This window comes from Thrips palmi, unplaced genomic scaffold (assembly GCF_012932325.1).
Source record: "Thrips palmi isolate BJ-2018 unplaced genomic scaffold, TpBJ-2018v1 HiC_scaffold_16, whole genome shotgun sequence".
Taxonomy (NCBI): Eukaryota; Metazoa; Arthropoda; class Insecta; order Thysanoptera; family Thripidae; genus Thrips; species Thrips palmi.
Genome location: NW_023144625.1, coordinates 12,608,986 through 12,717,240, shown reverse-complemented (window position 1 = coordinate 12,717,240; position 108,255 = coordinate 12,608,986). Strand labels below are relative to the sequence as shown.

General features: G+C 59.6%; 8 protein-coding genes across 13 annotated transcripts; 5 read left to right on the top strand and 3 right to left on the bottom strand.

Moving 5' to 3' along the window:
• Window positions 1-19,953: 19,953 nt before the first annotated feature.
• Window positions 19,954-69,361, bottom strand: LOC117642667 (LIM/homeobox protein Lhx1). 3 transcript variants are annotated; one of them, XM_034381081.1, is made up of 8 exons: window positions 68,939-69,361; window positions 58,812-59,025; window positions 51,362-51,564; window positions 31,560-31,742; window positions 28,575-28,792; window positions 21,965-22,244; window positions 21,736-21,885; window positions 19,954-21,651 (listed from the first exon to the last, which is right to left on the bottom strand). In XM_034381081.1, exons 2-8 carry the CDS (start codon window positions 58,982-58,984, stop codon window positions 21,596-21,598), a joined length of 1,263 nt encoding a protein of 420 aa, XP_034236972.1. In that variant the 5' UTR covers window positions 58,985-59,025; window positions 68,939-69,361; the 3' UTR covers window positions 19,954-21,595. The 3 variants fall into 3 exon arrangements, with proteins under 3 accessions (XP_034236972.1, XP_034236971.1, XP_034236973.1); XM_034381080.1 differs by having other exon boundaries at window positions 69,203-69,358; XM_034381082.1 differs by lacking the exon at window positions 68,939-69,361 and adding an exon at window positions 68,095-68,203.
• A 3,539-nt stretch (window positions 69,362-72,900) lies between these two features.
• Window positions 72,901-81,142, bottom strand: LOC117642474 (uncharacterized protein KIAA1841 homolog). 2 transcript variants are annotated; one of them, XM_034380711.1, is made up of 13 exons: window positions 81,064-81,142; window positions 76,939-77,115; window positions 76,166-76,866; window positions 75,969-76,081; window positions 75,781-75,894; window positions 75,540-75,693; window positions 75,187-75,453; window positions 74,823-75,102; window positions 74,587-74,743; window positions 74,359-74,520; window positions 73,994-74,282; window positions 73,643-73,917; window positions 72,901-73,561 (listed from the first exon to the last, which is right to left on the bottom strand). In XM_034380711.1, the coding sequence occupies exons 2-13, from the start codon at window positions 77,077-77,079 to the stop codon at window positions 73,431-73,433; spliced, it is 2,784 nt and encodes a 927-aa protein (XP_034236602.1). In that variant the 5' UTR covers window positions 77,080-77,115; window positions 81,064-81,142; the 3' UTR covers window positions 72,901-73,430. The 2 variants fall into 2 exon arrangements, with proteins under 2 accessions (XP_034236602.1, XP_034236600.1); XM_034380709.1 differs by lacking the exon at window positions 81,064-81,142 and adding an exon at window positions 77,365-77,552.
• Window positions 77,738-78,448, top strand: LOC117642476. The gene is made up of 2 exons (XM_034380713.1): window positions 77,738-78,216; window positions 78,307-78,448. Exons 1-2 carry the CDS (start codon window positions 77,919-77,921, stop codon window positions 78,384-78,386), a joined length of 378 nt encoding a protein of 125 aa, XP_034236604.1. The 5' UTR covers window positions 77,738-77,918; the 3' UTR covers window positions 78,387-78,448.
• Window positions 78,416-81,028, top strand: LOC117642475 (UBX domain-containing protein 6). Its single transcript, XM_034380712.1, has 7 exons — window positions 78,416-78,679; window positions 78,751-78,935; window positions 79,019-79,146; window positions 79,238-79,483; window positions 79,589-79,746; window positions 79,832-79,961; window positions 80,038-81,028. Exons 1-7 carry the CDS (start codon window positions 78,447-78,449, stop codon window positions 80,296-80,298), a joined length of 1,341 nt encoding a protein of 446 aa, XP_034236603.1. The 5' UTR covers window positions 78,416-78,446; the 3' UTR covers window positions 80,299-81,028.
• Window positions 81,143-81,442: 300 nt separating the features above from the next.
• LOC117642287 (acanthoscurrin-1-like) lies at window positions 81,443-82,637 on the bottom strand. 2 transcript variants are annotated; one of them, XM_034380326.1, is made up of 3 exons: window positions 82,558-82,637; window positions 81,789-81,888; window positions 81,443-81,740 (listed from the first exon to the last, which is right to left on the bottom strand). In XM_034380326.1, exons 1-3 carry the CDS (start codon window positions 82,570-82,572, stop codon window positions 81,583-81,585), a joined length of 273 nt encoding a protein of 90 aa, XP_034236217.1. In that variant the 5' UTR covers window positions 82,573-82,637; the 3' UTR covers window positions 81,443-81,582. The 2 variants fall into 2 exon arrangements, with proteins under 2 accessions (XP_034236217.1, XP_034236216.1); XM_034380325.1 differs by having other exon boundaries at window positions 81,443-81,888.
• Window positions 82,638-86,823: 4,186 nt separating this feature from the next.
• On the top strand, window positions 86,824-88,873 carry LOC117642214 (putative uncharacterized protein DDB_G0271982). The gene is made up of 2 exons (XM_034380163.1): window positions 86,824-86,954; window positions 87,718-88,873. Exons 1-2 carry the CDS (start codon window positions 86,931-86,933, stop codon window positions 88,258-88,260), a joined length of 567 nt encoding a protein of 188 aa, XP_034236054.1. The 5' UTR covers window positions 86,824-86,930; the 3' UTR covers window positions 88,261-88,873.
• A 1,264-nt stretch (window positions 88,874-90,137) lies between these two features.
• On the top strand, window positions 90,138-97,219 carry LOC117642542 (calcium-binding protein P-like). Its single transcript, XM_034380810.1, has 3 exons — window positions 90,138-90,295; window positions 94,262-94,437; window positions 95,829-97,219. The coding sequence occupies exons 1-3, from the start codon at window positions 90,275-90,277 to the stop codon at window positions 96,508-96,510; spliced, it is 879 nt and encodes a 292-aa protein (XP_034236701.1). The 5' UTR covers window positions 90,138-90,274; the 3' UTR covers window positions 96,511-97,219.
• An 828-nt stretch (window positions 97,220-98,047) lies between these two features.
• On the top strand, window positions 98,048-100,118 carry LOC117642334 (extensin-like). Of its 2 annotated transcripts, none has more exons than XM_034380415.1 (4): window positions 98,048-98,088; window positions 98,881-99,372; window positions 99,451-99,670; window positions 99,825-100,118. In XM_034380415.1, exons 1-4 carry the CDS (start codon window positions 98,068-98,070, stop codon window positions 100,034-100,036), a joined length of 945 nt encoding a protein of 314 aa, XP_034236306.1. In that variant the 5' UTR covers window positions 98,048-98,067; the 3' UTR covers window positions 100,037-100,118. The 2 variants fall into 2 exon arrangements, with proteins under 2 accessions (XP_034236306.1, XP_034236307.1); XM_034380416.1 differs by having other exon boundaries at window positions 99,856-100,007.
• The last annotated feature ends 8,137 nt before the right edge of the window (window positions 100,119-108,255 follow it).

Below are 108,255 nucleotides of genomic sequence, written 5' to 3'. Positions count from 1 at the left end.
GTGGCCCTAATGGTCGCTGAATCGTCGTTGCATTTGATTTATCGGGCCGTGTGGTGCCGATGCGCGCCGTGCGGTACGCGCTAGCTGCACTGGGTGCACTGGGTGCCGCCACGACGCAGTTTGAGTTTTCGGCCGGACTGCGGCCGGACCGCCACTTAGGCCGTTAATTGTCGCCCATTGAGGCGATTATGAGTGTAATTGTCTGATTGGCCCGCCGGCAACCCTCGTGGGGACCTAATAGTGCCGCCCGAGGCGCTAAATTTGGAGCAGCAATATTTTTGACGAATAAAGTGCAGGGCAAGCCGCGAGCGGCGAAGAAGCCTGGAATCTCACAAGGCTCACAACGCACCCCAGCCTCAGAGACGGACTTTCTAAAATTGGCCGTGGTCTCACTGTCCCGTTGACTGGGTGTGCAGTGCGTCTCGGAAGCTTTCTGCGCCAAAGCCCCAGGGCGCGCGCTGCCGTGACAGTCTTGGGGGCAGTCCGGGGTAAACACGAACAGGGTCTCAATCCACTCCACTGTCACAAAGGCACGACCGACGCACGCAGTGTTTTGAAGTCACTTGCATGAAATGAAAAATCTGAACACTTTAAGAGAACAAAATGCAGTTCATTGTTTATTTATGCTGCTTTCAAACCACGGTAGACGCGGTGTCACATGTGATGTCCATGATGCAGTATCCTACTTTGTACCGCATTCTTACTCGCACTGAACTATCCGTGCGCAGGCAGGCAGCAGGCACCAAAAAGATGAAGAATACTCGAAGCAGACGTACGTCGTCGTGGCGATAAACGATTATATCATTACGTCATTACCCGGGGCGGTCGGTCGGTCCCGGTATGGTTCGCTGCATGACCACACAAATTAGGGGGCCAGCCCTCCAGTGGCGATCCCCTCAAGGTCCCCGGCATTCGGTTGTTTTTTCGCACAGGTACACACACACTTCCTCATCGCGCCGCGATCACAAACCGCAACTCGAGAACTTCTCACCGACCGTCCTTGTGCGACCAAAATCGGCGGCCAACGAGGGGCGAGGGGTCGAAAAAATGTAGGTGGCTGTGAGAATAGAGAGGCTGCCTCCTAATTCAATATTGGTTCGAGTGTGATTGAAGGGATGTTGAGGCCTAAGCCCCGCGCCGCGGTGCCGCGCTGCCGCGGTCCGCATACAAAGCGCCTCTCTCGTCATCAATCGATCAGGGCGTCGGCCAGCGCGGCGGCCCGGCCTCGGCGCCTGTTTGCACGAGGTAAGACGGCCCCTTCCCAAAACAGCGGAAACGGCCGCGTTTTTCTGGCCGGAGAGAAATGACAGAGTGCGCGCCGGACCGCTGCGTAAACATAGTAACTGGAGTCCCCGCGCCGTAAACACGACGACGGCGACGGCCATTCATGAAATTCTTGGCGGCCCCATTCACAAAGCGAAACAATTGCAGCCTGCGAAAACGTATTGAATTAGCCGTTATTCCGGCCGCGATTTCGGAAAGAGGTGAGTGAAAGACGCGGAAAAAGGTTTTGGTGGGCGGCTTTGTTTTGGTTAAAAAGTGCAGTAATGACTTTGTTTTGTTCCCAGATGTCGCCGGATGTGGCGAAGGCTCTGGCCAAAATGTGACGCAGCCGGATAAGGTGAAATTGTGCGGTGACCGGTTCCAGGTGGATATAGGAAACCGTCGATTTGGGGGCGGGGCGGCGTGTGTCGAATACCTGTGGTGTGGACTGCAGTGAGCCCTCTGTAGCCTTTCCGGTCCAGACAACTAGACGAGCAGGCCGAGTGCGTCAGCACCGGTCACCGCTTAAGACCATTGCCCGCAAAGCTTGCACTTGTTTTACGGGAGACTTCGGCCCCTCACCTTCGGTGTTTCTATGCGGGTTGCGACTAAGGGGCAGGTGCAGCCTTTCCAGGATTCAAATTAAAAATGAAAAAAAAAAAGAACTAAAAACCTAAAACAAATTGCGCTAAAATTAGCGAGGGTAATGAATGCGTGTGGAGTGCAGCACCCCTTCCATTTCCTGTGCCGACGGTGCCGACCCCGCTGCCTCACTGCGGCGACATGCACGGCTTTCAAAGTACAACTTTTGCATGCAATATACAGGCAAGGGCGGTGCGCCTGCGTGCACTCTTTTACTGCCCCGGCGCATGTGAGAGTGTGTGCGTGTGTGTTAGTGCGTTCTGCGTCCGTCCGCCATAAACGCTCGCAAAAGGCGAACACCGACAAAGTCGTCAACATCTCGTCCATTTGCGACCGCAAGAAGGGCATTTTGGCCGCAGTCGGCTGGCCGGGCGAGGAACGGCTTTCGCGGTTTTCGGCGAGTGCTCTGAAACGGATCGCGCGGGTGGCGGCGCGGCCAAGGCGCGGAGTGGGTCGCGGGGAAAGAGTAACACATTCAAATGTACGAACAGTTAGTTAAAAAATAATATCTGCGGAAAGCATCAGCACCCTTTGACTAAAGTCTCGCCAAATCTGCCAAATCCCTGTAAAAAATTCTTGATAAACTTAAAATAGTATTTTTTGTGATGTAAATGCGCAGGGCGTATTTTCGCTCCGATCATTGAATGAAAAATAAAAGATTCCCGCCGCCCCCCTCCCCGTACATGGCGGGCACGGCGGGCACGTCGTGAGGGGGCGTGGAGTACGTGTGTGGAAGGTGGGGGACGGGCAGCTTACTAAATTGCAGGGTACGCCGAGGACCTGTGGGTACCTGTGGGTACCTGTGAAGGGCGGGCTGTGAGCGGTAGCAGGCCCCCTCCTGCCCCACCCTCTTTCGCTGTCCTTTTCCATGCTCAAACTTTCCTTCTCCGGTCTCACTGCATTCTTTTTTTCTGTCTTACTGTCCGCCATGCCCTCTTCCTTCCATACGCTGCACACACACACAGACAGACACACTCACACAGAGACACACACACACATACACAACACCACATCCGCCCCTTTGACCCCCGGCGGTAGCTTCCAAAGGTCCGCCATGGACTTCCACACGACTTGAAGAGTCTTCTTGCGGCCGATGGATAGAAATGTGTCGGTCAGAATGGCTGCAGTATGTTCGTAAGTACTTGAAGTATTTTTCAGGTTGCGCATGCTTCTATTGCGCACGTAAATCTACGAAAATAAGGGGTTCACGACGCTGTAAGGCATAGTGAACGAGAAGGAGGCGCACGACGTATTCATAAAACAAAACGGCCTGCTGAGGGAGCGCCGCGGCGAGCAGCGCCCTCAAAATAAAAGCAAAGATTGAGAAACACGATTTTGATAATTATAGGTTTGTAAAATGTACAATGCTTTGTTTTCCCCCTTTCGGGCCGGCCGGCCAATCAGGCGCAGCGTGAGAGTGGTGGAGTGTGGGACCACGCGGCTACCGCAATGGCCGCGACCCGGGTTCGAGTCCCACCGGCGTCCTGCTGCTGCCGCGTTTTCGCGGTCGGGACTGCGTCGACGGGAAGCCGCGGGTACACGGCACTCGGATCGACTGGCCGATCAGGGAAGTCCATCGGTTGTTCGTGCTTTACACTGTCTGCTGGACAGTCCTTACAGTCCCCGGATGCCAGCGGTCTCTATCATTACCCCGCCTCCGCGACGGTCACGTCGGCCGACGCTTAGAGGTGCGACTTCGGCCACCGGGACGTGCCCGGCAAGGCCCGGCAAGGCCGCACCGGGCAGGCAGGCACGCCGGGGCGCGGGAGTACGGACGTGTAAGTCCGCAGAAATGGGTCCAAAACGGCATGAATGGCGCGCACCTGCGGCACGTCCACAAATTGACACTGTACGGCAGGTAAAGACGGATAAACGCTGCGAGTCGCCTTTTTGTTCTGATACCGGTAATGCGCCGCACTCACCCCTTTGGGTCCTTGGGTCTCGGAGGCCTCGCCTTGCGCGCCTTGCGTCTGCCGCCCAGCATTACTGTCATTATCGGACAGATCACAGGTTGCAGTTCCGTCCCCCTACGTCCCTAACGTCCCTACGCCTCGTGCGTTACTGCGGAAAGGGAGACGGGAAGTTGCAGCGAGGAAATCTCGTGATTAAAGGAAAACAAAACGAAAGAGAGGGTGCGAAAATGCAACAGCTTATTGCGCCGCCGCGTTGGTGGGCGACAAAAAGCAGACGCCATGAGCGCGGCAGCGCTGCAGCGGCGTGTATCTGCCGTCGAAAAGTGATATATAGCCCGAGATCTGCACGCTCTGATGCCGGTCGGATGCCAGTGAGTCGGGCGCTGCTGCAACCAGGGTTCGCATGGCGGCGTGGCGTGGCGGTCAGAGCCCCCACGTCAACGTCGCCCTCCATACTTTCGGCGTTTAGATGTGTGCCCATGAAATTTGGGTAAAATTTCTGCGAGCCAAATTTTGTTGCCTGAAAAAAGGGTCCGGACGTAGCAGTGCCATTTCAATTGAAAGCTGATTTTGACGCGATCGTCAGCAGCAGCGTCGCTTCACGCTTAGCACATTCATATTCAAATTCAAGCACCAGCTCGAGGGCAGTGCAGAACGGCGAGCAACTCAAGTAGCGGACCGTCTCGAACCGCCCCGCCCCGCCCTGCCACGTCTTGCGGCCGTCCTCCGACGGGCCTCTGCGACCCGCACTGGCCCGGCCAGCCCGGCCAGCCCCGCCAGCCCCAGCGGCCCGCCGACATTGTTGCAAAGCTGCAGACGGGACGACATCGCAACTCATATTTTTATACACACACGAACGCACGCACACACTGGCACGTCGGATCGCGTCGTCGCCTGCCGCCCGTCTGCCCGCCACTGCCCGGCCGGCGAAAAAGCTCTAAAAATCCCCGGGCCGAAATTTATGGAGACAGTCGACAGCGGTGGACGCGGAGTGGACGGTCACTTTGACGTTTGTTGGCTTCATATGCGGAGCCGAGAGCGGAGGGGAGCGGGGAGCGAGGCCTGCAGACCCTCTGGGGCTTCTCCATACGCCCACGATGCACTGCCTGCAAAGTGTCCGGAAGCGTTTTTATTTCGCGGATGGAAACTGATTGCGAAATGCAAGTGTTTTGGCGACGCCCCCCGGGACAAGGCCGCCGCGCCGCCGCCCTGCTGACGCCCTGCTTGCCGCGGGCCAGGCATGCTGATGAGCCGGCCAAGTCAGTAGCCAATGACCTGCCAATACGACTACCGACGAGACTCGCCGGCCAAGGCAGCCAAGGCGTCGAGACAACGCCCCGGGCGCTGCGGGCTGCGGACGGCCAACAGGGGGGCCGCAAAGTCAGTGCGGTAGCGAGGGTTGCCTACTCCCCGTTACCATTACCATTACGGGCTAGACCACGACTGATCGTACGCAGTGGCGAGGCGGCAGGGTGGCCAGGAAGTCTCTGCGGTGGCGAGGGTTGCCTACTCCCCGGCGAGGCAGCCAGCGAGTGAACGGGCGCTTCGGGTGTAACTCCGTGAGCGTCGCGAACGGCACCTGCATTTACCTCGCCGGCACATTATAAAGGAAGTCGGGCCGACGCGTACCTCCCCCCCCCCTCCCACCGCACACGTCCCGCCGGGCCGCCAGCACCGCCAGGGACGCCGTAATAACAGTATCAGCCGTCGTGAGTTATTAGGCGTGTGGACGCTGCGGCCCATCACGGTGCTCCAAGTCGCTTTCGTCGCTCCGTCTCTCCCGCACCTGAGAGGGACGCCCCATGAGTGCGAGAGAGGCAGAGCGACGAAAACGACCCTCGGAATCAGTGTGCTGGCCCGCCGGCCGCCGCACACCGAGTCCCGGGCCTCGAGGAGAGGAGGCCCTGCAGCACATCCGCGTCTCCACCGTCGGCAGGCAGCGGCGTGAAAGTCATGAATGGAAATGGAAGCTGCCTCATGCTGCATGGCCGTCGGCGACGTCGTCGACGTCCTGGTGGTGTTCCTGGTGGTGATAGTGGTGGTGGTGGTTCTGGTAGTGATCCTGGTGGTGGTCTTGGTAGTGTTCCTGGTAGTGTTCCTGGTAGTGTTCCTGGTAGTGTCCCTGATGATGGTCCTGGTGGTGGTCCTGGAGGTGGCCTTGGTGGTGGTCCTGGCGGTGGTGTCGGGGGTTGCAGTGACGTGGCTGCGCGGCGCGCTGTAAGGTGGAAGCTGCGAAGCTGCGAAAGCAAGCCCGCTGATTTACGAGAGAAGAGCCCTAATTGTCTTACGGCAGTGCAGCCCCAGCCCTGGGCCCAGCCCTGGGCCCAGCCCCCGCAGTCCCACGGCCACGGCCCGGGCGCGGCGAGCCTGGCCGAGCCCGCCGAGGCAACGCCGAGGCCCATCCCCTCGCAGCCATTTCTCATCCGGGGCAGTGCCTGGCGCTGCTGGCGCTGCCCGCGCTGCCACGGCCAAGCCGGCGGAGGCCAACGAGACGCATCCTTCACAATTAGGCCGCGTTTTGTAGCGCGCTATGCGTGGAAGAGGATGTACACTGGATGAAAAATTCGCCGCTGCCTTTGGCGTGAGCTGGGCTTAGGGCTTTGGGCGCCCTGCCGGCTGGCCCGGCCTCGGCGGGCCCAGGCTGTCTGGCCGGGCCGAGCGGCGGACAGGGCGGGTTGGGTCGGGTCGGTAGGCGTTGCGAGGGCGGTGCCATGCCATGCTAGAGACGCAGTGAAAGTTTCGGCCTTTTGTTATTTGGCATTCATCAAATCGGTAGCGAAGCAGCGCAGCACGCCCCTTCGGCGAATGAAGCGTGCGATAAGTTATTTATGCGGCTTCTGATGGTTTATTGATTCCCTCCCCCGCCCCCTCCCCCCGCGCGAATCCGCCTGCTCGGCAGCAACCAGCCCGCCCGAGCCAGCCCAGGTCTGCAAATAAGCAATCAGAGAGCTGTTCGCAAGTTGCGCTGATTAGCCATCGTGAGGTAGCGACGACTTACAGGGGTCCTCGGAAGCCTTTCCGCCTGCTCGTGTATGTGTGTGTAGGTGTGTGTGTGTTGTGTGCTTGCTTGCTTGCTGTGCTCACGCACGGCGTGTGAGCGCCAAAACGGCCCGGAGTTTCCACTAATGGGGATGGGTAAACGTCGGGAGGGGAGATGTCACGCAGTCGCGCGTCGCGGAGTGTGACGAGCGTAAACAAAATCGTCACGTGAGGCTGGTCCGGGCCCGTCTTTAGACGGTCCTGCGTGAACCACGGCGAACCACGGTGAATCGGGTGAACCGGGTGAAGCTGGGACGGCCTTCTTCGTGTCCGAGCGGTTCCAGACTGCAGCAGCTGATTTACGGTTGGGGTCTCTGGCCCGCCCCCGTCCCGCCCCTCCGCCCCCGCAGAGTTCACCCACTGTTCACCCAGTCCGCGACACTGCTCACGCTGCATGCATGTCCTTTCTCAGAGATGCGCAACTGTGACGGAAATTTTTCTTTCAGATTTCCTTTTTCTCATTTCATTTTTTTCCATTTTTTCCTTTTTTTTTTGGACGAGGTGAACCCTTGCATCTTTATCACTTTGGTTTGTTGATGTTCCCTCTCTCTCTTACCCTTTATATTCATTACTTCCCTGAATGTAGCGCCTCCGCCACGCCCTCGCCCGCCCCCGTGACCCGCCCCTGGACCCACCCCCGCCCCCAGCCGGGGGCCGTGTGCTCCCGGGCCCGCCCCCGCCCACCTCCGCCCGTGGGTATGCACCCGTCCGTCCCGCCCCCGCCCGGAGGACCGGCCCGCCCACAAATACCTTCCCTCGCTGGAGGGCCGAGGCTGGAGGGCCGAGGCTGGACCGGGCGCAAGACGGAGCCCCGAGGATCCCTGCTCCAGACTCAATGCAATCCTTTGTTGCCCCGGGCTGTTTCCCACAAGCTTCATTAGTCCCTCCCAGCATTCTCCGAGGTCAGTATGGAAATGGTCAGCTAACGATATTCGAGGGGCGTGGCGGGGCGTGGCGGCACCCCTTTCGGCGTGCCCTGCCGGGGACGCGTAAAGCACGTAGCTTTTAAATCCGGCCACTTCCGCGCGACGAGGCATTCCGGCCGGCGCGTCGTCTGCGTCGTCCGCGTCGTCTGCTGGCGCTGGAGCGAGAAAACGCTTTCGGGCGGCAATTAGTAAGTCGCCACCCACACATCCCGGAAGCGCCAACGCCTCGCACCCGGGCCGCGAGGCTTGCCACGAGGTGGCGGACCAGGACGGCGACGGCGACGTCTTGGAGGGTCTGTCTGCGGGTTGGCGCCGGCAAGGCCGAGGGGGGGCGTACACTGCGAGCTCGGCGTCGTCACGGTCCGCATCACCTGGACGGCAGCCATCACTCAGGAGGCGAATTCCTCCCCCGCGGCCCGTGGCGCGCCGTGGCGCCCCCGGCTGGGGGGCGCCGGGACAAAAAATAGTCCCGCACCGCGCCGAGGCGCCGCCGAGCAGCGGAACCACGCCGAGCCGCGGTGGCGCCGGGGCTCCGAGCTTCCGTCAGTCTTCGACAGGTGAGGAATGGCCGCGAGAGAGACAGAGGGCGAATTTATTCCGTCTCGGAAATCACTCGGCCTTCGACGTAAGGCTGCCCTTGTCCTTGGGGGCCCGCCAGTGCCCCCCGGCCCCGCCAGTGCCACGCCGGTGGGGCCTGGGCACCGGGAGCACAGCATCGTGGCGGGGCGGCGCGGCCGGACTCGACGGGTATGGTTTGTAATCGTTTATGCGGTCGGCTGCTACGGCCTGCTCGTCCCGCACCCTCGCCCCTGCCCCTCCCCCCGGCCCCTTTAAACCCCGCTCGTCTTGATCTTGATCTTGCGTGTTACTCTGCCTAGAAAAGGCGCAAGGAACACCGCTCGCGGAGATCGCGCAGCGCGAATGTGTGGTACAGCGAGGAGGAGGAGTCATTGATGAATTCAAGCCAAGTTGTACTCACGATGCTGCTTGCAGCTTCATGCCTGCATTGTAGGACGTTCAGTCTCTCGGTTTGGCGATTTATTTTCGGATCGCAACAAAATCATTAAGACATTCCGAAACCGACCACCGTGCATGCCTGTGGGTTGGGCCAGCCAGCGTGCGTGTGTGTGTGTGTGTGTGTGTGTGTGTGTGTGTGTGTGTGTGTGTGTGTGTGTGTGTGTGTGTGTGTGTAAAACCGCAAGCCCCTGAGCACCTCAATTCTTCTTACTTCTCTTAAGTTCTTTCTTACTTTTCCTTGCTTCTTAATTATTCTTACCTCACTTAAATTTTTCTTACTTATCCTTACTCTTCCTAAGGGTATCGCAGGGTACCAGGCCGCAGAGGCTCCCGTTGCTGTAGGTGGCCCGCGTTGTTTTCGGACGGTCACGATCACGCGGCCGGGGCCGGGCACACTGTCCCTCAGGGTCAACCTGGCCGGCCGGTGGCGTGCAACGTGCCGTCGAGCGCCGATTTGGCAACGTCCAATCGCACTTGGGCAAGGCGCGCGAAAGCAGTGAGCTTTGAACACGTCGACTGCGTGCTTCTCGAAGGCGTGAACAGCAGCGGCGGCAGCAGCAGCAGCGGAGACGGAGAACCACCTCGGCTCGACCGCAGTCCGATCGTGCGGCACGGCGCGGCACGGCGTGAGCAGCGGTCTGGTCTTGGCCAAGCCTGCCGGGGCCCCGACAAGGGCCCCTAGGGGCACCACCTCACCTACGCCTCGGCATTGGCTGCCTGTGCAGCAGTCGTGCCAACCCCGCGACCCCTGCCGACGAAAACATTGCCTCGACCATTACTATTCGTTTGCACTGCAATTTCATTGTGGAGTTTGCTTCCCACTCCGGTGGCGCAGTAGTCCGTTTTGAACGATAAAATTTGGTCCTTTTGACCTGGATTCCAGCCGCCGAATGCCAAATTTTTGCATTCCGTGAGGGCAGTCCAGGCCCTAGGCCAAATTATGGGATTCGAAACGGGGCGCTACTAGAGTGGCAGGAAAACTTACCAATGAAACTGCAACAACTGCGAGCGAAGAGTTAGTCCAGGTGAGAGCAATCAGCCGGCCGAAAGGGTTTCGAGGACTGCCCCTGTCTGTCTGTCTGTCTGTCTGTCTGTCTGACTGTCCGCCTGTCGTCGGCCTGGCGTCGCGAAAGGGACGAGGCTGCACCGATTAGGCCCGAACGAGTTGCTCACAGTCCCCACACCGCCCCCCATTTCCGCTTTCCGGTCGTCCGGAGCGCAGCGGTGCAGCGCGCGGCGTAGCACGGCGTAGCGCCAGGACCAACAGTAAAAACAAGCAACTACAAAAAAAATCGGCAACCGGACAAAAAACTCGCGCCAGCACAACATGCAGTGACAAAAACGCGGTTCGGGAAACAAGGCGGAGTTGAAGGTATTCGCAGCAGGAGCAATCTGCAGGAGGCGGTGGCCTCGCGGTCACTTTGCTACGTGGTGAATGGAGGCTCCCCTACAATCAAGGAGCACCAGTAGCAACTAGATCTCACTCACCGGATATCGGTAAGTGAGGGAGTCCATTCCCGTGGAACCACGCCCGCCGCGGGGCTCGGCATGGCACTAGGCACGCCACACGCGCAATAGGCGCCTTGGCTGGCCGTCGCTGCCCGTGCATCCCATTTGGACGATTTCTCCCGATTACCCTGCGCACAGATTGACAGTGTGAGGGCCTTGTCCTGGAGCCGGCAGATGCCGCTCCAAATGTGTCCCTGCAAAACATGTTTTGAGCGCCCAGCGGGACGGCCCCTCTCTCCCCCTCCCCCTCCCCCACTCGGGCAAACTGAATTTGACGCGTGGATGGTGCAGCCTGCCGCAGCGTGCCGCAGCGTGCGCCTCTGTGTCCCGTTCCATCTCGGCCCCCATTTCCTATTTTCCGAAATGAAAATATAAAACGGTTTCTGGACCGGGGAACCGCCGCCCTGGGGCCTACACGCCGGCAAGCTCCGGGCCCGGCCTGGCCCGGCCGGCAAATTCAATTCCGATGGAAAAACTGGCGTTCCAAAAAGGAGGAAGGGAGTTGAACGCGTGGAAAAAGAGTTTGAAAATGCACTGGTGGAATGAGTGTGCCCTATGCATAACGCGCCGCAGAGCGAGTCCGGGCCGCTCCGGCCGCCGCCACTCCGGGCCGACGGCAGGGCTTCCTCCGCCCGGAGGCCCGGAGCGCCGCTCCCGGAGCAGTCCCGGACCTCTCCGGGCCGAGCGGCCGGAGCGACAATTGTCGGCGAATTTCCTTCCTGAGGAAACTCAATTCCAGGAGAGACGGCCGCCGCGTCGAGAGGCCGAGGCCCCCGCCGAAGGGGACCGGAGGGGACCGGAGGGGACCGGAGGGGACCGGAGGGACGAGGGGCGGCGCGGCCGGCCGGCCTGAGGCCAGGCAACGCCATCTTGAAAGTCGTTCGCATACTGCTCTCTTGAAGCATCGGTCGTGGCCGAGTCTACGTAGAGCGATCTCCGCGACAGAGTGGCGACTCGCCACGGAACTTAGCTCCCAATGAGCCGGAATGGGGACCCCCGCCCCCTTCGCTCGCGGCTCATCTAAGTTAAGCCCATCAGAGACGTCTGGCCCCGCCGCCCAAAATCAGCACGCGTCTGTTTGACGTCCGTCGCTTCCACTCTGTCTGTTTGCGCGTCTGCCTGTCCGTCCGCCTGACCGTCCGTCTGTCCGCTCGCCCCGTTTTTCAAGGGGCGCGCTTCAATTCTCCCAGTTGCCATTTCAATTAAGGAATGTTTAACAAGGCGCCTCTATTCACACCGACCAATTGCGTAGCGTGCCCCGCGCGCCCCGCGCGCCCCGCGCCTCGAGAGCCTGGAGTGCTTGAAGGCGCTGGAGGGCGCGAAGGGCGGCTGGAGGGGCTGCTGGAACCTCGTGAAGCCTCCAGGCCTCGAAGGGCCCGAAGAGTGGGTCCCGGCGAGGGCGCACCAGATGAAGGTGTCGCCAAAGTGTCTCCCCGGCAGCGCTCGGCTCGATTCGCGTTTATTTTTCGCTCCAATTTAAATTTGACGCGATAACACGCTTTTCGCGGGCAAGAAGAAAACGAGGACTTCTGGAAGCCACTTCCATGTGCCAGCCCGGCAGCAGTGGTAGCCGTGCGAGCACTTTACTTCCGGAATGGGGCTAGAAATGGTGAGTAGGCGCGAGGTAAGTGGCTTCACCATTTTCGAAGCTGACCTGTATAGGTTCTTTTTGTGACTCTAGTCCAGCCGCCTTTGCCGGAATATGTATATTCCAAATTTCTCGTCAATGTTTGTGTTTTTCTGTATTTCAGATCGGCGCAAGCGCTACCTGCAGGGGCTTGTTGGCAACGTCTTTGGAGTGACAACACGAAGACCGAACCTGCTTGACGTCCACGGCGGAGCGCGAACATGCCACTTTGACATGCCTTCGGAGTCCTTCGGAATCCTTCGGATCCAGCAGGGATGCTAACGGTACCGAATCTCCCCTTTCGCACGTCAATGTCAACACGGCCGACTACTAAAACATTCCGAAATCCTTTCTTGGGCCCAGCTCACGGCCCAGCTCACGGCCCAGCGGCCCCGCCCCCAGGCCGCCGTCAGCGACACTGGTGCCGTCACAGAGCTCGGCTGTGCTCTGCGCTCCGCCGGCGGCGCGACAGAATCACTCTCCCCTTTGCTGAGATCCTCGGCAGGTGCACACGAACCGCCTGACGGACAAGCACCCCGCCGCGCACCCCGCCAGGCACGCCCCATGGGCACGCCAGGCCCTCCTCGCGTGCGGCTGTCCGAGCGTCAAGCGCGTCAAGCGGTCCGCCCCGTGGTGGTGATGCGACATGAAGCGCTGTCCGTCCGTCCGTCCGTCCGTCTGTCAGGCTGGCTGTCAGGCTGTCGGCGCGGCCTGCGCGGAGACCCAGACGGCCTGTCACGACCGGCCTAGTCCGAAACACAACGGGAAGAATCCCTTTTTGGAGACACTTCGTGCGGGAAAGGGCGGGGCGCACGCACGTTGGTGTTGTTGTTGTTGTTGTTGCGGAGCAAGGGGCTCGCTTTCAGTTTCGCCACCGTGGGAAGGAGATCCGATCGGGCGACGCGTCGCGAAATGAAAAGGAAGGAAAGGATTGGTGGCCATGAGGCCGTCATCCATCGGGGGACTTCGGGGGACTTAACGACGCTAATTGTATCAGTGCCGTCGGGGGCCTCGGTGTCCGTCCGGCCGTCCGCCCGGGCAGAAGGAGCATCCCCATCTCATTAAGGTGGAGAGTGACGAAGACGGACGAGGGGCGTCGTCACGCCGCCGCCGACTCGTCACGCGACAAGTTGGCCCGTGACGGTGGGTGTCTACGCGGTGTCTGCGACGTGTCTGTGACGCTTGTGGAAATCGACTGACAGGCTCGGGGTGGGGCCGTGACGTGTCTCAGTGTCGTCTCCTCGTCTGGAGGTGAGAACCTTCCCGTCCGGGGCCGCTGCTGCCGGGTGCCGGTCAAGTATTACGTGACACCCTGACGGTCGCCGTGCGGTGCGAGAGAGACAGAGCGACTCCTCGAGCCGGAACTCTTTGGAGCGTCTTTGAGGCCCACGGTGTGCCGCGCCGTCTCTGTTTGCGTTTCGCGCACTCGCTTTTTATTTCGCAGTGATGTAGTGCCGGGTGACACGCAGCGCCCCGCGGCCATCTAGATACCCCTCCGCCCCCGCGGCGGTGCGCGCCGCGCGCTGCTCGCGGTCAGCGTGTCCTCGCTCGCTGATTTGAGCTTTCAATCAAGCTGCCGCCGAGCTGCCGCAGTGCCTGACGACGGTCGTGACAAACGCGGGGCATTTGTTCGGCACGCGTCCTCGCCGCTGCACTGCAAGCCCGCCGGGGCGTGGCGAGGGGCCTAAGGGTGGTGACGCCGACCGGCCTGCCGACTGGTTCCTTTTCGTCGCACTGGAAGGGCGTTCTTATCGGTGCGAGAGAGACAGAGCGACGAGAGCGACTCTCGGAATCGGTCTATCCCGGTGAAAGGTCGCCGTTACCCTTCGCCTAATCTGCGGCGTCGTGTGTGCAGTGCATAGGCCACGGCAGGCCACGCGAAATGGGAAAGAAAATGAGTGGAATTAGTCGCCTTATCGCGACCCGCCCCGCTCCGCCCGCCTCGCCGCCAACGAGGCCGCCAACCAGGCCGCCAACCAGGCCGCCACGGCCAAGCGGTGTCGTCACGGCGAGTCAGCACACTGATTCCGGGGGTCCTTCGCGTCGCCCCGTCTCTCTCGCACTCACAGGGCGTCCTGCTTTGGTGCGAGAGAGACAGAGCGACGAAGGCGAGCCTCGGAATCAGTGTGCAGCCCCCCGACTCAATAATAAGCAGCCACTTTGTCGTCGCCAGGCGTGCGAGCAGCGCGTGCGCGTGGAAGTCGAGCAAACAATGAATTCCTGAATTGGCCCGATCCCTATCCCGGCAGAGCCTCCACCAGTGTCGTGCCTGGCACGCGTAGGCGTTGCCCGCGCAAAAATTGCGGCCCGGCCGGTCGCGCCACCCCGTCGTCGCCTTGCTGCCGCTGCACTGTAATGGCCAATAATAAATGCCCCCCGCACTCATAATCACACGGCGAGTAAAGAAAAGCGTTTTTGGCGCCGACACGCGCGCGCTCTCGCCGCCCTCTCTCTCTCTCTCTCTCTCTCTCTCTCTCTCTCTCTCTCTCTCTCTCTCTCTCTCTCTCTCTCTCCCTCTCTCTCTCTCTCTCTCTCGCTTTGGAAAAATGAAAACACGACGTACACAATTGCCATGTAAAAAATTCCGCCCCTGTCGCACCCCCTGCTTCCCCAGCCCTCCCGCCGTAAGACGCTGGCGGCGGCGGCGGCGCACCCAGTGGGTGCCACAGCCACCCACCCTCCATTGTACACAGAAAATTGTCCCACAAAGCATAATTGCTAATGGAGTAACCCCCGAGTGTAGTCCGCAGTGTGGCCGCGAGCAGCACGGCCTACAGTGCCTCAACAAGTACTTACATACGTTTGCTGCGTGTTTTTATCGCTCTTCCACGTTAGAAAAAAAAACATTGATGTTTTTGTTTGTTCCTTTTGCCTATATAGCTGCTTTTTCAAGGGAAATTGCTCGTAAGTATGTCTTTAAGTATGCACGTAAGTATGTCCTTAAGTATGCACGTAAGTATGCACGTAAGTAAGTATACAGGTAAGTATACTTGTCAGTGTACGAAATTTGCTCTGGGGCGGACGCTTCCGCGGCATACGGGATCCGTCCCCGTACTCCGTGGCTGCAGCCCGTGTATCTCCCCCTCAAACTGTCCCATTTCCACCCCAAGCGAGGCGGCCAGGCCCGCCAGGCCGGCCAGGCGGCCGCGGGGGGCAGACGGTGCCGCCGGCACCTCGCTCGCGGAGTGGAGGCGTTCCCGGCGTGGCGCTGCCCGCTCTCCATCTGTCATGATTCTATACCTTGTCGGTGTCCCCCGGAACAAGGCGCTCTTCTGCCCGCAAGCCCACGCACGCCCACCCTGCCTGCGGTCTGTCTGTCTGTCTGTCTGTCTGTCTGTCTGTCTGTCTGTCTGTCTGTCTGTCTGTCTGTCTGTCTGTCTGCATGTCTGTCTGTCTGTCCGTCCGCTGCGCGGAAGAGACTTACTTTCCTCCCGGCTCCGGCGTTAAATTTTTCCGCGTTCGCGCCAAACTTCCCCTTTCCTCGCTGCTCTTCCCTTTTCCGGCCGCAACGAGCTTTCCCTTTCGTTTTGTTATTTCTCGTTCATTTCAGTTCGGGTCCCACTCGCACGCCGCGCGCGGAGTGTTCGGAGCGTGTTCGGATCGCCAGGTGGGGCGGGGCGGGGCGGGGCGGAGAAAGAACGCCACGGGGACAGCCGCGCCGCGCCCACGTCTGTCTGTGACAGGTTGGCATGGTGTGACTAGGGACCCCGCTGGGCGCCCCGCTGCAGCGCCGCCCCGCCCCGCCACGCGCGACCCCCTGCCGGGCCTCCCTTCCACGAGTACGTAACAGCGGGGACCTTGACAAAGGCCTTGCGGCGCCATTTCCCTAAATTCCGATTTTGGTTTCTCGGAAAACGGCTATTCTTGCCGCGCGGGGCGTTGGTGTTGTGCCGCTTCTCCCGCTTGGCTCGGAAAAGGGGGGGGCCAGAAATTGGTCCCTGCACCCTGGAAAGCCGCCTTAAAAGTACGCAAAAAGCCACACTTTGTGAGACTAAAAGTGCAGCTTGGGCCCACCTTCACGGCGGGTCTGGATCCGCCACTGGAAAACTTGCAGTGCCCCGTTGGCAGTCTTTGCCCCTCCGCAGACAGTGCAGACACTCGGTACTCAATTACTCATGAGGATTAGGCACCTCAAAGCGGCTTTCCCCGATTTTCCGCCTTCATTGCTCCACTGCTGCTCGACGACGCCCCGCAACGCCCCGCCAGTCCACAGTGTGCTGCTGTGCTTTGCCTGCGTGTTTGCACAACTCGACTTTTTCTTTTCATTTTCCGACCAAAAAAAATTGTGGGGGGTGGAAGCTTATGTACGCCCAGTCTTACGCTTTGGCCTTGTGCGCTACAGTGTGTCCTCAGTCCAGCGCGGAATGCAGAATCCTGCCCCGCCTGCCTGTGCATGTGTGTGTATGTGTGTGTGTCCCCAGGGCCTGACCGTGTGTGTGTGTGTTTGTGTGCAAGTTTGAGCACATGTCTGTGTGTCTGTACTCGACGGCAAAAAAGCGAAGTGCACCAGCGCACGCTGCGCTTCGAAATTCCCGCCCCAGTCTGTTTTAAAGGGGAATTCCGCCGAGCGGCGCCGACTCCCCAACTATGTACACACACGCAGCTACGCGGTGCACAGTGTGCGCACCCTCTAGCGGCCGCCAAACAAACCCCCGTCTCTTTTACGCCCGGGGCTGTTTTTTCCGGGACGGTGGTAACTGGAGAGGGGGTGGCGGGAGGGAGTGCCATCTTTATGTACTCGAGCTCCTCGGGGGGTGCAACTCGTTTTGCAGCCCCGCTGCTGTTGGCACCCCTATCCACCTTATGCCTCCCCCTCCCTTCCTCTCAATTTATTTCAAATCTTTCCCCGCGGGGCCTCCCTCCGCCAGCGGGGCTGCTGAGCGGCGCATCCGAGGCGCCGTTTGATTTTTGGCGGGAAACGAGTCGGCTTCGTGCACTTCGTGATGGCCCGCCCCGCCCCGCTCTAGATGACCGCAATCTCGAATCACCTGGCGTGGCGACAGATTGCAAGCGCGGTGAGAGAGCGAGAGAGAGAGAGAGAGAGAGAGAGAGAGAGAGAGAGAGAGAGAGAGAGAGAGAGAGAGAGAGAGAGAGAGAGAGAGAGAGAAGGGGGGGGGGGGTCGCCAGAGGGCACCAATTTGTATCCCGGCGACCCCAAGACCCTTCTGGTGTTGGCGAAAACGGACGCGACCCCAGCGACGGCGGCCCTGCCTCCATTTTCTGCTGCTGCAGACCGATTCCGAGAGACTGCTTCGCCGCTCTGTCTCTCTCGCACCCATAGGGAGAGTCCGTGAGTGCGAGAGAGACGCAGCGAGTCAGTGGGCTGAGCGAGGCACACCTCTTTCCGGCGCTGCTGACGCCGCACCGCGCCCCACGAACGCAGCGAAAAGGACGATGATAAACCGCCAGGTCCTTCCGCGGCGTTAAAAAAAAATAGAAAAGGAAAGAAAATGGAATGATTGTTATTGGCTGAGCGGGACTTGAGCGTGCAAAAATGAGCCGTGCTGGCTTGGCTGGCTGCAGCGACATATTGGGCTCGCGGGGGGTGGCAGCCTGGCGGCGTGGCGCGGCGTGGCGCGGGGAGGGAGGGAGGGTTGCGGCGACATGTGTTATACTGTTGCGGCCTTTGTTGGTGGCGGCGGGGAGCTGGCGGGGCGGGGCGGGGGGGGGCGCGGCGCTCCAGCGAAGGACCACCCGGCAGAGCATTGTTATTTTGGCGCGGCGCGGTGCGCGGTAGGGCGTAGGGCTCCCTTGATAACGCCCTAAGAAAAAAGTCTGTCATTGAAAGAGTTACACATTCTGTGGGTCCACAAATTCTCCCGCATTCATGTTGATTTTCGTCCAAAAATGCCCGTATCTAGCATTTGCGAGACTTTATTATTTTCTGTCCGAAGAGCTGGTTCTTTCCCCTCCCGTTTCAATCCACGACTGTCGTGGCCGGCGCTGCCGGCGCTGCCTGCCCTGCCCGCGCGGAGGGCGTACCTTCTCACGAGCTGCCTGTCCCGCCGGCCCACTCCGAACAGTCGTTTCTGTCCGTCTCTCTCGCACCCCCGCGGGACGGCCGCGCGTCCGACAGAGACAAAGCGTCGAAACGGCTCTTCGGAGTCGGTCTGCCGCTTCGCTACGTGCCGTGCCTGCCGTGCCTGGCGGCCGAGATAGGCGCGTTGTGCCACAGGCGGTCAAGGCGGGGCGTGGCGGGGCGTGGCGGGGCGTGGCGGGGCGTGGCGGGGCGTGGCCCGACGGTAGGCCTGTGCGGGCACCACTCTGTCTGGCCGCCTGCACTATAAACACCTTTAACGGCAGTGCTGCCAACCTATGCATCATGCGCGCGCCATCTTGGACGGGGGACACTTCTTATTGGCAGCACTGCGCTTCGCGAGCCGCGGCCGCCGCTGGCCGGCCAAAAGTCACGACGGACGCAACTTCTGCTCCTCTACCTTTTGTTGAAATAATAAATCAAGGAAATATGCGTGCGGGTGGTGTTTGGGCGGTCCCGCGCGCGCGCGCTCATTCGAATATTTCTCTTTGGAATAATGGTTTATGAATTTATGAGAAGTATATAAAAGCGCGCGGTCCGAGCGGCGGGCTGCGCCGGGCTGGGCGAGGGGCGGGACCGAGAGCCATGTTTCTTTGGCCGACTGGCGCGGGTGCCGCCCAGTGGCGTAGCAAGGCGTAGCTGCCACCGACGTTGCAGTCTTGAGATCTACAAGGCGCTCTCCACCCCGCCCAGCCCGCCCAGCCGGGTGACGTGCGCAGTTTTGCCAGCGTGAGACTGCGTGGGACGCTGAGGCGCCAAAATGTGGAGCATGGCAGCTTCTCCGGAGACCCGGAGGCCTCTAGGCCGGCGGAAGGAGCCAGGCTCCAAAGGATGCCAGCGGACCAGAGAGAATTACGTGAAACGGGCGGGCGTTTTTGCAGCACCCTCGCCTTGGCTCGCCTTGGCTCGCCCTGACTTGGCGCGGTCCGACTTACAGCGGCGCGCCTTTCCGGAGCACCGCGGCAGCAGCAGCCAGAGGGCGGATAGGGCTCCAGCAGGTGTGAGGGGGGAGGGGGGAGCTTCGAGTCATCTCTCCGAGAAAAGCATCATCAATCACTGGACGCCACCACCTCGGCACGGCAAGCCACGGCAAGCCACGGCAGTACAGGGCGCCCCTCGAGCGGGCCCCTTTTTGTTTTGGCCAGTTAGATGTGTTCCGTGTCGTTGGCTTTGTGATGTTCGGGGCTACAGTACTCGGCGGTTCGGTTTCAAGCGCGTGGGGAGTGCCGAAATAAGAATGGTATCCGGAATGATTCTTAGACGTGAACAATTTTGGTTGAGACGATTCTTTAAATTCTCATCAACTGCTGCAATCGTGAAAGCGATTGACGTTTTAGCCCCCAAATGAGAATTGAACCCGAGATTTCATTCCACCATGGCTCGCATGGCGCGGCAGCCAACCCAGCCACCAGTCATCGGCAGCAGGAGAACGCAATTCTTTGCAGAGCATTCGACAGCCGACTACGCATTGTGGTCGGAATAAACGGGACTGTGGCTCGATACACAACGAATTGTGTTCACTTGCGTGCTCCGCGGGGCTGCTCTCGCGCCGGTGTCAAGGTTCACACGGGTCGCCGCGCTCGCCGCGCCCCACCCCGACCGCCGGGGCCTGCCTGATTCTCCGAAATATCAGCAGTAGTCGGGCCGCGGGGCATCGTGCGTCAGTCGCTACACCATGATGGATGGCGGTCGAAGCGAATCTGTCGCCTGCCTCGTGTTTGTTTACATGCAATGTGGCTGCTTTACTGTCACGTAACCGCGCGCGCGGCTACCCGGCTGCACTCAAAGAAGGCGATCGGTTTTGAATCGATCCGTCGCAGCGAGATGACTCCTCTTCCTCGTCCTCCGCACAAGGGCATCGGCGGGACACGGCATGTTTTCCACGCCCCGTTCCCGGACGGCGAAAGTAACACTCATTTTTGTCGCCTTTTCGATTTTCAAGTTTGGTATAAGAGTGGGCAATAAAGACGACGCGGTTGGTTTCGATTTGTTTCAATTATGGTATATTTTCCTCATGTACGGGCAAAAACATCCCAGACCAAAACACATCAGCAGAACAAAACGGCACAATCTTTTGTTTCAATCAGAATAACTTATAGACCTTGGATTGCTTCCTTGCAAGTTTATCACATTTTCAAGCTTTGATTGATATATTTATTTGACAGGGATGAATAGAAACCATAATCCCATTGTGCTCTACTTCAACTAACACTGATGTACTGATGAACCTCTTTCAAGCTCACAACAACACAGGCTTATTGCTGTTCGCGTACACTTATTCGGCGAGCGAATTCTTATTGGGTTCGATTTCTCTCTACTCCTCTCAGGGGATGCGACTGGCGGTCCAATATTACTCACTTTAAAAACATAATATTCCAAGTGCAATATTTACAAAGGAAAAATCTGTTATAATTATACATATACATAATATATTTTTTATATATGATTGTTATGTACAGAGGTGTTGACGTGGAAAGGTACGTTCCCGCCGTGTGCGTTGTATACATAAAAAAGTTAAATGCTAACATCCATTCTTACAATTTACGTCTGTAAATCATCGAAGGGAGAGGCATAGAGAGAAAAACGATACACTAGCAACACAGAACTTCGCAAGGTAGTTACGTATATGACAAGGAAACTTCCGTTTGTATTTAGGATGGTGAAACAAAAACACCTCAAGCATTGAGCGAACTCTCTTACAACGTGATGAAACAACTGAGTGAGGAAATGAGACCGATGAGCATGGCAGGAACGCCGCCGAAACAAATCAAACGGTAACTTCAAATAAATAATAAAAACGATGTGTTATTAGCACCATAAAACAATTTTCAAATCTCCAACACAATTTTTTGCAAACTAATTGGCATGAGAATTTGGTCAGTCCAAATGACTGCACAATACTGGGTATGTAAGAAAAAGATTTCAGAAACTACCGCTTGATCCTTACAAAACAACGCCAGTAATACTTAACATCAAATTTGTAAATATCAGCATTTGCTGATTGACGTTTGAGAGTTAGCTCTCATAGTACGATTTATCAAAAAATAACACAGGCGAGACATTCAAAATGCATGACAAATCTAGTTCCACTTTTTTTAATATCAGGAATCAGATTTACCTACAACTTCACAATAAATTTCAACCTTATTCCATGTAAGTAATGTCTTTTCCAAGCCATGAAATTGCATTGAAGAGCAATCATCTTGTAACAATAGACTCATACAGAGAAAGGGAGAATGAGTCAGAGAAAGAACAAAAATAATAATGACAACAAGAAAACCTCAGAGTAAAATGAACAGCAACAGCAAAAAAATGTCGTAACAGTTTGGCGAAAAAAAAGACATATTAACAGTTTGATCCTTTCGACACTTCACTGAGGCGCTGAGTCCTGGGGCGATGGTGGCGTATCACAGTTAGAGCAAAGGGACTGCTCTTCGAGGGCTGGGCCACGGCAGAGTCCAGGACTCCAGGGTCTCGACAGTCCCGAGGACAGTCCTGAGGACTCGGCCGTCGTCGTGCGGCGCCGGCCGTCCCTGACGACGGACGCAACACACACTGAATATCACGAGGCCTACACGGCAAACACTTTCCGTCCGTGCACTGCGTGCAGCAAGTCACTTCATCACCACACTAGTCCTTCGTTCTGCATGGGCGGCTGCTCTGAGAAGGTGTTGCCCCCTGGAACAAGACAGAAACGAAAACATTAGCGATCGTGGTCTCCCTGGAGAACGCGCAGTAGATGGTGTCATTGTCGGGGCTCACCTTGCGACGTGAGGAACTCTGGACTCGCCCGCTGGGACATGAGCTGGGGGTCGTTGGGGGGCGGCGGCTGGGGGAGGAAGCCTGGGGGCGGCTCACCCGCCATGCCGGAGAAGTCGCCTCCCATGGGCATGGGGCCGGGGTCCATGGGTCCTGCAACCACAATGCGTTACAATCCTCATCTACTTGAAAATTTCATCACCTCTTCCACTGGTCGGCCACGAGCACTCACCCTGTGGGAAGGGCAGCCCCTGCTGCGGCGGCCCGTGGTGGGGGTGGTGGGGCGGGAAGAAGTCGTGGTGGAACGGGGGCGGGCCGCCGTAGCCGAACTCGAACTTGCCGTCCGCGGTGGCGAAGTACGGGAAGCCGGGCGGGCCGTCGTCCAGGCCGCCGGGGCTGAGGTTCATCGGGAAGCCCCGCATCTTCCTGGAGCCGCCGTAGAACGGGCCGCGGCCCATGGACGTGAGCTGCTTGAGGCGCCGCTCCTTGCTGCGCTTGTTCTGGAACCACACCTGCAACACAAGGACAAGGAAGGGACGGTGAGACTCCTTCACTGTGGGGGAGGCTCGCGGCCACCAGCCTGCCTGCAGCACTGCAGCGCCATCTCGCGGTCCTTTCAATCACGCCGCCCGGCATTCTGACGGCCGCAGATGAGGCGGGCGGTGCCTCGCCGCCGTTTTTTTGCCCTCGCGGCGTAACTCGGAGGCTGCTTCAAGATGTCTTCGGCCTGGTCTGGGACTTCCCGGGGCTGCCCGGGGCTGCCTAGGGCACGACTGATGCCGGCAAAAAGCGCGGCGGGCCGCGGCGTGCGCGACAGCCAGCACTGCAGCCCTTTCAATTAATATCAAGAATTCGGGCCGCTTCTTCTGCCGCCCCGCACAACACGGCCCCACCGCGTGCCGCGGTGTTGGCGTTGTTTTCTGGACCGAGTAATCGACCGCCGCCGGGACGACGCATCTCGTCACGCCAGCGTCACGCCGCAGTCACGGTGGACCGCGTCACGTGACGATACGACACCTGAGGCGCGCTGGGAGGCGCCGCCCGCGCTGCGGCGGAACCCACAGTTTACCCTCGTAAATGAAGGGAGGCGCCGCAAAACACACACACACACACACACACACACTTGAATGCGAACGCTTGGCAGCGTAGGTAGGGACTGACTTGTGAGCGGGGCTTCGCGCTTCCTCGCTTATCACCGATGATCCATTTTCATCTGCCCTCTTCACCGCCGCCGCTGCGTTTCAGCGAGACGAACCAAGTGTCACTCTGCTAGTACTTCTAGGGGCCCGGGAAGGCGCGAGCGCTCCGCCCTGCGCTTTTTGGCAGTGCACTCGCTTGGGAGGGGCGCAACACAACAGGAAGAGGGGAGAGTGACGGAGTGCGCAGACGCGAGGGAGCGACGGGGCGCGACACGTCGTCGCTGCGCGGAGGGGAGGGGGGAGGAGAGAGAGAGAGAGAGAGCAAACCACACATCTTGGGCCCGCGGCCCACGCCACGCTACACTTGCCACAAATCTAAAATACCTCCATGTCTCACACCGCACGCAACGCACGCCGTTTTTCGGGCTTTTAATAGAAACGTGAATTTACTGCCAGGTTGGATCAATGGAGACACAAGGTCGGATCACGTCAAGAAGCCAGGGAGCAGAGGTGAGAGGAGGCAGAGAGAAAGAGAGAGGGGAGCGGGAAGGGGGGGGGGACGCGCCTTCATATGGCTTATTTACAGCTGACTTCTTGAAATACAGCGGTTGGCCATTCACTGGTGCATAAGCTACAACAGGCAACGAGAAATGAGCGAAGGGAGGGGGAGGGACGAGGGGGAATGCATTTCACGCCTCTCAATGGAGGAGTGGGGCCACAACATATCTCTCCCCAGCGTTACACAATAAGGTGCTCACACACACACAGACGCAGAGGCGCCATTCCCACTCACACCAACGCGATATGCTAAATAAAGCGCCGGCAATGACTGCCTACACTACAGACTCCGTTTTCGGTTTTGTTCCTTGTCGGCGAATGCAAAGCAAATGCTAAGCGTCGGCATATTTTGTCGCCGCGCCATTCTTTCGTTCTTTCGGGGCCAAACTTCTCAGTTCCCATGGTCTTCGTCTTTCCTTCCCTTAATTACAGAGTCCAGGGAGAATTTTGGGCAGGGCCATGGCCGGTCACGCCTCGGCTCGCCAGCGGCCTACACTGTGCACGCCTCTCGGGCGTATCATGACCACCACGGTGCGAGCTGCCGGCACGGCGGCCACGCGGGCTACCTCCTCGTGCCTCACGGCCCTCACGGTGTAGTGGGGCGTGGCCTGGCGTGGCGGCGGCCAGGAATGCCACAGCAACCTGTTCTACATGGCGGCGCGGCGCGGCGGCCCCAAACTCCCATTCTTCTCCATCTGCACCACATTCGTGACGACGGCGATGACCCTTGTCGTCGCGGACGTACTCGCTGGCGCTGCGGGAGGCGCGCCGCGGCACGCTCTGCCGTGGTGGACGCGGCCAGCCCGACCGGGGCTTACAAGCTGACCCGGCCGGCGAATAAAGTGAGATATCAAAGTCGCCGCCAGCGGGGCCCAGCCGGCTTTGAGGTGACAAAACGGCGTCCACACTCACTGACTAATGGCGCACAGTGGGCCAGGAGCCAAAAACTCTGGACGCGTTTTGAGCTCCAGAGGCGCTAAACAGGACTCGAACCGAACGTGTGACCCCACCAATGGATTCCTCGTTCGGAGAGCAATCCATTGGTGGGGTCACACGAGTGGTTCGAGTCCCTTTAACCGACTCGGGGGCTCGAACCCCGTCCGGGATTTCGGCCGCCTCCACTGTGCTGCGTGCGTCCCACCAGCCACGGCGCCGTGACGGCAGGCAACCGCGGCGTGCGGCGACACCCGTGTCCACCGGGATGCCTACCCGCCATTACCATTACCACTACGGGCTAGACCACACATGATCGTATGCCGTTTCGGGCCCGACACAAGACCGCCCGCACTGCAAAACGAGACGTGGCCGTCCTTGTACTAGGGTGACGCGCTCTCAATGGACCAATGGACCCCCGTGACGTCACGGCGGCGGGGCGACCGCGGGGCGGCGAGCGTGACCGGGCGCGCGATGGGCCCCGCGTCCGCCGTCACGGAGAACACGTCCCGGAGGAAGAGTCACGGTGCGCTGATGGAACGTGACAGGGCTGCCTGCGGAGCTCCGGAGCTGCGGAGCGCTGCGAAGAGCGCGGGCCGTCGCTCGGCCGTCGCTCGGCCCGGCAGGTTACATTCATTCCTCTCCTACGGTTATTTTGCGTTAGCGACTGGCTCGAAAAAATAAAAACAAAACAATTCGACGAATTATTATTTTTATTTCAGACACACACACACAGATACTCCGACCGAGGCGCTGGCGTGCGATGCCGAGACAATATTGCCTACGGCCAGACCGCGGCACGGCACGGCACGGCGCGTTGCCATGGCGACTGACTTGGAGTCCGCAGGCAGCGGCACGGCAATGCCCTTGGCGCGGCACGCCGCGGGGCTCTAGACTGGAGGCCCCCGAGGGCCCCGTCGTCCACAGCAGCCAGCAGCATCGCCAGCAGCAGCAGCGCCTATCCGTGCGGTTCCCGTGCGGTCGAGACGACCGCAGCCGTGCTGTGCCGTACCGTACCATACCGCGGGAGCAGGGCCGCCTGCCGCCAGGGCGTGCAGGGCACGGACCGCACCGCACCGCGCCGCCGTGCGCTCCAAGCTCGAACCTCGAACCGCAAGGGGCACCCTGACCGCCACGCCACGGCAGCCGGCGACGCGCTCAAACCCTCGTAACCGAACCCTCCGGCCCTGGCAGGTACGCTGCTGGCGACGTCGGCCAGACCGAGCAGGCGACGCCGGCAACGGGAATCCTGCAGGCAAGCCGGCAGGCAGGCAGGGCCCGCCGCATACTGGCGGACGACACGAACGAGTGAGCCCTGCCGAAGGCTTGGAAGGGCGGGTCGCGCTGTGCCCGCGCTGTGCCCGCGCACTGCCCCCTCGCACGACACCTGACGCAAATCGACCCCGCCACGCCTGCTTGACCCCCTGCAGGCTCAGGCCTTCCCCCTCACAGCGCCGCAGCGCCGCCCAAAACCACACACTCCGCGGGGAAAATGGAGAGGCACGACTTGAGCGGGGCTGATTCCGAACGACGCCTTCGTCGCTCTGTCGCACCCTTCCAAGGGGGCCGTGAGTGCGAGAGAGAGGGAGAAAGCAGGCAGACGCGATGCGGCGATGCGCGGAGCAGGAGTCGTGATAATTAAAGCCTTATCGAGGCCGTTCCATCTACTTTTTCCACATTTCGGGGAGCGCAGCACAGCCAGCCCGGCTCGCAGCGAGGGAATGAGGCGGGACCGGGCCCGTTTCGGAGTGCATCGCAGTCCAGTGGGAGGAGCCTGGGCCTGGACGGCCTGGACGGCCTGGAAGGCGAGCCCGGACTCGAGGCGGGAGCTGGATTAGGATCTGGAACATGGCAGCGCGGCCCTGGAGAAACCCGCGGACGAGCAGGCTGGAATCCGGACCCTGCGCGCGGACCTATCGGCCCGGACAACGCCGTGGAGTCCCTGTGGGAGGACCTGGCCCACCGCGCACTTCGGCAAGGACACCGTGTCCCGGGCGTCGCGCCGCGTCGCGCCGCGTCGCGCCGAACGAGGCCCCAAACCAGATGGGCAGATAAAGGCCTGGAGGAGGGGAGGCGTCTGTCATTCACTCGGACATGTAGTCGGACACGTAGCGGCGTAGCGCGGAGATACGGACGGGCCGAGCCAGTGTGCCAGCGGGCCCGGCCCAGTGGGCCTAGCGGGGCCTAGCGCGGCCCTGCCCGGCCCGGCCAGGACGGCCGACACCTAGATAGACCCAGAGCCCCGGCCGGCCCGGCAAAATGGAGTCGGACGCTCCGCGCCTTGCCTTGGGCAACTCGAAAGCGAAGCCCAGATGTTGCCTAGGCGACGCGCGACGCGGTAGGCCCTTCAGCGCGGCAAAGCCCGAGCAGCCAAGCCAAGCGGAGCCGCCATCCTCGGGGCGCTTATCTCCCTTTGTTTTTGTTTTTGTTATTTTATAAAGAGAGCCGCGCCGCGCCCAAGCATGGCCCCCGTAGGCCCCGCGGCGCTGGGCCCGTGCGCCCCGCCACCCCCCACCACTGCCTTGGGAGTGGCGGTGCGCGGTGGTGCGGCGTGGCGCGCGGCACATGGCGGAGCCGAGCCGAGCCGCACAGACACAGCCAGAGAAAGAGGCAGCCCTAGCACCCCAACACCCTTCTCCGTTCAACTTCCAGTGTCCGCGACCGCACCGCCACCGAGCAGCCTGCAGCAGCCCTCCGAGTGAGTCGTCCGCGACCAGCCAGGCCGAGAGCCAGGCCGCCGGCAAACATGTTCGATTCAAACTGCCGATGTTGCAACCTTCTAATGGCGGACACGTTCTATTAATTATTCGCCCTTTTCAGATGCAGTTTATGGCCACTTCTCCGGCGAGCCGGCCGGCCGCGCGGGTATATAGACACACACAGACAAACACTCGCGCGCGCACACACACACACACATCTCTTCGCGCGTTGCGATACGAGCCAATAGCACGCAAAGACGGTCGGTTCTCACGTGTCTGCGCATTCTCCTTTGTGAGTGAGTGTGTGTGCGTGTGTTCGATCGGGTGTAAGGTCCCCTGCCGAGAAACACCTGTAACTGGCCGAGCCGGCGAGCGGCGGCAGCGCTACTGAGCGCCGTGCTGCGACAGCGTAGGCAACCCGCTGACGGCCGTGCGGCCGGGTCGCCTACCCTGCGCCTTGCTCGGCCTGGCCTGGCTTGGCCTGGCCTGCCCGCCATGGAACGACTCATTCTGCATGGCCCCAGGTGCAGTTTGTGCGTCTGTCTGTCTGTCTGTCTGTCCGTCCGTCCGCCTGTCCCTGCGCCGCTGCACCCATTCGGCCCCACTAAAAAGCCGGCCCGATTCCGCACGTTAAAGTCATGGCGAAAGGTGTAACAGAACACGAAGGACGAACAGGACGAAAAGGGCAGTAAAAGGAAATGGGAAGGACGCGCGGCAGAGGAGGCTGACAGGAATGCAGAGGGGGAAAAAAGAAGAAGAGTGCGGAGAATGGATGAGGAGCAAAAGAGACGGGGAGTAAAAAGGTGGCGAAAACGAAGAGTGGGAGAGCGGCGTGCCGGCCGTACAGTCCGCCCGGGCACCGAGGGCGCCGAGGGCCGCACTAAGACAAGCGGCGCGTCTCAGATAAATTTGACGAATTTGTTATTCCGTCACTCTTCCTTTTGTTGGCCGGAGCTCCTAATGCCCGTTCGGCCGGCCGGCTGCTGCTTTCGTTTTTTTTTCCTTGTTTTCTTTCTTGTCCGGTCGACGCTGCTCGGGTCGAGTCGGCTGCTCTGCTGCTCTGCTCGCCTCCATATCCATCGGGCCACTAATTAGCCCGGTACAGTCTCCGGTACAGTCTCGGGTACAGTCCGAGCCGAGAGCAGCGCTAGCTATGCCGTCTCCGCCGGGGCCGGGTCATGGGTCGTCTGCTCCACGGTGTGGTCGGACGGACGTACGTGGCCGCGGGGCGGGGCGGGGCGCTCCTTGTGAGAACGGAAGCGCGGTCAGAGGCGACGCCCTAGAGGTTCATGTACCTGGAGTACTTGAAGGTCACTCCGCGGAGTCCGCGCCCCGCCCCGCCCCGCCCCGCCCCGCCCCGCCCCTCCCCGCCCCGCCACGCCATGTGTGGACATCGTAAGGCCGAGAGGCGGGGGCATATGCAGATCGCCGCGCACTCAATACGTCAGCTCGTACACTGTTACCAAAAGCAACCAGATTTCCTCGATTTTTTATTTTTTCGAGTGCGACCTACCTGTATGACCCTCATGGGCAGCCCCGTCTCCTTGGCCAGCTGCTCCCGGATGTGCCGGGTGGGCTTGGGCGTCTGCGAGAAGGCCGTCTTGAGGATGTCCAACTGCTTGGCCTTGATGGTGGTGCGGGGCCCCCGCCGCTTGGAGCCCGAGTTGCCGTCGTCGGGGCTCTTGTTCTCCGTCTGCGAGTCCCGCGTCTCGGGGTCGCCGTCCAGGGAGCCTGCGGGCCGACAACAAGACCGTCAAGCTGAGCAGAGCTGGGCCCACCCCGGATCATCCCACAAAGACAACACGGGGGCACACTGACAATGGCCGAGGCGAATGCGGCCTGTGAGGCGCGCCGCGCGTCCCGGGCCGCCGTAGCGCCAACAACAACGGGGCCGCCGAACAGGTTCACTGACTCCATCGCCTATGGAAGGGGAGGAAATTCGAACCGCCATCGAAGGCGAACGTCACGCCAAGTCCCCCGAAAATAAATGTGTCCACTCAAGGACGAATTGAACACAAATTAACGCGAAAAAGACATCACATATCACACACACAGAAAGAGAGAGGGAGAGAGCGGTCACCAACCTCGCCTCATTTCACTAGAAGTTAAACTCCTCTAACGACACGCGCGGGGTTAGTAGAAACACACACACAAACACACAGGCGCGCTCGTGCGTTCGTTGAGAGATGCGTGGGCCCCAGTGGGCCCGGCACTGTTTCACCGTTTTTACTTTACGGTGCTGCCTCCTGACCCCTGACCGGCGCAGTCGTCAAGTCGCTGCCCAACTCTCGACGCGCAGCAACGCGCGAGGAGACGCCGTGGCGGCCGTGGCGGCCGTGGCGGCCGGGGCGCGCGCGTTTTGTGAATGGAATGCATATGAGTGGCCGGCCCGTTCGTCCGCTGCTTCGGTTCGTTCCGCCCGCTCGGTGCCAAATCCGTTATACTCCGCGACCAAAACATCGCGCCTTGCCCAGAAAAAAAAACCTGATAAAAGTATCGAATTAATTCAAAGGAAATGTTCGAGTTGAGGGTCAGAATCTTTCATTTTTAGACAAACGTCGTGGGGGTTGTCTGAGAGTAAGGAAAACGCGACAGCTCTCTCTCTCTCTCTCTCTCTCTCTCTCTCTCTCTCTCTCTCTCTCTCTCTCTCTCTCTCTCTCTCTCTCTCTCTCTCTCTCTCTCTCTCTCTCCCCGAGCTGGGCCCCGGGGCCACCAAGCCAGCCACGGTCCCCTACACTGCGAACCGCGAGCTTTCCGCGAGGTGTGCGGAAACGAGCGACGCGATTTACGACGGGACCGTAAATGTCAACCTGTGTAATGCGGAGAGAGACTTGGCGCGACCCGCCGGCCAGGCCGGCCCAGCCTTTGGGGCCCAGCTGTGATATCAACACATGTTTTCGAACTCGCGACGCGCGGCCCGCCGACGGGCAAAACGAAAACAGAGATGCCGAGCCTGTCCGACACTGTCCTACCCCAACCGACGCGTCGCCGCGCCGCGCCGCGCCGCGGACCGAGTGTCTTCGCGATGTCGCTCCCCCGAGGATGATGCTCATCAAAGTCGCACCTGTGAGCAGCGTTGGTACACCGCGAGGGCCTGCCCGGGCCGCCACGTCGGGTTGAATATCGATCGCCCACCGGGACCGGGTTCGACCCCCGCCCGACCCCGGGGTTGCTTCCTATCCGCTCCAAATTAATCTTCGGGTCTCTGCGCGTCTCTCTCGCTCTCTCTCACCTCCCGGAGGTGTGGCCTGACTCCGCTCCGCGCCGCGAAACCACCCAGTGCATTCCATGGCATAACAAACCGAAGCGGGAAAAAAAAGAAGGTTAGTGGATGACAGCGTCCTCCTCCTCTTGCATTTTCTTTCTCCTCGCGGCCAAAAAAAAATCCATATCACGACGCGACTTGCACTTTTCATTCTTGCCGCTTGTCCATTTGTCTTTTTAATCGGTAGAAAAGTTGTCTTTTTTCTTTGTCTCTCTCCCTCTCTGTCTCTTTCTGGCCCGGAGGCATACCGCGCCGCCTCGGCCGGCCGTCCGGCCTGTCCGAGGAGCTTCGCTCGTCCCGACAGATGCGCCCTACCCCTCCCGCCGCCACGCCACGCCACGCCACGCCACGCCACGCCACGCCACGCCACGCCACGGCCGTCCAGCGCAATCCATTGGTCACGCCGCCGGAGACACGCACGCCCAGCACGCCCAGCACCCCGCCAGGCTCTCCAGTGGGCCGACTCCGAGAGCGCCGTCGCTCCGTCTCTCTCGCACCCACACGGTGTAGGTAGGGCGCCCCGCGAGTGCGAGAGAGACGGAGCGACGCTCTCGCGGAGCCGCGGCGGCACGCCTTCACTGGACGCGGGGACCGCCGCGGTTCCTGGAGGATCCAGGCGGCTGGAGAGTCTGGAGAGCGGCAGCGCGGCGGCGGGACAAAGCTTGGCACGCCACGCCACGCCACGCCCGCGTGCCGCGGAATGGACTTGGAGGGGGAGGCGCGGCTCCAGCGGCTCCAGCGCAGCATTCCAGGTCCGCGGCGACGCCGCGCGAATCGGAACGCCGCGGAGACGGCGGCGGAATGGTCGCAAAACACCGGCACCCTTGTCTAACAGCGCCCAAGCAGCAGATTCACGCAAAAAAAAGACAAAAGCACGCCGAGTTACCCCGCGGGTACCGAACCGAACCGCACCCCCACGCGCGTTTTGCTTCTATTTTCATTTTATTGCCGCGTGGTGCACGGCGCTGCGCGGCGCCGCGTGCACCCCGAGCGGGCCCCGCGGCCACGGCAGGCACGGCAGGCACCGAGACCAATCGGCTGCATCCTAACGCCCCGGCCGGGAAAAAAAGAGGGGCGGGGTCCTCCAGGAGGCACTCCAGGCAGCTCCAGCGACTCCAGCAGCGCTCGCCTGGACTGCCGAACGAAACCGGCATGCTGCCAGTGTGTGAGTGCGAGGCTTTTCCACGGTTTGGCAGCTCTACTAGCGAAGAACACGAGTGGAACTCGACTCACCTTGGTCCTCCGAGTCGTCGTGGCTGGGCTTGACGTCGGCGGCCAGCGGCCCGTGCAGCGAGTTGTTGTTGGTCTCCTGCGGGCCGCCGGGGTGGTGGATGATGTGGTGCTTGACGGGCGTCGTGGCCGCGTTGCTGGCCTCGTCGTCCTCCTCGTCCTCGCTCGCCGAGCACAGCATCGAGTCTGCGGGCCAAAAGAACGGCACATGAGCACAGAGCCACCCCCACACGCACCCCACCCTCCCCGAAGCAGTGCGTGCGCTTTCACTCACAAGGCGGCCGCGATAGCCGCGCGGAGGCACAATAAAACAAAAACAAAACAGAAACTGCCGTCAACACGAACACGCGGCGCGGCCGCCCTCGGTACGTGTCCCGACGACATGAGGCCAGAGGCCAACATGGAGGAGGGCCGCGTGGCCGCGCGTGATGGCGGAGGGGACACCGAGCACCAATCGGAGCTCCCGGCCGAGGCCATGCCAGGCCGTGCTCGAGCTCCAGGCACTCCGAGTGCTGCTCCAGATAACATCGCACACCTGGCCGCCGCGCCAGCGCAGCCAGCCAGCGCCTGGGGGGCGGTCGCCAGGGCGGCAGCAGCACCAGCAGCGCGTCGTGCGGCCGGCTCCGCGACAAGAAGCGCCCCACGATGGCGACCAGGTTGACCACCGTCTCGCCGGGAAATTCCCTCGTGCGTGCGTGAAAATGGGAGACCTTCGGGATGTTTCCCGCGCCCTGTGGCCGCCCTGTGGCCGCCCTGTGGCCGCCCTGTGGCCGCTCTCGGCAGCGTGACGTGAATCATGGACGGGCGGCACCGAAACAAAGCCCCACTGCCTCCACCCATTTTTCATGTACGATCATTCCACGCCGAGTAATTTTTTCTCACCGCCGTGCCGCGCCGGCCAGCAAGAGGGGCGGCAAGACGACAAACTCCGGCGCATGAAACGACGTGCGGCCGCCGCCACAATTTCTCATACTTCCTCCCGATAAATCACCACCGAGACAAAAACGAAGGAAAAAAAAATTACCGCCGGCCTTGCGGCAGGTGGGAGTCGAACCCGCGTCGCACGCGCACGATCACGACGATCGCGGGTGTCGAAGGGAAACGAGGCGTGACGGGCCGCGACCGCACGCCGCCGAGAACCACCGCATCTCGCGGCCGCGCGCCGCCGAAGCGGAATCGAAAACAAATCGAGAGGGAAAACAAAACGCGCATTATTTATAACAGAGTACGCGCGGCCTTTTGCAGCAGGCCTGCCACACGTACCATTCCACTACTTGTCAGCGAGGCCCGCCAAGCCCGCGCCATCGTGTGCAATCCAAACAGAACAGTGAGAAGTGACCGCGGGGAGGGGCGGCGGGGAAGACGACGGCCACCATCACCTTACGGAGAACTCTGGCCGCGCCGCAGGGCGGCAGGGCGGCTCGCCGCAGAGCCACGCAACTCGCACCCCGCGCCGACGCACTTGCCCGCCTGCAACCGGACGGGCACCGGGACGGCGACCGGGCCCAGTCGGAGAGGGCCTTAGGCCAGCCCGGCCGGCCCCGGGCCGTCTGCAGTTGGACAGGACAGCAGGCAGATACGCCGGTTATGAATATTTCATAAATCCAGTTTCGACTTTAGTTCTTAAGGCGGGGGAAGGGGGAGGGGAAGCGGGGCACGGCTACATCATCGCGCAGTCTCAGAGGCGTCAACTTGTATCAGGGACTCGCTTGCGAGCAGCCAGCCTCCAGCCATCCAGACGCACGGAGCTAATATACGTAGCAGCAGGAGGATAACCACGTTCGCACCCGTGTCGCAAAAGTTAGACAACTCGCCGGGGGAAAAAAGAGGGGAAATGAATAAATAAAACACACACGCGCGGCAGCGATTATTTTAACGGCCGGCTCGGCGGCGATGAGCGCCGCTTGCGCTGCTGGAGAGTCCATAGAGTGCACGCCGCGCCGCGCCCTTCCAGTGCAGTGGCGTTCTAATTCATCCAGCCCGCTGAAAAAAGACGCTTGCGTGCAATCCCGGCTCGGCGAGTGCCTGCACCGTAATTGGACCGTCCCGCAGACCGAAGGCCCAATGGGCGGCCGATGGGCCATCGACGCGCCGCGCGCCTCGCCGCGCCTCGCCTCGCCGCCCTCCCTAAATTTACGTCTTTTTAGCGAATTTGTTCTGCTGACGGTCGGTGTGTTGTTGCGCGATTCGGTTCGGTAACAAGCCCGGTAATGTATGACCCCGGCCGCGGCGCGGCGCGCGGGGCGAAGCGGGGCGAGGGGGAGGGGCCCGCGGGTGCCTGCCGAGGGGCCCTACTGTGCCCCACAAGGCCCCGCACAAGGGCCCCCGCAGGCAGGGCCGGCAGGGCCCCCCTCCGCGGGCTGCAGGGCCGTGTGAAACACTCCCGTTGGGGACCCCCCGCGGGGCCCTCCGCCACGACCGCGCCGCGTCCGCGGTAAGGCAAGCCGCGGCCCTCCGGCAGGCTGAGAGCCCTTTCCATCGCTCTGTCTCTCTCGCACCCATGCGGGGCGCCCCACGAGAGCGAGAGAGACAGAGCGAAGAAGACTCTCGGCATCAGCCCGCAGCCCGGCTGAGCGAGGCAGCCCGCGGCGCGGAGGCAGGCCCTGCCAGGCGTCGGCATGTGCCTGTCGGGCTGTCGGGCCTGTCGTCACTCGCTGCCTGGTCGCTGTATACGATTCGCGGGGCCGAATGCATAGGCCCGCGCCTTTGATGAACTGCTGGGTGCCTCCGACTCGCCGTGTCCCCAGCGACGCCGCGGCCATGGGCCAGCCCACAGTGGGCCAGCCCCGATAAAGAACTGGACGCCCTGTCCTGTCCCGTCCCACCGGCCGGCAAACTGATTCGAATGGCGCGCCCCCTCGCGAGCCCGTCGCGGGGCGGTCGGGGCGGTCGGGGGGGCCGGGGGGTCGGGCGGCGGACAGCCCGGGACACTTTCATTGAGCCACGTGAAATTCATTCAACATTTCGAGGCCCTTTTGTCCGGGGCTGGCGCGGCGCGGCGAGGCGACCTGCTGGCGACCGGCCAGGCACAAGTCAAACAATTTATGACATACCTTATATGCATACGCGTTCGGTCCCCCCCCCTCCTCCGGTCCGCCGCGCCGCGCGCGGTCCTAAATGATAGGGAAAAAGGAGGAAGAAACGCAACTAAACTCCAAATTTTTACGATCAAAAATGGGACCGTAAAAATGCCGCAGGACAGTTCGGTGCGTTCGTCCCGTCGTCCGTCCGCGGTGTGGGACAGGAGGACCACGAGGAGGGCCCCTCCCTGCGCGTCCTTCCGTCCGACTGCCCGCCTGTCTGTCTGCCTGTCTGTCCGTCTGTCCGTCCGAAATATCGCCGTGTCTAGTTCCGTATTTGGCGAGCATGCTCGCACTGGCGGCATTTCCATGGCACGCAAGCAAACGCAGCGCGGCTCCGCGGCTCGCCGTTCAAAGACGTCGTATTTCGGTCGGTTACTGCGGGCCGCTTACCCGCGGCCACGGCATGCCAAATCGATAAAACAACCACAACGAGGACGGCGGCGACGGCGGCCGAGAGCGAGCGAGAGCGCGCCAGCGCGCCGGCGACCGGCTGACTGCCCCGGCTCGGCCAGGGAAGAAAAATCGTAAAAATTTGAAGGAGCCCCGACGGCGGCCTGGCCAAGGCCCTGACGGCCCTGCCGGCCCCTCTCCCGCCTTTTGTGAGCGCGCCGCGCGGCCGCGTCGATGCCTTATAAACATTGTAGGTTATGTCACCGCCTGCGACAAATACAAAGGACGGATGCGGAACGGGGAAAAGTATAAAAATTTCCAGTGTGTGTGCCACTGCCACTCCGGGGCCGGCAGCCCCGCCGGGCCGCCAGGCCGCCGCACCTTGCGCGCTGGTCTTCCCGCCTGACAGAAATGACAGCATAAACCGACTCCCCCTCGCAGTCCTCGCACGACCAGCTTTCTTCCAGTCGCTCCCAAGTCGGGCCACGCATAAAGGGCCAAATATACAAAAGCGCAACGCAACGCCAGGCAACGCCGGGGCACACAAAGCCAGCCGGGCGAGAGAGCCCCGATCATCCGATTCAAAGAATCGCAGGTAAGGGGCAGTGCGCACACTCACTCACTCACACACTCACACACACACACACACACACACACACACACACACACACACACACACACACACACACACACACACACGAGGAATGAGACGTCGTGGGGCAGGTTCGCGCCGCGCCTTGCGAACCCTGCCCTGCAAGCCCCGGACGAGAAGCAGTGGAGGGCGACCAGGCCTGCCAGGCCCTGGCGACGCGACGGAGGCCTTCATTGAGCTATCAGTCTCAGTCCGACTGGCACGGCACCGCCACCCTCGCGTCCGACTCGCGTCGCATCCCGAGCGGCCTGGCCCCGGCCCGGCCCGGCCCGGCCGAGAGGCCCGGGAGGGACAATGCGTGATAAATGTGCCCTCGTCCGGGTAATGAACGCCATGAGAACCCACACGAGCCGGGCGGGGCCTCCAAACTGATTCCGAGAGTCGTTTTCGTCGCCCGCGCCTCTCTCGCACCTAGGCGGGACGCCCCACGAGTGCGAGAGAGTGTCGGGGCGTCTGACAGTGGCCCCCCGCGCGTCGTGGCCGAGGCCGGCCGAGGCGTCGCGCTGGAGGCGGCCGAGGCCCTCGGCGCGGCCACGACGGCCACCTCGCGGTGACGCGGTGCTGGCGGCGCAGGCGGCGCAATGACCCCAGCTGTCCGCGTCCAGCGTGTCGCGGACACGGTGTCCAGCCAGCCATTGTGATAAGGCGTCGGCGCGGGGCGGCGCGGCAGCGCGTCGAGGGGAGTGAGTCCCTACCGCCGACCGCACCGCCGCCACCGCCACGGGGACGCCGTCAAGCGGATCGCCGTCACGTCCGCGCCTCGCCGACGACGCGGCCGAGGCGAAGCCGGCCAGTCCGACGGCCGGGGCGGCGGGGCGGCGGGGCGCGCGGAAAGAAAACAGATGTCCCGATTATCGGCGAGGACTGTGACACCGCGTGGACAGTCCGCTGGACAGCGCCGCCGCGGATCGACGACTCCATTCCGCGCGTCCACGCCCAGAAAAGAATCGAAAGAATTCGACAACGACCCCGTTCTCTCTCTCTCTCCCGCAAAACGCACCGTAATGAAGAATTACTGTCAGCGAGGACCGCGAGGACCCCCAGCGCCGCGTCCTGCATCACATCACCGACGTCGCCGACGCGCACGCACACACGCACACACACACACGCACGCGGTGACACCGGCCCATAAACTCGGCTCGGAACGTCCGCGCGGCTCTATCACATCTCTATAAACACGTTGCATATCCGCAATTAATGACTCCCCCCTCCACCGCCACCACCACGCCCGGCCAGGCCGAGGCGGCGCGGTCACTTCAGAGATTGTTCCGGATCATAACATTTTTCCTCTGGATTCTGCCATAAATTGGGAGCGAGGAGCCGAGCGAGCCGAGCGCGGCCGTTCGGCTTCGGATCGGTTCGGGCCGCTCGTTGGCTGGGCTTGGGGGGCTCGGGGCTCAGCAGTGCGCGCGGCAGCACAGTGTGCCCGCCTCGCCGGCCCGGGCCCGGCACCCACCGGGGGGTGCTGCAGGCAGGACTCACTCCGAGAGTCCTTTTCGTCGCTCTGTCTCTCTCGCACTCATGAGGACGCCCCACAAGTGCGAGAGAGAGACAGAGCGACGAAAAGGACTCTCGGAATGAGTGGGCTGCTGGCCGCGCTGGGTGCGAATCTTTGGTCCGAGCGCACTCCCACTTTACGGGCCGAACCGAACGGCTCCGCTTCCTCGCCTCCCCTCCCCTCCCTCCCCACGCCGCCCCCAGCACGGCCGGCACGGCCAAAATAAACAGCGATCTTCGTGCTCCCCGTGCGGAACTGGCCGCAAACAAGTTGTCGCACGGCCAGCCCGGCGGCCAGCCCGGCGGCCAGCCTTTTGTATCCGAGTGGCCAGCCGCCCGCCGCCGCCCCGCCGCGAGCCAGCCAGAGAGGGAGTCTGTAAAAACGTTACGCCCCAATAGGGGGCAAGGACACGGACACGGGCACAATCCGCGCTAAAAGTTTGATCGCGCGCCGTCTGGTGCCGGGGCTCGGTGCTCGGATTCGGGGCGGGGCGGGGCAGGGCGGGGCGGCCGCCGGGCCATCATTGACTCACACACCCTCATCTGTCAAATGTTCTTTTGATGAAGGAGATTGCCGTGACGTAAACAAATGGTACTGCCGCTGGAGTGCCGCTGCCGCCGCGGCGGAGCGAGACGCTGTCGCGCCCGACCACGCCGACGACGCGGCTTCCAGTCGAGTCCAGCACGGCCGCGGCAGCGCCTCTCCTCCAGACTGACAGTGTGCCAGTGTTTCCCCGCGCGCTCGGCGTGGCGTTTTCAAAGCGGAGGGCAAGGAAAACACGACGAGTGTTTGCTGGGTGCCACCACGGTGCCACCATGGTGCCACCATGGTGCCACCATGGTGCGGTGCGACCGCGGAACTCCAGGACCTCTCCTCCGCGGCCCCCGGCGGCCCCTCCCCCTTTCTTCGGATCGAAGACGGCCGCCACCGCCGCCGCCGCGACCCAAGGACGCCGCTATCTCTCCCACCAGCCCTTGCTGGCTGCCAGCCCCGCCAGACCGGCCGGCCCCGCCGCCTGCTGGGGGTGGCGGCCGGCCCTGCTGCCAGCCCTGCCTGGCCGCGCCGGGGTTGGGGTTGGGGTTAGTTTATAGGTCGGACAGCGTGCGCCACAAGCCACATGTTCCCTGCACTGCAAAATGGCCACCGCCACCGCGAGGGCCGAGGGCGAGCCGAGGGTCGCGGCGGTCCGTCTTGACCGCGCCGCCGCGCCGCCCCCCGCAGAGCAGCGCGCAGCACACTGTGAACCGCGCCGACTCGCTGAAAGTCCTCATCATTAGCCAGCCAGCCAGCCGGCCCCACGTGTCCGATTGATGGTGTCGGCCTAACCCGGCCTAACCCGGTGGCCCCACTGTGTGGCCCCGCTGCGCCTAGCTGCGCCCTGGCGGCTGCGGGACGCTGCGCCGGCGGCCGCCCTAGCCGCTACCCTCGCCGGGCATCAGCTGGCCGCATCAGCTGCACTCCGCCCCGCCCCGCCCCGCCCCGCCCCGCCCCGGCAGATGCACACAGATGCGGCCCGGCGCGCCAGCTGAATATCGTACCTGGGGCACCCCTGCTCCGGCTCGACCTCAATATTTCATGCGAGTGCAGATTTCTCGCCGGCGGGGGGCTTGCTTTGTACTTTTGTGGAAACACAACGGAAGAGGTCGGCGGCGGCACATGCTTGAGTCTGTGTGTGTGTGTGGTGCGGGTGGTTGGGGCCGTGTGTGCGTGTGTGTGTGTTGGTTGGTGGGTGTCCACCGCACTCGGAACGGGCCTACCGCACCGGCGTCGGCACCCCCGCCCCGCTCCCAAAGTTCCCACAGCTTACAACCTCTTTCTGGTATAATTTATATTTTTCATACGTGCCTGCGGGCTCTGCGGGTACGCCGCGCCGCGGGTGGTGAGTGTCCGTGCGTTCCCTCTGCGCTGTGTGAGTGAGTGCGTGTGTGAGTGTGCGCGCGCCCCAACCTCTCTCTCTGTCTTCTCTCTCTCTCTCATCGGATTCCCCCCGCCGCATTCTTTGAAAGGTTTAAAGTCCGCCCTTATTTGAACAACGGGTCTTTGGCGGGCCGGGCCGGCGCCCCATCACTAATTCACCGTCTTTCCAAACGGGGTGGCTGGGGCCCGCCTGCCTGCCTGGCGTCTGGAGCCATGCGAGCGCGGGCCAGCACAGCGCCCCTCCCCAACTCATTCAGCCCCGCGGACATGACGGGGCGCGGGGTGCAGGCAGGGCGCGGCAGCGCGGCCAGACTGAAGGATTTGCAAACAAGCCCAGCGACCGCCAGCGACCCGGCGGGGCGGACGGTCAGACGGCGCGGAGCAGCGCGGCGACGACTCAAACCACTTATAATAATTTATTCCCTGTGTACGTGCCGAGGCAGGCCTGGCCACGGCGCGCCAAAGCAGCCAGAGCCACGAATAAAGATGAAGTGGTTAGTACATAAAGTACGGCTTCTTTCTTTTTCGTCCTTCATTACTCGACGATCTGTCGTACGCCTTACGCCTTTTAATGCTCCCCCCATTCAAACCGCGCGCGCTCAAAGCAGCTCAACACTTGTTGGGTGACAAAACACACACACACAGAAAGGTACCGAGTGATTTGGGGCCTCGGCAGCCGCGCGCGGACACAGCCATAAGAAAGGGGTATGAAAACCCCCAGCATCGGGAGGTTGTCAAATTTACATTGTGTCCGGCGGTAATATGTTTGGTGCCCTCTCGCCCCGAGCCACACCGGCCACACTCCACACACGCTCTCCGGATTTATTTCCATCCACGCCGCGTCACATCATTTTTATTGTCATCTTTTTTTTTTCGGCAGCTGCAGTTAGGAACGAGCGGGCCGTACGCAACACAGGCGCGAAGTGAGCGCGAGAGAGAGGAGGGGAGGAATTTCAGCGCGCGTTTCAGCGCCCCGAGCGCGTGCGCGACCAGAGGGACCCGGATTAGGCACGGTCGTTATCCGCAGGACACGGCGCGGCCCTTCAACGGCCCGACGGCCCCCGCGCGCTATTCGCAGGTGCGACTGCCAATACCGCCGACTACGTATGAACACAACGACCCGTGGCGAGTAGGCGGTCACTTTGGGCCCTCGTTAACGCCGCCGTATCACTGCGGACACAACAAGCAAAGAAGAAGAAATGAAGAAAGCAGGAAAAGAAGAAGAGGAAACGAGGAGGAAGAAGGAGAAGAATGAAAGAAGGGGGGGGGGGGCAAGGTTCCTGGCTCAGTGACTGCTGGCTCATCCCGACGGGCTACCGATACGGGGCTCCTTTGTGGCGCTAAGAGGCTTACGCTGTCGCCGCGCTGCCGCGCACCTCCCCGCGGTCCGCCGTCCGCGACACTGCCGTATCTACGCCCCTCGCCGCGCGCACTTGCGCGCTTCTCGCCCTGGCGGCCGGCGGCGCCCCGCGGCGGGGGTGGGCCCGGTGGGCCTGGAGGACCGTCCATGACGCGACAACGACACAACGACGCCACACCGACGGACGCCAGGACCAACCAGGACGGCGTCAATGGGCCGCGTAAACCGGCAGCAGAGCCGCTTTCGTCGCTCTGTCCCTCTCGCACTCATAGGCGCTCCGTCTAGGCGCGAGAGAGACAGAGCGACGAAGGGGGCGCTAAACGGCGGGTGGCCGAATGAAGGGGTTATGCAGCACGCGCGGCACGGTAGCGCGTCAAGATGCGTCTCAATAACAACAGGGCCATCACCTAGTTAGCCCGACAATGACTCCCAAAAACGTGCTTACTCACCGACCCCGGCCCGCCTCCCAGCCCCACCCCCGGCCCCGGGCGATCGCGTGCAGCCCCCAGGCCGGGGGCGGGCCGGGGGGCGGGCCGGGGGTGGGGCCGGGGGGCGGCGAGCACAGGTAACCGGGTATCCAGTAGTACGTAGTGTGTGGGCTGCAGCCGGGTCCCCGTCGGTCCCCGATCCCCCCGCTCGTCGTGCACGTCGGGTTTGTTGACGGCGGGCTGTCGGCTCCGCGGCCCGGCCCAGCCCAGCCAGAGTCAGGGGCTCCTACATGTTGTGCTATCGCAGATTATCACGGTCGCCGCTGTTTGGCCAGGATGCAGTGACGTGTGACGGCGGTGGCGAAAAAGAAGGCGGACGGACAGACAGACAGACAGACAGACAGACAGACAGACAGACAGACAGACAGACAGACAGACAGACAGACAGACAGACAGACAGACAGACAGACAGACAGACAGACAGACAGACAGACAGACAGACAGACAGACAGACAGACAGACAGACAGCGACACAAGGTAATCGTAGGGGGCCGCAGGGTTAGGAATGCGGTGGCTGCGCGACCACCCACACCGCGCTGCTCTCTAGATCGACCGAGACAGAGCTCCGTCCAGCGTGCGCCCAGCTCGTCCGGGCGATTTCCCGCCTTTTCCGCACTCGTTTTCCAGTGCGGCCGAGCACCAAGTGCACGAAGACGCGCGTTTCCGGCGGCCAGTCCGACCGAGCTGGCGGCCGACTCTATGCGAGCATGTAGGCGCGCCGGACAGGCAGGCAGGCAGCCTCTTTGAGCGTCGCCAGTCACCCGGAAGGGCTTTTCACACAGCTGCACCACGGAGCTGCATGGCATGGCATGCCGTCCGTGCACGGGGGCCAAAGTTTTCGTTTCTGGGAACACAGCCCGGGGGGATGATCCGATCCGACAATCCGGCCGAGACCCGTCCGACCGTCCGTCCGACCCGTCATACATAGTCCGTCGGGCCGGCAGTCCTCGCGGCTGGCTAACCAGGAGGCAAACACACGGCCAGCCCGGCAGAACCGCATTGTCGCCCGGCCAGACAAAAGCACGGCCCAAGCACGCGGACGCGGGGCCGCCGGGCCGCCAGTTGGCGCGAAATGTATACATGTCACGGCGCGTTAGCGCCTCAGGTGTGAGCGCGCCCCGGGATGGCCTCACACGGAGCGGCACGGTTCCTGTCCAGCTGGGCCGCGGAGGGCGGGGCGCGGCGGCGGGGCGCACGGCAGTGTTTTCGAAACGCAAACCGACGGCGCGACCCCTCCGTGCCAATCAGCCCGACCAAGTGTGATGTGATCATGCGGTGTTGATGTTGATGGAGGAGCGGGGCGTGTCAATGCCTGCGTGTGTGTGTGTGTGTGTGTGAATGTGCATCGGCGTGTATGAGTGTGTTTGGGGAGCCAAACCGAGCGCGCGCGTCTATCAATACGTGTGGCGAACCACGCCTAGGCCCCGCCGCCCCCGCCAATGCGGAGCAAAAGGTGTTGTTTGCACGGCCCGCCACCGGCAGCCCGGCAAAGCGCATCAGGCGCCAGCGAATCCCTCCCCCCTCCCTCTCCCACACACATACACCGGCAAACGAGACGGGCCTACCCCAACGCCACACAAAACTTTTTCACCTTCCATAAGAACAATCGTTTTCCATACTCTGGGCCTTTATTTTATTCAATTTTTTTGTGAATGGCGTCGGGTCCACGCCACTCCACCGTGAAAACGACGACCGCTCGCCAGTTGGCCGCCGCCGCGGTGCCGCCGCACACGTGCTGGCTTCGGATGCGGCGGCCTGGAGAGGGTCGCGCTGCTGGAATGACGCCGTGACGTCACATCGGTAATCATCGTCATTATTTCCCCGTCCGCGTAAGTGGCGGTGCCAGTGGCCGTGCCGTGCCCTGCCGGTGCCCGGGCCCCCTCTCATCATAATCGCCGCTTATTGGGACTGTGTTCCAGACGTCCCAGGTCGGCAGCCCGCCGGCCCACTCGGCCGTGACACCCTCGCGACACGCTGCACCTCTCTCTCTCTCTCTCTCTGTTTCTGTGAGCGCGCGCGGGTGGTGGGCAGACCGTTTGGCATTCGCCGGTCCCACAGACGTCCGACAGACAGACAGACACCTGCGCGGGGTGGGTGGCACGGCGGCACGGCGGCACGGCGACGCATCCATCGCGGCCCGGCACCAGCAGACTGGTTCCGAGAGTCGTTTTCGTCGCTCTGTCTCTCTCGCAGCCGCAGCGCATGCCCCACGAGCACGAGAGAGACAGGGCGAGTCCGCAGAGCGCACCAGGGCGCACGGGGCGGCGCGGCCGACAGACAACACGCGCCGCAAAGCACGCGCTCGATCAGTCACGCTCGTCACGCCACTGCCGTCACGCCAAACTGTGACGCGGCGCGGCCGGAATCGGCGCGTCTAGAGCGAGGCGCCGCGTCGCCGCGTCATCGCGATAGTGGCGCGGCCGGCTAAACAAACGGCTTTCCTAATCGGCCCGCGACCAGCGGCCCGGCGGCGGGGACGCGGCGGGGACGGGCCGGGGACGCCGACGGTGACGACCCTCCCCGTCGGCGGAGGGCGGAGCGGGGACTTTAAAATCCGCAGACTCCTTTATCTCCCTTCCTGGTCCTGACGGTCCTGACGATCCTGACGCGCAGGCAGCAGGCGACTCAACCCTCGCGCCGGGCATCCGGGCGGCAGCCTGATGCCGAGAGTCGTTTTCGTCTCGCTGCCTCTCTCGCACTCACGGGGCGTCCCGTAGGGGTGCGAGAGGGACAGACAGCCTGCGGGCCACGCACTGCACCGCCGCGTGCCCGTCACTGCCATCTCGATCATCTTGATGCCCGCGAGGCCGCGGCCAACACAAACGAAACATTTTATTTTGACCAAAATATTTTTCCTGCTTGGCCAATGCCTGAACCTCGCGTACTCTTTACGCCTTCTCAAGAGAGACGGTAAAAATATTCATGCCCTTCTCCAAGGCGCGCGCGCACCACCCGCCCTCTCATCTTAAGCACTCTCAATTAATTGCCATTTTCCATATCAAAACATTTTTTTTCTCGGTGTAGCTCGCGAGCGCCGCGCCACCCCGCTGCTCTGGGACATTGCCGTCCTCCTGATAAGGCCCTCCCCTCCGCTCCCCCCCTCCACGTTTATCTTTTGCAGTGCGGCGTCGCGCGGCGCCCTCGCGGCCCTCGCCTTCCTTGACGAGTGCCAACCCCATGTCCAGCACTCCCCAGTAGGACGTACTCCCGCCCGGCTCGCCCGGCCCGCCGGCGCGCGTTCCGAAATCGGCGCGCTGTCTCCTTCCCTCTCTTTCTCTCACACACCCGCGCGGCAGAAAGAGAGACAGAGGGAGAGAGAGAGAGAGCGGCCGCGCGCACAGATCGACGGCACGCGAGCAGTAGATCGCGCGCACGCGACGCACGCCGCCCTATCTGATCGGACTCCACCCCCTGTCTGAGATTCCGCCGGGTAGCGCCGCCCGCCCTGCACTGTGTGTGTGTGCGTGTGTGTGTGTGTGTGTGTGCGGTGGGCCTAAGACACTGGCAGTAACGAATGCTCGCGGCCTTATCAATTACTTGGCGGCCCTTTCTCTCGCTCCCCGAAGTCGCCGTCGCCGTCGTCGTCGTCCTGGGGAGGCGAGGCGAGGCGCCTTCCCCACCGCCAGCATCAGCAGCAGGAGCAGGGTCTTCTTGAGGGAGAGCAGGGACGTAAATCAGCCGCCCGGTTATCTTCGTTAGCCTCATTGATTCCCCAATGTCCGCTCTCGCTCTCGCCGAAGCCGCCAACCGGGGCGCGCCGCGACGCCCCGCGACGCCCGCCCACCCCTCGTTCGCCCTGCAGCAGACTGATTCCGAGGTTGCTTTTCGTCGCTCTGTCTCTCTTCTCGCACCTATACGGGACGCCCCGTGAGGGCGAGAGGGACAGAGCGACGGAAAGGACTCTCGGAATCTAGTCTGCTGCTGGAGTCGACGCGGCCGTGCGTTTAAGTCCCCGAGCTTTCGCTTTCGCAGCGAGAAGGGCAAGCAGGACTGACGGCAACGTGCAGCTTTCGAGAGGCACAGGGGGTTGTCTATTCATTTTGCCGCGCGTTTCCGCTTTCGGCGGCACCACCAGAACGCCGTGCACACCCACGGCGAGTCGTCGGGCTGGCTGTGCTGGCACACGGCGAGCTAGTTTGATTGACACTCACGAGAGGGTGTGAGGGAGGCGAGGCTGGCTTGTCAAAGGGTGGCCCGGGGGTGGCGGGTGCGGGGTACACCAGGTGGGCTGCTCGCCGTGGCCTGGCCTGCCCTGCCCTGCCCTGCCATAGCGCACGGAGTGCACGGAGCAAGGCGGGCAAGGGCACGGCACTGTCGGAGCGGGAGCGGCACCCCGCACTGCTGCGCTGTGCTGCGCTGTGCCGGCACTTCGGGATAGTAGGAGGTATCCGTCAGTGTCTACCCGACCAGAGCGGCCGGAGCGGCCGGAGCGGCGGCCCTCTCTCTGCACGCGCGCGCGTTTAGCTGCCACTCTTTTCCCACCAACAAAACAAAAAAAAATTTTTGGAAGGCGGTGCGAAAACTTGGTGGTGCTTATTTCGACTTTATTTTTTGGTTCGACTCACCCGTCACCGACACTGAATCCTTTCGTATGTGACCGCAAGGTAATCCCAAAAACTCACCTGAAAAAATAAAAACGGATAAAATAAATACAAGTTGGAATTTCATTTTATTTTTTTTACAGTGTAGCTCGGAATAAAATTCACAGACACAGTGCCGCTGTCCACACTGTCCTTGGCCCGGCCAGCAGACCGATTCCGAGAGTCGTTTTCGTCGCTCTGTCTCTCTCGCACCAAACGGGACGCCCCGTGAGTGCGAGAGAGACAGACTCTCGGAATCAGTGTGCCTGCAGTGACCCCATGCCACACAAGGCCCCTCCACTCCACCCACTCCCAGATGACATCTACGCGTGTCGTACGTTATACGTTACGTGGCCTCACTATCTGGCACAAAAATGACACAATAACGCCACGGTGGGGCCACCGGACCGGGGCACTGGCGTAAAAAAAAATAAAGAAAAAAGGACCAAAAAGAGTGAGAGAGAAAGAAGAACGTCATAAATCCGTCGCGCACTTCAAAGCGCATCTGAATAATATGAAACGATAGAGATCATCTCACTCTCTGCATGGATGCAATTGTAGCGGCCGGCCGACCTGTGACACACACACACACAGACGCACACACACAACAAAATCACAGTGGATTCCTGTATGAATATATGGCTACTGTGCCGGGGCGCGCTCAGGTGTGAAGGTGTCACCACTAGGGGTCCTCGCGGGGGCCCCCGTATGTGTGTGCGTGTGCGAGAGAGACGGAGCGAGCTGACCGGTCCCCGCCGTGTCCCCGCACTCACACACACGCACACACAAGCGCTACCGGCCTTTATCATTCATCCTATCGCGTTTCCTAGTGGCGCGGCCGGCGCGGCGTGCTTCGCTTTTACGACCCAACAGCTCCACCGGAGCGAGACTCATTTTCGGCCTCGGAAAGGAGGAGAAGAAGGAGAAGAAGCGGTGAAAAGGGAAATCCCTGCCGCGACCCTCAGCCTCATTTCGGAGGCGTGATTTTGGCTTTGGCCCCCGCGGCCCGCGGGTTGGACGGCGGCGGCGCAGCGGCGGGTCCACCACACCGCGAACACCGCGCGCCGCCGCGCGCACAGATGGGGCTCCGCGCGCCGCCAGATGGGACTTCGCGCCGCCACGCCGCGCCACCCCCAGCCAGCCACCCCCGCAGCCTACGACGTCTACTTGCGCCCCTCCGCGGGCCTAAGGCAGCCCCGGCAGCCCCGGCCCGGCCGCCCCACCCCGTCGCACCTGGATCAATAGCGCGCCGGCCGCGCCGCTCCGCGCCTCCAGCGGGGCTCCAGCGCCTCTCCAGCAGCGGGCCGTACCGGACCGGGTCTGCGGGCTTCCGCCGCCGGGCCGCGCCGCGCCAAGCCGCACACACGCCGAGCACTACATCACCTTTAATTGGCCCAGGCAGTGCTGCCCGGGCCGCGCCAGTGGCGGTGGCAGTGGCTCGCGCACTTTTCCACCCCCGCGGCGCCGCCTTGCGCTGTGCCCCCTCCACGACGGGGGCCTCAGGGGGCAGTGGACGCCGCGGGGCCGCGCCGGATGCCCGCCTGTTGCTAATCACGAAGGAGAGTCTCGGACACCGGCCGACCATGCGGCACGCGGCGACCTGGCCGAACCAAACACGCCGCGCCACCCTGTCACTCTGTCTCTCTCGCTCTCGCGGGGTGTCCCGAAAGGCCGCACGGGCGCGAGAGAGACAGAGAGAGAGCGCCACCCGCGCGCGGAATCACTGCGCGGGCCGCAGAGCCTCCCAGGCGCACATTCGGATTCATATTCATGCTCGGATTGAATATAAACGCGGCTCTGCCTGCGCGCTGCGCCTGCACTGCCAGCACAGCACACTGCCAGCACCGCCGCGGCATGGCGGCGCGGCAAAAACGGGATGGGGAACGTACCGCATGGCCGCAGTGAAATCGCACGCGACAAATAAATGCACGCCGGAGCCTGCGGGCCACGCTACACTCAAAAGCAGCTCGAAACAATAAATATTTCCCTCTGCAATATTTTTTTGTTCTTTCCTTCCCTGCCTGTCTGTCTGCCTTCCTGCCTGTCTGTCTGCCTTCCTGCCTGTCTGTCTGCCTTCCTGCCTGCCTGTCTGCCTTCCCGCCTGTCTCTTTTTCTCCTGCGAAGGGCCCGAAGGGGAGGGCAGGGAGAGGTAAAAGTTTTGTTGCGCGCGGGGCTGCGGGGCTCTCTGTCAGGCCGCTCACACGCTCCGCGAAGGCTCCGAAGGCAGGGCGAAGGGCTGCCGTGGCTCACGCTATGCAAGGGCCTGGGCCGGAGGGAGCAGGGCAGGAGCATCGCGGCACCGCGGCACGTCGCCGCAATGGCACGCCAACACGCGGTGGCGTGGCACGCGCAGAGGCCCGCAAATTATTTCCAACTATTTGTACCCAAAACACGTCTTGTTTTATTTCCAGTTCGAATTCTGCTCCTTGGCCTCTCTCTCTTTTCTCTGCTCTCGGCCTGTCGGCCCGGGCGTAGGCGTGGGCTGGGCGGCGAGGCGGGCCCGGCCGGCGCGGCTTCGACTCGCGACACCGCCAGACACCACGCGGCGGCGGCGCGGCGGTCGAATCAAAAGCTCGGGAAACGCGAAGGCGGTGACTCGGCACGGCAAGGCTGGGCGGCTGGGCAAGGCGCGATCCAAGATGGCGCCGCCGTGCGTGACGACGCGGCCGCCACGCCATGCCGCGGCGCGAGGCGTTGTCTCGGCTGGAAGGACAGGACACCTTCCTCCACGGCCAGTCATCGCCCCCGGGCACCGGCAGTGCTGTGCGCCGCGCCCATGCGCGGCACGACCACGACGACCACGACGACGATGAAGGCCTCGCCTGGGAAAGGCGCAGCTCGCGCGGCGGTCCCCGCGGCCACGACCGGGTCGCCGTCAGCGACTGTCAACCACACCGCCGCCAGGCCGCCAGGCGGGCAGGCGGGCAGGCAGGCATCACCCTCAAAGGGGTGGACGGGCGCACGCCGCCTGCCAGGCGCAGCCTAGCACAGTGTAGCAGCGCGACCACGCTCCACGTTCCGAGAGCCTGATTCCGAGAGCCGTCTTCGTCGCTCTGCCTCTCTCGCACTCGCGGGGCGTGCTCGTGGGTGCGAGAGCGACGAAGACGACTCTCGGAATCGGTCTGCCGAGCTGCCGGAGCCGCGGCCGCAACCGGACGTGTGCGGTGAGGGACGCCAGGGACGGCCATCGATTTCCCATTCCCCGTAAAAATCGCGCGCAACTCGAAGCGCTCCCCTCGGCCCCCGGCTGCCTCCGCCCCGCCCCGCCCCGCACCGCACGCCCCTATACGGACTGGACGAGTGGACCGTCGGGCCGTCCCCGTGCGCAGTACACTGCAGTACACCTCCCTTCCGCCGCGCCAGTTCTGCGGGCGAGAAAAAGGGCGAAAAAGAAGAGGACAGCGGCGCGCGCGATTTGAACCTCGTCGTGCTGGGGGCGGAGCGCGGCGGCGGCAAGAGCATTGTCTTTCAAGTGGTCGCCACGCGCGCAAGGTTATGTCTGCAGGAAATGTGGAAAACGGCCGGGGTAGCCGCAGGGCGCAGGGGAGACACGCCACGGGGCGGGGCGGGGCACGTCCACCCACGACAGCACCAAGACGACGACGATGACGACGTCGACGACGACGCCCGGCCGTACGGCGCAACGACTCACAAGGTCTAAAAGAAGTGCAGCTTAGCCGACATCATGCCGCCGTGACATTGAGGGAGAAAAAAACGGAGACGGTGGAGAAGGGCACCGCACCGTCAGGGCACGGCACCGTGGGGCACGGCAGGACATGACGGCACCCCGTCGCCCCTCCCTTTCCCCTGCACTGTACAGACGGTCTGTACACTGTTGGCCACTCGCGCCGATCCATTTCCCTGGCTGGCTTTCTCGCGGCGACCTTGGCGCTGCCTCGCGCCTTCGTCGGACACTTTCCCAATTTTTCTCCCCTGGAAACCCTCCAAACTAAACTGAATAAAAACCGAAAGACGACTCAGGAAGTCCGGCTCCTTCGCTGAGGCGCGCCCGCCCCCTTACCCTTTTTTTCGCCCTCTGCTCTCCCTTCTCTTTTCCTTTCGTCTCGTTGCCCACCTTATTTTCTTGTCAACAAAGCCCGCCGCCGCCGCCGCGACGTCGTCGCCGCCGACGCTCCGTCTCTCTCGCACCGCTGCGGCCCTGAGCCACGCCCCGTGAGTGCGACAGAGACGGGCGACGCCGCGACTCCTTGCGTCGTGCCGGCGTGGTGTCATTCCCCCGTACCGCCACCGCCGGCCGCCCGACCGTCCGGCCGTCCTCCGCCGCCATCTTGGGAGCCGCCTCCAACGCGGCCAACGCGGCCTGCGCCGGGTCTTCTTTCCTCGCGACGACGCTTGGAAAATCGCACACCGCCAGCCCCTCCCCCTCCCCCTGCTATGAGCCCCATGGGGGCGCTGCCTGGTGCCGCCTGCCGCCTCCGAGGGCCAAAGACATAAGCCCCGCAGCACATGAAAGCGTAATAAGTCTCTGAATAAGCCAATGCTTTGAAGAGCGATTCTCACGTTTCGGGGTAGTTTTGGCGTCTCTGATTTGCCGAAAGTGAGAAATATCCAATTAAGTTTTTCTGATTATTGGGGTCCTGGATGATACTAGAGTTATGGCAATGGTATTTATAGTAAAGACCTTGTACTACCTTCCTAAAAACATGAGCCATAAGGTATTCCCATACGTTTTAGTGGGTGTTTTGATCACGGAAATTACGTTATCACGGAAGTTACAAAGTGTGAAAATCGGCTTTAACGGCTGACCCGGGCTTGCTGTGGCTTAAAAGTCGTTCCAGGGTCAAATGATACTCTAAGCCCGACATTTAAGCGGAAAATTTTTTCACCTAGTGCTGCTGCAACATTGGGTAAAGGGTGCCACGGAAGTTACAGGTAATTGTTGATACACGCCATTTTATAATGCTCTAGACCGCTTTGAGACCGTGTACAGCATCTTAGATTTCCGCGACCCATGCAATTATATCCCAGGGACTCCACTTTGATGGCTTGTGTCATGGAAAGTTTAAAGTTTGGCTTGGGGAGAAGTCCAGAGCCGCCTTTTCGAAATTTGTGTAGTGAAATTGAATATACGGAGGACATTTTTCGTTGCAGCATAAGTACCTTTGAAAGAAGTCTGGCGTATTGGTCTTCGGTCGAAATTAGCTCGAGACATGCCAAGCTTCGAATCCCCATCGACAGTTGGCAGCATTTTCGAACCACACCGCCACACTGGGGGCGGAAAGTTCGAGTATGTTCTCTTTGGACAATCACGGAAGTTACATTTAGGGTATTCCAAACGCTACGTAGACCAAACCAACGAACGTGAACTTTTCGAAATGTGTGCTTTTAGTGGGCAATGGCCCTCCCTAACATCAGAAACAAACCCCATGTCGATATCTGCGCTCGTTTGGGCACAGGAGTCAGAAGAAACGAAACTACCCCGAAACGTGAGAATCGCTCTGAAGGCTAACAAGGGCAGTGGCGTTGGGGACCGTCGGGGACGTCGGCCAGGAGGCTCCGCGTCTTCTTTGTTGGCGGCACTGCAGACTGGTTCCGAGAGTCGTTTTCGTCGCTCTGTCTCCCTCGCACTCGTGGGGCGTCCCACATAGGTGCGAGAGAGACAGAGCGACGAAAACGTCTGCTGAGTGTCCCATGGAGGGGGAGGCCGGCCGGGACGTCCGCCGTCAAGCGACGCTGCCTCAAAGTTGCAGCTTATTGCACAGGGAGAGTGGGTGGGGCGGGGCGTCGCCGCGGGGGCGGCGGCTCGCCCGGTCGCCGCGCCGGGGAACCTGTGGAAAACCTGCACACAGCGCGACACAGAAGGAACTCGTACTCACCAGGAGCCTTGCCGTTGACGTAGTCGTCCTTGCATATGAACTTGTTGTCGTCCAGGACGTACAGCTCCTCGCCGGTGGACAGCTGCTTGCGGCACACCATGCACGTGAAGCAGTTGAGGTGGTACACCTGGTCGCGCGCTCGGCGCACCAGGTCGTTGGGCGAGATGCCCTGGCAGCAACCCCTGCACTTGGTGCCGTACCGCCTGCAACACGCAACATGCAATGCACCCGCATTAGTGCCGTCCACACCGCGAAAAAAAGAGAACAACGATACATGCCCGCTAGGGTGGGTCGAAAATCCCAGAATTAAACGGCGTATGGTTTTCTTTGCAGTTGACCATATTAGAAAAGAGATCCCACAATGCTGGGGTCTGGTGACGTCACCTTCCATCTCTTTGGAGGCTCCAAACTTGGGTCTAATAGTGAAAAATGGCACCTTTGGCCCTACAGGGACCAAACCATGGATCGCCCAGGATGCGGCTATCTCGCGATGGGTGCGGAATATGTTCCTTTATATCCCTGCAAAGTCTGGGCGATGTGGCTCGACATCTTGGTTAAGCCCGGGCACTTGTTTTAACGCTAAAACAAAGTTGCAAAACACTAAAAATTGGATTTAAGGGTCTATTGTTTGCTCAAAGGTCCCATATACTGATATGAATGGAAAGGGCTCAAAAGATACAATTTTTTGGTATATATAACTTTGTGATCGGACGAAAATTGTTGCCAGGGCGTAACTTTACACATTTCAGCAAAACCTCAAAAACACTAAAAAGTGATCTTTACGAGAATATGTATTGCCTGTGGATCCAATACGATCATACCGTTCGAAAGATCTATAAAAATGCAAAATTTTGGTATATAAAGTTTTGTGATTGGACAAAAACTCGACTTGTTGTTAGTTATAGAAGAAAGTGTAAGCGTTCGTCGGGCCATCTCCTGCCTAACAAGGGCTTTGCTTCGCTTTGCTTGTGACTTATTTTGCAACAATTCGAGTTTTTGTCCAATCACAAAACTTTATATACCAAAATTTTGCATTTTTTTAGATCTTTCGACCAGTATGATCATATTGGATCCACTGGCAATACATATTCTCGTAAAAATCACTTTTTAGTGTTTTTGAGCTTTTGCTGAAAGGTGTAAAGTTTCGCCCTGGCAACAATTTTCGTCCAATCAAAAAATTATATATACCAAAAAATTGCATTTTTTGAGCCCTTTCCATTCATATCAGTATATGGGACCTTTGAGCAAACAATAGACCCTTAAATCCAATTTTTAGTGTTTTGCAACTTTGTTTTAGCGTTAAAACAAGTGCCCGGGCTTAACCAAGATGTCGAGCCACATCGCCCAGACTTTGCAGGGATATAAAGGAACATATTCCGCACCCATCGCGAGATAGCCGCATCCTGGGCGATCCATGGTTTGGTCCCTGTAGGGCCGAAAGTGCCATTTTTCACTATTAGACCCAAGTTTGGAGCCTCCAAAGAGATGGAAGGTGACGTCACCAGACCCCAGCATTGTGGGATCTCTTTTCTAATATGGTCAACTGCAAAGAAAACCATACGCCGTTTAATTCTGGGATTTTCGACCCACCCTAATGCCCGCGCGTTTGCGCCACTGTGTGCTGTGCTGCCCTGCGGACGACACGGCTCGACCTCTTGCCACACCGCGGCGACCGACCCGGCCCAACCCCACCCCACCCCAACCCTCCCCGCCTCGCCGCAGCACGACGGCGCGGTGGCGACCCTCCTGCCCGGCACCACGCGCACCGCGACACCAGGAGGAGGCACTCGGCGGCGAGGAAGATGAGCGCGCGGCGAGACCGCGCGAAATCTGGCGGAACCGATCCAAACCGCGAGATCCTGGCCCAGGCGGGGCGTGGCGGGGCGTGGCCAGGTAGTGCTCTGTGCGGTGTGAATCTCATTTGCTGCGGTATTTGTATGGAACGCAAGTAATTATCCGGCGTCAACACTCCGCCCCCGCCACGCCCCGCCCCGCCCTGCCCTGCCACGCCTCCCCTCGCCGAGCGGGGCGGGGCGGGGCGCAGCGCCCCCGCGTGCCCACTACTCACAGCCACCTATTTTTTATTTCCTTTTATCGCCAGCACTCCCCGCGCGCGGCACCGCGGCACTACACTGCCGTGGCACTGGCCGCCTCCACGCACCGACGTCGTTGTCTTTTATTCGCTTCCTTTCTTTTTCTGTCCCTCTCTCTCTCTCTCTGTCTTTCTTTATTTTTCTCTGTTTTGGTCCGGCCGCCGCATGTTTCGGAGGCGCCTCGGCGCGATTGTTTTTTACGCACCGGGGAGTAATAAAGTGTCGAGGCGAGGGGCCTAGGTCGCCATTGTCCGGCCAGTGTCCGGCCGGGCACACGTGCAGCAGACGACGCTGATGACCGACCGCGGCACGGCCCGGCACGCATCCATTGTAGGCCTCCCGCGCCCGCCCTGGAGGCCCCGGAGGCCCTGGAGCTGGACGAGCCGAGCCACTCCAGAACGGATCGCTTCACGCCCGGCCAATGTGGTTCATGTTTTCTCTGATTTGGTTTCTTGTTTTTTTGTTTCAGGAGATGCACTCGCGACTGATTCCGAGAGTCGTTTTCGTCGCTCTGTCTCTCTCGCACTGATAGGGAATGCCCCATGAGTGCGAGAGAGACAGCGACGAAGATGACTCTCGGAATGAGTCTGTCGCCGACGTCGTCCACCACATTATTTCTCACGCGGCACGTCGGTCTGTCGCTGCAGCAGTGTTTTGCCCGCCGTGCCCGCGGCTCTGGAGTCTGGAATGCGCGATGCTGCCATGCCGCGGCCATGTCATCCGCTGGAGAAGAAGGAGGAGGGGCGGGGCGTGGCGTACTGGAAGCAGATAGCCGGAGGTGCTTATGGTTACGGTTCAACGCTCCCCCTTGACGCGTGCATGAGAGATGCGAGAGGGAAGGAGAGCGACGACGGGGCCCGAGGGAGAGCGAGCGAGAGAGGATTTAAAAGGGAACGAGCGAGACGGTAGCAGATCATCGGGCGGGACGCGCGCGAGAGAGAAAGAAGGAGAGAGACAGAGGGCCAAAAAACTCCCTTCATAAATCGTTGATCCACGCCACGAAGCAACGCGCCGCGGCCGCAAGGCGTGCTCCGGGCGATAGTAGAAACAAAAAAAACATTAAAATCCCCAGAAACACTAATTTTATTTTATTTTTTCGACGCCGTGATTAGAAGCACCTAGTAAAGAAGCCCACAGTGGTGGACCATTGTCCAAAGTTTCAAGAGCTCCTCAAGTCCAATTTTTTCTTCTTTCGAATTTTTTTCTATTTTTGTATTTTTTTTTAATGAGAGGAGGGGGTCCTTTGTAGCGCCGTGGGTGATCTGCTCCAGTTGGCCGCGCTAAGTGTTACCAGTGGTGTGACCGGGCCGCGACGCAGTGGCAGCAGCACGCCCTGTTGTGATTGGTCGTCCGACCGGCACGCCATGCCTCGCCTTGCCTCCCGTTGCCGCTCCAGTAGGCGCCAGGACTCTGTCAGGGCGATGCCACCACTCCGCTGCCGACCCCGGGAGGACCCCCGACCTCCACAAAGGTGTGCTAGCGCGGCCACACACACACACGCACGCACACATCCAAACCACCCCGCACCACGACACCACACCGCGGTGCGGTTGCGCAACACAAAAGACTTGCCGACTCGCCTGTCAACGGAATCAAATCAAATCGCCACCAGCGCGGCCTGCCAGCTTGCCTGCCAGCCTGCCAGCCCCGCCAGGCTCGCCTGTCCGCCTGCACCCGGGCCGGGGGTTGGTTACAGTGTTGCACCGGATCGCCTTACCGATCATCCCTACGCGCAGGCAGCGCTCGCAGCGCCGATCCCGCCGGCCGGCTCAAGCAAAACAAAACCAACTCGTCCCGGCCTAACCCAGGCGGCAAATAGGGGAGGCTCGCTAGGCAGCCAGTCTTTTATGAAAGAATAATCCAGCCTCCACCCCCTGGGCCTGGGCCTGGGCCTGGGCCGCCCAGGGCTGCCCCGCCTCGCCGCGCCGCGCCGCGCTCCGCACACAGCGCGGCCCGCCCGGCGCACACAAACGCTCCTATTAGTATTCAAATCCTAATTGTTTTCAATTTGAGGAAACCGCAAGCACTCATAAGCCAGGCTCCCGGATCCTCCGGTCCGGATCGGGCAAGGGCTGCGCCGGACTCATTCCGCGTCTCTCTCGCACCTACACGCGACGCCCCACCGGCGCGAGAGAGACAGAGCGACGACTTCTCGGAACGAGTCTGCTGCGGCGCTGCTCCAGGACGACGCCGTCGTCGTGACCTCCGCGTCGTCTCTCGCGCCCCGGCCCCCGTTGACCCCCAGCAACCCCGGCAGAGTAAACGCCCCGGGTAAAACATGCATGAGGGGAAAACCGGGGCGGCATAGGCATACACACGCACACACACACGCACGCACACACACACACGGGTCGAGATTGCCGCCCATAGTGTCTCTGGGGGGTCATGCGGCGGGGGAGGACGACACACGCGCGGGCATGGAGGGGCCCTTCGTGGCCACGGCGAGCCCCGAGGCCACGCCGCCGGCAGCACCACCGGCACGCACCTTTGGCCTCCCGGCCTCCCCCATGATGTGCCCACCCGACAAAATGGGTTTGTTTCGCACGGTTTGAAAAAAAACGCGGTAAAAACGAGCAGGGCGACAGAGCGATGACGAATACCTTGTCATTAGGTCGGAGGTGGCAAGACGGCACTTATTAATCGGTGGTCATGAGGGCGGCCGGGAAGGGTCGTGCTTGATGAAGAAGGTCTTGAAGGGGCCCAGGGCGAGTCCGGGGCCCGGCCAGACAGGTGTCTGCAGCGCCCCCTCCGTCTCCCTCTTCCTGCCGGGGGCCAGTGACCCCCCCCCCCCCCTGCCTCCGTCTCTCTCCCACCGCACCTTCCGGCCGCAGCCATTGGACAAGGCCTATTAATTAGGGATGCAACTGTTTCTTGATCATATCGCGAGGCGGCGGGCGGGGCGGGGAGGGGGGGGGGGATGGGAGGGGTCTGGCGCGGCGGAGGGGGGAAATTTGATCCGCCAGGTGACAATCCTTCAAAATGGCGGCCTGGCCTCCCCCTGCCTGGCCGCTCTGCTCGGCCGCGCGGTGGCCGCGGGGAACACGATTCCCGTCTTCGTCGTCGGCTCGCGGTGACTGTCGTCCATCGCGGCCGTCGAGAGCAGCCAGCAGGCCAGGGAGATGACAGTTACGCCCGGGCCGTTCGCACACACTTGGCACGCGGCACACGCCGAGAGATGTTGAAGTGCACTCAAACCGCCAGGCCTAATAACAGGCATCGCCAAAATGACTGCAAACGGCGACAGAGCCGTCAGGCGCGGGGCGTGGCCGCGGCCGCGGCGGCCTTGCACAGTGGGCCAGAAGGCCTGTTCAGCGACTCTGGCGCTCCAAATGCGTCTAGAGTTTCGGCCTCCTCCACCGGCCTTCTGGCCCACTGTGTGGCCGTCACTCGGAGCAGCGCGTCGCGGCTTGTCCGTCCAGCAGGCCGGCCACTTCCGGAATGCAACCCGAGCCGCTTGTTAACGCGCGCAATGGGGCTGTAAATGCACGGCGCCTCGCGGCCATGGCGCGCCGTGGCGTGCCGCGGCGGCGGCCGGATTCCCCGAACAAAAACAACAGCAGCAAGCAAAACAACATCAAGAGCGCGAATCCGGACGGCGGCCGGCCGACGCCTCTCGCAGAATTCGCGCCAATTAGACAAATTGCCGCGCTAATTGCCCCTCGGTGCGTCCGGCGCTCGCGGAGTCCGCGGGAAGGAAGTCGGGAAACGCGCGCAGGAACGACGAGGAGGAGAAGGAGCGCTTTTCCGGGGCCCAGGAAAACGGCCGGGGTGGGCAGCAGGGCAGCGCGCGGGGCCGGGGCCTCGGAGTTATGCATACGAGACTGCAGCGGGATGGTTTATGCCCTGTCCAAGAGTTATGGGTGGCGGCCCGGGCCGGCCTTCTCTCGGACGCGGGCGGGGCGGGGCGGGGCGGGGCGGGGCGGGGCGGGTGTCAGCCGGGGAGCCCGCCGCGCCTCCTCCTCCAAATTGAAGCCGGCCTGTTTAATTTAGTTTGGAGGTTCGCTCCGAAGCGGGGCAGGGCCGGCGGCCAGGGCAGGCCGGGGCCCCGCCCGGTGGTACCCGTCTACGTCCAGCTGCCCTCGCGCTGCTCGACCTGCCTGCCATGCACTCTCCACTCTCGGCCGTGGTCGGCCCTGGTTGGCCCGCGGCCAAAAAGCAACGACGCACTAATCCAATTGTTCCCCCAATCGCCTGCTGGCCACGACAGAGCGGGCAGAGCCGGCAGGGCCACGGGGCACTGGGCTATGGAGCGAATAAAACGAGGTAGCACGAGGTGCAGGCATCGACGGTCAATACCAAATCGCCCGCCGATCGAGCTTGTCTTATTCGAGTCCCCGTTTGCTCAGCAAAGCCTCAAAACCAGCGCTCGTACACCACTTCAGCAGTTCGGCGTGCTGGGCGTCCATCCCGCTGGACGCTGCCGACAAGAGCCTCTCGGGCGGCAAACTGGTATATAAAAATTCGGCGCGTGTGGCGGCGCCTGCCCCGAGAAACAAAAACCGAAATAAAAACTAGAAAGCGGACGAGGTGCCACTTGGGTGAGCTTTTGATACATCGGCAGGTGGCGGGGTGGCGGCCGGCGGCCAGCGGCCTAATGGAGACGTCCGCGGCGACACCCGGCCCCGGCGGCCCCTAGACTCATTCCGAGAGCTCTGCCTCTCTCGCACCTACACGGGACGCCGCACGAGTGCGAGAGAGACAGAGCGACGAAAACGGCTCTTGGTCCTGCTGGGCCCGGTGGGCCGCCGCGGCAATTTATTGCTTTTATTCGGGAGACACGAATGAAATGTAATGGGAGCTGCTAGGGCAGTGTGGCGGCGGGGCAGTGTAGCGCCTCGGGGAGACGGCGCGCCGTGGCGGCCATGGCGGCGTGGCGGCGAATCGACAGCAGAGTCGTTTTCTTCGCTCTGTCTCTCTCGCACTCACGGCGCGTTCCGTGTGGGTGCGAGAGAGACAGAGCGAAGAAAACGACCCTCGGAATCGAGTCTACAGCAGCGACACGACACTGCGATGCTGGCGCCAGATAAAGTCCCCCGCCCCCTCCCAAATCCCGAGTCCGAGCACCGCCACCACCGCTGCACAGCTGCACACCTCATTTCAGACCAAGTTGGTGGTCGCTTTGGACGCGCGCCAGATGCGGGGGCATTTCGCGGTCCAGACGGAATGGGGACAATAAGTGGCAAGTCGACGGGGTATTAATGGGCCACTACTTTTACCTACAAAGATTTTCCAAAAAAAAAAAAGGGTTGCTTAAGTTTTTGGACTTGAGAGTAAAATCTAGCTAATTTCTTGAGGCACTTACACTTTTCTAGGTATGTTTTACCGCTGAAACCAACATTGACAAGACGGAAACTCACCTGAAGAAGTCGTTTCTGCAGAAGAGCTTCTCGTCGCGGACGTAGCATTTGTCGGCCAGGACGGCGGAGCACTCGTAGCACCGCACGCAGTCGGCGTGCCACTTGCGCTCCAGCACGCTCATCAGGAACTTGTCCAGGATGGGCTTGTCGCACGCGGCGCACGAGTTGCGCATGCTGCTGGGCGCCGAGGGCAGGCCGGAGCCCGGCGCGCGACCTGCAGCAAAGAGAGGCAGGGGTCAGTTGGCCACCTCGACCGACGACAAGTAAAGGTACAGCAACGTAGAAATGCGCGGAGGAGTGTGGAATTTGCAGTCGCCGCACTTGGAAAAGTGCAGAGTTTGCAGTCTCCCGCACAGTTCAAGTGGAGTTCTCCACGTTTGCACCGTGCCAACAGATAGGGGCTCTGCGGGCCACTCCACACGTCTGAGAATCATTCTCCGCACCAGGAAGTGAGGAGCTCTCCCCACACTCGGTTTGACAGTGAGGGCAAAATGTTTAATCAACAGGTGTGAGGGTCGGACCAGCGGGTCGAACCAGGTCGATCGCTCGAACCTGGCCGCCCAATGAGGCAATCTATATTAATAGCGGTGTGCCTCGCCGGTAGCCCGCCAGCCCCGCCAGCCCGGGTAGCCAATAATAGCCAAGCTCCAGGCGAAGACGCCGGCCGGCAGCAGATCCGTCATCATTGGTCGACGGTCCGCGCGGCGCGGCGGCCAAAATGGAGCGACTTGGGAGAAAGGCAGTTACGCCCTTCGCAGCCATTAGCATACTGCCCGCGATCCGATCGCCTCGTCATCCTCAGATCCAACATCATTACGCGCCGCTCGGCCCGCATGGCTCCGGGCGGCGTGGCGCGCCACGCGGGCAGCGGCAACAGTAGCTGTCGATTAGGCAGATGAATCGCGCTACTTTGTCAGCGACCACACCTCGGGCAGCAGCCCGCGACCCGACACGAGTCACACTCAGAGGTTAGGTTGGGCCTGTGGGTCTCCCTCCGAGGGACACTGGATTTTAGGTTGGGTTTCTGAGAGGCTAGAGTCACCCAAAGTCACTGCGGCGGCCGGCGGCCAATCCAGAGGCCCGGACGCAAACCTCCCCTCCTCCCACTTCCAGTGGGCCCATCCTCCCTGCTTGCGCCCCAAAGTCTCCCCCGCCTGTCCGAGCGAAGCGCGCGCGCGGGAATATTCAAATGGCCGCGCGTCGTAAACGCGATGAATGCCAAACGAAACGGGTGGAAAAAATGCAGCAGACTTCCCTGCTGGCGTCGCCCGGCATCGCCTGCCGTGCTCATGCCCTTCCGGAGGTGCAGATGGAGCGAGGTGCGAGCGCTGCAGCAGACAGACGCATAAAAAGGTGTGGCCGCCTTTGACCGCCACGGCGGTGCCAAGCCGTGGTGGCCGCCGTGGCCAGCCACAACGTGCGAGTGTAAGGCTGTAAGGTTGTAATTATGCCCCAGAGTACTTCCAGTTTTTGCGGTGCAGCAGCAGAGGTCGACGACGGCGGCCGTTTTTGCGCCGTCATTCGCACACGGAGCGCGAGAAGCGCGCCGCCGAGGGGGCGGGGCGGGGCGGGGCGGGGCGGGCGGGGGGGGGCGGGCGGGGAGGGGCCGCCGACGTGGAGTAGGCAAAAATGCGGCGGCAACAACGACGGCCACGTCAACGCTCGGCGGCCACGAGGATTACATGACCAGTCGTCCACGAGGGGGACGAACTTGGTCTTGAAAGGGACCCGCGCGGCGCGGCGGCGCGGCGGCGCACGGGAGCATGACGGCGAGGAGGCGGTGGTGGGGGGAGGGGCGCGTTGGCGGCGGTAGCGGCGCGGCGTCCGCCCAGACACGTCCGAGTGCATTTGCATAGATACGATCCAAGTTCAGCCGAGGCCGCCAAGGCGCTTCCCCGGCCGGCGCGCCATCTTCCCAGGGCGACGTCGGCGTCGTCGGGGAGTCCGCGAGGACGGCGATGCTGGCCTCTTCAATTAGGACGTCGCTAAGGCCCTCCGCGTCGTAAGGCGGCCGTATAACCCGTCCAAGTGTCCTTTACGATCAACGCGACGTGTCCACGACGCATACGTCCGCCTGGCCGAGTCGAGAAGAGAGTCCCCTCTGTCGCGACAGCGGAGGGTCGCTCTGTCTCTCTCGCACCTATTCGGGACGCCCCATGAGAGCGAGAGAGACGCAGCGACGTCGCCTCCGCCCCTCGGCCCCGGCGTAGCGGCCCCAGCCCCCACTCTTAGACAAACATCCCTTCCAGACGCGCTGGCACCGGCCCGGCACCGACGGGCATGGGGCGGGCACCACCCACCGGGCAAACAAGCAGGATGCGCCACGCCACGCCGCCACGCGACACGTCCGTCTCGAGACAAGATGGCCGCCCCTCGGGCCGAGGCCGGGATGGCGCCGCGCGCGGGAAAAAAAAGGGCGTGACAATTGGAAAACAAAAACAACCAAATTGGCGCGGGAAAATGCGAGAGGCCGGCTGTGAAAACACTTGACGTGTGTTTCTGCGCCCCGCGGCCTCCGCGTGTTGAAGCAGTCCATTAGCGTCATTGCCGGCGTCATCGCCGTGGTCGTGGAAGGGAAGGGTTTGGTCCCGCGCCGCGCCGGGCCGCGCCTCCACTGCTATGATTAATGAAAGGGCATGATGTCGGGCCGTCACCGACGGTTAGCGAGCCGCGCGCGGCCAAGCGACGCCACTGGGAAAACTGAGGCGACGCGCCCTTCGGCCTTCGACCGCCACACTGCTAACGAGACTCTACACTGCAGGGCGACAAATTAATCAGTCGATAGGGCTCGGCGGGGTGACGGGGTCAGGCAGCGCGCAAAGGCTCTAACGCCTGCAGCGCCGCAGTGGGCTTATTCCGAGAGTCTTTTCCGTCGCCCTGTTTCTCCCGACGCTCCATACGAGTGCGAGAGAGACAGAGCCTCGAAAACGACCTTTGGCGTCGCAGTCCGCACAGCACGGACCGGGAAATTCAAAATGGCGCGGGCGGGTGAGCTGGGGGGCCAGCAGCAGCAGCAAGAGCAGCGCGGCCCGCACGGCGCACCCGCCATGCCGCCGCCGCGAAAAACAAAACGAAACCAAAGAGCACGCCGTGCAACAGTTGAGCATCTCGGGGCGGGGCGGGGCGGGGCGGGGCGGGGCGGGGCGGGGGGGGGGGCGGGGCGGCGGGCGGCTGGCGGCTCGGCGTCGTGACCGGTCGCGGGGCAACCGCGAACAGCAGCCTATGCAAGCCGCAGGAGTTCCTGAATAAGCTGCTGCAGCCGCGGGGCGGCGTGCGGCGCGGCGCAGCGGACCCCGCCGAGTAGTGGTGCACTCCCAAAAAAAACAAAACGAGAGAGGAGGCAGAAACAACAACAACAACGCTCCGGGTGAACAAACGGGCGGCGCCATTTTGGCCGTGAACTTGCGGCCGCGGCGTCCCACGCGCGCTGATAAGCATCTCCCGGAGCGGCACGGCCAAGCGCGGCGTGGCACGGCGAGGCGTTTGCGTTGCGTAACGCGACGCTCGCCGTGACGCTCGCCGTGACGCGCTGTGACTGTGACTGTGACGACCGCCATTAGGGGCACCGAAACGCGGCTCGGTTTCCGCGGGGCCGGCCGAGCAGAGAGAGAGAGAGGCAGAGATGCTCGCTGTGCGCGTCACATTTTGTACAGATGCAGTCGATAGAGCGCGCAGCCGAGCATCGCGGCGCTGCTATCTCTGGACTAGAATCACGGCGCCTCGCCCCTCCTCGTCCCGCCCCGCACTATCCGACCGAAACGCCTTGAGAAGCCCCGCCCCGCCCCGCCCCGGCCCGGGTTCAACTCCCGCCGCCGCTCCCACAGCACGGCGAGCACAGCCAGGCCGCGCCTCCAATCTGGCGGCCGCCATCAGTCTGCCACCGCAATCGCAATGTGAATGTGAATCCGGCAGATCAAAGTCGCGCGCGTTCGTTCGCACGGTTTCCCATTTGCTAGATTCCCGGGCCGGGCGGGCTATGCCCTGGCCATGCCACACCGCGCCGCCACGCCGCCAAGGACTCGTCGGCTTCGTTATCGGCTTCCGTTATCACCCCGGTGTGTCCGTCCAGGGCCGGGCCCCGGGGCCGGCTAGGACGATGACAATGACACACAGGCAGAGGGCATCAGCGCGCCCATCTCCGCCTCGGCCAGGACGTAATATTCATTTCAAGGGCGGCGAGGCGCGCGGCGCATACCCTGCCCGTCGACCGTTACCACCACGGCCTGCAGTCGCCCGCCGTGGATTAGCAGGCGAAGACCACCCTAAAGACGCACGACGCACAATGCTGTCATTAGACAGAGCCTCCAGCACAATGGGCAGCGCGGCCAGGCAGCACGCGCAGGCGCCGCGGCTCCAACGCCCACCCAGCAGGTGGTTCGCGCCTCTCGCCTCGCGCCGCCCAGGCCTACGAGGCCCACCCCTTGCCGGCCGCCGCCGAAATCCGCGCTGCAAACGCTGCAAACCGACACCGAGCCAGCGTCTTCATCATACAACAATGGCAGGAAGCTTCCGGTGGCGGAAACCGCGGTAACGGGACGACACCTGTGCGCGCTGCGCCGGCTGCGCCGTCATGCCGGTCCTAAAGTGCACCCGGGCCACAGTCGCGGCGACGGCCTTCGAGTGCCTTCGCGGCCGTACGCTTGCTTATTGTGATTCGGTGAAGAAAGAAACGTGATCGCCGAATAAAAACAAACACACACGGGCCGTGCGGCGCGGGGCGGGGCGCGCCGCGTGCAGCGAACGGCCATCCATGTGCTGCGCCGCCGCGCCGTGGCGGACGGAGCGTCGGAGCCTCGGCGCGGCCGAGCCAGGGCCATGCCGCCAAGCCACCCCCGCGAGGGCCCAGCCAGCCCGGCTTGCAGGGGGTGGGGCGCGCGCAGGCGCGGAGAGGCGCCCCCGCCGCCATCGCCCGCAGCAGGGCAAGCCCGGCAAGCCCGGCAAGCCCCGGGTGGCGTACGGCGACGCCGCCACCGCCAGCGCGCCGCACAGCCGGCCGGGACGCCCTGGTGGGGTGGCGGTGGCGCGGCCCGCGGCACGCCCCCGCGGCGGCGTGGACGCCGCCGCCCTGCCCGAAGATGGGCGGCGACGGTAGACTCCCTGTTGGCCCGGGCGCCCCACACTGCCCCTGGCGACGTCATCGAAGGCTCCACAGGGTGACTCCGAAGGATCGTCTCGACAGAGACAGAGCGACCGAGCGATCCTTTCGGAACCGCTCGGCAGTCGGCGTGCGCGATCAACAGCGAAGTTTAGGTGCGTCGTGCATCACGATGCGCGCGGTGCGGCGCGGTGCGCGGCCCCGATCGGCCATCGCACCCCACAGTGGCGTGCCCGGCAACACCACTCGGCCCCGCCACGCAACTCGCACGACGCCGACGTGCAGTTACCGCCCTTCGGCGCGGCGGGCACGTGCGGCACGACGCGGCGCGTAGCGATGTGGCGTAGCGACATGCGCGCGTCCAACTCGAACCGCCGCCAAACCGCGTCAAACACACGGATCGAAGGCCGGCTCACACTAGGCTCACACTTCCACTGCGGCAAGTCGGCGGCTGCCTAGTGTGAGCCGGCCTGCAGGTCCCCAACACGCAACTGCATGTGCCGTCGACGGCAGCCTGCAGCGTGGTGTATATGCAGTCAGTGTAGTGTAGGTACTCGCACTCGCAGTGGGTCGGCAAAAAGGCGAAAGGCGGCCAGCAAAAGGACAAGCGAGACGGACCCGTATCGTTGCCTTGCCGCCTCGCCTATGCGGTGCACGCGGCCAGCCAGCCAGCCGGCCGGCCGGGGCTCCCTCACATACTTCTTCCCCTTCAAGCTTCGAGCTCTTGGAGCTTCGCGCCGCTGCCAAGCCGAGCGGCCTGCCGTGCCGTGCAGTGCCTTGCAGTGCCTTGCCTTGCAGTGCCTTGCAGTGGCGTGCACACCCCGCGCCCCGCCGCCCTTCATGCCAAGGGCCGCTTGCACAAAATAAAAGTTAAGTGCGGCGCCTTGGCCTGCCTGCCTGCCTGCCTGCCTGCCTGCCTGCCTGCCTGCCTGCCGAGCTGCCCTGCTCCACGCCCGGCCAGAGGGGTTTGCGGCTCCTTTGGTTCGCGGTGCAAGCAAGGCAGGCAACGAGATACGGCCGGGGCGACGCGGCGACGGTCCAAGTCCCATGGCGGCACGCTCGGCACGCTACGGCACGGCAGCGTGCGACCGAACCACTCCACTGCAATAACGATAACAACAATAACAATAAGGGCCCAAGTGCAGCGCGGACCGCCGCGGACCGCGGCGCGGGAAGGGACGTCATCGCCTCGGCTGTTAGCCCGGACAGCTTTCAATTTTAATGCGGGGGCACAATTTACGATCAGGTAACCACACACACACACACACACACACACACACTCTCTCTCTCACAGACACGCGCTGCACTGTGTGCCGCAGCGACGCGGCTGGGCGACCGACAAGAGAGGGACGTCGTCGTCGACGCCGTCCTCGGGGACCTCCAGGAAGACGCGCGGGCACTCACTGCGCGCCAACAGGTGCGCGGCGACGCCCCAGCCAGCGGCCCAGCGCCAGCGGTCCATCGCGGACGTCGGCGGCGAGGTTCGGGAAGGTCTTCTCCTTGCTCGCGACGCGGTTGCGACGCGGTGCGGCACGCGACACGGCACGACGCCATCCCACTGGGCGCTCCCATGGGGCGTCGCGACGCCCAGAGCAAAAGCTGACCTCCCCCCCCCCTCCCCTCCCTCTCCCATTTCGCAACGCCCTCCCCCTCCCCCGCCAGGCGCGGCGGTCGGATCGGATCGGACCCTTCTATACGTGTTCTGTTCACAGCCGGCGGGTTCAAGTCAGCATGGCGCAGAGCAACAGTCGGTACACCGCACAAAAAGTTTCACACACACTGCCGAACGATCCGGTTTCTCTTTGAAATCAACGTCTGTTTTACAAAACTTTATTTGTTTATTCATCGCGGCTGTCTTGGATACTGAACGCGACGGAATCTGCGTGTACTGTGTCTCTGCCTCGCCGCGGCTGTGTTTCGGCTCGGCTCACCACTCCGTGCCCCATGGCGCACCATGGCATAATCGCAGACCTTCAAGCCGCCTGCCTTGCCTGTCCTGCCCGGCGCGGTTGGGCCGCGCTGCTTCCGCGGTCGCGGGAGTGCGACAACCGACGTGAACCCAGCGCGCCACGCCACTGAAGGTAGGCACACCGCCAGAGACGCTACCGTGCATTGTGCGTCATGATGCACGAAAACCGTTTCCTCGTCGCGGGTACACACTGGCAGCGGCAGGGCAATCGGAGAGTGAAGCCGTCCGAACCGACGGTCTGGCAAGGACTTGGTTTCGAGACAGTTTTTGACTGACATTATACATAGCGCGAACAATTTTTTTGAGAATATAACTCAACCCGGCACGGTGTTGTTTTGTTTTTCGCTACTACCGTACCACGACCACGGAACCCGCGATCAAACCTCTCTTTTCTCCCTTTGGCACTACAGCGCGCTGCGCGCTACGGCGTCTCTAAATCGCGATGCACCTGAGCCACCTGAGCCCCAACCGGAGCGATACCGGAGGCGTGGCAAAACCGGGCAAAACGAGCGGGGATCGATTCGTCCCGGGGCCGAGCAGGCGAGCAAGCGAGCGGCAGCAGAAGGGACCCTACCCGGCGGAGAGGATCCCGACGGCCCAGACGGCCACACGTGTGCAGCAGGGCGTCCAGGGCCTCGCTGCCTCCACGGTGAACATCATCATTTCCCTCCCTTTACCTTTTCCCTTTTTGCATTCCCCCTGCATCGCTGTGCATCGCTCCCTGAGCGCTGCTTTTCCCCCTCGCCTCCTTTTTCACTTTTGTTTCGAATAAACGCCCCGCGCGCCTTGGAAAACAAGTACGGCGGCAGGCACGTCTGTCTCCGCCGCCCCGCCACGCCCCGCCACGCCCCGCCACGCCCCGCCCCGCCACCGCGTAGCCGCGCGCACTTGAGTCTGATTGCTACTTTGGGGACGGAGATAATTTCCAACTTCCTCGAGAGAAATATCCCCACGCTGCTCCGCGCTGCTCCGCGCTGCTCCCAGCCGGCAGCGCCGCAGCGCGGCGGGACAGCGCCCCACAGCTTCGCGAGCTTCGCCTCCGCCGACACGACGAGGCATTCCGTCTGCCGAGGCTTGTTTGCCGAATCACAACAACAGTGCAGCCGCGCGGCCAAGTCCGCCATGCAAATCCAAACCACACAGCGGCAGAGCACGCGGAGCACGCCGAGCAGGGCGATACGGGGTACCGCGTCGCGGGGCCGCGGCCACGGCCTCCACCAGTCGCACCAGCAGAGGGCTGCCGCCGAACCTCGCTCCGTCTCCCTCGCACCCCTTGGGGCCTATTGGGTCGCCCCATGAGTGCGAGAGAGACGGAGCGACGAAGGTTCGGAAGCAGCCTGCGCAGCGAGATAGAGGCGTCCCCGGGGACGGCGGCGGCGCACGGCAGCGCTGGCAGCGCGAGGGGACATTATACTGAGAAAACACCGTGTCATCCACACACACACACACACACACACAGGACGCCCTCCGCCACCAGCTCGGCGGAAAACAGGCGTTCCGGCACCGAGTCGGGTTAATCAATCATTTGTCAGAGAATTATGCACTCTATTAGCATACAATGAGTGAACGGGACGCGCACTGCCGCCGTGTCGTCACCGCGTGGCGTGCCACACCGTCGCAGCGCGTGCAGGTGGCCGCGGTTCGAGTCCCGGCGCGGTCCACGCTTTTTTTTTTCGCGCGCTATTTACACGAAGGAGATGTACGGCTGGTTTTCCGGCAGCAAGGGGTGCCGACGGGATGACGGACGCAACCAGCGCGTGTCGCGCGGCGTGTCACTTGGCGTGACGACGGCGTCACGCGCACGGGACGTGTCTGCAACTACGGCGTGGCGTGAAAACAACGCCCGCACTGCTACAGCGTACAGCGTATACAGCAACAAGAAAGCACGCGAGAGAGAGAGAGAGAAAGACCAAACGGGATAGGTAAACGTCCCGGGCAGAAGCGGTGCTATATCTCAAGTGGTACTCCAACGCCGCTTCGCCGCTTCGCACCTCGCCGTTTATCGAAGCCACTGGTAGGCGCACCGCACGCCGTCCCGGCGACAACAGCACTTCAACTCGGGCGCCAGGATGTGGAGCGACATTCCGGACGCGGAGACTTGAAAGCGGGTGGCGTTTCCGGCCTATGGTGCATCTGCGCTACGCTACGCTCGGCTACGCTATAAAAAACACCGAGTACTACGGTCACTACAGCGAGCTAGGCTCGGCTACGCTCCGTACCTATGTTGTGACTGGCTACGACAGACAGCGGGCCGCAGCACGCGCCGCCCACACCATGGCCTAGAGGGCCTAGAGGGCCGCCCAGCGGACCTCCTTGCCCCTGCAGCGGGCCCACGCCCACCCCCAGCCCCCCGATGACGCCCCCGACGCCGCCCCCGGCCGAGCCTGGCGGTCCGGCGGGCTGCTGGGCGCGGCCGAGGGCGCCCGGCCCGAAGTTGGCCACCGCCGCGCCCGCTACGCCCGCGGCTGCCAGGATACAGATGGGTGGGGGCGACGGCGTCTTGGCGGTCTTGGGGCACCGCTTGGACGAAGAGCCGTACCGGCTGCGGCCGCCCTTGGCGGGGGGCGGCGGGGGCGGCGGGGGCGGCAGTGCGGGGGCGTACAGGGCACCCTGCGCGCGCGGCGAGTAGTCGTCCTCGCAGGACTCCTGCTTGACCTGCAGCAGCTGCAGGATACTGTCCGGCGGCGTGCGGCCGCGGGGGTAGTGCCCGCCTTGGTGGCCGCCCTGGTGGACGCCCTGGTGGCCGAGCTTGAAGCCGTTGTTGGAGGCGACCTTGGCGCACGCGGACGACGAGGACGACGAGGGGTAGGCGGCCGTCGTGGCGTCTGGCCCCTGCACGGGCTGCTCGGCAAGGGGTACTGCTCGGCCGGCGAGGCCCGCTACACCCTGCACGCTGGCGTCCACGTCGAAGATGTCCTTCCGGATGGACAGCAAGTTTCTCAGATTGGTCCCCAGAGTGGTGTCGTCGGCGCCCTTGGCTCGCAGCCTGGACTAGAGCGACTGCTCTTCACTGAAACATGTCCGCCCACCACCAGACTGTCGGACTGTCGCCGGACGGTTTACCTAGCAGCAAGCAGGGAGGGGCCAGGGCCTCGGTGACAAGGCCGGTTGGCCTTCCCTTGGTTCCCTTGGCAACGTGGACTCCACGTCGTGGAGCTTGGCGGGGCAAAGGTTTGCTTCGCTTGCCCGTCGTGCGAGGCACGGAGCAAGGCACAGTCGCGGCGTGGCACCAGGTCCGCTAGGTTTGCATCCTGACCACAGCCACCGTCACACGCGGGGCACGCGGCGATGCACACGCAGTGACACACACACGGGGCACACACTCACATCCATGTCGCTGCCGGACCACTTTGGGACACATCCACTTAGCACACGCACAACACTCGGCACTCGCGACGCACTCGCGTCACGCAACGGCACCTCGCGCACGCGAAGCGCGAAGCACGGAGCCGCGCGGTCGGATCGGGTGAGCACGGAGACGCGCGCGCGTCGGGCCGTCGGGCACAGGCCGTGCTTGCAGCGGGACGGGCGAGCGCGTACTGCCGTGCCGGTGGCGGCGCGCTGCGTTAGCGCTGCGCTGCTGCCCGGCCCCCGGGTCACGTGACGGCCCCTCCCCGGCCCCCATTGGCGGAGCCGGCCGCGAGGGGCGCGCCCACCGGCTGCGCAGAGCCGCGCACGCAGCGCCGCCGCCGGCCGCGGTTGGTCCGGACTTCCCCCCACCCTCGCGCGCCGCCCGCGCCCGGCTCGGCCCCGCCGCAGCGCGCCGCCACGGCTGCGCTCGATCCGGCCCCGCGCCGCTCGGGGCTCGCGGGCCTAGTGGGCCTAGTGGGCCCCACTCGACGGCGCGCCCCGGGCCTCTCGCGCCTCTCATACCCCGCAGTCGCACTCGCAGCACACGCAGCGTGCCACGCACGGCGCACCAAGGACTTGGCGCACTTCAAGGAGGGAAGGATTCTCTTTTTATTTTGCGCGGCGCGGCCTGGCGACGCGCAGCGCCCCGCCACCGTGTGACGTGACGACGCCCTGCCACGCCGCCACGCCCCGCCACGCAAGGGGCTGTTGTGGGGCACAAAGTCCCTCCCCTCCCGTCCGCCTTGTCTCTGTCTTTCATTAGTGTCGGCCTTCCCTCGTATTTTCCTCTCTTTTCCGCGCTAAGTTTTCTTTTGATTTACTTTTGTCTTGCAAACTAGACAGCAGCGGGACAGTCTCTCTGTTTTACGTCGCTGGGCCCCTCGCCCCCTCACCCCAAGCCCGCTCGTCCCTTTCTTCATTTGCCATTCTGCACTCCTATTTACATGCAAAGTTTCCAAAAATTGTATTTCGCGCGACTGCGCAAGCCGAGCCTCCGCGAGGTGGCATCGGCGACACAAGAACGGACGCGGGAAGCACTGGTGGAGTTGGAATGACGAGCTCGGTCAAATGCCTCAAACAGTTTGTTGTTGTTTTTCGGCCTAGGCGCCATGCCATGCCTGCGGCCATGCCGGGTGGGCCGATCTGAGAGATAAGAGCGCATTCCTGGTCTGGTTCACGCCACCCTGGCTGCCATTGGTCGCACGTGACAACAAAACAGCCGGACAAACAGATAAACAGAAAAGGGGAAATGACACACTGCCGTCCGGCCGCGTTTGACCGTGGGTGCACCTATATGGCGTGGACACACACAGACGCACACAGACCTCAATGTAAACCGATAGAAACTGAATACCACTACACACACCGTTGCGATTCGAAGCGCACTGCACCGAGCGGCAATAAATTACTTGCGCGTTTATCTAAAGGGGAAAAATGCAGCGCGTGCTGCTTCACGCTGCAGCGACGCAGACTCATGCATCATGTCGCCGCTCTCCTGCCATTCTCTTATCGTATCGGCCGAAATGATCAGAAATACTACGAGAGCCACTACATAGGCCAAAGAAACGTAGAAAAAAAATTTCAATTCATTTTTTAAATGAAAAATTTATTAAGCGGGGCGTCTATACAGCGGCCGGATTCAGAGGGTTGGTCTCAGCACAGCGTTCGAAGAGGGTGAACAGGACCGGGGACGTACTACAAGCGTGGGAGTCTAAAAGTGCCGGCCGCGCTCGCGCCCCGTCAAATGCCCCGTCGCCGCGTCGCCCTCCGCGTCCCCGCCGCATACCACGGCGAAAGCACGCTGCGCGCTGTCATGGCGCTGCACGTGTGGAGCGGCTCGACCTCGGCGACGCGACGAACGCAAAGAATGTCCCTCAATTTGTTTCACACATTCTTGAGCAGGAACAGGGGCACCCTTCCGAAATTCCAGCGGGGCGTCAGTCACACGCCGGCCGAACCCTTCCCACGGACGGCTTGCCGGGGCACTGCCGGGGCTATGCCGGGGCCTTGGGCGGAACTGTGTGCCGAAGAGAGGTTTCCGCCGCTCTGTCTCTGTCGCACTCACCGGGCCTGCCATGAGGGTGCGACAGAGGCACAGTGACGAAAACGCCTCTTCGGCATCGCTCGGCTGGGGGCACGGCGCACGGCACTCGGAGCGATGGCTTGGGGCGGCCTGGGGGTGGCAAGGCAGAACACGGGTGACAGCCCCGGCATTTGTCAGTCCCGTGCCCTCTCGTTTTCACCCTCGCCTTCGGTACACCTTCGGCAACCTTCGGGTGTTCGTTGCGGCTCCCGAATGTCATCCCAATAAACCCGTGGAGTCCCCGCGGCGGGGTGTCTTAGGGTCGTTTTGGTCGCTCTGTCTCTCTATCCTGAACGCCCTATGAGTGCGGGAGAGACGGAGCGACAAAAGCAACTCTCGGAATCAGTGTGCTGGGCATGGCAGGGCTGCGCGCTTCCTTTGAGTAACGACCCCGGTGCCGCGCGACGCCCGGCCTGACGGCCCCAACACCGATCACCGCCAAATTAGCACCTCATTATGAGAAACAGATGTGGCCGTTCGGGAACTCGGGACGTGCGCTGTGCTGCGCCTTGCTGCGCCTTGCTGCGCGTCGCGGCCGTCCACACAGGAACCTCGCGTCATACCAGGGAGTACGGGGTGGGGGAGGGGGAGGCAGAAGACTGATTCGAAGAGTCGTTGTCGTCGGTCTGTCTCTCTCGCACTTATAATGCCCCATCAGGGTGAGAGAGATAGAAACAACTTTCGGAATCAGTCGGCAGCCGAGCCGGACACGGGAATCGCGGTGGGAGAGCTCTGCCGAGCTCTGCGCTAGCGACGCGATGACTCGCCGTGCAACCTCTTCGCTCGCTGCTATGTACGTGCAATAAGCCGCATCTGCATTTGTGCGGTACGTATGCGGAAAATTCTAAAAGAATATGGGAACCTTTTTCGCCTCGCATGACGCATGGTCTTTGGTGTTTGTGGCAGGGTAGCTCAAGCCGCGTCGCGTCGCCGGCCTGGCGTGTCACAGTGTCACAGCAGACGGAGTGAGGCGTGGCGTGGCGTGCCAGCATGGCGTGTGACATGACTTATGAGTTATGCGCTGTCATGACAGCCGGCGTAAGGTTCACACAAGGATGTGGCTGGTGGGGGAAGGACGCAGACCCGGCTGGACGAATCCGATGGATTTGCACTTTCAGCTCTCAAACCTTTCCTATGAAAAATGATAGAAAGAGAAACAAAGTACATTTTCTTCTGCCGTTCGAACTCTTATCGAGAGCCACATTGATTGAGTTATGATATTAACTGCTAGTTCAAGCCCAACTGGCCCGGATAGGGACCCTGGCACGGACCTGAAGTATGCACCCCGGGTCACCCCACCCTCGGTCTGTCTATTATTTGCTGGAATAAACGGTGTAATTGTCGCAACACATTAAAATTTCGATAGCCGAGCCGAGTTGTATCGGTACACCGCTCCGTAGCTGGGAATGTGGTGGAGCGTGGAGTATTGCCTGCCTCCGCCCGCCGCGGATCGAGGACGCACACTAGCGCCACCCAGCGGCAGCACTCTGTACTTGGACGGCACCCCGTCCACTTCCGCCTGCGCGCGCGGGAAATAGAAACCGGTGTGGGTCGTGCGGGTGCGTTCAAGTGAATGATTTTTGGTCAAACAATGTTTTCTTTACAGATTTTACTTTTAAAAGGAAATTCTATAAAACAACTATCACTAAAAATAGATAGAAACACTGTACAAAGGTAAGCTGGAGCTTTACATTTAGTACATAGTTTAAGGCAGTGTTATCAAAGACTATAAATCAATGAATAAATATACAGTAACACATAAGCATAACAATAATTTTTAAAACTGTAACAAAAAATTAACAGTTTTGGGACAGTTATGATTCAGTATGATAATCTCAAATATAGGCAATGTAAAAAAACGCGAGGCTCTTTTCTGAGAAAACTTAACACTCTTTAAAATAATGTGAGAACAACAAAACATTCATTAAATTAATTTAAAACGTAAAAACAGTTATAATATAGGCCAACTTAACAACATCGATAGAAAGACTGATAGGTACCAAACACTAAAATAATAATAATTTTCTGATTGAGTATGGCACCTTTCCTACACAGTTAAATCTTCAGTTTCTCTGAAAATTTTGTTTAACAAAGCTTATGAAAGTAAAAAAGAAATGGCACCTAACGATTGCTTTTACTCTTTTGTCGTGTCAGAGAGTGAGAAGAAGTGGAGGGTCGGCTGCGTCCACTTGACCCTGAATAGCCGGCATGCTGTTCCCTCCATTCTGCCTCAATCCGAACATAAGTTCCACCTGGAAAAAGTACAAAAATCCATACATGGTTAAGAATTAGTTTAGCAAAGGAAGAGTCAATCAGAACTTTTGAAGTTTTACCTGGAGGTGTGTAATGACCATTCCACATGCTGTGGTGGTGCGGGTGGTGGTGGTGGTGATGGTGGTGGTGGTGGCCATGGTGATGGTGGTGATGGTGGTGGTGACTAGAGCGGTGCTGTCCTCCGGCAGTGGGCCCAGATCCAGGTACTCCACTGGTGCGCCTAGTTAACAGAGCAGCCATGTGGCGCACAGCTCTCTCCTCATACTCTCTCTGGTTGTCTTGATTATTTCTTGTTGATAATTTGGATATCCATTGCGGTCCCATATCAACAGGCCTGTAATAAGGATAAAGAAAAAGTTTCATTTTCAGAATGTTCCCATTTAAATACAATGTAAAGGTTTTAAAATTACCTGCTTGAAACCACTCTGGATCGTCGAGTGCCTGTTTTCCTACGCCTGTGTCTTATGGGGCGAAACCTAGTGTGACATGATTCCTCTGAATTTTCCTCTGAAACCTCTTCACTCTCAGAACTTGATATGTCCGAACTGGTGTCATGTTCTAGGGAGCTCCCAATGCCAGTGCTCCCAGAGACTGCTCCGTTTGTTGAGCCTGAGGCTGGCTCAACAACAGACATCTGTTTCTTTAGATTGGGTGCCTTTGTGTTTGGACCACTGCTGCTTGTGTCAGTAGAAACCGGACCTTGAGAAAATAAACTTTATTACACACAATATCAGAGAAAGCAAATAATTAGAAAATCTAAAGGTATTGTACTGACTTGAAGCACGAGTGAGTCTTTGTTGGTAGCTGTCCCATACTCGTCCTAAAAGTCCATGTTTTGTCCTGGCTGGAGCCAACTCCAAACCATCCCACCAATGTGAATCACGCTCTTTATTTCTATTGTGATTACCAGTTCCCAAACCTATACCTTCATCAGGATCTGAAAAAAAAAATTATTATTTTAAATAAGCAAAGAGTGAGTAGAATGCAGGTTGAGACTACGTACCTCTAGAACTTGATGCAACAAGTCTGCTCAGGCGATCAGACAAAGATACAGGGGGAGGATCAACAGCTATAACATTATTATTAGCTTGAAATATGCGCTCTACTTCAGACTCTGCAGCAGACTGCAGAAGTGGCTGATGTGCCCGGAAGTTACAACCCTACAAGAAAGCCACACATGGTTTCAACAAAATATATAGAACTAATATTATGGTATCTTCTTTGTTTTCAGACACTTACTGTTGAGCTCCGAACAACTTCAAAGCGGTAGACCCGTTCTCCACAGCATGGGTAACGTCCAATAGGGTAAGAGAGAGTTCTTTGATTTTCCATTGAAAAAAATTGAGGAGGATCCACATGGTGTAAACACCAGTTTCGCTGATAAATTGGATAATGTGAGTGACAAAGAGAGCAAAATTGGAAATGGCAATCTCCCCACAGACGCCAGTAAACCCTCCTCCAGGACTTTAATTCAGTCTTGAGCGTTTTAATGTACTCGCTGAGGTTCCAGGTAGGTTCTCTGAAACAAATCAAAAATAAATCAATGAAAGTAGACTAAGACAAAGTGCTTTCACTAAAACATTATTTAATGAATAAATAATACCTGGAATGATTCCCATGGAGTACACCATTCCTATCAAGCCTTGAACTGCCAGGTTTACAAGCTATTCGACCACCCAACTGTCTTAGTATTAGTTTACCACAACGACTGCATTTAAACAGAGCAGCTAGACTAGCATAGTGGCCTCGTCGTGGATCTGCCTTGGGTTCAGCTAAAACACTGATAAGCTTGCAAAAAATTCTGGACTGCACTCGGTCTTTTTTGTCTCGTAGCTGCTCAACGTCAGTATTGCTGTATAAATTGGCTAGCCTATTTTTAATTTGGAGGAAGAAACAAGATTTGTTTTAGATAAATAATTAATGCTGCAGTTGTTACAAAATATAATTGTTACTCACTTTGTTAAAATGCTGTCATTCAAGCAGGCTAAATTTGTAGAAGTTCTTAAAATATTATTCATATTTTTGTGACAATAACGCAAGCAGTCCTGCATTAGAGGTTCCATTTGAAGGAAAGCTGCTGAGACAAGAATAGGAACAACATTGCTTGCATCTGAAAATTTTTAGAAAGAAGCTTTATTATCACTATTGACAATTAAGAACTATGGAAAAACTAGATAAGCTACGAAACAAAGCTGACCTAATGTTGGTGGACTTTCATGAGGAGTTAGATCCTTTTTGACCCAACGCATTAACCAGTCAAAAATATTCAAATCACAATGAACTGAAATGTCCATATCCTCCAGCTTTTGACCTGAAAATGTGAGATAAAACATTTGAAAAGGGCTGTACATTAAGCCAAGCAATATAATAAAGATTAAATTTTACCTGTGGTGACCTCAGCAAAGTAACCCATTTTAGAAACCAGCAATTTTTGAGGGCAGCGAAAATCTTTCTTAAGATTCTTTACTTCATCACATACATGGATTTCTACCTCCAAGCTTAAAAATTAAAACATGAGTTCAACAGTTATACACCTAGTAAACAACCCTAAAATTGAAACTTTCATCTATCTAGGTACTCACTCTGGCTTGGACCCATCAACTGCTTGTGTCGGTGGTACAATGCGGTTTCTTCCTTTGTCCCCACTGTCATTTGTTTGACTGTCTTGATTCAAGCTACCTTTCTTGGTCTCTGTGCTAGATGTAGAGCTTTTGCTGAGAAGCATTGACATTGGCATATTTGAAGAAATAATAGGCTTTGGAACCAGATAGGGTAACACAGAGTCCAATATCCCTTCTTGAAGAACATCATTTAATTTTTGTTTCATTAAAGAATCCACTGTGACTGGTTGTGGAGGTGGTTGAGGAGAGGCAGATGAGGCATTGTTTTTGCTTTCCACGATTGGAGTCTTCAAGACAAAGTCATTTTCTAGGGCAACAGATCCAGTCGACAGCCTTCTTTCTAAGGGCATGGAAATTTTAGGAACTACAGTATCATCAACATTTCTTAGGCAATCTATGGAAATACTTTGCATCCTTTGAAACATCAGGAAGTTCTTCCTTTTATCGCTATTCCCATTTTTAGGGAAGCCTAAGAGGTTGTCAGCCATTGCATCAGAGAAGGGAATCGCTTCTTCAACAGTTGGTTGAGCTTCAGATTGAATTTTTCCCATCTCTTCAAGCTCATAGAGGTGGGAAATCAGCTGATTTTGGGTCAAATTATTCCAATCCACTCCTGCCTTGTTGCTAACATCATTGGGGGTCCCTTCTATAGCTTCAGCAATCTGAAAAAAAAATCAGATATTTTTAAGTAAGGAGACAAATATAAAATCCGAATGTGCTAAACCACTACTTACTTGATATGCAGTGCACAGAAAATCAAGAAAATCTTTGAGAGAAATTTCTGTACAAGGGTCTGAATTTTTTTCTACACCAACAGAGCCACACATTTTGGTAGTATCTTGCGGGGCAGAGGTTCTTGAAGGTTGCACAGCCATTCCCGCTTACTTTACTTCTGTGCACAAGTAGAATTCCTGAAAATCAAGAGTGACAATACATGTAAAACATCTATGCACAAAATGAAGACATCATAATTGCAAGAGACAACACAACACCAAACAAAATTACTTCTCCAAATGAAACATTTTTATGAAAATAGAAAGTGTAACTTGACCATTGAGGCAAAAATAATGAAAAACAGTTCTATGGTGCCTGTCACATTGAGTTCATGGTACTTTGATCAGAAAATAAACGAGAGCATTGGTTTAAAGTTATTGACTCACAATGTCATCGACTCAACGTGCACTTCATATTGGGAACAAGACTAAATAATCAGTCAAATAGTCTTAGAGAGTAACAGTTTTTCCCATTTCTAAACTTCTTTCGCACATGCCGTAGATACTCGCTAGCAGAACACACTCTAGCAGACAACTCACAAACAAGTTCGTATCCATCAAGTGCACCAACTGTTGACTAAAATAAAAAAAAGACCGTAGCTACCCCTTTTACGATTTAATTCACTGAAGCATCAGAATCAGTTTAAACGGACACATACAATCAATCTGATTCATAGGGCTGAGATTGAAACTAAAAATTATCAAAAGAAGAAACATTGCAATGTTGGTGTTGGTACAACACCCGCCTTGTCTTTGTGGTCTGGTCGTTTGACGACGGTGGGAGTGGGAGAGAGACGGACGACAAAAGGCGAAACGAGATGACTGATGACTGAACACAAATTTTCACTAGATATCAGCTGATTCTAATTTGGTTCGCACAAATTAGCTCTAATTATCTGTTCTAAACTAAGGCGGGCTTTCGTTGAAGGCCAGCCTATGTGATGTCAACTATAGCAGGAGAGGGTCTTTTCAACACATCTGTTGTGTTTATGGACGCGCTCTTGTCTGGCTTTTCTTACATTGTGCTCTATGCTATTGGCTTAACCTCAAACGCCAGCGAAGGGTTGTTCCATCTTTCAACCCTGTCACTTCTCGACTGGCAGGCTTTCTTTTCATACAACGAGTTCCAAGTAGCTCTGTTGAAGATCTTCCTTTTTACCCTGACTTTTAATTTGTTGTGTATTTTCATTGCCTGGAAATGGTATGGAAAGAACATTTATGATACTTTTATGAAACCTGGTTAGTTTATCTTATCTTGTACACTCTGCCCTTTTAGCAAAATGCCATACACCTCAATGTTTAGTGTATCTCTTTCTGTTCTTTTTCCAGTTACGCCAAAAATCATTGAAGACTTGAAGAAGAGTGTGTCTCGTCTGAACTTGCCAAAGGAGCATTCTCCTAGAGTTTAATTTTACTATTGAAATTTCTATCAATCTATCCATCCCACTGCTGGATTTCAAGAACACACAATGGCAGACAAAATTAAGAAATTCTTTCAAAAGAAGAAGATGGAAGCTAATTTTAAAAGGGCTGGCCCAGGACATAAGTTAACTGAAAATACATCCTCATCAAGATCACTATCTGTTGCTGAAACTCCTGCTGCACCCCGTGCTCCAATGTCTGATGAAGCTCGTCAGGCAGCGGAAGCTGCCATGGCAAGAATAAACACTGGTAAAAGACCGGACCAGGCAGCATTCCAAACGTAAGTTTTATCAGCATTCAAATTATGGATTGGATTGTGGTTAATCTTACACTAAGTGTTTTTATTCATAGATCCCTAGCAGCTATCCAGTCCCAAGTACGTCGAGAACTGGAGGCAGAAAAGAAACAAGCTGCCTTAGCGTCAGGCACTGCTTCGTCATCCCAGGAATCTGTATCAAAGTCTGCGACACCCGTAGAGGTTGAGGCTAGCCCACACCTAGCAGTGCAAGGAGTGTTCTTCCGCTGTCCACTAATCAGTAAGGCTTCTCTTACATGATACATTAATGATTAATTTGAGAACAGTTTATTTATTTCTGGTCTTTCTTTTCCAATAACTAAGGTAATGAAGTCCTATCAAAAGATGAATGGACACCAAAAATTCGTGAATTTCTTTTTGAAAACTTAGAGGCAGAAAAGGGGCTTACAGCTTGTCTTATCATTCACTCGTGTAATAAGGGCCGAGAAAAGGTAAACCTTATTTAGCTTTTAGACTTGCAATTATTCTTTGAGTAAACTATTGGTTAAAATATGATGTTAATATGTTTGAATTAAATTTTAGGTCAATAATTGTGTTACAACCATTCAAAAATATCTGGATAACATCATTAGGAATCCAAATGATGAAAAGTATCGGCGCATTAAGCTGAACAACAGAGTCTTTCAAGAAAAAGTCTCACCTCTTGAAGGCACCACAGAATTTCTAGAAGCTGCTGGATTTGTGAAACAAAAGCTCACTGTAAATGACACAGAAGAAGAGTTTTTTGTCATCTCTGATGTGTGTGATGATGTCCTAGAAAACCTCCAGGTTAGTCAATACTTTTTTCTTTTCTTTTCATGTGCAGTTCACAGGGTTTTCTTCCTCTTTTTTTTTTCTGTTTTGGCATCTCCTTTTCATACCTGTTCTTTGCAGATGTTATATGATGCATTAGGAAGTGCTGAACCAGTTCAGCTTGAACTTGACCGCAATCTCTCAGTTTTATATCCATCGCAAGCTGCAAAACGAGTTGAATTGCCTCCAGTATTTTTCAATATTACAGCAGAGGAACTTAAGAGGGAACAACAACTCAAGTGTGTAAATTTTTAATAGAACTCTATTTTTTGAGATGCTAAAATTGAAGACTACTGCATAATTTTTTCTGTTTTAATTCACCAGGTCTGAAGGAATGGAACGTAGCATGATGCTGAGAACGAAGGCAATGAGAGAAAAAGAGGAAATGAGAGAAATGAAAAAATACCGATTTGCTCTAATTCGAGTAAGGTTTCCTAATGGTATCCTTCTCCAGGTAAATATTGCTCGTCCCACTACACCAACCTTCTCTCATGTGTAGCAGGAGTACTAAATTGTACATGCTGTTTTAGGGTACTTTTGGAGTTCATGAAAAGATTTCCTCAATCTTGGAGTTTGTCCGAGAAAACTTAGAGGATGAAGAATTGAAGTTTTCTCTCACAACACCTTCCGGCCACAGACTGACAGCTGAGGATGAGCAGTGTTCTTTGGTTGATCTTCGACTCGTTCCTGCAACTATCCTAATTTTTTCTGCTGACTCAGATGGTCAGTCTGACCGAAACAAAATGTTTTTAAAAGAAGATGTCATGATTCTTGTGCAACCAATTAGTTAAACACACAAATGATAGACAATTTTTAACATAACATGTGTAACTACTTTGAATTTTAAAATTTTCGGGCTCTGTCACTTTAAGTATTTGCAAGCTGCATTTTGTTTGGTTGTCATTGTCATTTTATTTGCATCTTGATTTGCATTTATTTATCTTCCAATCGGGTAAATATCAATTGCTACCCATGTAATATTGTTTGATCATATTTTTATCCTGCACTCTTAGTTAGAAATTCCCAATGTTATGCTGTGCTTTTATGTGCTATTTAAGCATCAAGCTTGCTCTCATGATGAGATTTTTTTTGTAAGTAACATAGAGTCTATCTCTACTTTTAATGCAGCCATAAATTTTGAGGCAGTTGATCTCATCATTGCATGGTATAATACCTCACTAAAGAGTTACATGTAATACATGAATTTCAATAATTAATCTCTGTGATTTTTCCAAAGTTCAAAGTAAATTCGAAATTAAAGTACTGTAACTTCTTTTACACTGTGTCAAACTTTGATATTGATCACACATGTTATATTTTCTGCACAATTTTATTTATTTCTGAGGGTTTAGTTTTTTTTTTTTTTTTCTATCAAATGATGTGACTGCAGTAGTATTTGTATTGAGCCTAATCTAGTGGACATTCCTGCTTGTCCCATGTATTTGTTCTGAGTTGTTAACAGTGAAGAACCTCACTGCAAATGAATTCACTTTTGATTATGAATAAAGTAATTACCAGTAATTGTGGTATGTTTCTTTCAAATACAAACAACTTACCCTAAGCACAATGGAGGGCTGAATATCCTCCGCGTCATCTCACGTATCCGAGTAAACAAGTCGAACTGTTGCAGTTGAGAGTGGACAGATTGGTTTGTTTACATGCCTTCAGGACCAAGGTGGCTTATCGTTCGCACCGCCATGCTGGTGGAGTGGGGGTGCCCGTTCGGTCGTCCGGGCGTCTTTTTTCGCCACAGCTTCGACGCGGAATGTTCCGTGCGGCTCTCGTACCCACTCATTACCTCCATTACGGTCACACGCGGTACTGCGCGGGCAGATTTCATGAAACGCTTTGGCCTGGGCGTTCCCCAGTCCCAGACAAGGCCTTGTGAGCACAGCTGCTGCGCAGGGTTCGCGGGGACGGAAATCAGACACATAGTTTTGGAAAAGATATCGAAAGCATTCATTTATTCTGTGTTAAGACTTTTACAGCGGAAACATTATGGGCTACGGGTCACTATACAGGGACAGGGAAGAACAAGGGGGGGTCGGCGGTGGGCCGGTTGCTGCTCATGACGTCTAGTCGCCGTTCATCATCATGCCCATGCCGCCGTTCATGCCGCCGTTCATGCGGCCCATGGGCCTCATGGGCATACCGCCGAAGCCGCCGTTCATGCCGCGGTTCATGCCGCCCTGGCCCCAGCCCTGGCCGCCGTTGTATCCGCCGTTCATGCCGCCTCTGCCGAAGCCGCCGTTCATGCCACCCTGGCCCCAGCCCTGGCCGCCCCTGCCGCCGCCGAAACCGCCGTTCATGCCGCCGCCGTTCATGCCGCCCCACTGGGCCGACACCACCACGGCGAGCACGACCACCAACGCGAACAAAACCTGGAACAGAAACAAAAGGCATGTAACTGGCGGTACCGGTGCCCAAGCGCCTTACAGACCGAGGGTAGGCCTCCCGCCGACAGGGCTGCGCCACGGGACTGCCTACCCTGCCTCCACAAGGGGCCATGGCGCCTCCGGGACGCAGGCCTGTCGGCGGGAGGCGCCATGGCCCCTTGAACTTGAGGGGTGGCTGGATCAGCTGGATATAGGATGCTAGAGAGACAGAGCGACGAAGGCGACTCTCGGAATCAGTCTGCAAGTAAGGCCAGCCAAGCTATGGCCGAGTGCTGAATCCCGAGCCCGCCGCGACACGAGCAAGACCAGGCAACACGGAGCACGGCCTCGGTGCCATGCGTGCTACACTGTAACACTCGCCCGGATTCGCTCCGCACGGAGACGTTCCTGACGGACACGTTGATGGACCGCGACGCTCGGTGAAGACGAAGACGCGGCACTGTGGAAACATTCGGCCGCACGAATGTGGATCCGACCGGGCTAATGACAGGCTGCCACTCCGTGCAGCAGTGCCACAAGCAGTGCACCAGAGCGTCGCTCCGTCTCTCTCGCACTCACGGGCCGCCCCGCTTGGGTGCGAGAGAGACGGATGAGGCTGCAGCGGAGCACGAGCTAGGGGGCCTCGGCGGGGCACAAGTTCGGAGGAGTACTCACCACGAGACGAGACATGTTGTTGGAGCAAAGAGGGATTTCTCTGTGTGCCTCTGGGAAGGCGGCTCGCGTCTTTTATAGGAGCGTTGTCTGCCGTGGGGGCCCACTCCAGGCCCTCCTGGCCCGCCCCGCCCCGCCCCGCGACGCCCCGCGTCGCCCCCCGCCTCCGGCGAATGCGCCAATTCACCATCCGCGAATTTTGGCAGCGTAGTTATAAGAGTGGACAGACATCAACGTCATGGTAATTGTCCTTGGAGTTCCGGGAGCAAGCGGCTTGGAAGCAGGTGCAGCAGGGAGGCTTTGTACACAGCATCAGCCGCGCGCTCATACGCGCGTCTGGATGCAAATTTATTATGTCCTCAGTACTGCACCAACCAGCAAATACCTGATTGGCAAAAACTGACTTAAAATTTACAGTTGAGTCGGCATTTTAGCATGATTTCAGAGATGTCGAGTCGACTCAGAAACGCTAAAGGGACGGCAACTTCCAAATAATTCCGTTTGGTTGACCCAGCTGGAGAGAGGCACTCGATCAGTGGGTCTTCCGTGTCAAAATTAAAATTAACAAGAACAATGTAAACCTACGTGCACCTTCTTTTACGCAGCTATGCAGTCGCGGCCAGCATGGCTGTATTCGAGTTTGTTTACTTTGCAAGTGGAGCGCCGAATCACCCTTGTCTTGACACGCGTCGGTCTAAACTTCCGAATATTTTTTTTTTCAAATCAGTGCTCGTATTGCTCGATGACGCCACCTACTTCAGAGGCACTGGAGATAAGGCGCCAGGTGCGCTCCTCCAGCAGACTGACTCCGAGAGTCGTTTTCGTCGCTCTGTCTCTCTCGCACCCATGAGGAACGCCGCACGTGTGCGAGAGAGACAGAGCGACGAAAACGATTCTCGGAATCAGTCGGCAGCTTTGTGTCGCTCTTGAGCGCGGCCGGCGCGGCAGGCGCGGCTAGCATGGGCTAGCACTGGAGAGCTAGCGCGGGGGCGGCCGCCCGTCGTCCAGAGCATCCCAGCGTGAGTCTTCAAATTCGCGGACGGAAGCGCGCAACTCTGCGTCGTGGTTCTGGCAGTTACGTGGTTTCGCGTACGCGCGCGTCCGCCGGACCCACTGGAGCTTCTTCATTCGTCGCTCTGTCTCGCTCGCAATCGTAGGGCTTCGCGTGAGGGCGCGAGAGAGACGGAGCGACGGAACGTGTGTTTGGAATGGAGCGACGCACGCCAATTCCAGGAGCGGGCCGGCCTTCTCCAGCCTCCAGCGCCTCCAGCGCCTCCAGCAGAGGCGGTGACGAGACGACAATCACTCGATAATAGAGCGTTCATGTTTGAATAGCCTCGAGCAGGGGCGCGCCGAGTGGCCTGGGCCCAGGGACACAGGGGGCACGCAGGTTCAGTCTTATCCTGCCTCATAGAGTAGACGAAAACTCGCACTAGAAGGATTGCCAACTGCTTGCCCACCATCGGGTGTGGGTGTCGTGGACGGTGCGCTGGACGGTGTGCTGGACGGTGAGGTTGGCGTTCGCAGGTCGGAGGTCGGCGGGCCGGCGCGGCGCTGGTAGGCTCGGGGCCGCGGCTGCCCTGTGCTGCCCTGCGCTGCCCGCGACGCTCGAGGCGGCTGAAGGTCAATCAGATCATGCAGGGCCGTGCAGGGCCGTGCAGGGCGGAAATAGATGTCCGAAGCCCTGGAAGAGCCGAGGGCCACCAAGATCCGCCGGCGCGCGGGTCGCAGTGCACACACAGTGCGGCGGGTGTGCGAATGTTCATCAAGGAAATGCCCCCGGCTAGACCGCTGTGTGGCGACCGGTCCGGGGCGGGCCGACGGCGTCCACGGGCCTCCGCCGAGGCATGGCGATGGCGATGCCGGGCGACGCTGGCCAGGACTGGTGTGGGCTGGACCCTGGCGGGACTCGACGGACTCGACGACGCATTCATCGTCACTGTCCACGCCGTGTTCGTGTTCGTCCACCGGCCGGGGCTGAGCCGGGGCTGCGGCGGTAGCGGCTAAGCCAGTGGTTCTCAACCTTAGGGGCGAAATTTTTTTAAGGGGTCGCGGCGATGCTGGGGTCGTGTTTTAGGCCGATTTTAAGCAGCCACTGCGTCTGATCCGAGGCGGGCATTTTGCTCCCTCAACGGGCAATCGGTCTTTGGACCTTCCTTTAGCATGCCTTTGTTACGGAGTGCAATTATCAGTCTTAGTTTGGGAGCAGTATTGTCTCAAAGTTGGCCGAAACGCTCAGAAATGTCTATGAAAAATCGTGTTTTGGGCCGATTTTAAGCAGCCACTGCGTCTGATCCGAGGCGGGCATTTTGCTCCCTCAACGGGCAGTTGGTCTTTGGACCTTCCTTTAGCATGCCTTTGTTACGGAGTGCAATTATCAGTCTTAGTTTGGGAGCAGTTTTGTCTCAAAGTTGGCCAAACGCCAGAATTGTCTGAAAAATCGTGTTTGGCCGATTTTAAGCAGCACTGCTCTATCGACGGATTTTGCATCCCTAACGGGCATGTCTTTGGGCCGATCCTTTAAGCATGCCACTGCGATCTGACGCTATTTGGGGCATTGTCTCAAATCGCTCAAACGGCGCAATTGTTTTGAAATCTTGTGACTTTTTGGCAACTTTGAGACAATACTGCTCCCAAACTAAGACTGATAATCGCACTCCGTAACAAAGGCATGCTAAAGGAAGGTCCAAAGACCAATTGCCCGTTGAGGGAGCAAATTGCCCGCCTCGGATCAGACGCAGTGGCTGCTTAAAATCGGCCCAAACACGATTTTTCATAGACATTTCTGAGCGTTTCGGCCAACTTTGAGACAATACTGCTCTCAAACTAAGACTGATAATTGCACTCCGTAACAAAGGCATGCTAAAGGAAGGTCCAAAGACCAACTGCCCGTTGAGGGAGCAAAATGCCCGCCTCGGATCAGACGCTGTGGCTGCTTAAAATCAGCCCAAAACACGATTTTTCATAGACATTTCTGAGCGTTTTGGCCAACTTTGAGACAATACTGCTCCCAAACTAAGACTGATAATTGCACTCCGTAACAAAGGCATGCTAAAGGAAGGTCCAAAGACCAATTGCCCGTTGAGGGAGCAAAATGCCCGCCTCGGATCAGACGCAGTGGCTGCTTAAAATCGGCCCAAAACACGATTTTTCATAGACATTTCTGACCGTTTCGGCCAACTTTGAGACAATACTGCTCTCAAACTAAGACTGATAATTGCACTCCGTAACAAAGGCATGCTAAAGGAAGGTCCAAAGACCAACTGCCCGTTGAGGGAGCAAAATGCCCGCCTCGGATCAGACGCTGTGGCTGCTTAAAATCAGCCCAAAACACGATTTTTCATAGACATTTCTGAGCGTTTTGGCCAACTTTGAGACAATACTGCTCCCAAACTAAGACTGATAATTGCACTCCGTAACAAAGGCATGCTAAAGGAAGGTCCAAAGACCAGTTGCCCGTTGAGGGAGCAAAATGCCCGCCTCGGATCAGACGCCGTGGCATGTTAAAGGAGGGGTCCCGTGGGGTCGCGAAATTTTTCCTGGGGGTCGCGGAAATTTTTGGCTTCAAATTTGGGGTCGCGAGCCGAGAAAGGTTGAGAACCGCTGGGCTAAGCGTGCATTTCGAAAACAAGTTCACCCTGCAGCACAAGATAAGGTGCTGCTGGGCAGCGGGTTTCGAACCTGTCGCCTCTGCAGCATGTCCACTTGTCGTCTCGACGCATGAGGATGATCAGGTGGTTCCGCCCGTGACGTGCCTACTGCCCACCTGCCCCACCTGCCCCACCTGCGCGACGGACACTCCAGAGTCGAATGGGCTGCCTACGTGCGCGGCGGGGCTCGCGCCGCAACACTTTGGTCTGGGACTTCCCTGCGGCCTTCCCGCGGCCGCGCCGGACCACTGTGGGGCGGTCTGGATCATCCGAGCGCCACGTCCGCGGCACTTCGAAGGTACCTCCGGGCGGCACCCCGAGTACCGCCAGGGTGAGGCCACTCAGCAAGAGGCTCCCCACCTTTCCTCCCAAAACGTGGAACTAGTTGTTGGAGAGAGCGTTCGCACAATCGGCACGACCTCTCGGCCCTTGGGTTCGCGCATCGCTTCGCGTGCTTCGCGCCACGCTCTTCGGGGCCCTCGCACTCGGCTCGCGCACCGCGGCCTCCCCTCCAGGGCGGCCACGACGAGGACGTCCAGGACGTCCAGGGCGTGGCGTGGCGTGACGCGGCGGGGTGGGGCGGGGAGCGCGACGTAAACTTGTTAATAAAACACGTCGCCTTGCGGAGCGTCCCGCCAGTCTGCCGATCAGGGCGCCGAGGACCTGCACGTCCAGGAGCACCACCCTCACCCCGACAGTGCCGCCAGGACTCCAGGACTCCGAACCATGGTGACGCGACTTCTGTTTGTGGTGAGTACTCGCGTACCTGCGACCAGTGGGCCAGTGGGCACGGACGCCGCGCGGGGCTGTCGCGCGAGGCTCGCGGAAAACCGGTTTTCCTACCCCCCGCAGTAGTAGGCGGAGTCCGGATTTTATTTTTCGAGCGAGATGCGATCCAGGTAATAAGAGAAGGATTAAATGAACAATTTGTGATTTCGGGTAGCTGCCTCAAATAAAATAAACAAGTGCATTTTTTTTTAAATCAACAGAAAAAGAAAACCAAGCATTCAGACATGAAAACATCATTTGACATAAAGTGTTTTCCAAAAGCAGAAATATGTTTGCTAGAAACCAGTTCCACCAGTATTCTCTGTGAAAATGTTAAGGGACAGCTCGAAGATTCCACTTCAGGCCGAGCTTCGAACCTTCGAGAGGCTTCATAAAGGGCCGTCGTACAGTACAGCCAGTGGAAAATGCCTGGACTGACGTCGACTGACGTCGGCACACCGCGACCCAGTGACATTCAGCGCTGGACTTAAGGGCGTCTTATTTAAGTGTGCGGCGTGCGATGACGTGCGGCTCGGGGCGGCAGGGCAGGATCTGCCCATTCAGTTCTTGTTCCTCTGAAATTCCGGCTTCTATTTTTTCTCTTTTTCGTGGTTTTTCATGTTTTTTTTTTTGTGCGTGTGTTTGTAAGTGAGTGTGGTAGTGTGCGTGTACGTGTGTAAGTGAGCTGCCGTGTCCGTCTCTCTCTCTCGCTGGCGGCCTGCTGACGGCGTCCCTCTGCTTGCAGGTGGCCGTCGTGGTCGTGGCGGTGGCGGTGGCCGAGTCCGACGGGGAGGCCGAGCTGGGCGGGTCCGGGGAGCGCGAGCAGGGCTGGCAGGAGGGCCGTGAGCGCGGCAGCTGGGAGGAGCGCGGCCGGGAGCGGGAGCGCGCCGAGAAGGAGCGAGGCGACTGGGAGCAGCGTGTGCGGGAGCGCGAGAGGGAGCGGGAGCTGGCCTGGCGGGAGCAGGCCGAGTCCCAGGAGGCGCGGCGCGAGGCCAAGGAGGCCAAGAAGCACAAGCACGAGCTGGAGCTGGACCGCGAGATGGACGCCGCCGTCACCGAGAAGACCTTGGCGGCCACCACCGTCCAGCTCGGCCTCACCACCGCCACGCCGCAGCCGGCGCGCACCACTGGCCCCGCCGCCGCCGCCACCACTACCATCGCCGCCTCCACCACCACCACCACCATCCACGCCACCACCGTGGAGCAGCACATCCAGACCGGCAAGCCGATCGACGACGTCCTCAAGGAGCTGCGGCGACCTAGCAGTCAGCAGCTGCGGCGGTCGTAAGCTCCTTCCCCTCCCCTCCCCTTCTCCCCTCGCCACGCCAGTCCGTCGTGCCTCCTACTGTATGGCACGGCATCGACGCCAACCCGCCACAACTACCTCACGAATCCCGACCCACCCCACCGCTCATCCCCTTCCCCCTCCCCCTTGCCTCTTGTCGCGGTTCTCACTTCCGGTGGATCTCACCTGTCAAGCTGAACTGTAAAGCTGGATGGACGGAGCGAAACGACGCCGACGACGCCGGGTTTGGGGCGCGCCGCCGGCCCGCCGGCCCCGCCTGCACGATGGGCTGCCTACCCGGCACGGCGCGCTCGCTCGCTGCAGGACGCGAAGGAGTCCGCCAGTTGTTTTCCGTCAAATAAACGCCACGCAACTGCCTGTTTCACAGCTTTGTTGTTGATCCATTCACGTGTCCAGATTATTTATTATTGTTTTTACCCGACCAATTTCTTACAGTGGTTGCGAATCAATGTGGTTACCCATCCCACGCACCCCCCACCCCTGGCTGCACGGCGGTTCCCGCGGTACCTGCCTTAATCACAAAGAACTGAAAGGAAGAAAGAATCAACGTGTGAAATTTGTACTGTTTCTATAAAAAAAGAATTTGTAAAAATAATATGGTCGTGTTATTTTATTTCTCTAATACACTGCCACATAATTTATTTATTATTGTCATAATGTAATAAAGTAAGGAATCGAGAGAGAGAAAAAAAAGAGAAATACTGTAACTCGTCGTTTTGTTTCGGATCATGATACCAGAAGCATCCACAAACTTTCACAGACCATAAGAACCCAGGGGGGATTGAGGAACTAGCCATCGAACGCCAGAATTTCCAGGAACTCATTTTTGACAGTTCTTCTCGTTTTTGAACGGAGTCGTGACACGTCCCGTCCGCGACGGATGACGTCACAACGCGAAGTTGGCGGTGAACCGGCGGCATGGGACCGCGCGCACCGCCGCACCGCGCGTCTGATGAGACAAAGGCAGTTCCCCAGCGGACTGATTCCGAGAGTCGTTTTCGTCGCGCTGTCTCTCTCGCACCTATGGGAGACATCCCATGAGTGCGAGAGAGACAGCGCGACGGAAACGACTCTCGGAATCAGTCTGCAGGATGAGGCTGCGACGCCGACAAACACCGCTTAGCCAGAACAGTCTCTACGGTCGCACGACCATTGAACACATGAGTAGAACGAAGCGCGCATTATAACCCAATTACTAATCCCAACCAACGTCGCCCCAGAGGATGACAACGACGGGGGTGCGTTCGTGATGCCCCCGCCGGCCGCCCGGGCCACACGAGCCCCGTGGGAAATGGTCTGAAACGGTCATAAAACATGGAACTGCAGCCGTGCGTCGCTGCCAACGCCCCTCGTCACGAAGTACGAAGCACCGCGACGCTCCGCGAAGCACCCCCACGGCAAGGTGCGGGCTGCGGGGCTGCAGGGCGCACGCAACAGGCACGCGGCCCCACGCCGCCCCACGCACACACGCCAGCGGGGCAGGGCCGGCAGGGCCGGCAGGGCGGGGCCCTGGCGGAGTCCAAGGACGGGCAGGGTGGCCAACCCAAAAAGCTAAATAGTGCCGGGCGTGCCGGGCCACAGGATCAATACACCTGCACCAAAAGGGTTGGACGCTGACCGAAGCCATATTCTCTCGCTCCGCCGTGCCGATGAATAAATTTACTCGATGTTTTCTGCCGAGTGCATTTTCCGAGTTGCAATCCGCGGACTTCCCTCTCCGCCTCTCCGGCACGCGCGTAGACGGGCCTAGCCGAAGCAGTGCGCCCGTCTGGCCGCCAACCTTCCCGCCCGTCCGTCTCCGCCTGCCCGCCCGTCTGCCCGTTCCTGTCCGCCCGGCCGGCCGCGCTCCCACCCAAGCAGCCCAGGCAGGGCAGCCAGCCTCGCGGCGCCGCTGGCCGCTGGTTCAGTTGGTTCAGTTAGCGCAGGGAGTGTTCCGAGTGCGCACACTCCGCGACCGTCGCGGCAAACCTCTGTGTGCTTCTGTCGCTCCGCAAACATGAAGCTGTGTTTTGTTTTGGTAAGTGGCAGGCCGGCAGGCTGGCTTTGCTTTTCCACGTCGTCGTCATCGTCGTCGTCGCCCGCCGAGGGAATGGGCCCGCGCCGCGCAGTGGCCGCCAGAAGGAATGACGTCTAGTGTGTAAAGTGAGGTTATGTGCGTCTGGACTTTGTTTGTGGTGCGACGTCACAGCAGCGGACTGGCCCAGCCTTCTCCCCAGCCTCAGGCCGCGGCCGGGCGATGCCGTGAGGGTCAAGGCCAGGACCGTCCTCGCCGCGAGCGACAACGCCGAGGGGCGCCCTGGGGGCTGTGCGCGCCTCGGAGACTCGGAGGGCGCGCTGTGCGACGCCGTGGAGTTGGCAGCCCTTTCGGCGCCAAGGCGGCGGCCCTTCAAACGGCCTCGCGGTTCCGCCTTCGCCCGGAGCCAACGAATAAGGTTGCCGCCCGGCCGGCGCCTCGTCCCCGCTCGACGTTTCGTCTCGGCGAAGGCTTCTGCGGCGCCGTGTGGACACCCTATACCGCTCCGGCGTCGCGGTGCACCATTGTGCCGCATCACGACGCGCGCAGCGCGGCCAGCCACACGATTACCGATGACGCAGACCCATGGACGCCGACGCCGCTGAGTCGACTCTCAAGAATGCGCTTTTCATTGGACTTGTCTTCATTTCCCATCCTAATTTCCAATAAACGCTCACGTGTGCGTTGCTGACTGAGCAGCCGCCAGTCTGCAGTAATCTGTGGCGCGTCGCCGCTGTCCGCCTGCGTTCGCAGTGGCGCTGCATCGCGCACGTGCTGGGACTGTACCTCATTGATCCCAGAGCGCTTTGAATGGCCACGTGACCGTGGCGTACGATGCGTGCCAGCGCTGCCAGCACTGCGAGCGCGGGGGCTTGCGTGGGGGCGGGGAAGAAAACAGACCGCCACAGCAGTGACTGTCTCGGCGCGCAGACGCCGGCCGACGGACGGGAACCCCGTTTATTTCGGGTCCTTCCCCCTTCCCGCTCTCTTTCTCCCTCTCCCTTGGCGCCCTACCGTAATGACCAGTGCCTTACCCTACCGGTGACGGCCTTTACGACAGCCCCACTCTCCTCTTTTCGATTCGCCTGCCCACACCTTGCTTCCATTCGAGTTGCGCTGTTGGGAAACGCGGTGACAGCTTTCTCTGTTTTCGCGGGGAAAAAATGCCGATGTGGAGCGAAATGAGTTCGCCACGGCACGGCTCTCTCTCTCCGCGGCGCGCGGTGAGGACGCGGGCCAGGACCACCCTTTGGCACACGCCGCACCAAGACTGCACCCTCGTTGTTCCGCTTCAGGCTTCAAGCGATCTGACCTTGGTGCCTCCTTGGCGCAGACCTAGGCTCGATAAGGCCGCTTGACCACGCTGCCGGCTAGCTTGGCCTGCGCCGCGGCCGCGAGGCTGCTGGCCCTGCTGGCTGCGCTCGGCGGCCCCAAGCACCTCCTGGGCGCGTGGCTGGCTGGCCTGCCTGTTTCGTCGCTCCGCTGGCGTGCGAGAGAGACAGAGTGGCGAAACGACTCCACGCGATGGCTCGACTGGCGGGCTCCCAGCCGCGCTGATTCGCACAGTAGGGCCTCCATTGGGTGCGGGTGGACGGGGTGGACGCGCAGTTGGCTGGCGCAGGCGTGCTGGGCTCGGCGGGGAGGGCCAGGAGGACCAGGATGACCCGAGCGGCCCATACGGGACGCCCCATGAGTGCGACAGAGACAGAGCGACGAAACAGACTCTCGGAATGAGTCTGCGGGCTGCGCAGGGCTGCGGAGTAGTGGAGGCCAAACAAGGAGCGCGACGCGTCGGCCGAACCCGGTGCAGTGACCGCGGCGACCCTGGCCTTAGCCTGGGCCTTAGCCCCTGGCCGTCGATGCGGTCCGCGAACGGGGCCTGCTTGTTGGCGGAGCGGAGCAGCGGAGCGAGGAATAGGGCCTGATTAATCGCTGGCGCCGTGCCCCCTGCTGAAAGTCGTCTTCGTCGCTCTGCCTCTCTCGCTTTCACAGGGCTTCCCCTACTGCGAGAGAGAGTGACTCTCGGACACAGCCCGCTGGTGACAGAGCACTGCAAGCCTCCGCGACGCTGTACTCGTCTGTCAGTGATTCTGGCCGGGGCCCGTGGGCGCTGCGGCGCTACAAACGCGCCGTCTTGTTATTACACATGGCGATGATGGAGGTCAGCACCCGGGGCAGCGCGCCGACCGCCAACGCGGTGCTGCCCGCCCGTCCCCCGGGTCCCCGTTGACCGCCATTGACGGCTTATCGTCGCTTTGTTTGAACGGGGCCGCCTGTGGGTCGTCCGTCCGTCGCGCGCTAGGCGTTCGCGTCCGCCGCGGGACTTGCTCTCGCCGTTCGGTTTGGCGAGAGTTTTCATTTCGCGGAGCCGGGCTGCCGGGCCGGCAGTGCTCCGACGGCGGCGCCGGGTTCCGCTACGCCCGCCACGCCCCACTACGCGCCGCCACGCCGCCACGCCGCGGACCCGGTGACCTTGGGTGGACCCACGACCATACGAGCCGCGGCTCCGCGGCCGGTCTCAACTCTGCCATCCGCAGATGGCAGGTCCTTCCCTCCCCCCCTCCCCCGGTCAAGCGGGCCGCAGTACTGACATATCGGTAAATATAGAGCGGCTGCGCGACGCCACGACCGTCTTGTTGACGTTGAGGCCTTCGTTGTAGTCGTCCAGCCGCGGGCTGCAGCCCCCCACCCCCCGCGCCTTTCTGGCGGAATGTTTGGACAGACTTCCTCGCCACCGTTTACAGCCGTTTTATAGGTGGGATGAGCGTTCGAGGCGAGGCTGGCCAGGCCAGGGCGCTGCCCGCGAAACCCAATCCACGGCGAGCTGTCTTGTCTAGCGCCCGCAGCGCGGCGCCTTCGTTTCCGAGTAAAGAAAACATCCTGCGAAGATAGCGGGCTTCGGAAAACCTTGCTAAAAAGAGTCTGCGTGCGAGGCGGCGAGGCACCGACGCCGCGGCAGATCAAGTAGGCACGCACGGCGGCGCGGCGGCGCGGTCACGACCTCCTCCTCCAGGACGCCGCAGCCCACGGCCTTGGCGGCGTGTCCGCGTCGGCGTGTCGATGGCGAAATCAAACTGGCCGATCATTGCTCGCTAATCATGCGCTTCTCCGCGTCGCCGCGGCGTGTTTCGGGCAGCCGCCGTGTTTCGCAGTGGCGCTGCAGTCGCAGACCTGGCGGGCCGGCGGGGCGGCCAGGTGCCCCCGTTGGCCCTCGGCCAAGTCTCGTCCCGAGATGCCCGAGATTGTGAGACTGTCGCCGGGGGTTGGTTTTCGCCGCGCAGGCTGACGGACGGGGCAAACAAACGGCGTGGAAACGGCGCACGGTCGGTTTGCCCGCGCCGCCCAAGCTGGCCTCCAAATTGGCCGATCCAAAGCTGGTCCCCGTCCAGGCCAAGTCCGCGGCGAAGTCGGGTTAATCGCCTCCCAATGAGAGAGGCAAGCTTGTCCACCTGCGGGGCCGTCTCTGGCGTCTTTCCGCAGCAGAGTGATTCCGGTACTCTCTGCCACTCTGTGTGTGCAGGGGAGACACAGCGACGAAAAGTCCGCGGTGCTGCGGTGTCGTCCGCGGTTCGGACACCCCTAATCTCGCCGGCCTGGCCTCCTCTCGCTTATCTGGCCTGCTTCTCGGACGTCTTGGCGTGCAGTGCGTGGCGCGTTGCGTGGGTTTGGCCGGCCTGGTGGCTGCGGCTCGCTCTGGACCGCCCCGCCGTGCCGCGCGTTTCCCCAACGCGTCAGCGGGAACTCGCATTCTCACATGACGCATGACTCTGTCGCCGTGGTCCCCTCCCGGCGCGGGCCGAAGCCCCCACCTGGGCCCCGGGCTGCCCCGGACGCGGACCGACGTGGGCGTCAACCGGAGCGCCACCTCGAGGACACTGACCGTGCCCAACATCAGCGGGCTCCATTGGTGGGCCTCGCGCGAAAAACACGAACCGTTGAAATCAGAATTAAATGTATTTTATTTTCCAGTTGGCTGCCGCGCTGCTGGCGTGGTGCGCCGTGGACGCGCGGCCCCAGCCTGGCACCACCAAGAAGGAGGACCTGGACGGCATCGGCGACGACCTGGAGGACTTCCTCAAGCACAGGGACCAGAACAATCACCGGCTGAGTGAGACGCAGAATGTGTACAACAACAACAGAAATATGTGAGTACCCCCCGCTGTATATACTTTGGTGGCGGAAGGGTGCGAAAGGGGATTCCGGCGATACCCCTCGCGCGGAGTCCACTGGCAGTCCCTCCCGCGTGGGGTAGCGACGGGCCGGTCCCTTGCCGCTGATTTCGGGCTTGTGGGAGTACACTGTACACTCCCCGCTAAAGCGACGCGTCGAGTAAATCCCCTACCCGCGCAACCGCGCTTGGGGTCGGCCTGCCTCGGACGCGGCTTCTGTCTGCTTCTTGCCAGTCAAAGCGACTCCCGAAACGCCTGTCTGTCTTACCGCCTGGCCACTTCGCCAGACTTCGCTGCCCTCTCTGTCTCTCTGCCCAGCCTGCCTGCTTACAGTGTGACTGCCTGCCGACGTAGGGGTTGCTTGGTGGGGCTGTCTGTCGGGTCTGCCTGGTGGCGGCGGTGCGCCGCGGTGGGGGTGCACGGGTCGCATGCTGACCGACCGGCGGGGTCGCGGCGTCCTCCAGCGGTTTGTCGAGACTCTCTCTCCAGGACCATGACGTGCTTGTTCCAGCTGGTCCAGCAGTCCGAAGGGCACGAATGGCTCGCGGCGTGGCGCAGCGAGCGCCCTCCAGCCCCACGCGACTGCACTGCTAGGGGCCCTGTGTGTTTGGCTGCTGGCACAGACCAGGAGCTAGTCCGCGCGCCCGCACTCTCTAGATTTTTCAATCCCCTGCAGGTAAACTAAGACTTGCATTTGATTGCAATTATTTTTTTGTTTTAGCTTTAGTTAACGTTTGTGCGTGTCTCGTTCTTATACTGTGATTTTGTTTTTTGCTTGGATAGATTTCTTATTCTGCTGTTTTGAGTTTCTTAACATTTTTGGAGAGCTTTGTTGGATTATTTTCTTCCTTTTTATTTTGGTCTGTGCCTGTACCACTCCGTGAACGATTCTCGACAGGTTTTATGGATTCGGTGACGGGCCATACGTGGATTCGTTTGTCGGACGGTTGCTCCCTGGTTCTACCGCTTTTCGGATCGCTCTCGATCGAAACATTCTGGAGAGGCTTCGATCTTCCGGGTGACTAACAGCTTTTCTAAACGCTCCCCTAATTTCTTTTCTTCCCGCGAGGTGGTTTCACTCTACTCCCACACACACCGCAAAGACGGTTGCTGGTTTTCCCAAGGGACGCCCTGGAAACCACCTATGTCTTTACTATAGACTCCCTGGAAGAACCGGAACCATTTTTACCCGCTGCATCTCGTTTGCATGTCCCGACTAGTTTGAGCATCTTTCCTGGCTTGGAACGGCATGCGCTTATCAAATCCATAAGACGGACCTGTCAGGCCTTTTCTGTTGTTTGCTTTCGTTCGTCTTGGCTGGAACTTCTGTCCCAGTGACTGACTAACCCCCACTCGTCGTGTTCCAGGAAAAAGCCAACGTCCGGGGGCTCCGACATCCTCGGCGACCTGCTCAACGGGTTCCGAGGCAGCCAGGGAGGATCCGGCGGCCTGGGCGGCCTGGGCAGCCTGGGCGGGTTCGGCGGCCTCAACACCAGGCCCTCCAACCCGCCCTCCAGCGTGCAGTACCCGTCCAGGCCCGCCAGCCCACCCTCGGGCTCGCGCTACCCGGCCCTGCCCGCCGACCCCGCCCCCTCCCGGCCGGCCAGCTCCCAGTACCCCAGCCGGCCTGCGTCGCCTGCGTCCAACGTGCCATCTTACCCCAGCTACCCCAGCGGCGGCTCCGGCAGCCCCGCGGGCGGCGGCTGGGTCGTCCCCGGCAACACCGCCACCGCCCCCAAGGCTGGGGCCTCCTACCCGAACTACCCGTCCAGCTACCCGTCCAACTACCCCAGCTACCCTTCGTACACCAACTACCAGCGCGGCAACCCCAACCCCTACCCGGGTTACCCCGCCTACCAACAGCCCTCCTACCAGCAGCCAGCCTACCAGCAGCCCGCCTACCAGCAGCCCGCCAGCTACCCCGGCTACCAGCCGACGTACGCCGGGCCTCAGTCGGTGCAGCGCTACGACCCCCGCAACCCGCCGCCACCCCCAACCAAGAGCACCGGCTCCAGCATCTCCAAGTTCTTCAAGAAGATCTTCTCCTAAGCTGGCGTTTGACCGTCTGTCTAAAATTGTTACCAGTGATTTCTTTAGTCTTGTGATTTGGGGGCCAATACTATTATCAGCAGGGTCGAAAAGGAAATACTAGCCTCTGCCTCCGCCGACGGGGCCAATGCACGCTCTCTTGCCAAAGACTCTACGGTGATTCGTGATTCCGGCGCTGGGAACTAGTTGAGATTTTCTTCCAAAGTTCCTCTTGTAATTTGTTTTGTTCTTTTCTCCTTTTTTTTGTTATTGATGGACATACCTACATACGTTCCATGTCGTGATTGCCCATGTGACTGCAAGAGAAACGTTTTTCACGCCGCTTCAGTTCACATGGTTTGTTTCTGTTTTTTACCAAAAAATATTTGCGTAAGTGTGCTGCTTGGGTTTTGAATCTCATCTTGCCTCAGAAGTCTCTCTTACGAAAAAAATAATAAATTTATTGCATTTAAGAGAGTAATCTTCCACTTTGCAATATACACAGCAATCATGCTTTAATTTTTTAAATATTAATAATTCGATTTGAGCGTTTTTTGTGATATTTGAATAATCAAAACGTATATCGTTGAAAGATGTAACACATCTGTGACAGTGGACAAGCAGATGTGTTTAGGCCGTAAGGAATTGTCAGTACGCGGCAGTGTACACACTGATTGTAATATACTGTATTTTACTTTGTACACAAATAAAAGTTAAAGACGCTATTTTAGAAAATGTTTTACTTTCTACACCCGAAAGATACCATCCCACATGACAGCGATGTAGAGCATTCAACACTCCAGAGCAATTTCAAAACAATAATAAGAACAGCATCAATTAAAAAATAAAAGTCACATTGATTGGGAATTTTGCAGTTTTTTAAAAGCTCGATGCTGCGCTGCATCAGAGAGGATGCCGCCACTACACTATTCGCCAGCTTTGACAATGGCGGCACCGCGTCGTTGCGCATCCGACGGCAACAAGAGATGAGTTTCGAACAGGAAATTAGTCACGTGGCGGTGCAGATATGAGCCGGGTCGCCAATTGGCCGTCAAGTCCTGATGATTCGGTTCCTCGGGGCGTTCCGAGAAGGCGTTCCGAAGGACGCGGGCGTTCCCCCGGTGGGGCGGGGTGGGGGCGGAGGTCGTTCGCACGCGACTCATCGCCGAGGTGTCCGGCAGCTCGACGGCCAAACGGGGTGCTAATTGACTTTGCAAACGGCGGACGATTCTAGGAGCACATGAAGTGGCGGACACCGCGGCAAAAGACAAAAACTGTTTCCCCTCGGGTCCGGAAACATTCCGTTGGGTCACTGAACAAACCGGCCGTGCCCCCAGACTGCGGGGGCCGTCGGGAAGCACGCTGACGCCGGGACACGCCGCGCACGCGGGAAACACCTCGAGGATGTCGCCGAAGCGTCCGCCGCGCCGCCGCGTCGCCGCCGGCCGTTCACAGTACGCCGCCAAAAGGAGGGGGTTGGGGCGGCCCGCGGCCCGGCCTGTGCATACACATGGGAGACTGCTATAAGTGGGTACTCGCGGCGAGTCGGACCAGACAGTCCTTTCGCAGCGAGGCGACATGGCCAAGACCGTGGTCCAGGTGAGAGTGCGACTAGTGCGACCAGTGCGAGAACAGTGCAGTGCCGCGACGCTGGCCGACGCGTGGCGAGGCGCGAGGCGCGTGTCCTGGGGCGCCCCGGCCGCCTCGTCGCCCCAAAGGCCGAAATCTCCGATGGGCCATTCCTCAACTCCTCCGCGCCCGGGCCGCCGCGCGCTCCGCTCCGCTCTCCGCGGCGTGGCGGCTTGGCTGGCCTTCCCGGCGGAGCGTAGATCGAGACGCGGGACGCGGGCCGCGACGGCGACGCCCACGGGTCGGGAAGCCAGCAGGCAGCCCGGGGAATTACATTGTGTGGCCGGTCGGAACTGGCCTGGACTGATCCGGCTCGGCTCGGCTTGGCGTTGCTCGGCTCGACTCAGTTAATTGTGCCAGTACACTGTGATCGCCGGCTACAAGCCGCGCACGCAGAGCGACCGGAATGGCTGGCTTAGAGAGCGCCGTGTAGGCGGGCAGGCCCGCAACACGCCGGTGCGTGGCGGGGCAGGCTACCCCGAGATCCGCAGGCTGAGAGGCGCGAGGCGGCCGCGCCGCGCCGCGCGTGGGGTATCGCCGCTAGTCTCTCCGCAGCGAGGGGTATTGCCGAAGTGTGTAGTCGGTCGGTGTTAAGCTCCGCCAAGGCTGAGCAGACCCAAGCAGACCTCCCGCCGCGCGGGGGACCGGTTTCAGTTGCCTTCGGCAGTACCGCACGGTGGCGGCGGTGCATTTGTGCATTTGAATGGACGTCAATGAGACTCCCACGTAATCACGATTTTGTGTCGTGTTTCCTCTTCGCAGACCGCGCTGGCGGCCTTGCTGGCCTGCTCGGTGCTCGTCCCGGCGCGCTGCGCCGTCGTGTCCCTGGTGGACGTGACGGGCACCACCCCGCGGACGCTGGCCGACGAGCCGGGCGTGTCCTTCGTCGGCTACCAGGAGCCCCAAGCACCTGCCCGTCGACCCGGCGTCGTCAGCCTGAGCGACGTGACGGGGCTGACGCCGGAGCAGCACGCCGCGCTGGGCGGCAACGCGTACACTGGCCTGCAGCAGCCCGGGTACACCGGGTACACCGGCACCGTCAACCTGGTGGACGTGAACGGCGTGCCGCGGCCGCACCAGGGCGGCGTCGTCAGCCTGACCGACGTCACCGGCGTGGCGCCGCAGTACCTCGCGCAGCCCGCGCCGCCGCCGCACCCCCAGCCTCTGCACCCTGAGCAAGGCTACGACCCCCAGCGCCCCTACTCGCCCTGCTACGTCCCGGGGGCACACGCCTACACGCAGCCCCAGCACCCGGTAAGTCTCCGACTCTGTCGACGTCGAGTTTTTCCCGCTGCCTGCGTGACGTCCGCGCTCACGCACTTGTTGGCGCAGGTGAGCGCCGTGCACCAGGGCGGCGTGCGGCTGCCGCGGTCCAAGCGCTCCCCGCAGCACGGCGTCGTCCGCCTGTCCGACGTGGCGGGCCCCGGCGCCGGGCGCTACCCTTCGTACGGCCCGCCCGCCTACGTGCGGCCCTACCCCTACTACAACTACGGCTACAGCAGCTGGTACCGGCCGCGGCCCTACTACAGCGTGCTGCCCGTGCCTTGCTTTGGTAAGATTCATCCCTACCCTCTGGACTAAAACTGTCTACCTTGGCCGGCTAACATTCTCTCGCCTTCCCTTCGCTCTTCATTTTGGAAAATATTTGGAATTTCGTTTATGCAAAATACGGCTGGGACAAGGGGAGAGAATGTTTTGCTGTGTAGATTTAACCGCTGACGGTTGGGTGGCGCGCAGGCCTGCTGTGCCTGTGACCGTGCCGCAGCGTGACCAGCGTGACCAGCGTGACCGGGAGCCCCTGCAGCCCGAGACACCCGAGTGGCCCCAGCCCGCGACCCGGCGGCCCGGCCCCAGCGAGAAGCTGGTCGAGCAGCACTCCGACGACATCCCCCCGGAGTTCATCCGCCGCCGACGTTGAGAACCCCACCGCCAAGGACCGACAACACCAATAATTTATTTCCCCAACTATTTTTGTAATAAAATAAAACTGAAAACCGCCAGAGCTTCGTTTTCATTTCCTCCCATGATGTGTTCTGTGGTCGCGCCTGGCGCGCAGGCAACCCAGCGTACGCGCACTCACACTCCCACACTGGATGTGCCTGCAGTGTAGGCAACCCATCCGGCACGGCGGCGCCAAAACTGCCCGTGTCATTCCCCTCCCTCCTCGCTCCCCTGCGAGGGATTACGTGGGGGATGTGTGCATAAGTGTGTGTGTGCGTGTGTGTGCGTCCACACTGGCGCGCTGACAGAACAACAAAAGCCACAAGCTGGGGCGCTGCGCGACCGATCAGCCGAACCAGATCCAGAATGGAGAACCGAGGCGGATATAAGTGCTCCAAAATCCATACACACACCGGCAAACTTTAGAAGAAGAAAAAAAATATTTCAAGCAGAAATTAAAAGAACAGCACACAGCCTTCGCACATGAATAAAAATTAAAATGGGAAAGCTGTATAAATTCGTCGAGAATCGAACCCGAGACACCGAGGGAGAAGCAGGTGACAGACCAGCGTCGCAACCAAGTGCGCTATTGATACCCCACTAACGGGACTCGCATGGTAGCGGTCACACGACGACCGGGGGACTCTCTCTTTCGCTCACGGGTCCGGAGTCGGAGTCGATAGGGGTGGGATTGTGGGATCCCCGGAACTACAGTCGCGGGGCCGCACGGCCGCATGATCTTGATATCAAGCGACGGCCTGCACGCCGATTCCGAGAGTCGCCTTCGTCGCCCTGTCTCTCTCGCACTCATGGGGCGTCCCGTGAAGGTGCGAGGGAGACAGAGCGACGAAAACGACTCTCGGAATCAGTCTGCTGGGTGGTCGACGCTCATATGACGCTCACATGACGGCGGACGCGCGAATCCGCGAAGCATTATCGAGACAGCGCCGAGTTTTAATCCGAATCGAGGAATGGCGACGTGGCGCGCAACACGACCGTCGCTCTGTCTCTCTCGCACTCACGGCCGGGGCGTGCCGTTCAGGTGCGAGAGAGACAGAGCGACGAAGACGACTGTCCGCAGGCTCGGACTGGCTTCTTGACCAACTTTGTGAGGCTACCGCTCCCAAACTAGTTGTGGTCAACGTCTTCCCGATACAGGGCATGAAAGAGTAGGGTCTTAAGAATACTAGGACGTCGAGGGAGGCCTTTTACGGCGACTAGATTGGACACAGTAGCCACCCAAAGTCAGCAAAACCAGCAAATTTCCGAGATTCGACCACTTTTTGACCAACTTGGTCGGAAAATCGTTGCGGTCAAAGCCAAAATCGTTGTGGTCAATAGCCTTCCCGTACAGGGCATGAAAGAGTAGGGTCTTAAGAAAATTAGGGCGTCGAGGGAGGCCTTCAACGGCAACTAGATTGGACACAGTAGCCGCCCAAAGTCAGCAAAATCAGCAAATTTCCGAGATTCGACCACTTTTTGACCAACTTAGTCGGAAAGCCGTTGCGGTCAAAGCCAAAATCGTTGTGGTCAACGTCTTCCCGATACAGGGCATGAAAGAGTAGGGTCTTAAGAATACTAGGACGTCGAGGGAGGCCTTTTACGGCGACTAGATTGGACACAGTGGCCACCCAAAGTCAGCAAAATCAGCAAATTTCCGAGATTCGACCACTTTTTGACCAACTTGGTCGGAAAATCGTTGCGGTCAAAGCCAAAATCGTTGTGGTCAACGTCTTCCCGATACAGGGCATGAAAGAGTAGGGTCTTAAGAATACTAGGGCGTCGAGGGAGGCCGTTGACCGCAATTAGATCGGACGCAGTGGCCGCCCAAAATCAGCGAAAACGGCTACTTTCGTCCTATAAGTATATACTAGGACTCTTTGACCAACTTTGTGACGTTACTGGTCCCAAACCCGAAAGGCCCCGGCAGATTTTTCTGCCTGTCTGCCCTGGCCAGTCCGAGCCTGACTGTCGGGATCAGTCTGCTGCAACGGTTAGTCGTAGCATGGGCCAGGCACGGCCAGACACACTGGGCAGGGCCAACAAGGTCCTGCCAGAGTCCCCAGAGGTCCGCCGCCGGCTGGTTCCAAAACGGTGCTGCGTCGCTCCGTCTCTCTCGCTCACATGGCGCGTTCCGTGGGGGTGCGAGGGAGACAGAGAGACACCCGCAGAGGCGCAAACAAGGCTCACTTAGTCGAGCAAACACGCGTGGAGCAACGCCTTTAGGGCCGAGCGAGCGTGGGGTGACCCGGGGCTGGGGAAGGAGAACAACAGGAGAAGTGACTCGGCCGGTGGAAACGGAACGCTAGCCGCAGACTGCTGCCGAGAGGCGTTTTCGGCGCTCTGTCTCTCTCGCTCTCACGGGGCGTCGCGGACAGGCGCGAGAGAGACAAGTCCGCCGCGCCCACCCTTTGACGGCATTGTTGCTGCCGAACGCGAAGCGCCCCGTCACTCTGCACTGCAGTCGCGGCAGTCGCACTCCGTCTCTCTCGCACTCACTCCCACGCAAGTTCACGGCCAAGGCCACCAAGGCCACAACGCCGGCCGGCTTCTGGCTCCGTGGCTCCCCCATGCTCGCCCCCATGGCGGCCGGCGTTTCGGGCGACGTGTGGAAAATCACGCGGACAGACTCGGTTATGGCGCCGCGGAGGGAATCGTTTGTCGCCGGAACGAATCATCTGCTAAAAATGTACAGGTAAAGAGAGATATAAATTCGACAGAGTGTGTTCCGACTCCGCGAAATTCCCGTGGTCGCGTAGTCTGCTCTGCATCCGGGAGCTTCTGCCGCTGGCAAGCCAAGCCGGCAAGTTGGCTCGCTAGCGCCCCGACCGGCAGTCCGTCCGCTCCAGTCACAAATGTCTTTGAAAAATCGTGTTTTGGGCCGACTTTAAGCAGCCACTGCGTCTGATCCGAGGCGGTATTTCGTCCTCCATCAGCGGGCAATTGGTCTTTGGACCTTCCATTAGCATGCCTTTGTTACGGAGTGCGATTATCGGCCTTAGTTTGGGAGCAGTATTGTGTCAAAGTTGATCAAAACACGATTTTTCAGACATTTGTGACCGTTCTGAACAACTTTGCGGCAATACTGCTCCCAAACTAAGGCAGATAATCGCACTCCGTAAGAAAGGCATGCTATAGGGAGGTCCAAAGTCCAATTGCCCGTTGAGGGAGGACGAAATACCGCCTCGAATCAGACGCAGTGGATGCTTAAAGTCAGCCCAAAACACGATTTTTCGCAGACATTTGTGACCGTTTTGATCAACTTTGCGGCATTTACGCAGGAGCATTACAGGCGTTTCTCGAATATTCGTCCAAATTCGGCTGCACCACAGTGCCCGACTGAGCTAGCTCTCCATTGAGACCGGAAAGTACCCGAGTGCTGCGGACTGGGCCTTGGGGCTCGGGGCGGCCAGGTCGGTGAAAGTACCAAACAAGGCGTGTAGTGCACATGACTCACGCACGGCAGCCCCCGCGGCAGACTCGTCTTCGTCGCTCCGTCTCTCTCGCACCAGTACGGGACGCCCCATGAGTGCGAGAGAGACTGGGTCAGTCACCCACGCCATTCAGAAGACGAGTCGCAGGCACCAGCGACCGCTTGCTTTTATTTGTGAATATTGGAAAAATGAGAGCAAGTGGCGAGGCAAGTGGCGTTGTACATACAGGGCGGTATCGGCGAATCTGCGGTGGCCCCTTCAAGGGCGCGCACTTTTCGTCTCGTTATGACAGTGCTGCGGCTTGCCGGCACTTGTTGGATGCGGCGAAAAGGGCGAGCCCCAGCCCCCCCCCCCCTAAAGCCCCGCACGTGCAGTGTGAGTGCACAGTGCAGCTTGTATAGAGCGGCGGAAGTACCGGGCCGTGGTCCAGCGAGGCAGGGGCGGGGCGGGGCGGGGCGGGGCGGGGCGTGGAGGTAGGCGGGCGGCGGCTGCATCTCCGCATATAAAAGCGATGGCCAGGTGACGGATGGGCATCAGAAAGACAGCCACCGTCTCACCAGCAACATGAAGTTCATCGTGGTAAGTACGCCGCCCGGCCTCCACCCGTCCGGCAGTGGGCCGGAAGACCCGGCGCAGGCGGCCGAAACTCTGGACGCGTTCTTAGCTCCAGAGTCGCTAAACAGGACTGGAACTGAATGTGTGACCCCACCAATGGATTCCTCGTTCGGAGAGCAATCCATTGGTTGGGTCAAACGTTCGGTTCGAGTCCCATTTAGCGACTCTGGAGCTAACGCGTCCGGAGTTTTGGCCGCCTCCGCCGGTCTTCTGGCCCACTGTGCGTCCGTCCACTGCGTCGAGTGTCTCACGCCCCGCTCCCGCTCTCCCCCGTGCAGATCGCCCTCCTGGTCGTGGCCCTGGCCTGCGCCGCCCTGTGCGTGCCCCTCGACTCCGACCCCACCAACCCCGCCAAGTCGGAGGACTACGCCTCCCCCGGCGACCCCAACGGCCTGCTGCTGCTCAAGAAGAAGCTTCTCCTGGGCAAGCTGCTGCTGCTGGGCTAGACCTCCATCGCTTCCGTTCACCCCCCGCCGGGCCCCGCCATGCTGCCCACATCGTGCACCCCCATGCCCACGGCCACCCCGTGTCAACCAGGCCGTCCTCCACGCCGGAGTGCCGCCACCCACACGCCCGGGTCCTGGAGAAGGACGCCGAGAGTGACAGTGATATAGTCCCCATTTCGTTCCATGAGAAAGTCATCGTGTCATCGAGTCGCTATCATGTTTTGTGATAAATATTTGTAAACTACTACCTTCTAACATAAAAATTTAAATAAAAATCAAAACTCAAAATCTGGCTGTTTGTTCCACTTTTCCTATTATTCCGTGCTGTGGGGTCAACGCAAAAGAATGTGTGAAGCGGATTTAGGCGGATACACCTGGACGGAAATTTACCTGTGTGGCAGTGGAAAAACATCTATCCACGCTATGAAATTTGAAAGGGAAAAGAAAAAATTTGAACTCTACACCCCCTCCCCAGTCTTAATGGGGAGGCCTCCTGCTTTACTTCGGTGTTCGGGATGGGAACCGGTGCTATCAGGTACCTGGGGTTAATCCCGTCAGCGACTCTAAGCGTTCGCCGGGGGACCCAGTAGGACCCCAAAGCTCAGGCAGCTGGGTGAGAGCACCCAGTACGAAGCTCTTAGAGGGGCGGGACGTAGAGTGAGACGACAGAGAGACAGAGAGAGACTCAGACAGAGAAGAGGTTTGGTGGGAGCTTCTTGTTTTCGTAGGGTTGGTTGTGTACCCCATGGTACCCCCACTGTCCGGCGCTCCCGTACCGAACATACAGCGTTTTAGGCCAGCTTCAAAGGACTTATCATCGCCTCCCCGACAAGTCAAGGAGGCACCACCCGCAACCACACACCGGGTGGTCTGGATTGATGGATCAAATACTCCATCGCTCCAGTGCCGAGGCCAACCCGCCGAAGCGGATTGCTTTTTAGACACCCACAGCGGAGTGGCCAGGTGAATGTGACTCTGACCACTACGCTATCACGCTTGTACGTCTGGCAGCGTGTTGGACGACGGGTTTGAGTTGCACTGGGAGGAAGGCGGTCGAAAAATGTAATGAAATGATGCGATTCGATCCCCGGACCCCGCCATCGGGATCACACGACTCTACGCTCTCGGCCACCACGGCCCATGCTGAGGGGATCGGCGTGAGGTGGGTTCTTGACGCAACAGGACTCGACCGACCCGGTCAAAATTTCGCAAGAAGTTGGGGGAGTCGAACCGCCAACCCTAGTACTGACAACCGACGCCTCTACTCCCTGGACCACCACGTCCCATGCTCGGAGTGGGCTCACGTTTACGGGTTTGAACCGCACTGGGTGAGGCAGTAAAATTAAATGGAAATATTTGTTAGGAGTCGAACCTCCGGCATGTGGTCCTGTTGCACACGGCTCCGCTCTCATGGCCTTGAACCACCACCCTTAGGATAGCAAGTCGAAAAAACTTTTGTGACGCTGGTATTCGAACGCCGACCTGCGGTAACTCGATCCCACGTCTCTAACCTCTCGGCTATCACAGCAGTTGTGAAGCGCGATGGATCATCTGCTTTCATTAACGTTCGTTGAATGAGATTTTTCCCCTCACTCGGCAAAACAACACAAGGTCCTTAAATTCAGCCCTGCACAATTGTTACCGTTCTGCTTCACCAACTTTGCTGCACAAATGCTCCCAAACAAAGGTGGATAATCGCGCCCCCTAACAAAGGCCTGCTAAAATGTGAGGTCCAAAGACCACCCACCCGTTGAGAGAGTTCGATTTCCTGCCTTGGATTGGACGCAGTGGCTGCTTGAAGTCAGCCCAAACCACGATTTCTACACATTTGTACACGCGTTGGATGGGATATGGTGGTGGAAGAAGAAGAAATAAAAATCGTGTTAAAATCAACTGATTGGTTTATTGTTGGCGCATGGCGGTGCTGACTAGACTGACGGGGGTATCACGACGTCGCCCTGGCTTCCTCGCGGGCGGGGCGGCCAGTGGCGGCTCCACGGTGCTTCTCGACGCGCTGACGGCCTCAACCAAGGCCTCAACCGAGGAGAGCGGCGCCCAGCAGCAGCTTCTTCAGTTTCTTCTTCTTGAGGAAGCCGGCGCTCGGGTCGGAGGGCGACTCCCAGTCCTCGGACTTGTCTGGGTTGGTGGGGTCTGAGTCCAGGGGCGCGCTGTGCACCACCAGCACGCAGGCGTACAGCACCACCAGCGCCAACAGCACAACCTGAGGGCGCAACCGGGATCAGTGAGGGCAGGGCAGTGTTGCCACACAAGGCAAAGCTCGACACGGTTCACCAGTGTCGAGTCGAAAGGGTTGTCAATCCCGAGCTTCGGTTGGCAACCCTTTCGACACTGGTGCATCGCCTGCTCATGCAGTAACACTGGAGCATGAGGCACGGGTCTTCAGTATCACCTCCAAACACACACCGGTACCAATACGAGAAATCGATGATTGACGACGAGAGGCTTGGGCGCACTTACCAGTGAGTACTTCATGTTGAGAGCGAGGGTTGCTGTTTTCAGTCTGCGGGACTGTGTGCCGACTCCAGCACGCGCCCGGCCTTATATACGAAGAGCACGTCGCCGACGCCGCCCCTCTCCCTCCCACTCGTTGCGAAATCCCGGTGACCGTCCCGGACCGTCGCCGTCGGCAGGGCGGCTGGGCCGCTGGGTTCAAACGGAAGGAGACCTTGCCGGCCGCGTGCCCCGCATGCCCCGCCTGCCTTGCCTGCCTTGCCGCACCGGTTGCGTTTGTCCAGGGCTGCTCCGTGCCGGCCCAGCACGCTGATTCGGAGAGGCGCTTTCGTCGCTCCGTCTCTCTCGCACCTATGCGGGACGCGCCATGAGTGCGAGAGAGACGGAGCGAAAACAACGACTCTCGGAATTAGTCTGCAGGGTCGGCGACGCGACAGCCCGGCTGGTCGGCAGTGCCCGCGGGGAGGCGGGGACGCGTGCGAGGCGACCAGGCAGCACAGCAGGGGCAAGTACACTGCACCAATGCACCACTGCACCGTCGCCACTTTCGCACGCAGCAACGCGGGGTCAGAGAAACGCGACCCCGGCCCCGGGCCGTGGCGCCAGCGAAGGCCTCCCGTTCGGGCCAAAAAACAACAAAGTCTGTTGGAAACGAACCCCCATTCACAAACAACAAAGCAACATTTGAACCCGATCCCGCATCGCGAAAAAGGACCCTGATAAGCGGTGTGTTTCAAAGGCTGGATCCGTACAGCCAGCGTTTCGAAAAGATCAAAAGACATGGTGCGACTCGAACCCTGGACCTGGAGTTCTGAATCGGCGCATTCACGCTCTGGACTGTGGCGATGGCGAATCATACCGTGTTTAATCTGCGGTAACCGGGGTGCGCATCGGATACGGAACGCACCGGGGCACAATGTGGTTCCGCCTGCGTCCGGAAATCCAACCCCCTTCCGACAGTGCGCACTACTAGACACAGCGGGGGCCTTGACCTGCCGCAACGCCGACGCAGGCCGACGGCGCGTGCCCGTGCCGCGAGACTCCTCCTCGCTCTGTCTCTCTCGCACTCACGGACAGTGCCGTAGGGGCGCGAGAGAGACAGAACGAGGAGTGTGGGCGGCGAAATGGCTCGGCGGCCCGAGCGGCACGAGTGGCCGTCCTTATCATGGGCGTCCCGGTGCCCCGGTGGGTCGGTACCCGGCCGAGGGCCGAGTCGAGGGCCCTGCACT

Excerpts from the sequence above, each read along its gene's own strand:
- LOC117642667 (XM_034381080.1), bottom strand. The coding sequence starts at position 69,236 with ATGTGTCCCAAAGTGGTCCGGCAGCGACATGGAT. Across the intron at positions 51,565-58,811 it reads TGCAGAAACGACTTCTTCAG|GCGGTACGGCACCAAGTGCA; the intron begins GTGAGTTTCCGT and ends TGCGTGTTGCAG. Across the intron at positions 21,886-21,964 it reads GGGGCTGCCCTTCCCACAGG|GACCCATGGACCCCGGCCCC; the intron begins GTGAGTGCTCGT and ends TTGTGGTTGCAG.
- LOC117642474 (XM_034380711.1), bottom strand. The coding sequence starts at position 77,079 with ATGGCTGTGCAACCTTCAAGAACCTCTGCCCCGCAAGATACTACCAAA. Across the intron at positions 74,521-74,586 it reads TGTTGCATCAAGTTCTAGAG|ATCCTGATGAAGGTATAGGT; the intron begins GTACGTAGTCTC and ends TTTTTTTTTCAG. Across the intron at positions 74,283-74,358 it reads AAGACTCACTCGTGCTTCAA|GTCCGGTTTCTACTGACACA; the intron begins GTCAGTACAATA and ends TATTTTCTCAAG.
- LOC117642476 (XM_034380713.1), top strand. The coding sequence starts at position 77,919 with ATGTCAACTATAGCAGGAGAGGGTCTTTTCAACACATCTGTTGTGTTT. Across the intron at positions 78,217-78,306 it reads TGATACTTTTATGAAACCTG|TTACGCCAAAAATCATTGAA; the intron begins GTTAGTTTATCT and ends TTCTTTTTCCAG.
- LOC117642475 (XM_034380712.1), top strand. The coding sequence starts at position 78,447 with ATGGCAGACAAAATTAAGAAATTCTTTCAAAAGAAGAAGATGGAAGCT. Across the intron at positions 79,484-79,588 it reads ATGTCCTAGAAAACCTCCAG|ATGTTATATGATGCATTAGG; the intron begins GTTAGTCAATAC and ends TGTTCTTTGCAG. Across the intron at positions 79,962-80,037 it reads CTAATGGTATCCTTCTCCAG|GGTACTTTTGGAGTTCATGA; the intron begins GTAAATATTGCT and ends ATGCTGTTTTAG.
- LOC117642214 (XM_034380163.1), top strand. The coding sequence starts at position 86,931 with ATGGTGACGCGACTTCTGTTTGTG. Across the intron at positions 86,955-87,717 it reads TGACGCGACTTCTGTTTGTG|GTGGCCGTCGTGGTCGTGGC; the intron begins GTGAGTACTCGC and ends CTCTGCTTGCAG.
- LOC117642542 (XM_034380810.1), top strand. The coding sequence starts at position 90,275 with ATGAAGCTGTGTTTTGTTTTG. Across the intron at positions 90,296-94,261 it reads TGAAGCTGTGTTTTGTTTTG|TTGGCTGCCGCGCTGCTGGC; the intron begins GTAAGTGGCAGG and ends TTTATTTTCCAG. Across the intron at positions 94,438-95,828 it reads TACAACAACAACAGAAATAT|GAAAAAGCCAACGTCCGGGG; the intron begins GTGAGTACCCCC and ends GTCGTGTTCCAG.
- LOC117642334 (XM_034380415.1), top strand. The coding sequence starts at position 98,068 with ATGGCCAAGACCGTGGTCCAG. Across the intron at positions 99,373-99,450 it reads ACACGCAGCCCCAGCACCCG|GTGAGCGCCGTGCACCAGGG; the intron begins GTAAGTCTCCGA and ends TTGTTGGCGCAG. Across the intron at positions 99,671-99,824 it reads GCTGCCCGTGCCTTGCTTTG|ATTTAACCGCTGACGGTTGG; the intron begins GTAAGATTCATC and ends TTTGCTGTGTAG.